The 144,179-nt window shown below is 44.6% G+C and overlaps 1 protein-coding gene across 1 annotated transcript; it reads left to right on the plus strand.

Annotated features, from left to right (window-relative positions):
• The first annotated feature begins 31,510 nt into the window (after positions 1-31,510).
• MAL (mal, T cell differentiation protein (MAL blood group)) lies at positions 31,511-103,808 on the plus strand. The gene is made up of 4 exons (XM_075338125.1): positions 31,511-31,686; positions 74,947-75,117; positions 93,141-93,266; positions 101,629-103,808. Exons 1-4 carry the CDS (start codon positions 31,579-31,581, stop codon positions 101,704-101,706), a joined length of 483 nt encoding a protein of 160 aa, XP_075194240.1. The 5' UTR covers positions 31,511-31,578; the 3' UTR covers positions 101,707-103,808.
• The last annotated feature ends 40,371 nt before the right edge of the window (positions 103,809-144,179 follow it).

Below are 144,179 nucleotides of genomic sequence, written 5' to 3' on the forward strand. Positions count from 1 at the left end.
ATGTATAAGGGAGTCGGAGTCAGGGAAATTGCGGAGTCAGAGTTTTTGCTTACTGACTTCACAGCCCTGGCTACAACACAACCTCAAAGCATGATTGATGCACCCCCCATGCTTAATGGTTGGTGACATTATGTTCCTGAAAATCTGTGCCATTTTTTCTTCATACATACCTTTGGTCATTGTGGCTAAAAATTCTATATTAAACTCAATGGTCCACAAGACTTCTTTCCAAAATGCATCAGGCTTGTTTAGATGTTCTTTTACATGTTTCCGATGCTGAATTTTATGGTGAGGACGTAAGAGAAGTCTCCTTCTGATGAATATTCCATGAAGGCCATGTTTGTGCAGGTGTCTCTGAACATTTGAACAATGTACCACAACTTCAGAGTCTGCTAAATCTTCTGTCTTTTGTAGTCATGCAGGGATTCTGATTTGCCTTTTTAGCAATCTTAGGCTGGTTTCACACTACGTTTATTTAACATGCGTCAGGAACTTTTTTTGCTGCAAAAGCGGATCCTGCTTTTACAGCAAAAAACGCATGCAAACGCATCTGTTATTTTGCAGGATCCTGTCACTGGATGTTTAGGGGCGGGCATTGGAATCATGTGATCGGGAGTGAGGGGAACTAGACTGGGAGCCGGCTTCTGACAGCTGCAGACGCTGGTAACCAAGGTAAACATCGGGCTTGGATACCCGATATTTATCTTGGTTACGAGTGTCTGCAGCTGCTTGGAGCAGGGCTGTCTGCACACGTAACCAACGTAAACATCGGGTAACTAAGAGAAGTGGTTACCCGATATTTACCTTGGTTACGAGTGTCCGCAGCTCTCAGGTGGGAGAGAGAGGGAGGAGAGGAAGGGGGAAAGACAGAGATAGAGAGAGAGAGAGAGGGGGAGGGAGGGAGGAGGAGAGACAGATCACGCGAGACTGGTTCTGTGCATGCTCAGTAGAGCAAGCAGGATCCTGTCTATCAGCACGCCAGCGTTCACATGCGTTTGCGTGCTGTTTAGTCAGCATCCGGTGACATGCAGTATTTGGACGCAGCTCAAAAACGCTACAAGTAGCGTTTTTGAAAGATGTTAAAAAACTGCAAGTCGCTGGATCCTCACTATAACGCACGCAAACGCAGGTGAACGCATGTTAACGCGAGTCGATTGCAAATGCATTGAAGTGAAAACGCATTTGCACTGGATCCGTTTTTCCGCTAAAAAAACGTTATGGACGGATGTTAAATAAACGTAGTGTGAAACCAGCCTTACCAGCAGCTCACACAGACATTTGCTTGGCCTTCCTGATCTTATCTTGAACTCCACTACTCCTGTTAATTGCCATTTCTTAATTACAGTTCAAACTAAGGAAAGGGCAACTTGAAAATGCTCTCCTATCTTCTTAGGGTAAGTTCATACAGAGCTTTTTTCGCGACGTTTTTGCACAGTTTTCGGGTGCGTTTTTGCTCAGAAAACTGCATGACTTTGCTTCCCCAGCAAAGTCTATGAGTTTTCATTTTTGCTGTCTGCACACAGCGTTTTTTTTCAGCTGCGTTTTTGTGGTGCCACAAAAACGCAGCATGTCAATTATTCCCGCGTTTTTCACTGCGCTTTTCATCCATTGAGTGCAATGGGATGTTGAAAAACGCAATGAGAAATGCAAATAGCTGCGTTTTGGTGCGTTTTTGGTGCATTTCTAAGACCAAAAACGCAGCTATAAACGCAGGAGGTGGGTAGTAAAGTGACATGTACAGGAAGAGGATTCCTTCTGTCAGTAAACACAGAAGCATGAATACTCCCGGTACCGTCACCGCTGCTTCCACCTCCCGTCCTGTGCATGTATGCTGCCGTGCGGCGCCATGTTCGGGCGGGAGGTGGAAGCGGCTGCGAAATCAAAAGTGAACAGTAGAAAAAAAAAAAAGTCATACTCACCTGTCTGCAGACTCCTGCAGCGATCGGACGGGATCAAACTCGCTCTAGGAGCTGCCGGTAATCAGCACATAAGTGAGTATTTTTTTTTTCTTTTGCACTGATGCATCTGCTGATTGTATAAATGGCTTTTATACAATCAGCTAATGTGTGATGTGATTCAGGCACTTGATCCTGACACATCATCTGATCGCTTTGCCTTTCAGCAAACCGATCAGATGATATTGGATACGGATTGGACGGCGCGGGACCCTTGACCCAGGATTACTGCGGAGGGGGGGGTTCTTTATTTCAATAAAGATGGAGTCACTAATTGTGTTGTTGTGTTTTATTTCTAATAAAAATATTTTTCTGTGTGTTGTGGTTTTTTTATCTTACTAGAAATTCATGGTGGCCATGTCTAATATTGGCGTGACACCATGAATTTCGGGCTTAGAGCCAGCTGATAATATACAGCTAGCCCTAACCCCATTATTACCCAGTGAGCCACCCAGCATCAGGGCAGCTGGAAGAGTTGGATACAGCGCTAGAAGATGGTGCTTCTATGAAAGCGCCATTTTCTGGGGTGGCTGCGGACTGCAATTCGCAGCAGGGGTGCCCAGAAAGCATGGGTACCCTGCACTGTGGATTCCAATCCCCAGCTGCCTAGTTGTACCCGACTGGACACAAAAATTAGGCGAAGCTGACGTCATTTTTTTTTTAAATTATTTCATGAAATTCATGAAATAATTAAAAAAAAAGGGCTTCTCTATATTTTTGGTTCCCAGCCGGGTACAAATAGGTAGCTGGGGGTTGGGGGCAGCCCATACCTGCCTGCTGTACCCGGCTAGCATACAAAAATATGGCGAAGCCCACGTCATTTTTTTTGTTTGGGGGGCAAAGAAATCCTGCATACAGTCCTGGAAGGAGGATGCTGAGCCTTGTAGTTCGACAGCTGCTGTCTGCTCTCCTGCATACACTATTGGATGGAGGATGCTGAGCCTTGTAGGTCTGCTCCCCCTGACTCTCCCTCCAGCATACATTCCTAGATGGAGCATGCTGAGCCTTGTAGTTCTGCAGCTGCTGTCTGCTCTCCTGCATACACTATTGGATGGAGTATGCTGAGCCTTGTAGTTCTGCAGCTGTCTGCTCTCCTGCATACACTAGTGGAGAATGAAGAACATATTGAAGAAGGAAATGACATCAGACCTTTTTTTTTTGTTCACTGATAAAAAACGCATAAAGACGCAGTGAGCAAAAACGCAGCAAAATGCAGCAAAAAACGCACCAAATCGCAGCAAAACGCGCACTTTTTTGCCGCGGGTGCGTTTTTGTGCGGTTTTTACCGCAAAAAACGCACAAAAACGCAGCGTCAAAAAAACGCAGTGTGTGAACCTAAAAAACGCATACGTTTTTACCGCGATTTGGTGCGTTTTTGGCTGCGTTTTGCTGCGTTTTTGATCTCTGCGTTTTTCTGCGGTTTTCCAATGCATTGCATGGGGGGAAAACGCAGAAAAACGCAGGAAAGAATTGACATGTCCATTTTTTTTAGGGTAAGTTCACACAGTGCGTTTTTCGCGGCGTTTTTGCGCAGTTTTTGGGTGCGTTTTTGCTCAGAAAACTGCATGACTTTGCTTCCCCAGCAAAGTCTATGAGTTTTCATTTTTGCTGTCTGCACACAGCGTTTTTTTTTCAGCTGCGTTTTTGTGGTGCCACAAAAACGCAGCATGTCAATTATTCCCGCATTTTTCACTGCGCTTTTCATCCATTGAGTGCAATGGGATGTTGAAAGACGCAATGAGAAACGCAAATAGGTGCATTTTGGTGCGTTTTAGTGCGTTTCTAAGACCAAAAACGCAGCTATAAACGCAGGAGGTAGATAGTAAAGTGACATGTACAGGAAGAGGATTCCTTCTGTCATGAAACACAGAAGCGTGAATCCTCCCGGTACCGTCACTGCTGCTTCCACCTCCTGTCCTGTGCATGTATGCTGCCGTGCGGCACCATGTCTGGGCGGGAGGTGGAAGCGGCTGCGAAATCAAAAGTGAACAGTAGAAAAAAAAAAAAAGTCATACTCACCTGTCTGCAAACTCCCAGTGCCATGCCCACTCCCATCTCCTCCCGGTACCGCCGCTCCGGGTGTGTGCAGTCTCCCCGGGTACGTATGCCTGCAGGATGCAGGACCTGGCGATGGATCACCTGATGCAGTCACCTGACGCGTCAGCTGATCGTAAGTCTCGGGGTGACGCCAGCGGCCGGCCGGTTTAACCTATCAGCGGATGCGTCAGGAGACTTCATCCCTGATTACCGGCAGCTCCTGCAGCGATCGGACGGGATCAAACTCGCTCTAGGAGCTGCCGGTAATCAGCACATAAGTGAGTTTTTTTTTTTTTTTGCACCGATGCATCTGCTGATTGTATAAACGGCTTTTATACAATCAGCTGCTGTGTGATGTGATTCAGGCACTTGAACCTGTCACATCATCTGATCGCTTTGCCTTCCAGCAAACCGATCAGATGATATTGGATCCGGATTGGACGGCGCGGGACCCTTGACCCAGGATTACTGCGAAGGGGGGTTCTTTATTTCAATAAAGATGGAGTCACTAATTGTGTTGTGTTTTATTTCTAATAAAAATATTTTTCTGTGTGTTTTGTTTTTTTTATCTTTACTAGAAATTCATGATGGCCATGTCTAATATTGGTGTGACACCATGAATTTCGGGCTTAGGGCCAGCTGATAATATACAGCTAGCCCTAACCCCATTATTACCCAGTGAGCCACCCGGCATCAGGGCAGCTGGAAGAGTTGGATACAGCGCCAGAAGATGGCGCTTCTATGAAAGCGCCATTTTCTGGGGTGGCTGCGGACTGCAATTCGCAGCAGGGGTGCCCAGAAAGCATGGGCACCCTGCACTGTGGATTCCAATCCCCAGCTGCCTAGTCGTACCCGGCTGGGCACAAAAATTAGGCGAAGCTCACGTCATTTTTTTTTTTTTAATTATTTCATGAAATTCATGAAATAATTAAAAAAAAAGGGCTTCTCTATATTTTTGGTTCCCAGCCGGGTACAAATAGGTAGCTGGGGGTTGGGGGCAGCCCGTACCTGCCTGCTGTACCCGGCTAGCATACAAAAATATGGCGAAGCCCACGTCATTTTTTTTGTTTGGGGGGCAAAGAAATCCTGCATACAGTCCTGGAAGGAGGATGCTGAGCCTTGTAGTTCCACAGCTGCTGTCTGCTCTCCTGCATACACTATTGGATGGAGGATGCTGAGCCTTGTAGTTCGACAGCTGCTGTCTGCTCTCCTGCATACACTATTGGATGGAGGATGCTGAGCCTTGTAGGTCTGCTCCCCCTGACTCTCCCTCCAGCATACAGTCCTGGATGGAGCATGCTGAGCCTTGTAGTTCTGCAGCTGCTGTCTGCTCTCCTGCATACACTATTGGATGGAGTATGCTGAGCCTTGTAGTTCTGCAGCTGTCTGCTCTCCTGCATACACTAGTGGAGATTGAAGAACATATTGAAGAAGGAAATGACATCAGACCTTTTTATTTTGTTCACTGATAAAAAACGCATAAAGACGCAGTGAGCAAAAACGCAGCAAAACGCAGCAAAAAACGCACCAAATCGCGGCAAAGACTCGTGCGTTTTGTGCCGCGTTTTTTTGACGTGGGTGCGTTTTTTGTGCGTTTTTTGCCGCAAAAAACGCACAAAAACACAGCGTCAAAAAAACGCAGTGTGTGAACCTAGCCTTAAGCTCAAAAATGCAGCTTAAAAATCAGTTGTGTGCGGACAGCAAAATTGAAAACTCATAGACTTTGCTGGGGAAGCAAAGTCATGCAGTTTTGAGGCCAAAAACGCACCCGAAAAATGCGCAAAAACGCCGCGAAAAACGCACTGTGTGCACATAGCCTTATAGCCTTCTCCTGTTTTGTGGGTTTCCATCACTTTTATTTTCAGAGTGCTAGGCAGTTGCTTAAAAGAACCAAATGCTGCTGTTTTTAGGCCTCCTCTAACCGAGGAGACTGTGTTTTTATGATGCTGTGAAATATATATATATATTTTTTTGCTAAAATAGATAGGAAATGTGTCATCTTTAACTTTATGCTTCCTCCACCACACTCCCACTGCCATCCACATGTGTTCCCACATCCTCCTCCACCTGGAGCCTGTGCCCACTTAGGGCATGTGTGAGCACACCTGCCCTCCTCTTAAAGGACCAGAAGTGGGACTGGGTGCTTAAGGAATCCACTCACTAGGGGAGGTGCCTGAAGAACGTCCTTTGTTAGTCAGATATCCGTCTGCTGGCTAGTTGTCAGGTCCCGTGCTCCTGTCCCATTACCAATTCCTTAGTCTGCCTTCCCATACCTTTCTGTACCTACCGTGCCCATTTTATTTGACAGTTCAAGCTTTCCTGAGTCTTCCAAGTATCCTGGCTGTGGCCGCCTGTACCTGTGTATGTATCTGAGTCCATCTCCTGTCCTGGGGGTCAGCTGCCGCAGTCCCGGTCACTGCCCTAGGAGAGAACCTGCAATCTGCCTCATGACAGGTGCTTAGTTAAGCCCATCCCACTAAAGGGTAAGACTGGGTCTCTCTGTGGTCCAGTGGGTCAATTCTTGCTCACCACTGCAACAGCGGCGAGCGTTACATCTTGTTTATTGTTTTTGTTGGCTTCTTCAATGATAATAGTCTTTATTTGTGTCCATAGTTTCTCAGGCTTTATTTCATCTGTGCCCAGTGATGTTAATCGGTTGTGCAGACTGTTCCAAAAATACTTTAGGTATGATGGTCAAATTGAAGTTGGAAAGGGCCTGTTGTCTAGTTAATTTGCGCAGTTTCATTTTTCTTTTCTCTGATATTACCTAGAGTGATAGTTATCATGACCCATGCACAATTTGGATGACTTGAATGGTTACTGGTCACTTTACCTGTTGCAGTCTGTCACGCTCCCGGTGTCCCGGCACCGCTCCATAACCACTGATCCGGTCTCGGTGTCCCGGCACTGCTCCGTACCCACTGATCCGGTCTCGGTGTCACAGCGCCACTCCGTACCCACTGATCCGGTCCATGTGCTCACAGATCGCAGCCGCTGCTCCCGCTTCTGCTTCCCTGCGTCGCCCGTGCTGCCTGCTCAGCGGTCCCTCCAGCTTACTGCGACTCGGGACTTTGCCCCCGGTTCCTCTGCGCCCTGTCCTCGGCCTCCTGTGCTTGGCTCTGGCTCCCGGGCTTCACGCATGCGTGTAAGGGCACGGGCGTGCTTAGTCACCATGTCTTATAGGGCCAGCATCCCTGGAACAGGATGTGGCTGATTGCAGGTGCAGGGTATAAAAGTCTTCCTGTTACTTACAGGCGGTGCTTGTTCAACAAGTTCTCTCAGCTAGTATCTTGTGATAGTGTTCAAGCCCTTTGTGTTCGGTCATTAACCCTGTCTCTGTCCTCAGAACCTGACGCCCAGTTTGCCTCAGTTGGTCCGGCTCCCTGGAGATTCCCAGGTGTCCGTTTGCAGTGGATCTCTTCATCGACCCCCGGCTTCACTTCGCCAGTCCGCCCTCGTCACTGGTCCCAGACTCCGCCTGCGGCCCTCACCCGGCTCCGGTCATCCGTGTCGATTCCCTCCGGACTTTCCGAGGACGCTCCCGGTACCCCGCCTGTGTTCCGGCCACTGTGCATCTAGGCCCTCTGGGGTGGTCGCCAGACAGTCCCTGTATAGGGGTTCGCTCTTGGTGGCTTCCCTGGAGGAGTCCGGTGCATGGCCCAGTGGGTCCACTCCTGGACTGATACGTAACACAGTCACATACCATAATTTAAAGAGGTAGTCCAACTGACTCAAGTTATCACCTATTTGAGCCATTGAGACTTGCATTAAGGGAACTTTTATTCTCATTACAAAATGGCACAGCAGGTTGGATGTCCATTCGTTATTCTATTCATTCTCTATGGGTCTTGGCAATGCAGCTCTTGGCAGTCCCATAGGGTTTGAATGGAGCAGCTGTTCAGCCTGTGCAATGTTGCTCCATTCTAAAGAGGATAACATTTTCCCATTCTATTCATCAGTATGGGTTCCAGCGGTCGGATCGGTGGTTACTAGTGATGAGCAAACACTAAACTGCTGAAGTGCTAGGTACTCGAATTGAGCAGGTTGGATGCTCAGACCTGCTCAATTCAAGTACTGAGTATAATGGAAGTGAATGGGGAAATTCAAGCAAGAGGAGGTATAGGAGGGCCAAAAGAGAGATATATGTGACGGACTTGGACTCAAGCATGTCGAGCGACCACGCTATACTTGGTTGAGTAACGAGTGTCTCGAGGACTCTGAAGCTCGATCGAGTATCGAGCGGTAACGAGCATGCTCGCTCATCAATAGTGATTACCATACTTGTTTCACTGGACATGACCTTGAAATAGAAAAAAAGGGGCAGAGGCCTTCCACCCATGATCACGTTGCTGCAAAATGAAATAGGGAGCAGGGAACATGCAACAAGTCTGAGCCATTTAAAAGAGTTGTCTTCTTTAATCAGTGTCATACCTTTCCACAGGTGGTATGTGGTATTGCAGCAATTCCAAAAATCCCTATTTTTCAATGAGAAGTATATCTCTATGTGTTATATCTGTATATATACTTTATACTCACATTTTTGTTGCATTACACATCATGTCAGAGCCAAATATTTGTACCGTAATTGCTTACTAATTGTCAGTGTAGTCGTTGTGGCGCTATTGTGTGTGGACATTTCTATAAAATAAGTGGTTTCATTCTGTTCAGCCACACCTATAGCTAGGACATAAAAAGAAAAAAAACAGCCATCCTGTCTCCTAAGCTTAAAGTATTAAAAATAGAATGAGTCATTGTGGAGAACTCGTTGACTTTTTACATTATACTGTAATAGTATTTGCCAGTCCATTTAAAAAAATGGGAGAAATTCTGGTATCACTCTTCTTCATAATACAACCTCAGAATATCATAAGCCCGGTATTACAATCCACACAATGTGGGTCTTTAATACAGTTGTGCGCATGATTCCTAATACTTAATATTCATCAATATGATACATAACTTTTAATCAGTTTATGTGATATTTTAGTAACAGTTCAGTTTTTATATGTAACTAGCTGTAGTACCCGGGCGTTGCCCAGGATGGTAACTGTCTCTCTCCCAGTCTCTGTCTGTGTGTCGCTGTCTGTCGGTCTCTCGGTCTGTCTTTCCTTGTTTGTCTGTGTCTATGTTTCTGTTTCTATATCTCTGTCTGTATTTGTATCAGTCTATCTGTCTCCATCTCTGTGTCTGTCTCTATCTCTGTCTGTATATGAGTGTTTGTCTGTCTCTCTCTTTCCTCGTCTGTCTCTTTCCCAGTCTGTCTTTGTATGTCTCTTTCCCCATCTGTCTCTTTCCAGGTCTGTCTGTTTCCCCGTCTGTCTCTTTCCCTGTCTGTCTCTTTCCTCGTCTGTCTCTTTCCAGGTATGTTTCTTTCGCCATCTGTCTCTTTCCAGGTCTGTCTCTTTCCAGGTCTGTCTCTTTCCAGGTCTGTCTCTTTCCAGGTCTGTCTTTTTGCCAGTCTGTCTCTTTCCAGGGCTATCTCTTTCCAGGGCTGTCTCTTTTCAGGGCTGTCTCTTTACAGGGCTGTCTCTTTCTAGCTCTGCCTCTTTGCCCGTCTGTCTCTGTCTGTGTCTCTGTCTGTCTGTCTGTCTTTTTCTGTCTCTCGTTATTTGTCTCCCCACCGACATCATATTACCTCACACATAGGCTTCTTATACTAACAGTTTATTTTGTTCCTATAGCAACCACTGACAGTTGCTATTAATAGCCGGTAGCTCCCACCTCCATTCAGTTTAATGGAGGCAGGATTTTGGAGAGTAAGTGTAAAGCGTGGGGTTACATTTTCCCATCAAAACATAGTCTATGATGTTCCCTGAGTCACAGGAGGCGTCTGTGCAAAATTTTGTGATTGTAAATGTGACGTTGCGGATTCCTTTAGCGGACATACATACATACATACATACATACACACATACACTCAGCTTTATATATTAGATTAACACAAATCAATACATGACACAGCTTACAGTAAATGCTGCTAATTTGCTAAAAGTCAGAATTGTATATTATATACAGATATGACTTGATCCATTATGATTATACAAAATGTCTGTAAAAATGTTGTCTGTCTGTGACTTTTGAGTGCGTTGTCCAGAAATAAGAAAAAAATGTCCATTAATGTTCCATTAATGCAGAGATATAGACATATAGTAAAAGCCAAATTTACTTTTCTTTCATTGGGACTATTACCAGTTGGACCACCAGTGATGAGTCCTTTATGGCTCGCATAGTTGACATTGCATGATATAGAGTAACATTTTTTTACAGTTTCATCACAGATTTACCAATGCAAAATTATATAGTCTACAATCATGGCCAAAAGTGTTGAAACCCTTAAAATTGTTCCAAAAAATAAAGTATTTCTCCCAGAAAATAAATGCAATTACATGTTTTTTCATAGACATGTTTATTTCCTTTCTGTATATTGGAACGGCAAAAAAACGCCAAAAAAAAACAAAAATCTGGGAGAAACAAATAGGACATAATTTCAGACAAAACCCTCAATAAAGGCAGGACAAAATTTTTAGCACCTTTACAAAATTGTGGGTAAATAAGTTTGTTTCAAGCACAGTGGAACCTTGCTTAACGAGAACAATCCGTTCTGGGAGTGTGCTTGTTAACAAAGTTACTTGTTCAGCAAAGCAAGATTTCCCATAGGAAATCATTGCAATGCAGACAATTTGTTCCACAACTTTTAAATGTCCCATCCTGGTCCCTTATTCTATCATTCCACACATGCACAAACGGGTACAAACACATGTACAAACACACACAAACTCACACAAACACACAAGCACACGCACATATTATATGCTCACCTTACCTTCCGTTCCATCGCCGGTCTCCTGGGACTTGCTGTTCTCTGGTACGGGGCCGGGCTCTCTATCGGGTTACCATAACGACGAGGGAGGAACTTCCGCGGGCAGAGCGCTGACATCAAAGGCAGAGCCGCTTGCCTCTGATTGGCCAGCGCGCTGCCTTTGAGTAGCGGTGATAGGAAGTTCCTGCTTCATCGCTATGGATGCCGATGCACAGCCTGGAGTGGAGCGGAGCATCGAACTACAGGACCCAGGAGGCCGGCGATGAAACGGTAGGTACACATATTATATGCTCACCTCACCTTCCGTTCCCCCGCCGGCATCATGGTACTTGTAATTCGCCGCGAGAACGTCGCGATGTACCCGGGAACTACAAGAACCATGAGGCCGGCAGTGGAACGGAAGGTAAGGTGAGCATAATACTGTATGTGTGTGCATGCATGTGTGTTTGTGTGTGTTTTGTGTGTACATGTGTGTGTTTGTGTGGACTGCAAGTGGGGGTTAGAGCGCGGTGGATGTACGGAACCGGAAGTGTGTGCGGTGAGGATTTTGCTAGTCCAGCAAAGCTTTCTCGTAAACCGGGTTACAAATTTACAGAAAGCTTTGCTTGTTAAGCGAAATTCTCGTTAAGTGGGTTACTCGTTAAACGAGGTTCCACTGTATGTGATGCTTGTTCAAGCTCACCTGTGGCAAGTAACAGGTGTGGGCAATATGAAAATCACATCTGAAACTAGATAAAAAGGGGAGAGGTGGACTCAATCTTTGCATTGTGTGTCAGTGTGACCACACTAAGCATGGAGAACAAAAAAAGAACTTCCTTAACCAATATTGTTAAAAAATATAAAAAAATCTCAAGATTAGATGCCTACCTCCGATGTTTTGATGTTTCTTTGTCCATAGTTTGCTCCACATTTGCCAAAATGTATGTGAGTAAAGGTACCGTCACACTAAGCGATGCTCCAGCGATCCCACCAGAGACCTGACCTGGCAGGGATCGCTGGAGCATCGCTACATGGTTGCTGGTGAGCTGTCAAACAGGCAGATCTCACCAGCGACCAGTGACCAGCCCCCAGCCAGCAGCGATGCTTGGAAGCGATGCTGCGCTTGGTAACTAAGGTAAATATCGGGTAACCAAGGAAAGCCTTCGCTGGTTACCCGATATTTACCCTGGTTACCAGCGCACACCGCTTAACGCTGGCTCCCTGCACTTCTAGCCAGAGTACACATCGGGTTAATAAGCAAACCGCTGTGCTTATTTACCCGATGTGTAGTCTGGCTACTCGTGCAGGGAGCAGGGAGCCAGCACTGACAGCATGAGAGCGGCGGACGCTAGTAACTAAGGTAAATATCGGGTAACCAGCGAAGCACTTCTCGGTTACCCGATGTTTACCGTGGTTACCAGCGTCCGCAGAAGCCGGTTCCCTGCACATTCAGTTGTTGCTCTCTCGCTGTCACACACAGCGATGTCTGCTTCACAGCGGGAGAGCAACAACTAAAAAACGGTCCAGGACATTCAGCAACAACCGGCGACCTCACAGCAGGGGCCAGGTTGTTGCTGGATGTCACACACAGCAACATTGCTAGCAAGATCGCTGTTGCGTCACAAAAATCGTGCCTTGGCAGCATTATTGCTAGCGATGTTGCTTAGTGAGACTTGGCCTTAAGCCAAAATCTTTCTGGGGAAGCATCTTGTGGACAGATGAGATCAAGATAGAGCTTTTTGGTAAAGCACATCATTCTACTGTTTACCAAAAATAGAATGAGACCTACAAAGAAAATAACAAAGTACCTACAGTCAAATATGGTGGAGGTTCAAAGATTATTTCGGTTTGCCCTGCTGCCTCTGGCACTGGGTGCCTTGACTGTGTACAAGGCATCATAAAATCTGAAGATTTGAACGGTTTTTGGGTCGCAATGTGCTGCTCAGTGTCAGAAAGCTGTCAGGAAACAAACATGTGTACAATAAAATATGTATAGTTGCAATAATTTTCTGGGAGAAATAGATAATTTTCTGGAACAATATCGGCCATGACTGTATAAACATTGACTTTTAATTACCATGTATTCTTTTTATAGGTAGTGCAACTAACTTGAAGACCTTACTAGTACAAAGGTGATGCATGGAAATAATGACCAAAACCAGCTATACAGGTTTTGATTATTATGTCTATATATCAGCTCTCTTCTTTGTTTGTTCCCCTATATCAGACTTTGCTTAGCTGTAGTTCTGTTCCATATCTTACTTGGTCATGCATTTACCCCTTAGGCTATGTGCACATGTTGCACATTTGGTTGCAGACATTCTGCAACTAAACCTCCTGCATTTTCTGGCAGGAAAAATCTGTGGCAAAAACATTTTTTTCCACAATTTTGTCGCTTTTTTTGTCGCGATTTGCCAATTTGTTTTTAATGCTTTTTTCATTGTCTTCAATGGTGAAAATGCAGCTAAAAATGCAGAAAGAATTGACACAGTGCATTTTTTTTCTGCAACCAAATCTGCAGGGAAAAAAATCCTGAACATGTGCGCAACACTTGAGGATTCTTACAGACTTTGTTGGCATAATGATTTCCTTGCAGATTTCTGAATGTCTGCAAGCAAAAACGCAACTTGTACAGCCTTATTGTTTTCTGTAGTCTCCAGCCTTGCTTTTCATCAAGGGTTTGTATGTTATACACCTTGCATTGTCTATGTTTGTGAGGAGGTCTGGCGACGTGTTCTGAGGACATATTTAGCTGGTCAGTCTTTAACACTTTAACAATGTCACATTTGTAACTACGGTACTTATAGCTCAGACTATCAGGAGATTCAATCTATCTTTCACAAGAATCTTCCCCTTTTATATCCTGATGAGACTTTATCTGACATATTGGCATCCGGTGTCAGAAGTAGTGATGGATGGACTCGCAGATAACCAGAATCGGCGGGTCTAACCAGGTTAAAAAAAAAAATGGTCCCGGCCCAGAATTGATCCCGGATATTTGCCAAGAAGCTGGTCCCCATATAAGTCTATGGGGGCCAGAATCCAGCTGTTAAAAATGGTCGTAGAAGGGATAGGGCTATTGGAGCAAGCATGATAAACTTACAGGCCTACCGCATGGCTGTAACTGCTTCTACTTCCGGGGCCACTCATTAACTCTCATCCATATGCACTGCTTTCTCTGCCCACCAGCAGTCGCCACATCTGTGATTGGTTGCAGTCAGATGTGCCTCCAGTCTGTGTGATAGCGTGTCTGACTGCAACCAATCACAGACCCTGTCTGCGGTTCTATCGTGGTATAAAACGAAACAAATAAAAAAAAATGGCCAAGGATTCCTTCATATTATGATTCCCAGCACAGATAAAGCATACAGGCTGCAGCACCCAGCCATGTGCTTATTGTGGCTGTGCATCAAAATAAGAGGAAACGCATACTGCTTTTTAAAAATAATTAAAATAAATAATTTTTAAAAAATGGCGTGCGGTACCCACAACTTAGATACCCGGCCATAATAAAGCCAACATCTGGGGGCTGGTATTCTCAGACTGTGGAGGCTCATGGTTATTGCCCTCCGGCCTAAAAATAGCAGCCTGCAGTCACCCAGAACTGTTCTATCCGTTAGATGTGACAATTCCAGCACTTTACCTGGCTCATTCTGACTGCCAGGAGGTGCAGATTTGGTGCTGAAATCTGGTGCAGACATTTCAGCACCAATTTTGCACTTCCTGGCAGAAAAGTGCACTACACCAAAACGGCATCAAAACAGTTTTTTTGCATTTTTGGGCCAAGGGATGCAAATTTGGTGATGATATTTTTACACCATATTCCTGCACCAAATTTATACCTACTGGTAAAAATACGCATCAAAACCGCATGCAGTATGATGCGGTAGTGATGCATTTTTTTGCCAGGAGGTTTTGATTGGGTACAGGAATATGGTGTAAAAATTTCAGCACCAAATCTGCATCTTTTGCCAAAAATTGCGGTTTTCTGAGAGGAGATGCAGGTCTGTGAACTCAGTGACCTCACAATAATATTGTTGATTTCTTCCTGTGTCCTGACAAAGGGGACTTTGATCCCTGAAACATGTAGATCTGTAAAATAAAGTAGTTTATTAAATCAACAGTTTATTCATTTGGCAGCAGCGTGGCATTAACCCTGTTATCCTCTCCAGCACTGAAGCTTAACCCATGTGAGGCTGCGGCACCCGCCATTATCATAGGGTTGTGACTTACACAACCCCAATAGGTAAGTGTTACTTCATGTACAATTCCCTATAATACCTGGTAAGATCCTATTTGCATTTTTTATCCTCAGCCTATAATTTCATGTGAGGTCACTGAGTCCACAGACCTGCATGTCCTGGCAGAAAATAGCATTTTTTTTTTTTGCCAAATTCAGTGCTGAAATTCATTCCTGCACTAAATTTGCATCTCCTGGCAGAAAACCAAAAAAAGCAGATTTGGTGCTGAAATTTATACATCATATTATTTCAGCAAATCTGCATCTCCTGGCAAAAAACTGCATCAAAACCGCATGCGTTATGATGCGTTTTTTTTTTTGCCAGGAGATGCAGATTTGGTGCAGGAATATAGTGTATAAATTTCAGCACCAAATATGCATCTCTTGGCAAAAAAGCACACAAAAACAGTCTTGATGCCGTTTTGGTCCGGTTTTCTGCCAGAAAATTTGGAGCTGAAATACCATCTCCTGGTAGAAAACTGTACCAAAACGGCGTCAAAAACGTTTTTCTGCATCTTCTGGGAAAAGTAACATATTACTATAGCATCAAAATTGCATCATATTTTGATGCATTTTTTTGCCAGAATTATTATTTATGGAGACCCTCTTATTTTGATACACAGCCAAGATAAACACACGGCTGGGGGCAGCAGCCTGTAGCCATATGCTTTATCTTTGCTGGGTATCATAATATGGGCAACCCTATGCCAATTTTTTAATGTATTTATTTATTTTTTACAAAACTATAAGTGACAAAGCATTTGCAATTTCAAGCAGTCAGATACGCTGTCACACAGGGTGGGGGCGCAGTCTGACTCCAACCAATCACAGACGCCGGGACTGCCAATGGGTGAGGGAAGCAGTGCATAGGCATGAAGTCAATGAGTGGCCCTTGAAGTAGCGTTACAGCCACGCTATAGATATACACTGGAGAGCAAAATTAGAGAACAATGTATGATGATTTGCTTTTATCAGAAATAATGTACTCTACATTGATTAACACTTGAAGGTTTTTTTTCGTAAGGGGTGCACCATGCCACTAGAACAGTGTTTTTTTCAAAAGGTTCAAACTTTATCAGCATAAAACCTTCATTATTCCCAAGACGTAATGATCATAATTAGAGAACAACAATGAGCACAGAAAAATATTATAAGTAAATTTTCTGAAGGTAATAAAAGTCATCGATCAGTAGGATGTGTACAGGCCTTTGCTTTGAATGACTTCAGCACATTTGCGGCCATAGGACATCACTAGTCTCTCACACTGCTCTGGTGTGATTTTGGTCCACTCTTCTTCCAGTCTCTTCCACAGTTCTTTGACTGTTGTGGGTTTCTTGGCCATAACTTTATCATCAATGATTTTCCAAAGGTTTTCTATTGGGTTTAGATCAAGACTCTGGGCTGGCTATTTAATTGTTTCAATGTTTTTTGTTTCAAGGAACTGCTTTACCTGTTTTGCTGTGTGACAGGGGGCATTGTCCTGCATGAAAATTACTGGCTGATTGAGTGATGAATGCAAATAACGAACTACGTATTGTTGAAAAAGGTTCTGATACACACTTGCATTCACTCTGCCAAAAAGCTGTATGAGACGTCCAACTTCTGCTGCAGAAAAGATTTCCCAACTATGACACTTCCTCCACCACCTTTCACTGACTTCTTAAAACACTTTAGGTTTAGTCTTTCCCCAGATTGTCGATGAACATAATGTTTCCCATCAGACCCAAATAAATTAAACTTGCTTTCATCACTAAAATTAACTGTGGACCACTTCTCCTCTATCCACACAACATGCTCCTCACCAAAGGTGAGTCTAGCGTTTGATTCTTCCTGCTAATGAGAGGTTTGGTCACTGCAGAGTGGGCTTTCAGTCCAAATGCTCTTAAACATTGTGACACTGCATACTGAGACAGATCGTTACCTTGTTGAGTGCTGAACTGGCGAGCAATTCTAGCTATAGTGTTGCAACGATTATCCATGAAGATTCTTCGCATTATCCTGTCCTCTCTTCCATTTGTCTTTCGAGGGTGACCAGCCATCTTGGGGAATTTGAAAAAATTTGTAATCTTGGAAAGATGCAATATTCTCGAAAATCACAGACTTGGAACACCCAACTTCTCTTGCTATTGCTGATAGGGTCACCCTTTTGGCCTTCATCTGGATAACCTGCTGCCAGAGGGTTTCAGTCACTTTGGAACAGCACACCACTTTTGCAAAGTGAGTGCAAACTGGAAAGTTAGGCTGCCAGTTAATAGGGCTTGTCAGATAATTAAGTAATTTAGTACCAGGTGCCAGATTAACACCAATAACTTGCAGGCATCTGAAAGTGTTCTCTACCTTTGATCAGTGTTCTTTTTCTTTTATCTCATTTACATTTTTATTATGTGCTTTAAAATAAATTCAATTTATGAAACGAGCTTCAAATACTGCTAGTTTACTCATATTAGGCTATGTGCGCACGTTGCGTCGGTGTACCTGCAGTTTATTCTGCACGTTTTCCTTCCCTTGGTTTTTGACCAAATGGCTTTTGACAATTTGTTAGCGCTAAAAACGCATGCGTTTTTACCGCGTTTTTAGTGCGTTTTTAGCGCTTTTTACCTGCGTTTTCACCTGCGTTTCTGCAGATGCGTTTTTGAGATCAAGACACTGAGAAATAAAGTTGAATTAGTCAAAAAGAATGAAAAAAGAGAAAAAAAGTATAAAATTAACTTTAAATAAAATTATATGGGAAATTATCAAATTTAATGTAATAATAGTGGTTATGCACATTTTAACAGAAAAATAGCTAAAGTTTATTATTTTTTAACCTTTAAATTTTCGGTTATTGTGTGTGTGTAAAGGAACATTAGAACCCATTAATTTTTGGCCAGAAATGCATGCGTTTTTGGAGCCAAAAACGCAGTTGAAAAGCAGGTAAAAAGCATGAAAAACGCAGGAATTGTGATTTTGGTTGCTTTTTGCCATTTCTCATTGACTCGAATGTTAAGGAAACGCTGCAGAAATGGCAAAAACAACTGACATGCTGCTTCTTTTTCAGCATGGTTTTTGACCACAAATATGCAAATTAAACGCTGCTGAACAAAAAGCAAAGTGCAGACAGGATTTCTGCTTTTCCCATAGACTTTGCTGGGAATCAAAAACGCATGCGTTTTTGCGCAAAAACGCTGCTGCCAAAAACGCTGCAGAAACGCGGTAAAAAACGCAACGTGCGAACATAGCCTTAGGATATAATCACATAGGACTACACAATGACCTTAACATATAGGAAATTGTGTGTTGGTCTCTAATTTTGATCTCCCGTGTATATATGTACAATGAGGAAAATAAGTATTTGATACACTACGGATTGTGACAAGTTTTGCCACCTACAAAGAATGGAGCTTTCTGTAATTTTCATTGTAGGTACACTTCAACTGTGACAGAAAGAGTAAAAGAAAAATCCAGAAAATCACATTTTATGATTTTTAAATAATTAATTTGCATTTTATTAGATGAAATACATATTTGATACAATAGAAAAACTGAACTTAATACAGTTAGGTCCAGAAATATTTGGACAGTGACACAAGTTTTGTTATTTCAGCTGTTTACAAAAACATGTTCAGAAATACAATTATATATATAATATGGGCTGAAAGTGCACACTCCCAGCTGCAATATGAGAGTTTTCACATCCAAATCGGAGAAAGGGTTTAGGAATCATAGCTCTGTAATACATAGCCTCCTCTTTTTCAAGGGACCAAAAGTAATTGGACAAGGGACTCTAAGGGCTGCAATTAACTCTGAAGGCGTCTCCCTCGTTAACCTGTAATCAATGAAGTAGTTAAAAGGTCTGGGGTTGATTACAGGTGTGTGGTTTTGCATTTGGAAGCTGTTGCTGTGACTAGACAACATGCGGTCTAAGGAACTCTCAATTGAGGTGAAGCAGAACATCCTGAGGCTGAAAAAAAAGAAAAAATCCATCAGAGAGATAGCAGACATGCTTGGAGTAGCAAAATCAACAGTCGGGTACATTCTGAGAAAAAAGGAATTGACTGGTGAGCTTGGGAACTCAAAAAGGCCTGGGCGTCCACGGATGACAACAGTGGTGGATGATCGCCGCATACTTTCTTTGGTGAAGAAGAACCCGTTCACAACATCAACTGAAGTCCATAACACTCTCAGTGAAGTAGGTGTATCTGTCTCTAAGTCAACAGTAAAGAGAAGACTCCATGAAAGTAAATACAAAGGGTTCACATCTAGATGCAAACCATTCATCAATTCCAAAAATAAACAGGCCAGAGTTAAATTTGCTGAAAAACACCTCATGAAGCCAGCTCAGTTCTGGAAAAGTATTCTATGGACAGATGAGACCAAGATCAACTTGTACCAGAATGATGGGAAGAAAAAAGTTTGGAGAAGAAAGGGAACGGCACATGATCCAAGGCACACCACATCCTCTGTAAAACATGGTGGAGGCAACGTGATGGCATGGGCATGCATGGCTTTCAATGGCACTGGGTCACTTGTGTTTATTGATGACATAACAGCAGACAAGAGTAGCCGGATGAATTCTGAAGTGTACCGGGATATACTTTCAGCCCAGATTCAGCCAAATGCCGCAAAGTTGATCGGACGGCGCTTCATAGTACAGATGGACAATGACCCCAAGCATACAGCCAAAGCTACCCAGGAGTTCATGAGTGCAAAAAAGTGGAACATTCTGCAATGGCCAAGTCAATCACCAGATCTTAACCCAATTGAGCATGCATTTCACTTGCTCAAATCCAGACTTAAGACGGAAAGACCCACAAACAAGCAAAACCTGAAGGCTGCGGCTGTAAAGGCCTGGCAAAGCATTAAGAAGGAGGAAACCCAGCGTTTGGTGATGTCCATGGGTTCCAGACTTAAGGCAGTGATTGCCTCCAAAGGATTCGCAACAAAATATTGAAAATAACATTTTTTTTTTGGGGTTTGGTTTATTTGTCCAATTACTTTTGACCTCCTAAAATGTGGAGTGTTTGTAAAGAAATGTGTACAATTCCTACAATTTCTATCAGATATTTTTGTTCAAACCTTCAAATTAAACGTTACAATCTGCACTTGAATTCTGTTGTAGAGGTTTCATTTCAAATCCAATGTGGTGGCATGCAGAGCCCAACTCGCGAAAATTGTGTCACTGTCCAAATATTTCTGGACCTAACTGTATTTAGTACAGAAACCTTTGATTGCACTTACAGAGGTCAGTCATTTCCTGTAGCTCTTCACTAGGCATGCACACACTGCAGCAGGGATTTTGGTCCACTCCTCCATACAGATCTTCTCTAGATCTTTCAGGTTTCGCGGCTGTCACTGGGCAACATTGAGTTTCAGCTCCCTCATCCTTCTTCTTCCTTCAAACACTGCGAGTGGAGTTGATACCAAAATGTTGTATTTTGGTCTCATCTGACCACATAACCTTTTCCTATGACTCTCCTGAATCATCCAGATGGTCACTGGCAAGTGTAAAATGAGCCAGGACATGTGTTGGCGTGAACAGGAGGATCTTGCGTGCCCTGCAGGATTTTAATCCATGACGGCATAGTGTTTTACTAATGGTAATCTTTGAGACTGTGGTCCCAGCTCTCTTCAGGTTATTGATCTGGTCCTCTTGTGTAGTTGTGGGCTGAGTCCTGACCTTTCTCGGAATTATCCTTACCCCACGAGGCGAGATTGTGCATTGATCTCCAGACTGAGTAAAATTCTTCTTGTGTTTCTTCCATTTTCTAATAATTACGCCAACACTTGTTATCTTCTCACCAAGCATCAACAAGCTTCTTACACCTTTCACCTGGAATTTTGGACCTCACTTTTGCAATCTACTTCAACGTCTCTCATATTTGAAGGGTGCCTTCTCCCAATAACTATTTTAAGGTATCTCCACAGGTGTTCAATGGAGTTCAGATCTGGACTCATTGCTGGTCACTTCAGAACTCTCCAGCATTTTGTTTCCATTCATTTCTGGGGGCTTCTTGAAGTCAGTTTGGGGTCATTGTCCTGCTGGAAGATACATGACCTAGGATGCAAACCCAAATTTCTGACACTGGGCACTACATTACGACTCAAAATCCTTTAGTAATCTTCACATTTCATGATGCATTGTACACAGTCAGGGCACCCAGTGCCATAGGCAGCAAATCAAACCTAAAACATCTTTAAAACTCCCCCATATTTGACTTGAGGTACTGTGCTCTTTTCTTTGTAGGCCTCATATCATTTTCAGTAAACAATAGAATGATTTGCTTTACAAAAAGACTGTCTTGGTCTCATTTGTCCACAAGACACTTTCCCAGAAGTGTTTTCACTTACTCATGTACATTTTCGCAAACTGCATTCTAGCTTTTTTGTCTCGGTGTCTGCACTGGGGTCCTCCTGGGTCTCCTGCCATACAGTTTAAGTTAATTCAGATGTGGATGGATAGTTTGTGCTGACAGTGATGCTAGCGTGCATTTCTGTTGAACTTGATTGGGGCTACTTATTCACCATCTGGGCTATCCAGCGATGCAACCTTTCATTCATTTTTCTCTGCTGTCCACATCCAGGGAGATTAGATATAGTGCCATGGGTTGTAAACTTTGTGATTATGTTGTGAACCGTGGACTAAGGAACATCAAGATATCTTGAGATGGAGTTGTAACCTACTGTAGAGATTGTTGATATTTTTCAACATTTTTGTTTCTTAATTTCTCAGACATTTCTCTTCCCCCTTTCTGTTCTCCGTGTGACTCACACAGACACACAATGCAAAGATTGAGTCAACTTCTCTTTTTATCTGGTTTCAAGTGTGATTTTCATATTGCCCACACCTGTTACCTGTCACAGGTGAGCTTGAATAAGCACCACATACTTTAAAGAATGCTGTTTAAATACAACTTTGGAAAAATGTCAACAATATATTTTACCCCATTTTGGATTTTTTTCTGCAAATATATGAAATTTTATCCAATTTGTCTTTTTTCTGTGTAATATATGTATATGTGAATATACAGGTGCATCTCAATAAATTAGAATATTATCAAAATGTTATTTTATTTCAGTAACTCAGTACAAAAAGGGAAACACATATACCGTATTTTTCGGACTATAAGACGCACTTTTTCCCCCCAAATGTTGGAAGAAAGTGGGGGTGCGTCTTATAGTCTGAATGTAGGGCTGCGGAGAATGAGGGTGCTGCGGTGGAGTGGGTCATGGGGGGCACGCGCAGGCTGAAGCAGCGCCTGCCGTGACCACGTGGGCCCGCTCATTTCATATGCACGCCCATCCTCCCGCCCATCTCTCAGCGCTGAAAGGTGGGCGGGATGATGGGTGGGGGATGCGCACTTACTAAAGAGCCTGCCGCATGATCACCCCTGGCAACTACAGCCTGGAGTGATCATGTGCGGCTGTATTCACTGCCCCCCGCGCATCATCATCAGCTCGGGGGGCAGTGAATCAGTACACTCACTGTTCCCCTGCAGCACCGCGATCTCCTCCTGTCTGTGCCAGCCGCGCTGTGTGAAGACTAGCGGTGCTCACAGCGATGACGTCATCACTGTGCGCACGTGTCCACACAGCCGCGGCGGCACAGACAGGAGGACATCGCGATGCTGCAGGGATCGTGGCCGGCTCCACACAGCGCTGTCGGCACAGACAGGAAGAGGAGCGATGCTGCGTGGAGCGAGGAAAGGTGAGTTTAAATGTTTATTTTTTTTTTTTTGTGTGCCACAGGATGCAGGACATATAGCAAGATGGGGGTATATGAGCAGGATGGGGCTATATAACAGGATGAGGGTATATGAGCAGGATGGGGCCATATAGCAGGATGGGGGTATATGAGCAGGATGGGGCCATATAGCAGGATGGGGGTATATGAGCAGGATGGGGGTATATGAGCAGGATGGGGGTATATGAGCAGGATGATGGCATATGAGCAGGATGATGACATATGAGCAGGATGATGGCATATAGCAGAATGATGGCGTATATAGCAGGATGATGGCGTATATAGCAGGATGGGGGTATATAGCAGGATGGGGGTATATAGCAGGATGGGAGAACATACCAGGATTGGGGTATATAGCAGGAAGCGGCCATATGCCAGGATGGGGTATATAGCAGGACAGGATGCGGCCATATGCCAGGATGGGGTATATAACATGATGCGGCCATATACCAGGATGAGGTATATAGCAGGATGGGAGTACATACCAGGATGGCAGTATATAGCAGGATGTGGGCTATACCAGGAGGAGGGACAAATATATATACAAGGCAGGAGGATCATTACCAGGATGGGGTACCTTAGTAGAGAATTTGGGGACATTATCCCCATAACAGTGTCAGCAGCAGATCCTCGCCCTATAGCAGTGTGTCATGACCACATTTTTTGCTTAAAATTTTATTTTCCTATTTTCCTTCTCTAAAACCAGGGTGCGTCTTATGGTCCGGTGCGTCTTATAGTCCGAAAAATTCGGTATTATATAGAGTCATTACATACAGAGTGATCATTTCTGTTAATGTTGATGATTATGGCTTACAGCCAATGAAAACCCAAAAGTCATTATCTCAGAAAATTAGAATATTATATAAGACCAACTGAAAAATGATTTTAAACTCAGAAATGTTGGCGCCTACTGAAAAGTCTGTACAGTAAATGCACTCAATACTTGGTCGGGGCTCCTTTTGCATGAATTACGGCATCAATGTGGTGTGGCGTGGTGGTGATCAGCCTGTGGCACTGCTGAGGTGTTATATATAGAGATGAGCAAATCTGTTTAGTAAAGGTTCGCCAATTTCGAATTCGATACGAGCTGGAGCTTGTTCGTTCGGGCTCGGCAATCATGAGCCCCTATCCAAAATAGCAGTAATATTCGTTTTTGTTCTTTTTCTGCCCCCGAATGCTGGCCGTGTTTCCAAAAATGCTTTTTAATAGCATATTCTACTTTTACAGTAAGTGAACTCAATACTTGTTCGGGGCTCCTTTTGCATGAATTACTGCATCAATGTGGCGTGGCATGGAGGCGATCAGCCTGTGGTACTGCTGAGATGTTATAAAACCCCAGGTTGCTTTGATAGCAGCCTTCAGCTCGTCTGCATTGTTGGGTCTGGTGTCTCTCATCTTCCTCTTGACAATACCCCATAGATTCTCTATGGGGTTTACTTCAGGCGAGTTTGTTGGTCAATCAAGCACACTAATACTGTGGTTATTAAACCAGGTATTGATACTTTTGACAATGTGGACAAGTGCCAAGTCCTGATGGAAAATGAAATTTCCATCTCCAAAAAGCTTGTCGGCAGAGGGAAGCATGAAGTTCACTAAAATTTCCTGGAAGACGGCAGCGCTGACATTGGTTTTGATAAGACACAGTGGACCTACACCAGCAGATGACATGGCTCCCCTAACCATCACTGATTGTGGAGACTTCACATTAGACCTCAAGCAGTTTGGATTGTGGCCTCTCCACTCTTCCTCCAGACTCTGGGACCCTGATTTCCAAATGAAATGTAAAATATACTTTCATCTGAAAACAACACTTTGGACCACTGAGCAACAGTCCAGTTCTTTTTCTCCTTGGCCCCGGTAAGACACTTCTGGTGTTGTCTATTGGTCATAAGTAGCGTGACACAAGAAATGCAACAGTTGTAGCCCATGTCCCTGATACATCTGTGTGTGGTGGCTCTTGAAGCACTTCCTCCAGCAGCAGTCCACTTCTTGTGAATCTCCCCCAAATTATTGATTGGCCTTTTCTTAACAATTCAATCAAGGCTGCGGTTATCTTGGTTACTTGTGCACCCTTTTCTACCACACCTTTTCCTTCCACTCAACTTTCCATTAATATGCTTGGATACAGAACTCTGTGAACAGCCAGCTTTTTTAGCAATGACCTTTTGTGGCTTACCCTCCTTGTGGAGTTTGTGAATGACTGCCTTCTGGAAATCTGTCAATTCAGCAGTCTTCCCCATGATTGTGTAGCCTACAGAACCAGACTAAGGGACTATTTTAAAGGCTTAGGAAGCCGTTGCATGTGTTTTGTGGTAATTATTCTAATTTTCTGAGATAATGACTTCTGGGTTTTCATTGTCTGTAAGCCATATTCATCAAACAGTAACAGAAATAAACATTTGAAATAGATAACTCTGTGTGTAATGACTATATAATATATGCGTTTCCCTTTTTGTATTGAATTACTGAAATAAATTAACTTTTTGATGATATTCTAATTTAATGAGATGCACCTGTATATCATTATGATGCATAGATAGATGATAGATAGCTATGAGCTGGACAGATATGAGATAGACAGATTGATAGATAGAGGGATAAATAGAAAGATATATAGATTTGAAATAGATGGAAAGATAGATAGGATAGATATGAGAATGATAGATAGATGCAGAGGCGTATCTAGGGGGGCTGGCGGGGCATCTGCCCTGGACGCAGCTGTCAGGGGGCGCTGTTGAGCCGCCTGATGCGGCGTTCTGAGTCTCCTCGGCTGCTGTGTGTTGTCGCCCCAGTACTGGCCGAACGCTTTTCTGAGTCCCAGCTGTCACGCTGACAGCCGGGACTCAGAGGAAGTGCAGAGCGCGGCTCCTTAGACCGTCGGGCCGCCGCTGCAGGTGATGATACTGAATGTAGCAGTCAGATTATGACATAATCTGACTGCTACATACACGTCCCGATAGTCATTTTAATACACCCGGCGGGGGCCCTGCAGGCTGCCGGAGCTACAGGGGGGAGCAGAGGGGGCAGTCCTGACCTGGAGCTCATGAGCTGCAGCGCGGCAGGGGCAGAACAGAAGCTGCTTCCGAGAAGAAGAAAATGCATTTCGTGGTGGATCAGCAGGACCTGCGGTGACTCATGCCCATGTGACCGTGTGGGAGGAGCCGGGCAGGAGCGGCCGAAGGAGATGTGCCCGGGGCTGGTAATGAGACTAAGGAAATATTGTGATCTTGCTTTTGTGAAAAATCTTGCTTTTCACTGGTAATGAGAGATGAGGGGTGCTGGAGGAAGTGTGTGTGTGCAGGGTGAGTGGCATATGAGAGGCCAGACTGTGACAGAGGGTTGTTAAGGGATACAGGATGTGTGGGAAATGGGGTTTCAGTGTGTTTGAGAGAGGGGTAATTTGGTGTACAGGCAGTCTGTCTGAGAGATATGCAGTGCATGAGAGTGCTGGGTGAGTGTGATTTCGGGGCTACAGGGTGTGTGTGACTTGGGGATGCTGGGTGTGTGTGACTTGGGGGTGCAGGGTGTGTGTGATTTGGGGATGTTGGGTGTGTGTGATTTGGGGGTGCAGGGTGTGTGCACAAATCCCTGCTTTGTGACATGAGTGAAGTCCACACAGTAACCATATATCAGTAGGGATTAGGGAAAGAGGGATAGCAGCAGTCAGAGCATGGAATGGGATTGGGAAAGCTGGGTGCTGAGCTGAGAGAAAGAGGCTCTCTTTCTCATCACCTAGCTTTCCTATGTTCTGATATCATCTTGTCCTCAGCTCCCAGCTTTCCCATTCTCTGAAGCGCTGCAGAATATGTTAGCGCTATATAAAAATAAAGATTTGATTTGATCATGGGAAAGCTGGCTATCAGAACATAGAAAAGCTGGGTGCTGAGGTAAAGAGCCGAGTGCTAGAGTAATCCTGTACCCCCAGTGTCAGCGTCATTATCCTGTACCCCAGTGTCATTATCCTGTACCCCCAGTGTTAGTGTCATTATCCTGTACCCCCAGTGTCAGCGTCATTATCCTGTACCCCCAGTTTCAGTGTCATTAACCTGTACCCCCAGTGTCAGTGTCATTATCCTGTAACCCCAGTATCAGTATCATTATTCTGTACTATCAGTGTCAGTGTCATTATCCTGTACCCCCAGTGTCATTATCCTGTACCCCAGTGTCAGTGTCATTATCCTGTACCCCAGTGTTAGTGTCATTATGCTGTACCCCCAGTGTCATTATCCTGTACCCCCAGTGTCAGTGTCATTATCCTGTTCCCCCAGTGTCAGTGTCATTATCCTGTAACCCACTGTCATTATCCTGTACCCCCAGTGTCATTATCCTGTACCCACAGTGTTATTATCCTGTACCCCAGTGTCATTATCCTGTACCCCAGTGTCACTGCCTATAGAGCAGTATTATCAGAATACACAGGACTAGTAAAGGGTTTATCCAACATGCAAGACTAGTTTGGAAACCATAGTGCGGCTTTTCTAGGCCTCTGTCCCCACAGAATGACTGTCCACATCCAGTACAGACACTGGGGGCCGATCATTACCTGATAATTATGTAATGTGTGAAGGTGGAAAGAGAAGAGAATTCACCAGTCTCCACATGGAAGAGTGTATGGAGGGTAATGCCTCACACCACCACATATTGACTCTTAAGTGGGCTTTACACACTACGATATCGTTAATGAATTATCGTCGGGGTCACGTTGTTTGTGACGCACATCCGCGTCATTAACAAGATCGCAGCGTGTAACACTTAAGAGCGATCATAAATGATTGCAAAAGAGGGCAAAATCGTTTGCCGCGGAGAGGTCGTCCTAAAACAAAAAATCATTTTCAGGATGTTAGCGATGTTGTTCCTCGTTCCTGCGGCAGCACACATCGCTATGTGTGACACCGCAGGAGCGACGAACATCTCCTTACCTGCCTCCACTGGCTATGCGGAAGAAAGAAGGTGGGTGGAATGTTACGTCCCGCTCATCTCCGCCCCTCCGCTTCTATTGGACGGCTGCCGTGTGACGTCGCTGTGATGCTGCACGATCCGCCCCCTTAGGAAGGAGGCGGGTCGCCGGCCAGAGCGACTTGCAGGGCAGGTAAGTGCATGTGACGGGTGTAAGCGAGGTTGTGCGACACAGGCAGCGATATGCCCGTGTCGCACAACCGACGGGGGCGGGTATGATCGCTTGCGATCTCGCTAATAAGATCGCAGCATGTAAAGCCCGCTTTAGGCCCTGTGCGCACTGGAAAATGGCATTTTCTTAAGAAAATACCTCGCCTTCTGGCAAAATTCCACACCAAAAACTGCATGCGGATTTGCCGCGGTTTGTTGCATTTTTGGTGCAGATTTGCCGCAGTTCGTTGCATTTTTGGTGCAGATTTGCCGCGGTTCCTTGCATTTTTGGTTCAGGTTTGCCGCGTTTTTTCCGTGGGTTGGTCCCTGCAGTTTTTAACCATTATTTAATGGCAAAAATGTAGATGCCTGCGGAAATTAAGTGACATGCTGCTTGTTGCTGCAGAAATTCTGCAGCAAAACCTGGAGAGAAAAAAAACCGCAGTGAGCGCACACCATTTTGATTTTCTCATAGATTTTGCTGGAGAAGGACTGCAGAAAGGCTATGAACAAATTCTGCAGCTTTTCCGCAGCAAAAAACGTAGCGTGCGCACAGGGCCTATTAGGGGATTTCCCAGATAGATCGGAGCAGAGCTGGATATAATTTTAGTAATCTTTTCCATGTGAAGATGCTGGATAACATTCTGCTTCTCTTTGAATATTGTTTGGCTGATGGACTCGGTGGTTTTCCTAGGACAAGGAATGTCCGTGTGTAAGAAAAACTGCGACTGACTGTAAATAACAGATTCCATTATTATCTACAATAAATAAGAGGCTACAAGAAATCCTGTGATATATGCACGGCACAGGACAGGTCTCTTCTGCGCACTGTAGAGTTTGCTAAAAGGCGCATGTTATACTGAGAGAAGCCGAAAATGAACAAGTAATAAAAACGTTTACGGTAGTTAAAGTGTCGGCCCCTAGAGTCAATTATCCTGGTGGGCCCCTCACACCCCAGTCCGACCCTGCTTGTATCTGTCAGATGCGAGGACAATTGAGCGGTACCCGCAGCCCTAACTTCCGGGTCAGAGAAATTTCTGTAATGTGATCAGGTCAGCTGATCACACTGCTGACCCGGAAGTCAGGACCGCAGCACAGAGCCGGCAGTGAGTGTCGGTGATAAGTGCTCCAGTGTGGAGCTGAAGACACGGAGGAGGAACAGAAACGAAGACAAAGTTTTCCAGCACAGGTCCAAAAAATGAATTTAAAACTTGAAACTTTATTTCATGTCCATTAAAAAATTTCCATCATGCAATCAGGAAAAAATACAAATAGAAATTTGTATTTATTTCTATTTGTATTTTTTCCTGATTGCATGATGGAAATTTTTTAATGGACATGAAATAAAGTTTCAAGTTTTAAATTCATTTTTTGGACCTGTGCTGGAAAACTTTGTCTTCGTTTCTGCTCGTGCTAGGAGGCTGCCTTCCTCCTTTCCTTGCACGGTCCGGATTTGATCTCAGATCAGGTGAGCGGGGTCTCCCCCTTTTTTCTACGGAGGAGGAACAGTATGTGGTGAGGGGGCGAGGTATCTATGGACACAAAATGGGGAGACAGTTCCCTCTCCCCACCCTCTATCTGTGGAAACACTATGGGGGGCAGAGGGTGGGGAGGGGGCAGTATTTGTATACGCAGTATGGGGGAGAGAGAATGGGGAGAGGGAACTATCTGTGGACACACTATGGGGAGACAGGGTGGGGAAGGGGCAGTATCTATACACACAGCATGGGGGAGAGAGGGTGGGAAAAGGGAACTATCTGTGAACATACTATGAGGGGGGACAGAGGGTGGGTAGGGGGCAGTATCTATAGACAGTATGGGGGAGAGAGGGTGGGGGGAGGGAACAATCTGTGCACACCGTATTTTGTGAACAGGGGAAGGAGAAGTATCTTTAGACACAGTATGGGAAGAGAGAGGATGAGGGGTGATGTATACAGACATAGTATAGAGAGAGAGGATGAGGGGTGATGTATACAGACATAGTATAGGGAGAGAGGGTGAGGGGTAATGTATACAGACATAGCATAGGGAGAGAGGGTGAGGGGTAATGTATACAGACATAGCATAGGGAGAGAGGGTGAGGGGTAATGTATACAGACATAGTATAGGGGGTGACGGGTGATGTATACACACATAGTATAGGGGGTGAGGGGTGATGTATGGGGGAGAGAAAGTGAGAGGTGATGTATACAGACATAGTAAAGGGAGCGAGGGTGAGGGAGGAATGTATACAGACATAGTTTGTGGAGCGATTGGGGGTATGTAGAGCAAACGGGAAAGAAATTTTGAGGACACAGAATAAAGAGTGACATGGTATGGAGAGTAAGGGAGGTAAAGTATATGGACACAGAAGAGGTAGTGAGGAGACAGTAAGGGATGAGAAAAATGTAAGGTCACGGAATAGAGACTGGGTAGTGGCGGGTGGGTTAGTATGGAGAGGGAATAGCTTGTGGGAAAAGTATGAGGCCATAGTGAGGATGGGTGTGTGATGAGAGAGCGCAGTATAAAGACTGGGCAGTATAGGAGGACACAGTGTAAACGACGGTGTGAAGAGTGGGCTCAGTATGGAAAGCAGAGCGTAGTGTGCTGGGCATGTATCATAAGATGGATACTGTGGATCATATTTTGTGCAGAGAACACAGTGAGGGGCCATTATTTATTCTGGGGCACAGTGTAGGGCAGATATTTTTTTTAAATAGAAGTATTATAATCATTGTGCTATTTTTAGGGGCATCGTGACGGGATGTGCTGCTGAAGACCGGAGAAGATGGAAGCAGAGACGAAATGTGAATATGAAAAGTCATCATGGCGTCAGGACAAGATGAAGAATAGAAAGAAACGACTGTCATCTATAAGGTACCTGAATGTAAATGTTTATTTGTGATACTAACTAGGTCTCATCATTAGGCCTCGGTCCCACTTGTGCATCACGATTGATATGAGAGCAATGGGACCCCCACTGATCAGCTGTTCTTGGTGCAGGTGGCTGGAATTGCTTATTTCTGGATCTGCTCCGTCCTCTGATTAATTATAAAATTAAGCATAGTAGTATCCTCAGTTCTAACAGCATGTAATATACTCACTGTCAGGATTCAGCTCTGCTCGCTGGTCACCACATGGCCACTCCACTCATATGTGATTTTCATACTTGAATGTGACAACTAGCTTTTCTTCCTATCTTTCTCATTGAACATTGAGAGAATTATTAAGAGAAGCTCGTCATCACTTGACTGTAAGTGTGCAAATCCCGTATGAGTTATTGGTCACATGACTACCACCCAAACTGCCCCGGGGGGGGGGGGGGGCGCCAAACTGAATTCTTGCCCCGGGTGCCTGGAAAGCCTAGATACACCTCTGGATAGATGAACAGATCCATGGATACATTGAGATGGATGGATGGATAGATAGATAGATAGATAGATAGATAGATAGATAGCTATAGGACGGCAATTTCACTATTGTTGTCCTGTGTGTTCAGATTCTCAGACAGTTGTTACTACAGTATAAAGAAATACACATGCTTTATACCTTACTGGCTGGCAACACCTTTCACAGGTGAGCTGAGCACCCATTTGCTAAGGGAGTGGAACAAATTCTTTACCATCCCTCCAAGGTGGAGTAGGGAGTGAATAAGTAGCTTTTCCACTGTAGAACGCTCAGTATTGTCCAGGCTGTCGCTGCTCCAGTATTACACAGCCCCATTTTCTACAATCCTCACACAATGGCATCCAGCAATACAGCACCTCCTGTGTATGGTGATATCTCTCCACTACCATCAGGACTAAGGACTTTGACTTCTTTTCCAGATTTCCTTATGATACTTGAATTTGTAAGTATTAATAATAGAAGGATAGTGTATCTGTATAATGTGGGTTTAGGCTGGAAACATTCAGGTAAAAAAAGTAAACTTGTTATGATGTGATTCTAGTTTACTATTGCATATGTGAATGCTCTTCTTATTGGATTTTGCAGCACTTACATCTGATCAGCATAGTATGAATATTGCAGATCTTAGAATTCCTTAATTTTTTTTTAAAGGTGACCATACACATGAGTTTAGAGCTAATCAAAATATATGATTTCATCCATAAAATTTGTTTGTCAGGTGAAGTATCCCAGCAAACAATCGTCTCACCCAACCAGTGACAACAGTGATTCGGAAAGAAGTCTATGGTGCTTTTCATCAGATAGTCACTAGTTCCACAAAAAACTTATGTGAAGGAACCATCCCATAAAAAGGATTTGTCCTTCACCCAGTGTCATGGAAGGAAATTTAAGGTCTAAAGCCGATATTGATGAGTTCGGCAGACAATCTAATGTGTATGGGGACACCGATCAATTGATTGTTGGAAAGATGTCCGATTGCTTTGTATTTAGAGAGAGAAACCGTTGGAGTGCTCGGCTGAATGAGTGCCCCTGTGTCCATACGTCCGACAACTGAGATGGCTGCTACCCTATTGGCTGAAGCTTCGGCTAATAGCCACCTAGCGTGCATGGAGACCTTAAGACCATAGTCTTCTCTTAAACATCTTAAACAAAGGGTCTGGTATGGGGCCACCGAGATATATACTGTATATATATATAATATCATGCTGGTTTCTGGGATATATAAACATGTCTACTGCACAACTGACCTTTTGCACATTTTAGAACAATTCATACCACGGAGTAAACATCATTGGCTTATTTTTAGCTTTCATTGAATGTCTGTTATTTTTATATATTTAGAGATATAAATAAATTAGGGGGACCCGGTCATGTAAAAAATTCTCTAACTATTGCTATTGCTGCTATTATCTAAAGCAGACTCTCTTCCACTGATAAGGTATCATATTCCTGTATAACATAAAGCAATCACCTTCTTCCTCACACTTGCCTATAACCTTTAAAGGAAACCTGTCATGTAAAAAATGCCAATAATCAGGGGTAAATTGCAGGTTAATAGCGTCCTGACACCATTGCATTGGGAGCCCAGGTACCAGGAGGAAATTAACTTTATTCCTCCTGGCAGCCTCAGGCTTTCACTCATAGGGGTCTGGGCAGCGTGAGTTCAGTCACTGCTCATTACATAGTGAACTGCAATCGTGCCCCGATGCTGACTGACATCCCGTTCTGTATTGAGTCGGCTGTCAGTGCCAGGGGTGTGGTTACAGCTGCTGCTCACTATGCACTGAGCAGTGACTGAAACCACACCATCTGTGCCTATATGACTGAAAGCCAGAGCTGTCAGGGGGAATAAAGATTATTTCCTCCTAGCAGCGGGGCTCTCACTGTGGTAGCCACATCTCAACAGAACACTATTTTTGCTGCACTTTACCCCATATCTGCAGGTTAACATAATTTTTTTTTTACCTGACAGGTTCCCTTTAAATGTTATAGGTAAGTGTGAGGAAGAGGGGGATTGCTTTGTGTTACAGGAATCTGATATCAGTGTAAGGGTCGTCTGCTTTAGATAACCCCTTTCCATATCCATTTTTACTTAGTCTGCAGCAGATAATTCATACAATCTTCAGTTGTGACCCCCATTGATTAGCTGTAATCGAACCTGGCAGTACAGCTATGTGCGCACGTTGCGTACAGTTCACTGCAGAAATTTCTGCAGCGATCTGAAGAGCACATGTGCGCTTTAAATCGCTGCAGAAATGTCCGTAGTGAAAGCCGATTCCATGCGCTCTGCCTGCAGCTCCTGCCATAGACAGAGCAGGAGCTGCCGGCAAAGCGCACGGAAGAAGTGACATGTCACTTCTTTTTGCACAGCGCTTCGGCAGTAGCCAAAGCGCTGCGCTCTAAAACGCCACGTGCGCACGGCCCCTGCACAATCTCCATAGACTGTGCAGGGGACGCCGGACGCATGCAGTTACACTGCGCTACAAAGCGCAGCGTAACTGCATGAATTTACGCAACGTGCGAGCGTTCAGTTTTTGTCTACCTCTTGCAACATTTCTTTTTTTTTGCTTAAATGCATGTATTTGGGGCTAAAATCATTCTTGATTTCCAACACCTTCAGCTTTGATGTGGCCTGTGTTAATAAGTCAGCTCAGAAAATGACAGATAAATGAGTTAGAAACTCTCCCATTGGATCATTGTGATGAGCTCGCTGTTGGATTCTCAGTTAACCCATTCTGCAGCCAGCAATAGACCATGCAATACAGACTATTGAAGGCAAATTTAATGAAACACAAGTATAAAAATGATTTTTTTTAGATCAAAATACATGTATCTAAGAAAGAAAAAGAAAAATGTGTCCCGAAGGTGGACAACGCCAGTGTTGATTCAACTCATTTGGTTAAGGCAAGGAACGAGAGGTGTTGTTTGTAGCCACCATTACTGAATGGGAGACTCCTCTAGGAACTTACAATTACTTAATACTCTTCATAACAATATATTTTTTTAAATAAGACACCCCTTTTAATAGATGAGAGTCCAACACCAGGAACTAAGGCAGAGATCCACCCTGGAAGCAGCTTCTCTGCACTGAACAGAGAGGCCATTGATATTGTAATGTGCACGGTGCATTGCTTCAGCCTGTCTGCAGCCTGCATGTTAAATGGGGACACACCTAAATCTTCCCCATGGCATGGTTCATTAGGGAACCTGTTATGAGTGAAGGCGTCAATGAATCCCTTTCAGCAGTGAACTTTCTTTGCATAGTGAGATAAAAAAAAAGTAAATGAATGTTACATATAAAACTCTTTCAAAAGCAGAGATTTTTCAAGGAATGTTGTCTTCTTATTACTGTAGCTTTCCTCATTATTTCTTTCTTCCAAGACCAAATAATGAAATATGAAGCGAAGGCGACTATCATAACCAACCTGTAACTGCATTGTGAAGGGGTGGTCACTAAATTAGGGACAATGCCATAGTTCTCAGTTTTCTTCCTAGGAAAATAGAGCAAATTGACAATTTTACATAAAAAGGGTTGCCCACTAAGGCCGGGGCCACACGGGGCACTAGTGAGATGCTTGCATGACACTTGGCTCGCGCTGCCAGCACAGCAGAAGAGAAGTGTCATGCTAGTATACCTGCGACTGTGGTCCGACTGTGTGAGCGGACCTCAGATGTGGGGGTGGGCCGGCACGGAAAAAGGGAGGGCCAGCGCTTCGGAGGGGCGGACCGGCATGGAGGAGGAGAGTGAAGGATTTCTTTCCCTCTCTCCTCCGTAGCCGGCTAGTGCGATTCTCGCTCTGCACGCGCGGTATACTGGTGTACCGCGAGTGCAGTGCGATTTTTCTCTCGCCCCATTCACTTGAATGGGTGCGAGAGAAAGAGTCTCGCATTGCAATCGCAGCATGCTGCGATTGTTTTCTCAGTCGATTAGGGCTGAGAAAATAATCGCTCATGTGCGCTGACACACAGGCTAACATTGGTCCGAGTGGAATGCGTTGTTTTATCGCACTCCATTCGCATCGATTTTCTCGCCGTGTGGCTTAGGCCTAATGTAACGAGTTTGGTGGCGTAAGACATAAAAATCCCTATATTCGCCTGTTTGACCAGTACCGGTGTCTCACCTCCAGACTCGGTACTTTTGCCTTAGCCAGTCCCTTGGCATCAACATGCGGAGAAGTCATCACATGACTTCTGCAACTAATCAGCATCTGCCGCCTTCACATATTTTCTCAATGGGAGGATGGCTGATCTGTGGCTACTGATGGCTGACATGGTTTCCCCCCCAATGTTGATATCATAGTGAGACACCATACCGAATGTGAAGGAGCAGCCCATTATGGTTAACAGGTAATGTTTTTGTCATTACTGGCTACATTGAATTATGTTGAGAAACAAGGTTTCTCTAAAATACCTTGTGTTGCCAATAGTGCCTGTGAGTGGTGCTATTGTGGTCCTCTCATCCCCTTTGCGTGAGCCTCAGGCTCCGTGATCTCTGATGTCAGGTGATGTCATGTCAACTGAGGTGGGCCGCAGTCTTCCTGAGTGACTGGGCTGTGGGAGGTGTTTTACTGCTTGTCACAGCCCAGCACCTCCCTGCTGTCTCATTCACTGCAGAGCACCGCAAGCAGGAGCGATGCTGGGCGGTGATGAGTGGTGAAACGCCGCCCACAAGCCCAGTCACTCATTTAGACTGGTGATGTTAGGTCGACAGGAAGTTGACGTGACATCACCAGACATCAGAGGTAACGGAGCCCAGGGGTCACGAGAGTGAGCGGACCGCAATAGCACCACTTACAGGCACTATTGACAACATAAGGTATTTGAGAGAAACCTTGTTTCTCAAGATAATATCGATGTGGCCTGTAATAAATACGAGTGAACGCCCTCTTTAAATATAAATTGCAATTAGAAATTATAACTCAAGTGTATATTTCTCAGGATTTACAGAATAACACCACTATATGTGTCTCCTAAAAGTCCCATGTCTTAGTTCCTGTTTTCAGCTTATTCTCATTAAAACTCAAAAAAAGGAAGCTTAACATCTTCCTCTCTTAGTGATGTTCCCTGGACTACACTTCCTATCGTGCATCGATTTTTAGCTTGTAAAAGTGTGCTTCTAACCGGTCAGTCAGGATAAGCGGTAGCTGGACAGGTCTGTCAGGTAAACAATGACATTTTAGGCAACATTGTGTTTAAATGTATAGGAGGTGCTGTGCTTGGCGAGGCTTTATTCATGGGAGGGGTCCTATGCTTGGCATTTTGTGCTATAGGCACTTGAGAAGAAAATAATCTACTGATGGCACAAGAAAATTGCTTTATCCTGAGATGAAGTAAGTAATACAGTCTAGAAGCAAAACATAAGGCAGTCAAGATTTAGGAAGCCATTTTTTTTTTTTAAAATGATTAAAAACTTATTATTTTAAAGGGAACCTGTCACCAGATTTGGTGACTATAAGCTGCGGCTGTAGCACCCCAGGGGGTCAGGGGAAAATACTCGTCACCGGGCTGGTGAGGGTCAGGGGATGTCACGGGTAGCCCTGGCCAGTTTTGTGACCCTGAGGTGTACACGGAGGGAGAGGGGGTATAAGGATGATGGTGGAGGTTGATTTAGTGACGCCACCTGCGGTATGAGGCCAGGGAATTAGCCGCTGCTGCTATCGCTGTTCTCCGGGGCGGATGGTAGTAGCAACTGAGGTGTTTCTGTTCCCCACAGGTGGAGCGGGCCCCGGGGAGGATAATGAGAGGACTAGTGATGGCGGGCGCAGAGGCGCGGGGTGGCGGTGCCAGGAATGACAGGCGGAAGCAGTCTGTGCAGGTTACAGGTGTTTTACTCACAGTTATACCACTCGCCCAGGAAGTACCGGTCACCTGCTATGATGGGCCCCGTCGGACCAGGATCCTTTAGAGATTAGAGCTGGTGAAATGGACGGTGGGACCTTCCTCTCTGTGCTTGGTGTGGATCCCCGTGGCTTGAAGCTAGCTCTTGGAGACCCTGGTTCTTGAAAAGTGTGTACTCCCTGCCCATATGCAGGTGCTGCAGGTCCGCTGTGGGGCCTGCCTTGCAACACAACCCCAGATCCTATCTGGCACTGTGCTCCGGGAACTGTGGGGGTTGGAGGGATGTGCAATCCCCCAAACCTGCAGATTTTGGTGGACAACCTGGAGTATAATCCACCCTAGGATTCTGCACCCTGTCAGCGCCGGTCCCGAGGGAGCAATCAAGCTGTCCCCTCGGCGACCGTATATACTTCTGCGTCCCACTGAAGCCACTGGTAAAACCTATCTGCTCTCTTGCTCTCCTGGTGGAGAACTCTCTCTCAACTGTTGTGTTGGCTCATAACTTCCCCAGGTGGTTGCTCCTCCCGTTCCAGGTTCCTGCCACTAGTGGATTGGGGATCCCATGTGTGATGGTATCCTAAGTACCCAACCACGCTGGCGATCCCTTTTGACCCAAACCTAGCCCGGACCACAGTGTAGGAGGGTAACCAGGATATGTGTATGAGTTGCGTAACTGGAACCGGCACCAACGTCTTCTGGACCTGGGTTGAGCACTGCACATTGTCAGGTGCAGTACCCTGTGGCGACTGAAGCCTTAGGGGCGCCACAAGGCCACCACCAGTAGGCTCTTATACACAGCATTCTAACATGCTGTATATAAGAACCCAGGCCGCTGTGTAGAACGTAAAAATCACTTTATAATACTCACCTACATGGTCAATGCGGTGCAGACTGGTCGGATGGATGTCTCCATTCTCTGGGTCCGATGCCTCCTCTTTCGGCCATCTTTGTCCTCCTTTTTCTGAAGCCGGGGTGCATGACGTGTGCAGACATATCTGCACAGCACTATGGAATATCTAAGATATAAAAGCTGAGTGTGTGTATGTATGGCCGCTAAAGGAATCCACACTATCACATTTACAGTCACGAAATTTTGCACAGCCACCTCATTTGAATCAGGGAACGTCATAGACTATGATTTGAGGGGAAAATTTAACCCTGTGCTTTACAGTTATTCACCAAAAAACCTGCTTACATTAAAGTCAATAGAGCTGGAAGCTACAGGTTGTTAATAGGAGCTGTGATTGGTTGCTATATTAACAAAGGACATTCTTAGTATAAGAAGCTTATGTGTGAGGTAATATGATATCGGTGGAGAGACAGATCAAGAGAGACAGAGAGAGAAACAGAGACAGGTAGAGAGCCTGACAGAGAGACAGAAACAGAGAGATAGACAGAGAGACACAGACAGAGAAAGAGACAGACAGACAGAGACAGGGAAAGAGACAGACAAAGAGATAGGCAGAGACAGACAGAGAAAAACAGAGACAGACAGAGACAGAGAAAGACAGAGACAGACAGAGAGAGACAGACAGACACAGAGACAGACAGAGTGACAGACAGAGACAGACAGACAGAGAAAGAGAGAGACAGACAGAGAAAGAGACAGAAAGAGATACAGACAGAGAAAGAAAGAGACAGATAGAGACAGAAAGAGACAGAGAGAGACAGAAAGACAGACAGAGGACAGACAGAGAGATAGAGAGAAAGAGACATACAGAGACAAAGACCGGCACAGACAAACAGACAGAGAGATAGACAGACAAAGAGAGACATAGACAGAGAGACAGACAGAGAGGGAGACAGACAGGGAGAGAGGGGGAGTGACAGAATGGGAGAGAGGGAGAATGGGAGAGAGGGAGAGTGGGAAATAGACAGACAGACACGTAGTTACTATCCCGGGTACAATAGTCAGATATATATATATATATATATATATATATATATAAAAATACAGATATAAGTATGGGAATACCTAGGGGAAATCCACGAAAACACTAGACGAATATACAAGGCTCCAGTGCTAACCACTGAGCCACCATGCTGGTTCTTTACCCAGTTGGTGAGGTTATATAGAAGATTAAGAGCAGCAATGTAAAGAAATCTCTATTAGCAAGACTCCTTGCGAATCCTGGCTACTAGGATTTGCTTTTAATTTGGCTTGACAGAAAGCCCACAGGTGGGTTGGGACTTCATTACACTGCACTCCGGTGACTGCTGTGTGAAGCCCTAAAAAAATACTCCGACTAGTTTAATACATACTTGTCTGCGCTCCCAAATTGTCAGGGAGTCTTCCGAAATGGATGAGAGCTATCAGATTCCGTTCCTCACATGTAAGACTGGACCAGGCTGCTGACAGCCGCCCCAATAAAGCATAACTATGCAGCTCCGAATGCTTTTATCTTGTATTAAAAAAAATACCTCCCATATCTCTAGATTACTTGATTATAAAAAACAACCCTTGCTTACTAGTTATATCCCAAATGTACCCAACCCAACACCCATGCTCCGGGGCTTTCTGCCGCTCTTAGCTTACTTGTCCTGCAACTACATTGTGACATTGTTTCATATTTTCACAAAACCAATTACTGCAGCCAAGTAGTAAGACATCTGAGGTCAGTGATTGGCTGCAGGTGTTGCTCCTTTAGATATACTGCATTTCGCCATGTCAGCACAGTACACAACGAATGCTGGGGAACCCAGGAGGGTCAACTCCAAAGTGCAGGGGAATTTAAAGGGAACCTGTCAGTTGACTCATGCTGCCCAAACCACGGGCAGCATAAATCAGAGTGTATCTACATGACTGCAGCCAGGTAAGTTTTTCTTTGAAACGCTCTGTTTAGTCCAGTGCCACCCCTGGCTGGCTTCTATTCACTCCACTCTAGCTGATTGACAGGTCTGTCCCATGTGTGTACCTTGCAAGAGACCTGTCACTCAACTAGATAGATGAAAGGAAAATGTCACGAGGGACTATGGGGATAGAGGGAAACTGGGGCCGTTAAGCTTATCCTCAGACTAGGGGGCCCTGTTCTAACCCTAGTCTCAGAGATACCCCTAATGGTGGGGATGTCTGAATCTCCTTCCTGGCCATGCTCATTAGCAGCCCTGATCTTAAACCTTTTCCCCCAGGGGGTCTGGGACAGAAGTGTGATTTAACCCACAAAAATAGACAAACAGGGGAAACCAAACCTCTGTCTTCAGCATGCACACACAGAGGTATAAGACAATAAGAGATTAGGAGAAAAACAAGAGCAGGATAGAACTGTCATTGCAGGGTGGAAACAAAAAGATGACAGGTAACTCCACAACAACACCAAGCATAAAGCAACTATTTTACCAGTAAATCTGGGACATTACAGCACACAGACAAAAACAGCAGAGACAATAGTCATCATGGGTGGAAGATCTCCTTCACCCTAAGTATGGGAGGAGCAGATGTGATAGGCTTCCTTACAACATGTGATCCCAGAAGCCTAACAAGCAGGCTAGCAGAGGTTAACTCTTGGTAGCCTGTCTATGATTGAGCACACATCTGGTCGATGCCCGAGTCTGCCTGTGTAGATCAGAAACACCAGAGAAACTATCGGGCGGAGTGTCAGAAACTGCAATGTGAACAGTGTCTGATGCCGCCATGACAGTCGGCAAGTTTTTTGTAAAACTGTGTGACAGAGAAGCTGGCTGGGGGTGGCGCTGGACTAGTCTGGCCTGTCTTTATGGTTCCTGACCATCATTCCTGGCTGTAATCGTGCACACAGGCTCTGACTTATGCTGCTTGTGGTTTGGGCAGTATGAATTCTCTGACAGATTTCATTGACCAATATTCAGCCTCTTTTTTGGGACCTGTATACATATATACAGTATGCAATGAGCTACCCCCATTTGGCAGCTAGAGGCCAGCAATATGTTATCATCTACTTTTCTGTACTCTACTTATGCACAATTTTTGTCTTCCTTTAAATGATTTTTAGAAATAGATAATTATGTTTTAACTTTTTATGAACATATTTTTCTTGCCTCCTATTAAAAGTGGACCTTTGCCACGATAGGTAATCTTAGGTCTTCCATTCATAGATCTCATTAATATTTTATTAGTTGTTCACAATACCTGTAGAACATCTTTACAGCTTCACCATATATATCAATCAAATATTAATTATGACATTCACTAACAACTATTAATTATCTTCTGTTAATATTTAAACTATGGTGCCTTAGGCAGGTATCTACCGTATGTTGTGAAATTAAAGCCTGCCATTGTATTCTTATTCCTTATTTTCTAAATCTATTTTACTATGACGTCCTCTAGAAAATGATCATGTACTTTCATTGGAAGGGTTTATTTTCTTATATTTCTACAGCACAGAACAGAGATTAGCAAAATTCACATCAGTCCCTGTTCAAAATGGCACTCGTAACATAATCTACTTTAAAAATATGCATTTAAGTTTTAAAAATTCAGTTGCTATATAAAATATAGAATTCTTAATGAATTACAGCCTATATTACATTCCAGAGCTGCACTCACAATTCTGCAGGCTTTAGGGCAGAAGTCTTCTTGTCCCTTAAGTTTAATGTTTTTTTTTTCCTGAATCAACTCTGATCACCAAGCCGGATGACTGCAGCCTATTTGAAGGGGACGATAATATGGGATGAGTGTTCTTATGAACGCTTATTCCTCAATTATCGTTCTATCTCATTAAGTGATTATTATTCCATCCAAATGAACCTTCACTTAAAGGGAATCTGTCACCAGGTTTTTGCCACTATAGGCCGCTTTACACGCTGCGATATCGGTACCGATATCGCTGGCATGCGTTCCCGCCCCCATCTGTTGTGCGACACGGGCAAATCGCTGCCCGTGTCGCACAACATCGCCCGGACCCGTCACACATACTTACCTGCCTAGCGACGTCGCTGTGACCAGCGAACCGACTCCTTTCCAAGGGGGCGGTCCGTGCGGCGTCACAGCGACGTCACTAAGCAGCCGCCCAATAGAAGCGGAGGGGTGGAGATGAGCAGGACGTAACATCCCGCCCACCTCCTTCCTTCCGCATTGTGGCCGGCCGCAGGTAAGGAGAGGTTCCTCGTTCCTGCGGCGTCACACATAGCGATGTGTGCTGCCGCAGGAGCGACGAACTACTTCGTACCTGCAGCTCCAACGATAATTGAGAATGGACCCCCATGTCACCGATGAGCGATTTTGCACGTTTTTGCGACAATGCAAAATCGCTCATAGGTGTCACACGCAACGGCATCGCTAATGCGACCGGATGTGCGTCACAAATTCCGTGACCCCAACGACTTCGCATTAGCGATGTCGCAGCGTGTAAAGCCCCCTTTAGTCTTAGAACAGCATAATGTAGGGGCAGAGATCCTGATTCCAGCAATGTGTCCCTTATTGGGCTGCTTAGTGTAGTTTTGATAACCTACTGCTGATTAAATAGTGATTTTATCAATAGAGGACTACTTGCGTGTTGCCAGGTAGTCCAGGATACTCATGAGCTCTGTATAACTGATAGATCTGCAGCAGAGAAAACATTGATTTTATCAGAATGCCAGCAAACAGCACAGTAAGTGACACATCGCTGGAGTCAGGATCTCTGTCTCTACATTATGCTGCTCTCGGATGGGGGAGCAAAAACCTGGAGACAGATTCCCTTTTAAAGAAGCTGTCCCAGAAACAAAGTTGATTTTAATCAATTGATCTTGGAATAATAATTTATTCAATTGGATGTTTAAAAAAAAAAAAAAAAATGTCTGTGCTGAGATAATCTTATATATGTGACCTTGTTATGTACTGCGTAAGGAAGATGTCTGACCATACAGGGACCTGATCTGGTCATACCACATCTCCTGGGTCGGGGAGGACGCAAAATGTTTACAGATTGCATAGCAAGGGATTTCATATTATTCTTTCTTTGAGGTAAAACATTTAAAAAAAGGCAAAGAAATGTTTTACCTCACAAAAAGAATTGGCTGTGATTCCTTACTGTCCTGCTGGTATACTTTCTTTTCTTTCCTCCCCAACTCGGGAACTTTGGTATGATCAGACCATGTCTCTGTAAAGTCAGACATGGCCATTACACAGTACATAACAGGGGCACATTTATAAGATTATCTCAGCACAGGAACATTAAAGTTGGTTGTGCTTAACATCCAATTGTGGAAATTATTATTTTTTTCAAGATCTATTGATTAAAATCAACTTAAAATCAATTTTATAAAATGAACAATCTGTGGCTGAATGTGGTTCTGAAAGAAAACAGTCATGTATTTCAAATTCTGGATCTGTATAGTACTCTGATATATGAGCAACTTCTGTAATTGTATTATAGTAACCAAGCTGAGGTCTTAGAAATTGTTGACTTTCTTCATTGACAAAAATTTCAATATAAAAAACATCTATATACAGTGCCTTGCGAAAGTATTCGGCCCTTTTGAATTTTTCAACCTTTTCCCACATTTCAGGCTTCAAACATAAAGATAAAATTTTTTAATGTTTTGGTGAAGAATCAACAACAAGTGGGACACAATTGTGAAGGTGAACAAAGTTTATAGCTTATTTTATAGTTTTATAAAAAATAATAAACTGAAAATTGGGGCGTACAATATTATTAGTCCCCTTTAGGTTAATACTTTGTAGCGCCACCTTTTGGTGCGATTACAGCTGCAAGTCACTTGGGGTATGTGTCTATCAGTTTTGCACATCGAGAGACTGAAATTCTTGGCAAACAGCTGGAGCTGAGTGAGGTTGGATGGAGAGCGTTTGTGAACAGCAGTTTTCAGCTCTTTCCACGGAGTCTCGATTGGATTGAGGTCTGGACTTTGACTTGGCCATTCTAACACCTGGATACATTTATTTGTGAACTATTCTATTGTAGATTTTGCTTTATGTTTGGGATCATTGTCTTGTTGGAAGACAAATCTCCCTCCCAGCCTCAGGTCTTTTGCAGACTCCAACAGGTTCTCTTCAAGAATAGTCCTGTATTTGGCTCCATCCATCTTCCCATCAATTTTAACCATCTTCCCTGTTCCCTACTGAAGAAAAGCAGGCCCAAACCATGATGCCACCACCATGTTTGACAGTGGGGATGGTGTGTTCAGGGTGATGAGCTGTGTTGATTTTACGCCAAACATATCGTTTGGCATTGTGCCCAAATCATTTGATTTTGGTTTCATCTGACCAGAGCACCTTCTTCCACATGTTTTGTGTCTCCCAGGTGGCTTGTGGCAAACTTTAAACAACTTTTTATGGATATCTTTGAGAAATGGCTTTCTTTCAGAGATCCTCAATCAACTTCTGGAATGAGTTTGCTGCACTGAAAGTAAAGGGGGCGAATAATATTGCGCGCCCCAATTTTCAGTTTATTCTTTTATACAAAAGTTTAAAACAAGCAATAAATTTCGTTCAACTTCACAATTGTGTCTCACTTGTTGTTGATTCTTCACCATAACATTAAAAGTTTTATCTTTATGTTTGAAGCCTGAAATGTGGGAAAAGGTTGAAAAATTCAAGGGGGCCGAATACTTTCGCAAGGCACTGTATATAACTGTCTAATTCTGTCTGTCTGTAATGGAAATCCCGTGTCGCTGATTCGTCGTGCCAGCCGCCCGTGACCAATCAGCGACAGGCGCAGTCCGGACGCGAATTGGCGTGAGATTTGAACCATGCTTGCTGATTCGTCAATCGCACACAAACGCCACACACAGACACTGCCGCACTCAGAAGCCTCTATATACACTCCAGCAGCCTCTATATACACCCCAGAAGCAGCCTCCAGCACACAGTAAAAAAAAAAACAAAAAACAATTATACTCACCTTGCACGTTCTTCTCTTTTCATACTCTGTAGTACTTTCTCCCTCCCCTCGCTGGCCCTGCAGGCTCGGAGATGCGGCTGCTTCCTATTTCCTCCTCGGCATGTCCCGCCCACCTCTCTGCTCAGCTGCCTCCGGATTGGATGTGGGTGTTGCTGAGGGAGTGGTGCGGGCTACATAAACTACATACATATTCTAGAATACCTGATGTGCTAGAATAGGGCCACCATCTAGTATAAGATAATTCTCTAAAATAATCAAACTACATTTTATACGGTAAATATGAGCAGATTATTTTAGTATGAATTTCATGTGTCAAATTTTAGGACAAATTAAAACAATTTGTGATTCAATAAACACAAACTGCTAAAAAACTGCCTGCTCCCATTTTACGCATTTCAGAAGATTGCATCAGCAATAGAAGGCTCACATAATGCATTGCAGCACTCTCATCACATGGTATGGTGCAGCCAATCAGGAGGGACTATCATGGGCTGTATAAAAACTTATGTGGGTTGTTGCGGGCGGGAGCCGCTGCCGCTTCTCTCTCTCGGGGACCTGCTCGGATCCGGGTTCACTGCTACGGCTCGAGTGGTGACCGGACCCGGACTCGCACGGCCGCCCGTCCTCACAACCGTCGGAAAGGGGATATTTACAGGGGAGTTGTTGTGTCTGTGACGACACCCGTGGGTTGCGGTGAGGGATGGTGGCACCACTGCTGCCTGGTGATGGGGCGCCCGGGGCTGATGGAGCGGGGCAGCAAGATGGGATCCCCTCCATAGGTAGGGGAGGTGTAGTCCCGGGGTGATGGCTGCTGGAGGTGACGCGCCGGGTTGGACCGGGGGTCAATGGTGTACTCCCAGTTCAGTAATTTCACGCAAGTCCAATAGTAAACCAAGTTGCCAGTGGCCAGCTGCCTTAGGAGGGGTGCATTCAGCTCCCGCACCCAGGTTGCTGAACAAGAATCCCTTCCTCCTGCACTTTGTGTTTGTCTTTCTCTTTGGACGACTTCGTGTGGAACGGAGAAATCCACTCCCGGTTCTTTATGTGTTGGGAGCTCTGGCCCGTGAAAGCTGACCCTTAGGATTTCAGTGGGTTTTTTGGACGGACACCCTATACCCCGCGTTGGGCTTCCGTTTTGCTCTATCTGGGCAGTTAATGGAACAAGGCCTGAAACCTTGTCCCCGGCTGGTCAATTGGAGAGGGGGCTTGCAACCTTCCTCGCCCTAGGGTACAGGCACCCCGACTGTGCACGGCCTCTGGACCGGATTCCCACTGTCGGCAACGGCGGGCTAAAACCCTGCCCTGGTCCACTTTAGGTTTCCCACGACTGGATCTCCGTCGCCTGTGGCCCTGTTCAACGTCTGCCACCTAGCCGGGTAGTCCAAGGGCTCCTACCCCTGACTACACTGCACAGTCTCCACTTGACCTCCTCACACTTCAACTGTCAAAACTGTTCCACGGCGTTCCCACCTCTGACACCTCAGGACCCCTAGGTGGGCGTTCACATCACACATCACATCACACACTGGTGTGTCCCTATTATCACGAGGGGGTGGCTAGGATTTAATGGCTGTGTATTGCCTAAGTGTGGGTTTCTGGTGGTAACAAGGAGGATGTAAAGTATTTGTGACTACCTGGTTTTGCCAGGGCGTCACATAGAGAATGCAGAAGCCATTTTAGGGTGATGCAGGATAGTTAGTGCTCACAGCATTTTACAAATACTCTATACAGGAAGAAAAAGAGAGCAATCTAGAGATTTCTCCCATGATCTGTTTGTACCAAGGACTATGACAAGAACAAGGGGGCATTCTCTTCGATTGGAGGAAAGAAAATTCCTACATCAGCATAGAAGAGGGTTCTTCACGGTAAGAGCAGTGAGGCTCTGGAACGCTCTTCCTGAGGAAGTGGTGATGGCCAACTCACTGAATGAATTTAAGAGAGGAATGGATGCTTTTCTTGATAGCAAAAGTATAGAAGGTTATAAATAGCATAATCTTACAGGTAGATAGAAGAGCGACCAAGATTATTAGAGGAATGGGTGGGCTGCAACACCAAGACAGGTTATTAAACTTGGGGTTATTTAGTTTGGAAAAACAAAGGCTTAGGGGGGATCTAATCACAATGTATAAACATATGAGGGGACAGTACAGAGACCTTTCCAAAGATCTCTTTACACCTAGGCCTGCGACTGGAACACGGGGACATCCGCTACGTCTCGAGGAAAGAAGGTTTAATCATAACCACAGACGAGGATTCTTTACTGTACGAGCAGTGAGACTATGGAACTCTCTGCCGCATGATATTGTAATGAGTGATTCACTACTAACATTTAAGCAGAGTCTGGATGCCTTTCTTGAAAAATTTAATATTACCAGTTATGTATATTAGATTTTATGACAGGGTGTTGATCCAGGGAACTAGTCGGATTGCCGTATGTGGAGTCAGGAAGGAATTTTTTTCCCCCATTGGAGCTTAATTGACACATTGGGTTTTTTTTGCCTTCCTCTGGATCAACATGTTAGGCTACGGGTTGAACTAGACTTAGGCGGGCTTTGCACGTTGCGACATCGGTAACAATGTGTTACCGATGCTGCAGCGATATTCCCGCCCCGTCGCACGTGCGATATCTAGTGAAAGCTGCCATAGCGATTATTATCGCTACGGCAGCTTCACATGCACATTCCTGCCGTGCGACGTCCCTCTGGCCGGCGACCCGCCTCCTTCCTTAGGGGGGCGGGTCGTGCGGCGTCACAGCGACGTCACACGGCAGACGGCCAATTGAAGCGGAGGGGCGGAGATGAGCAGGATGTAAACATCCCGCCCATCTCCGTCCTTCTCATTGCAGCCGGCGGCAGGTAAGGTGAAGTTCCTCGCTCCTGCGGCTTCACACACAGCGATGTGTGCTGCCGCAGGAGCGAGGAACAACATCGTACCTGACGCTGCACCGGCATTATGGAAATGTCGGAGGCTGCAGCGATGATACGATAACGACGCTTTTGCGCTCGTTCATCGTATCAAAAAGGTTTTACACGTTGCGATATCGACTGCGACGCCGGATGTGCGTCACTTTCGATTTGACCCCATCGACATCGCACGTGCAATATCGCAACGTGCAAAGCCGCCCTTAGAGTCTCCCTTCAACCTTAAAAACTATGAAACTATGAATGCTTTGTGAATATACACAGATTCAGTTGGTCTTCAAGAATACTGAAGATTTCTGCTTTGAAGTCTGTAGAATGGTAATTGCAGCTCTGCAGTTAAAGGGGTTATCCGGCTTCTTTGACTTTTTTTTTTTATTTCCCTATTGGGCTACATTGAGGCAGGTAAGTAGATAGAGACCACTTACCTGCCCTGCTGTCAGCCCCTCTCCCCCGGCTCAGAGCGGTCATGTGACCGCTCCTGCCGCGATTTTGCTGCTTCCGGTCATTTCATGTCAACATGGGCAGGGCCATGTTGACATGCAAATGTGGAACAGCTTGTCGCCTCCCTGCTGGGCGGCTACAGTGCGTGGAGTCACCGATCCCTTCCCTGCGCCCTCCCACACATTCCCCCGCACCTCCAGTAACCTCCCCCTGCACTGCTGTGGGGTCCGTGACCTGGGGGCAGGGCCTGGCGGCAGCTGCCGTGGTGTCAGCTCCAGCACCGGGCCCCCTGCCCAGGATCGCACATTCAAATGTACCGGCATCACAGATCACCGATGTCGGTACATTTGAAAGTGCTGATGAGAAGCAGCGCAGCTTCTCATCACTGTCCCTCCCGCTGTCTGTGCTCTCTTCAGCACAGCGGTGACGTCACTACTATGCTGAAGAGAGCACAGACAGCGAACGTGCAGGAGCGGCGGGGACCGAGGACAGGTGAGTATGTACTCCACATGTGTTCCCGATGGGGATGGGGGTGGGGGGGTTGCAGAGCCATATGTGTGCGTGTGCGGTGCAGAGCCATATGATGTGTGCGTGTGCGGTACAGAGCCATATGTGTGCGGTGCAGAGCCATATGTGTGCGTGTGCGGTGCAGAGCCATATGTGTGCGTGTGCGGTACAGAGCCATATGTGTGCGGTGCAGAGCCATATGTGTGCGTGTGCGTGTGCAGAGCCATATGTGTGTGTGTGCGGTACAGAGCCATATGTGTGCGTGTGCGGTGCAGAGCCATATGTGTGCGTGTGCGGTACAGAGCCATATGTGTGCGGTGCAGAGCCATATGTGTGCGGGTGCGGTGCAGAGCCATATGTGTGCGTGTGCAGAGCCATATGTGTATGTGTGCGGTACAGAGCCATATGTGTGCGTGTGCGGTGATGTGGGGCTGTTATTTGCAATGCTGTAGTGATACCAGGTCAGGTGCTGGGGCAGAATATACTGACAGGGAATGTGTGTGCAGGGGGCGGGCAGGGGGCGAGGCTGGACACTGGGGTGGGGCTGGACACTGGAGTGGGGCTGGACACTGAGGTCGGGTGGTGACAGCTCTGACTGAGGTTTTGCACAGGAAGTGGTCATGTTTGCTGGATCTGAATGTAAACAAGAGCTGCAGAGAATAAAGGGATAATTCAAGAGGAACAAAAGTTAGAAAACAAAAAATAACAATGTAGGTGTGATTTATATGACAATACAGCACAGATAAACTCAAAATTTTTTGTTAAGCTAATGTCGGACAACTCCTTTAAGTACAGGATTTGTACAATATAACAAACTTTCTTGACGTTTAATATAGATCAATTCTATATCTGAAATGTAAGATTGTGCTCATGACTCGCCCCAGGGCTATTGGGTACTTGGTCCTGGGCCGTATATTTACGGGGACAGTTCCCTTGGTGACCGTTGCCCGGTGCCGTGACCCTGGGGGTCGTTTTAAAAGGGAGTTATTTACAGAAGAGATGTAATAAAGTTTATGTTGTGACGCCACTTGCGGGTTGCGGCTATTTAAGTGGAGCCGCCACTGCACAGTTCTCACTACTAGGGCTGGTGGTGGCAGCCTGGATATTGGGCCCTCCACAAGTAGGGCCAGGCCTCAGGGGATAGATGATGTTGATGGGCGTGGAAAGAAGGTAGGCCACACATGGGATTGCAGTGTAACTGGTTTCTTTCCTCACAGCATTGTTATGGCTGGCAACCCGATGAAGGCTGGTCCTCACCACTGGTCCCCTTAGTTCCAGTGCCGGTTTGATGACCTGGTGGATGTCTTTCCTGCATCTGTCTCTGGTTGGTGTGTACCCGTGGCTTGGAGCATCTGGGGGTCCCCTCCTGGTTCTCTTTCAGTCTTAGTCCATATAATAGGTAGCTTGAACCCTGTGGGGTTTGTTTCTCTGGTCCTGTTCCCTGGTTCTCCCGTTGCTACTGTTTCTCGAACTTTAAGGTCAGTGAGGTCCTGGATGATCCCCTCACTGTGCAGATTTTAACAGGTCTGCCTGGAGCCTTTGCCTGACCTGGGGCTCTGTACCCCGTTGGTGCTATGGTTCCGGGAGTACTCCACCATACTCCACCGGCAACCAACAGCCCGGGCCCTCAGGTCACCGTTACATTCTCCTGTCAGTGCGGTTACATCCGTCTACTCTCACCTCCACTTACTGACTGTCTGACCCCTCCTCCCTGGTTGTCGTCTAGTGGACTGAATCGGCTCCACCCCTAGGTGGCCATCCATTTTGTCCAACACTAATCTGTCACCAGTCTTTGGGAAAAGGAAAAACAGGGATTGGAATTAATGTTTTGGTGTTACCGGCACTGGTCTTCTGGGTCCCTGAGAGTAGGCCCTGCATCCTGGTTAGGATGCAGTTCCCTGTAGCTCCTGATGGCTTCAGGGGCGCTACACTCAGATGTGGAAATACTCAAGAATATCTACATTCCGACAACTGTGATCCACCTCTATATGGACGAACAGCAGAAGAGGTAAATCCCACTACATTCCAATATTAAACTTTGGCTTGCACTTTACTTTCATTTTTTGTTTTCTTGCCTTGTCTCATAGTGATAACATTTCCTATGGGCTGGCTGTCTCCACCCTCACCTCACCTACTCATTCTCCCATGTAAGAGCTTTGTGTATTGTATGATCTCATATTAGCTTTCTAAACATTCTTTCTCAGGAGTCTACTTTGCTGGACTGAGATAATATTTCCCAGCCTGTTAAACTGTCAGATGTTTTAGGCCCCCTGAAGGGCTCTAAGAACAATATAGGAACTAGGAGCATTTGTTTAATGGGGTTTCTGCATTAACCTTCTATGACTGCTAATTACCGAATCATGATTTTGTGCCATGTGCACAGGGTTCTTCTCTACTTCTAGCTCGAGCGGGCGTTCACGAGATTGCAAAGATGAGAGTTGCATACTTGCAGTCATTTTCCAACTAGAATCTATTCTGCTTCATGGTACTTCTATGTGGGGTGAAGCGGGATTCTCACATCACAAACTTGGTCTGGAAGTGCAGGGGAATCCTTACAGTGTCTACATTACACACGATCATGATTTGGCAATTTGCAGTCTCATTGAGTGACTGCAGATATTTTTCTTGAGCCTGAAAAGTGGTTTAAATACACCCTTATAGCTCCATTGACTTAAAAAAAATATCGTATCTAATGTGGTTTGGTAACAAATGAATAGTATCCATAGATATATCTGCCTGGCCATACCAAATATGTAAGTTATAAATGGAGTGGAGGTCAGGAGTGTGCACGTACACTCTTTTAACTCTCCACTCACAGTACAACACTGTCTCTGGCAGCACCAAAGAGAATGAACTGAGTGGAGGTCCTGTCTTACAGAGGTTTGCACAAAACTCGCTGACTGTCATGGCACATTGCAGAACCGGACACTCCGTCCAATGGTTTCTCTGGTGTTTCTGATCAATTCAGGCAGACCTTGGCGTCGACCTGCTGTCTTCTCCTTCATAGACAGGCAGCAAGAGTTAACCTCTGCTAGCCTCATTGCTCACATGCTGTAAGGAAGCCAATCACTTCTCCTCTCATTTTTAGGTTGGAGGAATCTTCCACCTACACCAACTATAGTTTATGTTGTGTTCGTCTGTGAGTTTTGGTCCCAGACTTCTTGGAGAAAAGTTGATTTGTTCTTGGTGTTGTTGTGGTGTTTGTTACCCGCTGTCTTGTCGTTTCCACTATGTTTTTGTTTTCCTCCTAATCTTTTATTGTTTTATATCTGTGTGAGCTATTTGACAGAGTTTTGGTTTCCCTTGTTAGGCTATTTCTGTGTGTTAAATCATACTTCTATTCCAGGAGCAGGGCCAGGAAGGAGACTCAGACATCCTCACCATTAGGGGTATCTCTGAGAATAGAGATCGCGCAGGGCCCCCTAGTCTGAGGGTCAGCTTAGGGGCCCCAGTTTCCCGCTATTCCCATAGCCCCTTATGAAAGGTGCACATGCTTGATCCCCACTCAAGTCACAATGGGATCAGAGGTAGTCCCAGCAGTCATACACACATTAGCTTGTCCTCTTTCCTATCAGTATGGGGTGAGTTATATACTTGGTTCAACACCTTTAGGTCCTTTTACACTGACTGACAATCGGCCAAACAAGCATTTGTTTAAATGGTTAATCGCATTTATGTGGTCATAAAATCAATTGTCGACAACACATGTAGGAGACTATGGGGGACAAAAGTTCATATTAAAGGGCACCTGTGACCAGTTTTTTGACTGTTAAACCAAAAGTGTCACCTTCTGCAGCTCCTGTGCTTCATTCTATGAAGGTGCACCTTGTTGCTTGCAGACCCCAAAAAGAACTTTATAAAATCCCACCATGTTGTATGCTAATAAGCTGTGTTGGCCAGATGGGCGGGCTCTATTCGACTTCTGTCCCTCCTTGTCGTTTTGTTCGCCGACCTCCTGTCATGATTGACAAGGATGGCACCGCCGTCATCATCCCACGCTGCTCCGGCGCTAGCAATGATGGGCTGACACAGTGGTTGTTGTTCAAGGTCTTTTACTCACAGTTCAGTTGTCACTCTTGGAGTGCTAGTTTCCACCGTGATTGGCCCCAGCCGATCCCGGGTACCTCAGAAGCCACCAACGGTGTTGTGGAGTGTGGGCCCTTCCTTTCTTTCGCTTGTTGTATGGATCCCCGTGACCTAAAATACATGGGTGTTAAAGTTCCCGTCCCATCTGCACGCAGCGCAAGTCCGTTTGGGGCCTGACCATGATCACGACTCCGGGCTCTATGTTGCTACTGTGCTCCAGGATCTGGTGGTGGCCGGAGGGACTTGAAATCTCCCTATCTAGCAGATTCTGGTGGCGCAACTTGAAGTATGCACCACCCTAGGGCTCTGCATCCTGAACTGCGCCGGTTCCAAGGGAGCAATTAAGCTGTCCCCTCAGCAACTGTATTTACTCCTCTGTCCCACAGCTTCCACCAGTAAGCTCTCCTGCTCTTTCCAGTCGGGCCAGCTCTAACAGAGAAAGCTCTGAAGCACTCTCCCCTGCCATCGTGTTGTTCTGTGTCTCAGACTATTCTGAAGTAAAAACTGTGTGTTCTCTTACTTTTCCTGTGCTGTCCCCACTGTCCTAGTGGCTGGGAAAAACCTGTTCTGGTGAACACCTTTAGCCCAGTTCCAGCAGGAAGCACCTAACCTGTGTGTGTTGTGTAAGTGAAAACCAGTGGTTAACCTCTTCCTTACCCAGGATGAGTATTGCACCTTAAGTCAGATGCAATACCCTGTGGCGACTGAGCCTCAAGGGCACCACACATTTATGTGTAAGGGGCTTGTTAACGGGTGTGTCTGGGGAATACACTATATGGGAATCTAGTATTTGGCAAATAAGTATTGAAGTTGCATGATCACAACAACAACTTAACAAGCCACATTGATTATGGCCCCTTCAGTAACAATTTTAACAACATTTATATACAAGTTACAAATGAGTGTGATGAACCATGAAGCACTGTATCATCTTCTATCTTATATTTAAATATGAACACAATTTGCTGAGATGTGCTGGTATCGACATCAGTTTCTGTATTTGTATACTAATTTCACAAAATATTGAAATTTTATGATTTCAGTTTTAATAAAAATTCATTACAGTTGGACTTAGGGCAGATACTAGGAAATTTTGTTGACCACTAATTGACCACTAATTGAATGCTAATACATTGCCTTCACTTTTTGAAACATGTTCATTGGCTTTGTTCCACTGGCCTTATTTTCTACAGGAGCAATAATGGATATGATGGCTATGACAGATCCAACTGACTCTTTCATTGCTTGTTCCATGTTTTTTCGACACGACAGTTGAGCAGGCAGTATGCTTTTCTCACTTTCACTGAACGCAGATGAGTGAGCAAAATAAATCTAAAAATAATCTGTCTGGACAAAAAATCCTCTTAAGGGTTGCCTAAGGACATACAGTATTTAGACAAACATTTCTGTGCCCCTGCTATGTACTGTGTAATGGACGTGTCTCACAAACAGGAAAATGGTCTGCACATACAAAGCTCCTAGGCAGGGGAGGATGCAAAAGAGAGTATACTGACAGGACAGCACAGGATCACAGCTGATTCTTTCTGTGAGGTCAAACCTGTTTAAAAACCAGGCAGGCACATGTTTTACCACACAGAAACAATCATCTGTGATCCCATGCTGTCCAGACTGCATACTCTTGTTTCCTCCACTGCCCAGGAGCTGTGGTATGATCAGACCATCTTCCTGCATGGTCAGACATGGCCATTAGAAAGTACATATCAGGGGCAAACGTAAAAGATTATCTCAGCACAGGAACAATTTTTTAAACACATCCAATTGGGAAAATTAATTTTATTACAAGAGCTATTGATTAAAATGTACTTTGTTCATAGGACAAACCCTTTAAGTCTGATGCTGTTTCAGTCTGAGTGACATAGGTGAAAAGAAGTCATAACCCAAAAGAACTCATGGCTTGTGTGCATACTCCTACCCGGTCTTATCTGTTAATCTCCGCCTCAAACCTTTCTTGTTTTTAAGGTACATTCATGGCACTCCTTTTTAATTCAGATGGTTAGACCTTTCATTTCTTTATATGTGGCATTAACCAATGCTGTTATAGAATGTCAATCTGCTGCATTCTTCACTGAGGTGTGTAATACATTTCAAAATACTGAAAGCGACTTTCCAACCTGGGATGGAAAAGTGTCTATACATTTCTCATGTATATTTATTCGGCCTCAGCCTCCATCTCCTGATCCTCATGGTCCTAAGATGGCCACCACAATGACATGGGGCCTGCAGTGATAAGTCTAAACTATACCTCAATTATCTCTACTGTGTGGAAAGATAGTATAGGCAGAGAAGATATGGTTCAGAGTTAGCACTGCCCTTCCCATGACACTGCAGCATCCATCTTGGAAACAGGAGGAACGGAGCGCCGATATGAATGGAGAAGGCAGCAGGAGGCAAATGGAGGACACCAGGTAAAGGGACTACACAGGAAAAATGTAAAGTCACACTATAGGATCACTTTAAGGCCCTCTGCACACAGTGCAGTTTTTGATGTGTTTTTGGTGCAGTTTGTTGCCATAAACTGCATGCATTTCGTTACCCAGCAAAGTCTATGAGAATTCAGAAAGACTGTACGCACATTGCTTCTTTTTGCCTGCAGTTTTGGGTGCAGAGAAAAGGAGCAGCATGTCAACTCTTTTTGCGTTTTTCCTTGCATTTTTCCATTGAATATAGTGAAAAAACGTATGGACAAAAACACACCGAAAATGCGTAAAAAACACATGCATTTTTGATGCATTATTTCTGCCTGATAGTGTGTTTTTTGCTGAAGAAACAAAACTTCAGTGAGCACACATAGCCTAATGTAGTTTTAATAAAAATCAAAAAATAAAATTAGACTAGACACTGTCAGACTGTGCATTTGTGGTAATAACTGTATTTTTTTTCTCATATCAATACATTGTTTCCCCCCATTTCACCAAAAAGCCTCATTAATAGACTAACAGATAACACCACTCTCTGATCTTAAGGCTTTGTGCGCACACACAGTTTTTTGTTGCAGATTTGGTGCAGCTTATCGTGCAGTTTGTTGCCCAAATCTGCATGTCCATCCATATGCCAGCAAAGTCAATGAGAATTCTGAAGTGTTGTGCGCATGTGGCTTCTTGTTTCCTCACAGTTTTTGATGCAGTAAAAAAAATCAGCAACATGTCAATTGTTGGTGTGTTTTTTTTATCCCTTTTAGGAATTGATTTAGCAAAAAAAAAAAAAAAAGTATAGCAAAAAAAGGCACCAAAAATGCAGAAAACGTATAAAAACCGCACCAAAAACGCATGCTTTGTTATGTGCTTTTCTGCCACAAGGTGTGTTTTTGCACCTAACCTCATCTCAATCTAAGTGTTTGTCATTGACAATAGAGAGATTGTCACCCTTCATTATGGTTACTGAGAGCTACAACTAGGACAGAAGGATGTAAAAAAAATATACATATTTAAGATGCTGGTCTCAAAATTATGTGAGTGTGTGAAATCGGTGGCAGCATTATAGATTTATAGAAATATGTAACAATGATGAAAAAGCTGTACCCACCTAGAATTTAGTAAGTGTAAGGAACTCAGCACTACCTCTAAGTCTGGGACCACATGAGCGTATGGCATCCGATGCGATATGCTAACGACCCTCGGCTCCCGCTCTGCTGCGAGTGTAAGCCGAGTGTTATGCCACCTTGCAATCGGATCACAGCTGTGGAGGAGGAGGAGAAGGCGGGAGCTGCAGAGGAGAGAGAGGGATTAATCTCCCTATCTCCTCCATTAGCAGCTGATGCGATTATCGAACTGCACTCTGGTGTCATCCAAGTGCAGTGTGATGTTTCACTTGCACCTATAGCCTTGTATGGGTGCAAGTGAATACGGATTGGATTCCACCCGCAGCATGCTGAGAATGTTTTCTCTGTCCGATTAGGGCTGAGAAAATAATCACAGATGGCAACAGCCCCATAGAGTAACATGGGTCCGAATGGAATGCACTCCACTCGAGCCGTTTTACTCGCCGTGTGTTCTTACCCTAAGGCCTCTGCCACACTCACGTGAAAATCACGCATGTGCTGAGAGACACATATTTCCCCTGCGTGTTGCGTGCAGGTAAGTACGTGTCTCTGGTACGTGCGGGACACGTGTGTTCTACGTGTGCTATCCGCGATAGCACACGTAGAACCGGTAATTTACATACTCACCTGGTCCTTCCTGCTGTCCGCGCTGCTGTCCGTGATGCTGATCTTCGGTCTCCAGCCCTCCTGTCTCCCCGCTGCTGCTGCTGACAGGCAGTGAAGTGAATATTAAATGAGACTAATGAGCGGCGGTCGGCAGCAAGAGGCAGCAGCGGCAGAGACAGGAGGGCTGGAGAAGGTGAGTACATGTTTTGTTTTTTTTCCACTGACACGTGTGTTTTCTCCGGCGCGTGTCACACGGGACCGCATCCACACTACACCCGTGTGGTACGGGTGCGGGCCGTGTGACACCCGTGCTGCCGGAGAAAACGTGGACATGTCAGCGTGTAGAAAAACGCACACACGTACAAACGCACACGGACACACGTTCCGTGTGGTTTTACGTGTGTTTGTGTGCCTGCTACAATAGGGTAGCATTGCTGAACGTGTCTCCGTGCCGCCGGTACAAGCAAAAAAATGTCAAACACGTACCGGCGGCACAGATGTGTGTCGCAGGCCTAAAGTAGTAACTAGTCGTCTTCATTTGCATCTCTTAACTCAGCCAAAATAAAACTATTAACCATTAAAAGTGCTGCTCCTTTCATATATGAACTGCAATACATTCAACACTCAATGAAAGGAAAAGCAAAGTGGCACCCACCAATGGTACGAGTTATTCTTTATTGATATTCATTTTGTATTTTGTCTTATGTTAGAGAATAACTAATACCATTGATGAATGTCACTTGGATGTCACTTACCTAAAATTTCTAGTTATGGTATCTATATTGACATACAGTTAGGTCCAGAAATATTTGGACAGTGACACAAGTTTTGTTACTTTAGCTGTTTACAAAAACATGTTCAGAAATACAATTATATATATAATATGGGCTGAAAGTGCACACTCCCAGCTGCAATATGAGAGTTTTCACATCCAAATCGGAGAAAGGGTTTAGGAATCATAGCTCTGTAATGCATAGCCTCCTCTTTTTAAAGGGACCAAAAGTAATTGGACAAGGGACTCTAAGGGCTGCAATTAACTCTGAAGGCGTCTCCCTCGTTAACCTGTAATCAATGAAGTAGTTAAAAGGTCTGGGGTTGATTACAGGTGTGTGGTTTTGCATTTGGAAGCTGTTGCTGTGACCAGACAACATGCGGTCTAAGGAACTCTCAATTGAGGTGAAGCAGAACATCCTGAGGCTGAAAAAAAAGAAAAAATCCATCAGAGAGATAGCAGACATGCTTGGAGTAGCAAAATCAACAGTCGGGTACATTCTGAGAAAAAAGGAATTGACTGGTGAGCTTGGGAACTCAAAAAGGCCTGGGCGTCCACGGATGACAACAGTGGTGGATGATCGCCGCATACTTTCTTTGGTGAAGAAGAACCCGTTCACAACATCAACTGAAGTCCAGAACACTCCCAGTGAAGTAGGTGTATCTGTCTCTAAGTCAACAGTAAAGAGAAGACTCCATGAAAGTAAATACATAGGGTTCACATCTAGATGCAAACCATTCATCAATTCCAAAAATAGACAGGCCAGAGTTAAATTTGCTGAAAAACACCTCATGAAGCCAGCTCAGTTCTGGAAAAGTATTCTATGGACAGATGAGACAAAGATCAACCTGTACCAGAATGATGGGAAGAAAAAAGTTTGGAGAAGAAAGGGAACGGCACATGATCCAAGGCACACCACATCCTCTGTAAAACATGGTGGAGGCAACATGATGGCATGGGCATGCATGGCTTTCAATGGCACTGGGTCACTTGTGTTTATTGATGACATAACAGCAGACAAGAATAGCCGGATGAATTCTGAAGTGTACCGGGATATACTTTCAGCCCAGATTCAGCCAAATGCCGCAAAGTTGATCGGACGGCGCTTCATAGTACAGATGGACAATGACCCCAAGCATACAGCCAAAGCTACCCAGGAGTTCATGAGTGCAAAAAAGTGGAACATTCTGCAATGGCCAAGTCAATCACCAGATCTTAACCCAATTGAGCATGCATTTCACTTGCTCAAATCCAGACTTAAGACGGAAAGACCCACAAACAAGCAAGACCTGAAGGTTGCAGCTGTAAAGGCCTGGCAAAGCATTAAGAAGGAGGAAACCCAGCGTTTGGTGATGTCCATGGGTTCCAGACTTAAGGCAGTGATTGCCTCCAAAGGATTCGCAACAAAATATTGAAAATAAAAATATTTTGTTTGGGTTTGGTTTATTTGTCCAATTACTTTTGACCTCCTAAAATGTGGAGTGTTTGTAAAGAAATGTGTACAATTCCTACAATTTCTATCAGATATTTTTGTTCAAACCTTCAAATTAAACGTTACAATCTGCACTTGAATTCTGTTGTAGAGGTTTCGTTTCAAATCCAATGTGGTGGCATGCAGAGCCCAACTCGCGAAAATTGTGTCACTGTCCAAATATTTCTGGACCTAACTGTATATTATTAGAATTTTGATATTTCAAATTTTCATTGCAATGCCAGAAACAATGAGAAAACTATAAGCACAAATAGGCCCAGATGCCTATAGGGATGCAAAGTAGGAGGTTCTGTTTTGAAGCCTGCATTGGTGCTTGAAAACCTCACATGCTAAGAGAAAAATACTACTAGTAAGACTCCAAGGTGCAGTTTCACATTCCTGCAAACAGCAAACCACAGTTGGCCAAGGAACTCTGAGACTTTGAGTTTCAGAACAGCTGGAGAATTGCAGGTTTTAGACACTTGATAGTTGTAAAGGAGTTCTCTAAAAAGGAATAAAATGGCCACAATAAAATAATTCAAATAGCAGCCCGTCCTAGTCACGTATGAAGATCAACGCAGATAACAGCTCCCGAGACCTGTGCCTCAACTGACATAGGAGCTCCGTTGTAAGCACACATCCTGGTTGAGAAAAGAAGAAATACATCTTCTCTTGGGCTGATTTAGTATAAAGGATTTTTTCTTCAGCCTTGAGGCCCCATTACACGCAGTGACATCGCTAACGCAATATCGCTGGGGTCACGGAACTCGTGACGCACATCCGGCCTCGTTAGCGACGTCGTTGCGTGTGACAACTACGAGCAACTGCTAACGATCAAAAATACTCACCTAATCGTTGATCATTGACACGTAGTTCATTTGCAAAATATTGTTGCTGGTGCTGGACGCAGGTTGTTCATCGTTCCTGAGGCAGCACACATCGCTTCGTGTGACACCCCGGGAACGACGAACAACAGCGTTCCTGCGTCCTCCGGCAATGAGGTGGCCGTGTAGTTAATGCAGCTGGTCTCCGCCCCTCCGCTTCTATTGGCGGGATGCTGAGTGACGTCGCAGTGACGACGCACGAACCTCCCCCTTAAAAAAGAGGTTGTTCGCCGCCCACAGCGACGTCGCTAGGAAGGTAAGTCCGTTTTACGCGTCCTAGCGATATTGTTCGCCATGAGCAACGATTTGCCCGTGACGCACAAACGACGGGGGTGGGTGCTTTCGCTAGTGATGTCGCTGCGTGTAAAGCAGCCTTTAGTCCTCCGTGTGTAGAAATCTAAGGAAGTTTATGTCTTCTCCTGTCACAGCTCTTCTTCAGTAGCTCTCTGTTATATGTGTACTCTGCTTACGATACAGCTCCTCTGTCAGTTGAGACACAGGTCTGGATACTGGAACCCCAACAGAAGACAGTGAGACCCCCATTATAAACCAATGAATTATGTCAGGATTACTTGGGATTTAAATTCAATGTCAATGAAAATATAGGTTTTCACCTATTGTTGGGAATTCTATGGACTAGTTTTCATTTGAAATTTTTATCAGATGTTGAATAGATCCATCTATGTTTTACCACAGAAACAAGATATCAATGTCACAATGTCAGTTGTTCTAAATACTGTATCTGACAGGTTGTCACAACACTTTGTCTACTATTATTCTTTAAAATAAAATAAAACTTTGCTCAACGTTATCAACAATAATAATGTTTTGAATGTGCAATACCTGTCTTAATATCCAATGGTATTTTGCAGCGTCTTTTCTTTTATCTGTTTTATTTCTATGCTGAATTATCCCTCTGTTATCTCTAACTGCAAATGTAAGAAAAAATGTAAGATAAAGTTATCATAACCTGGGGAAAATATAGAAGCTGAAGAATCCATTAGGAGATTAGAACCAACATTATAAGCTACATTTATTGTCATTAATTCCATAGTAAACCTGTTTTCCTCCCTTAGAAAAAGTATGTAGATTAACAAAACATGATAAATCTTTATCAGGATTGTGCAATATTGAAAACTACCTGGCAAAATACCTTATCACAAGAGCTTTTTCTAGGGACGTTTCTTTTTGGTGGCACTTTACTCCATGAAACACTTAGAGGTACTTTGCACGCTGCGACATCGCTAGCCGATGCTAGCGATGCCGAGCGCGATAGTACCCGCCCCCGTCGCACATGCGATATCTTGTGATAGCTGCCGTAGCGAACATTATCGCTACGACAGCTTAACACGCACTTACCTGCCCTGCAACGTCGCTCTGGCCGGCGACCCGCCTCCTTCCTAAGGGGACGTGTCGTGCGGCATCACAGCGACGTCACACGGCAGCCGTCCAACAGAAGCGGGTGGAGATGAGCGGGACGTAAACATCCCGCCCACCTTCTTCCTTCCGCATAGCCGGTGGAGGCAGGTAAGGAGATGTTCCTTGCTCCTGCGGCTTCACACACAGCGATGTGTGCTGCCGCAGGAACGAGGAACAACATCGTATCTCCTATTGGTGCGACATTATGAAAATGTCCAACACTACACAGATAACTGATTTACGACGCTTTTGCGATCGTTTATCAGCGCATCTAGGCTTTACACGTTGCGACATCATTACCAATGCCGGATGTGCGTCACTTTCGATTTGACTCAGACGATATCGCAGTAGCGATGTCGCAACGTGCAAAGTACCCCTTAAGCTGTGTGCCCATGATCAGTGCTAGCAGCGTTTTAGAAGTAGCGTATTTTCACCGTGTACAGTACAAGCACAGTGGATGGGATTTATAGAAATCTCCTGCCCACTGTGCTTCTTTTAGACGCTCCATAAACTGACATGCGGAGTGACTTCCGGAGCCTCAGCATTTCAACTTATTCTTGTGGATATGAGTTTATGAGTAGTATTCTGAGTTTCAATAATTTTTATTGTACTTTAAATTTAAACATATATTACATAATGAATTGCATTTATAAATTTGTTTAAATACATTATGAATAAGGATATGTGAAGCCCTACAGGTGCGGTGCAGCAGTGTATTACCCATAGGGACTCCACGGGATGGGACGGTCTGGTCACAGGTAGGGAACCTTCGTTTTGGGATTCGTCGTGACGCCACTCTCAGAATTGCGGTCAGTGAGGACCGCCACTGCAGGTTAAGGGATGCCTGGGGCTGATGGTGGGTGCAGTCGGTTGTAATAGCCTCCTGAGAGTAAGGCAAGCCCCAGGTCCCTGTGTATGTGGGTGGGACCACAGGTCGCAGAATGACTCAAACACAGTCCAAGAAGTCTTTTAACGTGTTTACTCACTGTTTGGAGGTCACGGTGAGATGCCCGGGCGGCACTGTGATAACCAGGTGGAACCAGGAATTCCAGGAGGCCGTTCTGAGGGTAGCTGTCCACTCGCCCTCCTTGCACTCTTTCTTTGTTTGGGAGGATCCCTTGCTTGAAGCGTGGTAGGACTCCTCCAGGGAAGCTGTTACTACCCTGCTCCCCTCTCTCTGGCCCGTCTGCCGGCAGCGTGGCCTTGGTGGGATGGCTTCTGGCCCTGTCCCCTTATGGGCCTGGTGATTGCTGCTTGGCTCGAGCTCTGTGTAGTAGTGGTGAGGGCATGAAGTACCCCCACCTGTAGGTTAAGCAGCTCTGGATGATTTGCTGCCTGTACTGGGGATCTGTTTCCCCTTGCATGCTCGGATACCAGGATCTCCGTACTCAGCCACCCCTCTCTCTGGATGTCTTTCAGGCCGACCCACGGTACCCTTTCTCCCCCGCTTCCAGCTACTGCACTCCTCAGGACCCGGCCGACACCAGAGCCCCCTCTCTGCTTCCTTCCACACCCTTCAACCTCCAGACTCCTCCTCTCCTTCCTCTCTCCTGCTTCCTAGCAACCAGCCTCTGAACACACCCCTAGCTGGGAATTGAAAGTTAACCCCCTACTGGCTACCCAAGGGTCCCTTCTTGTGGTGTGGGAGACCTGGTCACTATGTGTTTGTGTGTGCACCTCATCCTGGCCTTTGGAAATTACCTGGAAGCATTGTCCCCGCATGGGTGCAATACTCTGTGGTGCCTGACCAGGTCAGGGGCGCCACATTCCCCCTTAGTTATCATCAGCACGTCCTCGGGCTGCAAAGACAAGAGAAAAAGGTAAATACAAACTTTTCCCACACAGGGGCAATCATTTACATTTAAACATACCAGGTACCATTTCACCACCAACCACCCACATGTCCGAAACCCACCCAAAAACCTCCAGGAGGTAGGTCGCCGGTCCTTTTGGTGACCAGGTCTGGGCCATCACATTCCCCAGACCTTTCCTCCAATCTTCCTCTCCTGAGGAGAGTGGTGTAAGGTAGGCCCCATAAACAGGCGTACCCGCTTCCGAGTGTTGGAGGGCAGGCCCCATAAACAGGCGTGCCCCTGGTTGGTGCAGAGCCATGCCCCTCAACAGGCAGACCCTGTGGTTGGTACCAAGGAGGTAACTTTTTACAATGCAAGAGTTTGTGGTTAAAGCCAGTTCATAACCGATGGTCCATTTTTAAAGTGCACGTAAACTAGTGCAAAGAAATCATTTTAAAGAGGTCTCACAATAGTCCTTGTGGGCACATTTCACTTAAACGTTACTTAACTGTAAACAGGTGAAACATTACATTTCATACCGTCACTTTGAACTAAACTGTACTTTCCCTATAGCGTAATGGGAGCTGACCAAAGTTGCTGCGGGTTGATCTACGCAGTACTATACTGTCATCTGTCTGAGGTTGTGTCCTCCCACCCGATGTATGTGTCTCAATGTGAATAATGGGTGTACTGGGTATTGATACCAGTGCATGGTCTTCTGCTTCAGCTACATTTGGCTCTTCCAGGTTCTGAACAGGTTCTTCTGGTTCTCTTACTTCTCTAGATTGAGGGAATGTAATGACTGGAATAACTACTGCTCCATTGTATTGAGGCCAACTTGCTGGGAAATCTCCAAGTACATTATGGATCATCTTTTCTTTTGGTTCTTGAACTGGCAAAGGGTTGGGAATTTCTTCAGGGGTTCTTAGTTGTTCAGGACATTTCTTTAGGCGATCTCTAGAAACGACAGCTGTTGTTTTTCCTCCATCTTTGCTGATAAGGCATGTCTTTTCACTGCTAAGCGTCGATGATAACACAGTATAGGGTTCTTCTTCCCAGTGATTGTCAAGTTTATGATGTCTTCTCTTTCTCTTGAGAACTATATCTCCTGGCATCAAAGGAACAGCAGGTGCTTTTCGATTGTAGGCTTTTTCTTGTTTCTCACGCTGCTGAGTCAGGCTTCGCTCCACACACTCTTGTACTTTCTTGTATTGGGCTTGGCGGTTGGAATCCCAATCAGCACCTTGTAGATGGTCTTCAGGGGTCTCAACTCCCATTTCCAGATCTACTGGCAATCTCCTGGGTCTGGCCCTCATCAGGTATGCCGGTGTGCAGTTCGTGGAACTCACAGGGATGTTGTTATACATGTCCACTAGATCGGGCAGTTTTTCTGGCCACTGACTTCGTTCTTCTAGTGGGAGAGTCTTCAGAAGGTCGAGAATGATGTGGTTCATCTTCTCACACATGCCATTGGTCTGAGGATGGTAAGGCGTGGTACGGATCTTCCTGCAGCCGTAAAGGTTGCAAAACTCCTTAAACACTTCAGCTTCAAAGGCTGGTCCTTGGTCAGTGAGCACTTGATCTGGGTAGCCATGTGGTCGACAGAAATGTGTCTGGAAAGCTTTGGCTGCAGTCTGACCGGTCAAGTCCTTGACTGGTACTACCACCAGGAATCTGGAGTAGTGGTCAACCATAGTGAGAGCGTAGTTGTAGCCTTGTCTGCTGGGTGCCAACTTTACATGGTCCAGGGCCACGATCTCCAGGGGCCGTTTAGTTTGGATTGGCTGGAGTGGTGCTCTCTGGCTGTGCTGGTCTTTTCTTCTAAGATTGCAGGGCCCGCAGTTTCAACACCACTTCTCTAGGGCAGATCTCATGCCCACCCAGTAGAATCTTACTTTAAGTAGGGCCTCCAGTTTCTTCCAACCAAAGTGGCCTGCACCATTGTGATAGGCTTCTAGCACCATCCTCGTATCCTTCTGTGGTACAATCACTTGCCACACCTTCTCATGCGTCCTCGGGTCAATGATGCTCCTGTAAAGTTTGTCTTGATAGATGAATAATCGACCCCTCTCCTTCCATAGGTACTGTGCCTCAGATGGGGCTCCTTTGTCAAGGCTGGCGCCAGGCTGGTTGATCAGTTTCTTTACCAAGCCTACCGCTGGATCATTTTCCTGGGTCTCCTTCCAGTTGTAGTGAGGTAGTGGGTTCAGGGTCACCTCTTGGCGGTTGGCACGCAACTGCCGGCACTGTTTTGCTCCATGGCGATGGAACGCTGGCAGCTCAATCTCTTCAAGATCATCTACATCTTCACCCTCGTCTGCTAGGTGAGGCATCCTGGACAGAGCATCTGCGTTGCCGTTCTTGCGGCCAGCTCGATACTTGACAGTAAAGTCATAATTCGCCAGCCGGGCTACCCAACGCTGCTCCATGGCACCCAATTTAGCAGTATCCAAGTGGGTCAGGGGGTTGTTGTCCGTGAAGACAGTGAATTTGGTGGCTGCCAGGTAGTGCTTGAACCGCTCTGTGATAGCCCATACCATGGCCAGGAACTCTAGCTTAAATGAGCTATAATTTTCTGGGTTTCTTTCAGTAGGCCTGAGATTCCTGCTGGCGTAAGCAATCACACGCTCTTTGCCTTCCTGCACCTGTGAAAGCACTGCTCCCAGTCCCACATTACTGGCATCTGTATACAGTACAAATGGTAGACTGTAGTCAGGGTAGGCTAGGATCTCTTCACCCGTCAAGGCCCCTTTCATTTGTCTGAAGGAGTGTTCTTCTGCTTCTCCCCAGTGAAATGGCGGGCCGGAGGTCTTTCCTTTCTTCTTTGGGTGGCCTACCAGGAGCTCTTGCAAAGGCGCTGCCATTTTCGTGTAGCCCTTGATGAACCTTCTGTAGTAGCCTACCAAGCCAAGGAACTGGCGTACCTCCCGGACGGTAGTAGGTGTGGGCCACTCCTGGATGACTGTGACCTTCTCTGGGTCCGGTGCTACTCCTTCTGCACCGACCACGTGACCTAGGTACTGGACCTTTGGCTTCAGTAAATGGCACTTGGATGGTTTCAGCTTCATTCCATATCGGGATAGCGCTTCAAAGACTTCAGCCAGGTGTTTCAGGTGGTCCTCGTAGGTCTTGGAGTACACGATGACATCATCCAGGTAGAGCAGGACGGTTTCAAAGTTGAGGTGCCCTAGGCAGCATTCCATAAGCCTCTGGAAGGTCCCGGGGGCATTGCAGAGTCCAAATGGCATGCTGTTGAACTCACAGAGGCCCATTGGAGTGGTGAAGGCCGTCTTCTCCCGATCTTCTTCTGCTACAGGTACTTGCCAGTAGCCACTAGTAAGATCTAGGGTAGAAAAGTAGTTAGAGGTTTTCAAGGCAGCGAGGGATTCCTCTATCCTTGGCAAAGGGTAGGCATCCTTGTGTGTTATCTGATTTATCCGTCTGTAATCCACAGGAGGTTGGAGTGCTTTCACTGCCCTGTCTTTCAGAATGGCAAAGTCCACGTCAGGGTGTTCCAGGGACCACAGCTTCATCTGCTTCCCATCCTCAGGAGAGCGCAGGCCCCGCAAGAATTGTTCCTTCATCATCCGGTTTCCTTCCTGATCACTGACAGGGTCCACCAGCTTGAGAGCCCGTAGTGCAGCCTGCAGCCTGAGGGCATAGTCTCTTATGCTATCTTGGGGCTTCTGATGGCAGTTATAGAAGTCCGTCCTCAGCTCTCCCTCTGTGCGGTGTTCAAAAGCAGCTGCTAGTTTGGCAAAGATGGTCTCAACAGAGCCCCGGTCATCATTGGTCCAGGACTCAGCCTCCAACTCTTCTGCTTCAGTCAATTGTCCCAGCACCACAGCGGCCCTCTGCTTACCAGTCATCGCGTGCATGTCTAGCAGGGTGTTGATCTTCTTCTTAAACCCGGTCAGCGTGTCTATTTTACCGGCGTATTGGGGCAGCCATTGCGCTCCTGGGACATACAGTAAGGAAACTGGCATTATGGGGGAGACTTCGGCCGGCGCAGCTGCGACCGCGGCACCGGCACCAGGCGCTGCTGCGTCCAGCGCGACGGGGGCGGGCATCGCTTGGGCTGCGTCGCCCTGACCAGGGGCATTACCTCCTGCAGCGTCCATTTTTCTTCAAAAAAAAAAAAACAAAAATCTGCGCGCTCCCTTTCCACTTCCTGGGTCAGAACGCTCTCCGAATTGTGGGGATTCTGGGGCGGCCACACCTCTTCGTGGGCGGTGCTCTTTTCCCTCGCGCGGGCTGCAGCGCGCGCTTTTGAAGATGGCAATATGGCGGCGGTTCAATTTTTGCGGTCGGACCTCTGAGGCGCACGGTCACCTGTCTGAACAGGTCTAGTCCAAATCCTGTTCGTGACGCCAGGGATGTGAAGCCCTACAGGTGCGGTGCAGCAGTGTATTACCCTTAGGGACTCCACGGGATGGGACGGTCTGGTCACAGGTAGGGAACCTTCGTTTTGGGATTCGTCGTGACGCCACTCTCAGAATTGCGGTCAGTGAGGACCGCCACTGCAGGTTAAGGGATGCCTGGGGCTGATGGTGGGTGCAGTCGGTTGTAATAGCCTCCTGAGAGTAAGGCAAGCCACAGGTCCCTGTGTATGTGGGTGGGACCACAGGTCGCAGAATGACTCAAACACAGTCCAAGAAGTCTTTTAACGTGTTTACTCACTGATTGGAGGTCACGGTGAGATGCCCGGGCGGCACTGTGATAACCAGGTGGAACCAGGAATTCCAGGAGGCCGTTCTGAGGGTAGCTGTCCACTCGCCCTCCTTGCACTCTTTCTTTGTTTGGGAGGATCCCTTGCTTGAAGCGTGGTAGGACTCCTCCAGGGAAGCTGTTACTACCCTGCTCCCCTCTCTCTGGCCCGTCTGCCGGCAGTGTGGCCTTGGTGGGATGGCTTCTGGCCCTGTCCCCTTATGGGCCTGGTGATTGCTGCTTGGCTCGAGCTCTGCGTAGTAGTGGTGAGGGCATGAAGTACCCCCACCTGTAGGTTAAGCAGCTCTGGATGATTTGCTGCCTGTACTGGGGATCTGTTTCCCCTTGCATGCTCGGATACCAGGATCTCCGTACTCAGCCACCCCTCTCTCTGGATGTCTTTCAGGCCGACCCACGGTACCCTTTCTCCCCCGCTTCCAGCTACTGCACTCCTCAGGACCCGGCCGACACCAGAGCCCCCTCTCTGCTTCCTTCCACACCCTTCAACCTCCAGACTCCTCCTCTCCTTCCTCTCTCCTGCTTCCTAGCAACCAGCCTCTGAACACACCCCTAGCTGGGAATTGAAAGTTAACCCCCTACTGGCTACCCAAGGGTCCCTTCTTGTGGTGTGGGAGACCTGGTCACTATGTGTTTGTGTGTGCACCTCATCCTGGCCTTTGGAAATTACCTGGAAGCATTGTCCCCGCATGGGTGCAATACTCTGTGGTGCCTGACCAGGTCAGGGGCGCCACATATACATACATTTATCATTTAGTATTTTTATGGAGTAAGGAAGCGGAGGTTGGGGAGGGTAGATTAGGGAAGAAGAACTTTATTGGGGGAAAACTTGGAAGGATCAAGGAAAAGAATGGAAGGGTAAGTGGTAAAGGGAGACTTAACCTTAATAAAAAAAAGATTATAAGAGTAAAAGAAAGAAAGAAAGAATGAAATGAAGAAGAGATAGAAAAAGAGGGAAAGGGTTGGGTAAGTGAGACCAGAGTTTTTTTGGTTTTTTTTGTATCTTTGGAGTAGAGTGTCTTTGAGAAATCTATAAATTTAATAAGGTTGTCAATGAGTAGTAGATGTTGCCCTATATAGTGTGGGATTCAATAGTCATCCAGTATCTATTAAAGGGAACGTGTCACCACTCTTTTGGCGTATAAGCTGCGGCCACCAACACCACCGGGCTCTTATATACAGCATTCTAACATTCTAACAAGAGCCCAGGCCGCTGTGAGAACATAAAAAACACTTTGTAATACTTACCTAACGGTCGCTCGGTTGACCAGATGGGCGTTTCCGTTCTTCGGTGCCGGCTTTTTCGGCCATCTTCATCCTCCTTCTTCTCTAGCCGCGGTGCATGACGCGTCCGACGTCATCCCCACTCGCTGGCATTCAGGTCCTGAGCAGGGCAGATCAAAGTATTGTAGTGCGCCTGCGCAGGACCGGTGAGTGTGTATGACGTAGGACGCGTCATGCACACAGGAGTCAGAAGGAGGACAAAGATGGCCGAAAGAGGAGGCACCGGAGAATGGAGACGCCCATCTGGCCAACCGAGCGACTGTTAGGTAAGTATTATAAAGTGTTTTTATGTTCTCACAGTGGCCTGGGCTCTTATATACAGCATGTTAGAATGTTGTATATAAGAGCCCGGTGGTGGTGGCCGCAACTTATAGGCCAAAAAAGTGGTGAAAGGTTCCCTTTAAATTGTTTAACCAAACTCCCCATCTTTTATGATAAGTGCCAAATGAATTATTAAATATATCAGGTTTCATTTCAAATTTGTGGTGTAATATGGGCTTGTTAATTTCCATTATGTTTGGTATATTGTCACTATTCCAATTAGCTGCAATGGAATTTTTATTAGGAGGAGAATATGAATAATAATCAGAATATGACAAGGGTTAATGGATTCTAGGTCCATTGAGAGTAGAGCCATTTGAGGTGTTATTTGAATTTTAGAATGTGTAATTTTATTGATCAAATTAGCAGCTTCTGTATTTTTGGACATTCCCAGAATATGTGTATGAGTGTGCCATTGTCCTTACATCCTCTCCAACAAAGGGGGGAAATTTAGTTATTAATTTTTATTGAGTCTTGCCAGCGTGTAATACCAGCGAGTCAGTAGTTTGTAAAACGATTCGTGAAGTAAGGAGCAAATGTTAGAAGAATATGTCGCTTTTGAAGAGGAAAGCCATTTCTCTTCAGGAAATTCTATATTTCAGTTCATCTCTCATTTTACCATATAATATAGCTTTTCAAATTTTATATCTTTATTGAAAAAATTATAAAGTTGTATGGTTTTCCAAATGTTGTCATTTAAGGCCACTTTACACGCTGCGATATCGGTACCGATATTGCTAGCGTGGGTACCTGCCCCCATCGGTTGTGCGATACGGGCAAATCGCTGCCCGTGGCGCACAACATCGCCCGGACCCGTCACACTACTTACCTGCTCTGCAACGTCGCTGTGACCGGCGAACCGCCTCCTTTCTAAGGGGGCGGTCCGTGCGGCGTCAGAGCGACGTCACTAAGCAGCCGCCCAATCAAAGCGGAGGGGCGGAGATGAGCGGGATGTAACATCCCGACCACCTTCTTCCTTCCGCATTGCAGGAGGTGGCAGGTAAGGTGAGGTTCCTCGTTCCTGCGGCGTCACACGGAGCGATGTGTGCTGCCGCAGGAGCGACGAACTACATCGTACATGCTGCAGCAGCGATATTTGAGAATAGACCCCCATGTCTCCGATGAGCGATTTTGAACGTTTTTGCGACGATTCAAAATCGCTCATAGGTGTCACAGACAACGACATTGCTAATGCGGCCGGATGTGCGGTTGAGATAACATGAACCTTGAGAGTTGACTGAGACACAAAATGCAAACAATGCTGAAATAAGTGACTGATCCTTGAGCAAAATGGTTCCAGACAATAGAAGCTGAAGAATGGGACTCTGGCAGCTAGGCCCATCAGCCATCAAGGTAACTGTTTATCCCAACTAGTGTATGAGTGAAGGTGGCCTAACCAACTGGATTCCCTCCGAATGTCTGAGAGCACAAGGTTCTGCTCTGACCATGGTGATGGGATCCGTGATCCTCACCCCTCTTAGGAGACAAAATGTGTAGCCAATGCAAGAGAGGTTGATATCACAGGTTGTGTTGTATAGCTGAGCTGGCCTGTGCTGGAACTCACAGGACCAGTAAGATCTGAAGCATCCTAATGGGAACTAGGACTGTGTCTGATCATGCCTTTTAGGCTGTAACGTGCTGGAAGATTTATGCCCAGTATCTAAAATGTAAAGTTGTTGCAGAGAATGAACCATTGAGTAAAGAGTTGCTATTTGAAACTGCTGGTCTGCTTTTGAAAACAAGCCATCATCACAAACACTAACCTCTGATTGTCACACCCGGTCAGCGTAGGGGGGTAATTATACAAACACTATTTGCCTGAAGGGCAACAAGAGGTACCCTAACTAAAGACCTAATCAAATAAACTTTATTAAATTATATAATTGGACAAAAATTAAAATTGGCAGGTAGGAGGCCAATTCCGTATTAGATGAGTGCGGCCGCGGACCAACACTACTCTGGATAATTCCTAACGTAATATGGCTGGCTATCACCTACACTGCCTGTTAAAAACTACCTAACAGCTAATAGCCTCCCCGACATGTTTCGCCATGACTGGCTTCATCAGGGGGCTGAGGCTATACAAGCCATCAGCCATCATCGGGTCCTGGCCAGCCGACGTCAGTGGCAGTATGTAGCCTGCACGGGCTCACAGCCCACACAACACAAATTCACACACCCAGCCAAGACGAGCTTTTCCTTGTAGCGTGCCAGGGCTTCTGAAGTCAGTCCCTCATCCATGACAACAGGTCCGCGCCACTTTACACATGCATTACAATAATAGCTTTTATTATTTGAAAATGTAAAATGTACAGAGTAGACTAAAAGAGATGGTATTATCACAAGAAATATACAAGAAGCCAAGCATGTTAAATACAAATCACAATCAAGAAAAACTACAATAAATACATAACCAAAATAGGTACTGTTTATACTGCAAAGTCAAAAATAGAGAGCATGCATAGCTGAAAGAATGTCCCAATTCTATGATGCCTGTGAAATCAAGAAATGGTGAAGGTACAAATCAATAAACTAAATGTTAGTTAATAATACATATTAATTATATTGTCAAAGTCTGCAGTGTCTATGGTGCATGGTGCATATTACCTTATGATACCCGACGTACGTTTCTCCCTGGCTTCTTCCAGAGGCAATCATTGCACGTCGGATGTCATAAGGTAATGTACAGTATGCGCCATGGACACTGTAAACTTTTTACAATCTATGACAATCTATTATTTACTATGTGTTTAGTTGAACTTATGAAATGTCACAAAGGTTTATGCAAGTATAATAAATGTAACATATTAACAACAAAAAACATGGAGAATAACAATAATACAATATAACATAATAATGATATAATATTATGATGCAGGCTGCACATTAATCAGACCCAATGGCAACTGGAAAGAAAGAATAGGACTAGAAATCATTTAAAATCATCATTTCATGGTGGCAGATCTTGAATGGTTAAAAATTAACTTGTTCCCAATTAAAGTGAGAAACCATTTTCAGTTTAAAGGTTAATGTTTGACTAATAGTATTTGCATTTGTTGTTAGTAGTTCACGAGCCACTTCCATAAGAATTTATATGAGAATAATTATTTAGGATTATATTTTGTATTATATACAATACAAGTTAGTTTAGCGTGTCATGAAGGTGGACTTTACATTTTTTCCTACACAATTACACTATAGGTCAGAAATAGTCTTCGGCTGAAAATGTAGTAAAGTTATCAGGCTACGTTCCCACAATCAGTGTTTGTTGAGGTTTTGATGCTGCAGAATTGCTGCACCTTTGTTTACTAGCTTTTTTTCATTGCATTTTTGTGTGCCCTTTTTTTAACATGCATTTTTATGGTGTTTTTTTGTCTCTGGCATGTCATGCTTTAAATAAAGCTGCTTTGTTTTTGAAACTTCCTGATATTGACATTCTTAGGAGCAGATTATGTGCGGTTTTGATACTTTTAGGGCTCATGCGCACGTTGCGTACTTACATGCATTTACGCTGCGTATAGCACTGCAGCGTAAATGCATGCGTCCTGTGTCTCCTGCACAATCTATGTAGATTGTGCATGAGACGTGCGCACGTTGCTTTTTTGAACGCAGCGATTTGGATGCTAAAATTTTGACCCAAATCCGTGCGTTCATCAAAGCAGCATGTCAATTATTCCATGCGCTATGGATGCAGCTCCCGCTCTGTCTATGGCGGGGGCAGCAGCCAGAGCGCATGAAATCAGCTTTTTTTTAACAAAAATACTGCATTCATTATGCAGTGTTTCTGCAGCGATTTGAAGCGCACATGTGCTGTCAAATCGCTGCAGAATATTATGCAGTTATGTGCGCATGAGCCCATACACCGCAGAAAAAAAAAGCATGTGCATTTTTTCCCTTGCGAATTTTCCACATCTTATGCAAGTCTATGTGGAAATTCCACAAATTGACATACTGCAGATTGGAAAAATGCTCCGTAGGTCGGTATACGAATCATTAAAAAGACGCACAGTGGGCAGGAGATTTCTATTAATCCCATACACTGTGCTGGAACTGTAAAATCCTGCGTTTTTGATACACCTAAAATACGCACTGTGAAAATCGCATGGACATGTACCCAGATAGTGTGCTGTAGTGTAGTGTAGTGTAGTGTAGTGTAGTAATATGTAGTGAACTGTGCTATAGTGTGCTGTACAGTACAGAAGTATAGTATAGTGTAGAGTACTGTACTATAATGTAGTGTATGATAGAATGGTATGGTGAGCAGTACTATATAGCATACATCTCAACTTTTGAAGAATAGAAAAGGGGAAAAATTATGCAGCATAATTTTGACCACACCCTAAGCCACACCCATTTGTCAGTGAGGGACATTCAGCAGATGCCCTGGACTATTCATGCATAGTCATAGCTTTTTCTCTGCAGGTGTCTGCACCAAACTGCACAATAACAATCTTCTCTGGTTATTGCATTTTTGATGCCTTTTCCCCATTATTTGATGCGCTTTTGGTGCAGATATGAAGCCGCATTTTTAAGGGTTTTTATAGTACAGAAAAGCTTTCATTCTGCACTTAAAAAAGTAACTGCAGTTTTTTACATGTGGATTTTTACGCTCCAAATAGATAGAGAAAGAAAAGCATCAAAACCGCAGCGATCAGCGACGTCTTTTCATGAAATCACATCCACTTTGCTTGGACAGTTAAACACAGCAGAATTTCTGTGCAAAAAAAATCAACAGAAAAAACACCACATTTATGCTACATGTGAACACGGCCTCAGCGTTACATTTTTATTACATTTTTTAAGGGGTTTAATAGAGAAAATAATCAATCATGCCAAATTTTTACACCATTTACCGACCCCCATAAATAATCTGATCCTTGTGTTCTGTGGGTCTTTATGATTACAGGGACACCAAATATGACCATTTTATTTGCTAAATAGTCGACGTGTCAACGATCAAAGATTTTCAACCTATTTGCAATCATTCGGAGTCGCACGCAACGACGTCACTAACGATGACGGAAGTGCGTCACGGAAACCGTGACCCCGACAACATATCGTCAGATAAATCGTAGCGTGTAACGGGGCCTTTAGTCTATTCCAAAAAGGTACATAAATAGCGAAGACTGAGGAGTTCCACAAGTGCCCGGTGTTTCTCCTGGATTTGGCTAATATATTTTTATATCAATGCTATCTTTACAGTTATACTTTACATTTAAAGAAGGTAGTAAAATGTTAATTTGATTTCATTTCAGGTTTTTGGTGGCCTGGTATGGATTTTGGTAGCTTCAACTACATTGTACGGCAATACAATACTTCAAGGATGGGTCATGTTTGTTTCCGTCACTTTATTTGTCTGCACAACCATTCTTCTATTCATGTACATTGCGGGAGCTCACGGAGGAAGGGCAATTTGGACAACGCTGGTAAGATATGTACTACTGAAAGAATGATTAAGCTTATTTTTATAGTATAAAAACCTGTGGAGGTACTTTTTGTGCTATCTGAACCTTGGTGTATGATCACAGGAATAGATTATATTGTAATGTGCTGGGCAAGAACGACATTTTGTTAAGGCTGGACTCACACGAGCGTATGGCATCCTGATGCGAGAGCATCAGTTGCGATATGCTAATGACCCTCGGCTCAGGCTCTGCTGTGAGTGTACCGCCCCACGTTCGGCTGCAGCTGAGGCGCTCGGGTCCGGGCTTGCTGGTAGGTGGCTCGAGCGCTTCCGGACCCGGGGCCCCGTGGTCACTTCGATCTGAAAGGGGGGCTGGCGGTTTAGGGGACATAGGTGTACGGCCGGAGCCGTGGTTAAGTTCGTGACGCCATCCACGGGATGTGGTGAAGGTGTAGACACCACCGCTGCAGTTATGACGCACCCGGGAGAGATGTTTATGCAGCAAGATGTTAACCCCTCCGTGGGCAGGGATGGTGGCCCCGGGACCCGTTGGGTGTTGTGTGGTTGGGCGGTGCAGGGAGGTGCGCAGCCGGAGGGCACTGTTGTACTCACGATTAGTAACACACACAAGTCTCTGGTAAAACAAGTTGATGGTGGTCGGGTCCCCCACCCGGTTGATGGCCTCTGCCTTTTTCCTGCACCGTGTTGTGTATCTGTAGACTGCCTGCGCTTCAGCGATGGGAGTCCGCTCCCCAGCTTTGTGGATGTCGGGAGAGCCCGTTTGCCCACAGACGCTGGCCCGTGGGATCTCTCTGCCTGTGCGGTGGCTTTCTATCCCCCTCGGTGGGCTGTTGTCTTCAGTCGGGACTTTGGGTGGAAAAGGACCTATGGTCCAGACCGCAATCAGTTAATTAACTCGGTCCAGTGGCTTCTGGGCCTCGTTTCAGGGTCTGCGTATCCCCCTTTGTGCTCCGGTTTCCGAGTCGGTTCCCCGAGTCGGTACCGGTGGGCCACTACCCTGTCCCGGTCCACCACGGTTCCACTGAGCCGTCTTCCCGACTCCTGCAGGCTGAGGCCGCCACTTGCCTCCTAGCCAAAGGTGCCCGGGCTCCAACCCCGGCACCTGTCAGTTCTCTGCAGACCTGCCACACAGGCTTGCCTCCACTCTACTTCACCTCCTAAACTGATCTTTCAACTGACCCCGTGTTCTCCTGCCTCAGGCCCTCTGAACTCCTCGGTGGGCGTGGCCAACTGCCTGGCTCCACCCCCTGGTGTGTCCATCAAGCACTGAGAGAGGTGACTAGGTTTTAATGGTTGGCTGATGACACCTTTTTAGGGGACAGGTGTTGTGTGGGGCGCTATCTGTGACTACCTGGCTAGTCCAGGGCGTCACATGAGCGTGAGCCGAGTGTCATGCGACTGTAACCCGATCTTGCGACCGGGTCACAGCTGTGAAGCTGAGTGCGGGAGCTGCGGAGGAGAGGAAGGGGTTAATCCTCCCATCTCCTCCATTGTAAGCATGTGCGTATATCGCACTGCACTGGGATAACCTACAAGTGAAGTCCAATGTATCTCTCGCATCCATTCACTTGAATGGGTGCATGAGATACAGCTGTAACAGAAAATTGCAGCATGCTGCTGCTTTTCTCGCATCCAGAATCTGGATGCGATAAAAGCTGCCCAACTGCTCGTCCTCATTGCCTAACATTGCTCACGCAAGCGTAAAAATCGGACAAGTGCAATGCGAGAAAATCTCGCATTGCACTTTTCCGATTTTCACGCTTGCGTGAGCGTACCCTAATGGTGGAGACCTCTGAGACGTGAGGGCCTAGTGCTGAAAGACTCTGCCGCCCTGCCTGGTGTCCGACCACTTCTTCTAACATCAATTTGGATCTCTGTTATGAGGCTCCAGGCATTCAAAGTATGCCCCTGTAGGGCAATAAGCATTACTACTATCATTAAAGATCTATTTTAGTTTGATAATTAACAATGCACATTATTTGTTCAGTACCAAAGTCAGTCATATTTAGCCCCTTAACAACCACGTGCAGTAATATTATGTCCCTGCAGTCATAGTGTTAATCCCCACCTGCTGCTGCGGGCTGTAGGAGGAGATCCGAACACGTCAGCTGATTTGTACAGATGACATTTGTGCCTCGCAGGTATTAGTGGAATCGCTATTCACCCGTACCTGTTAAAGGTACCGTCACACATAACGAGATCGCTAGCGAGATCGCAGCTGAGTCATGGTTTCCGTGACGCAGTAGCGATCCCGTTACCGATCTTGTTATGTGTGACACCTACCAGCGATCAGGCCCCTGCTGTGAGATCTCTAGTCATTGCAGAATGGTCCAGGTCATTTTCTTCAAAGGTGATGTCCTGCTGGGCAGGACAAATCGCTGTGTTTGACACTGTGTGACAGGGTCACAGTGACTGCTGAGATCGTTATACAGGTCGCTACTGCGACCTGTATTGTTCCTGCATCGCTGGTAAGATCTGACTGTGTGACATCTCACCTGTGACCTCCCAGCGACTTACCTGCAATCCCTATCAGGTTGCATCGTTTTCGGGATCGCTGGTAAGTCGTTGTGTGTGACTGGGCCTTAACCCCTTAAATGGGGCTGTCAAGATGTGACAGAGCCATTTTCACGGTGATTGCGGTAGAAGTTTACTCACTGCCTCATACCAGAAGTCACGTGACGTGATCACGTAGATCTGGTGATTGTTATGGTAGCATAGGGTCATGTGATGACTCCTGTAGCTCACATGACTAAGGTTCTGTAAGAAGCAGCCAAGTACTGCAGCGGTGCTGCTTTGAAGAGAAATGAATGAGCAATCAGACTGCTGATCCTTATAGTCACCTAGGAGTACTAGTAAAATAAAAAATAGCTTAAAATAAGTTTTGAAAAATTAAAAGAAAATAAAAAAACCTAGTTCAAATCACCCCTGTGACAGGGTTCTTCTCCCATATCACACAGTCAACAGAGCGAGAGATGGCTGTACAATCCAAAGAGCATTTATTCCAAGCAAATCAAATGGTCCATAACATAATCCACAAAACAGAGGGTAAAATTAGTCCAGTAACACAAATATAGTCCGGTAAGCGATAAATGTCCAGTACTCTTTGATAAGCCACAGTTTCTCCCAGAGGATCAATCCTTTTCTTTTTAAGTTCTCCAAACAGACTGCTTCTTCCCCCCATGTAAGCAGAGAGTTTACAGTAGGTGGATTCCAGGTCCACCACCCCTCCACACCTAGGGATAGAAGCGTTTCAAGAAGCTATAACCTTGCACTACAGGGGGTGATTACCTACAGACAATACAATGTACACACAAGCAGTACAAATAATGGACAGTGAACCAAGCTTAAAATAGGAATCTGCACAACATGATAGACCTTCCCCCATATCCCACCATCACAACCCCCATTCGCCCCATTGAAAAAAAAAATAAATAAATATACACACATTTGGTATCGCCGAGCTCATAAATGCCTGATCTAGCAAAATATAAAATCATTTACTGATCGGTAAACGGCAAAGCGACAAAAAAATTCCAAACGCCAAAATTACATTTTTTGGTCACTGCAGATTTTGCGCAAAATGCAATAAAAGGTGATTAAAACGTAGCATCGGCTCAAAAATGATACCATTAAAAATGTCAGCCCGAGATGGAAAAAATAAGTCGTCACTTCGCCAAAGATCCTGAAAAATGAGAACGGAAAATAGCGCAAAACATGTGCTACTTTGTTTGGACAAACATCTCATTTCTTTTTAACCCCTTACATAAAAGTAAACCTCTTCATGTTTGGTGTCTACGAACTTGCACCAACCTGAGGCAACACATTAGTTTTACCATATAGTGAACACAGTGAATAAAATATCTCAAAAACAAAAAACAATAGTGCAATCACAGTTTTGTGCAATATTTCCGCATTTGAAATTTTTTTGCCGTTTTCCAGTACACTATGCGGTAAAGCTCTTGGTTTCATTTAAAAGTACAGCTCTGTCCACAAAAAAAAACCCCTCCCATGACCAGATTGACTGAAAAATAAAAGAGTTGCAGGCCTTGGAAGAAAGAAGGCAAAAACAAAACAAAACTGAAAGCGCAAAAATCGGCCAGTCGTGAAGAGGTTAAAGTTATTTTTTGTCAATACTGCCACTGTCATGCTTGGTACAGGAAAGTACCAAGCGCATGACAAAAGGGAAGGGAAAGGAAACCCTGTTTCTAGGGAGAGGGAAGATGGTGACCCCTGACCAAACCTACTGCTGGTCCCTGGGTTCCCTCACCACCTCATATAGGTTTCATATCTATGCGTCGAGCCGGATACCTGACACTCAGTATCCCTAGTGCTGGCTCTAAATAGTGAATGGATCGGATAAGCTCTTTGTCAACCCCACTAAACAACTATAGAAGACACAAAGAGGACACACGGGGGAAAATCATGAACTACTTATCAATAGATGACTCAGGCAAAAGATCAGCAAAGCTTTCAGCAATGATACAACACACGAGTACAAACCACCTGCTTGCAACATCTGTTTGAAGGAACTGAAAATATCACCAGCACCATACAAAGGAAGGAAGGGGTATTTAAACACCAAGAGAATACTGATAATCAATAGCTGGGCTGAAGTCAAGCTCCTGCTAGGTCCAAAAGGGATTGAGATGAATCCAGCAGGAAAGCTATCTATACCAATGAATACTGACAGCAGGAACAATGGAAAGTCAGGGAGCATTCTGTGCAGCCGAACGCTGTTACCTTCTGTGGCCAGAAACCACATGACTGTCTGTCAAACCCGTGACAGGTACATGCTGCATCCATTGTGTTTGTCTTACTATCGTGTGAAAAAAATGCAAATATACAATATTTTTCAAGATATATATAATTTTTTGTTGGCTACAGACTTGATGTGGGGATAGTCTGGGCTTCTATAGCATGTATAGAAAATTTGCAAGTCATTTGTTCCAAACAACAGATCTACATCCCTAGCTCTGCCAAAGCTGTACACAATGATGATTGAAAGCAAATTAAACATGACAGAGAAACGTCTCCAAAAAGAAAAGCATAAATAACTTCAGAAAGGGAAAAAGAGGATTTAAGCATAAACTAATTCTGCCACAGCACCTTATTCAACACACCAGCATCTGTACGGTGTTGCATCTGTATGCCTAGCTGAACCCCTTACCGCTGAAGCCCATTTTCCCCTTCCTGGCACAGCCAAATTTTACAATTTTGACCAGTGTCAGTTTATGTGGTAATAACTCTGGAACACTCTGGAACGGATCCCAGTGATTCCGAGATTATTCTATCATGATAAAATGTACTTCATGATAGTGGTAAATTTAGTTCAAAATGTTTTACATATATTTGTGAAAAAAAATCTGAATTTTGGCAAAATTTTCTCATATTTCAAACTTTTGATTTTTATGCCCTTAAACTAGATTATTATACTACACAAAATAGTTAATAAATAACATTTCTTACATGTCTACTTTACATCAATATTATTTTTGAATCATTTTTGGGGGGTTAGGAAGTTAAAAGGGTTAAAAGATTATCAGCAATTTCTCAATTTTTCCTCAAAAGTTTACAAAATTAATTTTTAGGGACCACATCACATTTTAAATGACTTTGAAGGGCCAATATAACAGAAAATACCCGAAAGTCACACCATTTTTAAAACTGCACCCCTCAAATTGTTCATAACCACATTCAAGAAGTTTATTAACTCTTTAGATGATTCACAGGAATTAAAGCAATGTGGAAGGAAAAATAAAAATTTTACTTTTTCCTACAAAAATGCCGCTTTAGCCACAAATTTTGCAATTTCGCAAGGGTAACAGGAGAAAATGGAGTATACAATTGTTGTGTAATTTCTCCTGAGTACTCTGATGCCCTATATGTGGTGGAAAACTACTGTTTGGGCACACAGCAGCACTCAGAAGGGAAGTAGCACTATTTGACTTTTGTCTGGAATAGAAAGCAGACGCAATGTCGTGTTTGGAGAGCCCTTGATGTAGTTAACCAGTGGAAACCCTGCACAAGTGACCCCATTTTGGAAAATAGAACCCTCAAAAAATGTATCTAGTTGCGTGGTGACCACCTTGAACTCCCAGGTGCTTCACAAAATTTTATGACGTTGCGGCATGAAAATAAAAACATAATTTCCCCTACAAAAATGTTGCTTTAGCCTTAAATTTTTAATTTTCATAAACTAATATGTGGTGGAAAACTACTGTTTTGGCACACAGCAAGGCTTAGAAGGGACAGAGCGCCATTTAACTTTGGGAAGGTAAAAATTGACTGGAATCAATAGCAAATATCATGGCGTGTTTCGAGAGCCATTGATATGCCTAAACACTGGAAACCCCCCACAAGAGACCCCATTTTGGAAACTAGACCCCTCAAGGAATTTATCTAGATACGTAGTGAGTACCTTGATCTCACAGGTACTTCACAGCTTTACAGAAGTTTATGACTCTGAGGCATTCAAATAAAAAAAATCTGATTTTCCCCACAATAATGTTGTTTTAACCACAGGAGAAATTGCACTGTATAATTTCTTGTGCAATTTCTCCTCAGTACGGCAATACACCATATGTAGTGGAAAAACTACTGTTTGGACCCACAGCAGGGCTCAGAAGGGTATAGATTGTGGACACCATGTCACATTTGAAGATCCCCTGACATACCAAAACAGCAGAAACCCTCAACAGGTGACTCAATTTTGAAGACTACACAAATTCATCTAGGGGTGTAGTGAGTAATTTTAACTCTCAGGTGATTCACGGAATTGTATAAGAATGGGCTGTGAAAATAAAACAAAATACATTTTTTTCAACGAAAATGTTGCTTTAGCTCCAAAGTTTTAATTTTAAAAAACGGTAATAAAAGAAAATGGAAACATTTTGTTCCACAATTTGTGCTGAGTTCGACAATACCTCATATGTGGTTGAAAATTACTTTTGAGGCACAGTATAAGGGTCAGAGGGGAAGGAGCTCCATATTGGAGTTCAGATTTAGTTGAAATGATTTGGGGGTCCCATGTCACATTGAAAGAACCCCTGACATGCCAGAAAAGCAAGCCCTACCATAAGAGACTCCATTTTACAAAGTATACTCGTCAATTAATCAATCTAGGGGTGCAGTGAGCACAAGTGTGTCACAAAATTTTAAGTATTCGGCAGTGAAGAAAAATGTAAAATGTTGTTTTAATGCCAGATTTCCAATTTTCACAAGAGGAATAGGTAAAAAAAAAAGTCTGAGTCATAATGTGTTACACAATTTCTCCTAAACATTGTAATACCACACATGCTACTTTACAGTACTGTTTGGCTAAAGAGCAGTGCTCAGAGCACCATTACACTTTTGGAGCACATAAAATTCTACAATAGTTTGGGTACTTAAGTTGCAAAAGCCCTAAGTGCCAGAATAGCAGAAACTCCCTCAAATGACCACATTTTGGAAATTACACCCCTCTGGAAATTCATCTATGGGTGTACTCATGACTTTGTAAAACAACCATGGCATCAAATGCAGTGAATGTTGCAGAATTAAAAATTGCAAATAAGTTCTTGTAGTTCCCAGTACATTGTAGTGCCTGTACATTGTGTCCAGCTTGTGCTTCTGGAGACACCCCCCCCGGAAATTAAGTTGGCTCTCCTCACTACAGCAATGCCAAACATGGCGATGCTAAATTGGGTCTTAGGCACATAGTGGGACTACGAAGAAATGCATTTGGATTTGAAAGTGCAGAGTTTGCTGGATTTTTTTTTTTTTGAAGGGGGGAGGCTTAGCGCTATTCTAGAACCTTTGATGTCAATGGGGATTATTTTTTATGGGATGAGTTGAATGCTATTGGTTGGAATTCGAGGTACAGAACATTTTGGATCAGTTCACATTTATCCTGTGCTCCATGCTGAGCACTTACAATAGGTCTGCCATCTACATCTCTGCAATACGTGATTCAGGTGAAACCCTCAATGGATCCATCCACTACTAAGGCAGCAGAGTTACTCCCGACTCTGGCCTCTATTCAATGGTGTCCTTTTTATTAAAGGTGTACAAAACTTTTGGTGACTGCACTTTTGTGCATGCTTAAAAAAACGCGTAAAAAGGTGGACACCTCCAGATCACTGGTCAGACAGGAGTTCAAAATGGCTCCCTCTGACTCAATACATTGAATTTTCATTTGGGAATTTTATCTCAATCACATTTTATAGAGATTTACACATAATCTCTGGTGTAAACACTTAATATAGAGTGCAGGATAAATGTGAGCTGAGCTTTACTGTGATCATTGGGAGGCAGAATGAACAAATCAACAGCAGTTTAAGAATTGACTTTTTATGCTGTTCACTTTTTGCTATAAGTAAGAGATTGGAAGGATTTATTTTCAGGTCACTATGATTATAGTGATACCAGATTTATATTGTTTTTTTAGGTTTGGCTATTATCACACTAGTATGAGTGCTTTATAGATCGGGTTGCTCCAGACCAAATATGCGTATTTTTGTTGCTTATATATAAATATATGTATTTGTTGGTATCATTTTTTTGCTTTTTTTTGTTCTTTATTTTCTACATGGGGGGAGTAAATATTTATTTTTTCTTTTCTTTACTTAGTCCCTATATGTGATATTAACTTTTATTCTTTTATTAGTTTGAATACAGGTACACACATTGTTTTGCATTTTTGGCATTTTACCTGTTTACTGAAACATTTTCAATATACAGTTTTGCAATCAATATGTGTCTCTAAGTGCATATTCTCAACTTTAATTTGAGGGTATTCACATTTTAATTCGAGTAAGGGTTTGGGAATTACAGCTCTTTAATATGTAGCTGCCTCTTTTTAAAGGGACCAAAAGTAATTGGATAATTATCTCAAAAACTCTTTAATGTGCAGTGTGGGCTATTTCCTCATTTATCCATCATCAATTAAGTAGTTAAACGGTCTGGAGCTGATTCCAGATGTAGCATTTGCATTTGGAAGCTGTTGTTGTGAACCCATAGTATGCAGTCAAAAGAGCTATATATAGTGGAGAGACAGAGCATCATTGGGCTGAAAAAAAAAAAAAAGAAGAAATCCATCATAGAGATAGCCGAAATCTTAGGGGTGGCCAAATCAACAGTTTGGTATATTCTGGGGAAAAATGAGCACACTGGAGAGCATGGGAGCTCAAAGAGGCCTGGATGTCCAGGGAAGACAATAGTAGTGGATGATCACAGAATCTTTTCCGTATGGAAGGAAAACCCAATCACAACATCCATCCACGTGAAAAACACTCTCAAGAAAGTAGGTGTTTCAGTATCTAAGTCTACCATAAAGATAAGACTTCATGTGTGGGATTACAGAGGGTTTCCAACAAGGTGCAAACCATTAATCAGCCTTAAAAATAGAAAGGCCAGTTTAGACTTTGTCAAAAAGCATCTAAAGAAGCCAACCCAGTTCTGGAAAAGCATTGTATGGACAGATAAAACAAAGACTAACCTGTACCAGAATGATAGAAAGCAGAAAGTATGCAGACGGCTTGAAATGGCTCATGATCCAAAGCACACCACATCCACTGTAAAATATCGAGGAGGCAGTGTGATGGCTGGGCATCCATGGCTTCCAATGGCCCTGGGTCACTAGTGTTTATTGATGATGTGACTGAACAAAAGAAGCAGTCAGATAAATTCTGAAGTGTAGAGGGTGATACTTTCTGCTCAGATTCAACCAAATGCAGCAAGACTGATTGGATGGCACTTGACAATACAAATGGACAATGACCCAAAATATACTACGAAAGTAACCCAGGAGTTTTTTTAAGCCAAAAAAAGTGGAATATTCTTCAATGGCCAAGTCAATCACCAGATTTTAACCCCATCACGCAGGTATTTCACATACGTAACACACAACTTAAGGCAGAAAGATCCACAAACAAGAAACAACCAAAGTCAGCTGCAGTAAAGACCCGGCAAAGCATCACAAAGGAGGATACTCAGCATTCGGTGACGTCCATGGCTTCCAGTATTCAGTCATTGCCTGTAAAGGATTCTCTGAGGAATTGAAAAAGAACATTTTTTTTAAGGCAAAGTTAATTTATCCAATTAGTTTTGAGTCTCTGAAATGAGGAGTCTTAGAAAAATGGTTAAAATTCCTAATGGTTTCACAGGATATTTTTGTTCAACCCCTTTAATTAAACCTGAAAGTCTGCACTTAAATTGCATCTCAGTTGTTTCATTTTAAACCAAAAATAGAGGTCTGCAGAGGCAAAATCACAAAGATGCAGTCAGTGTCCAAATATTTCTGGTCTTAACTGTATAATGTATTGCAATGCACAAGCAGTGCAATATATTATATCTGTCAGTATTACACTGACAGATCACTCCTTAGAGGCTTAGACCATGCTCCTGGCATGGTCTAAGAGGCCACCATAGCGAGATGATCCAGAGGTCATCATTGATCCTCGGGTTCCCATGACAATGATTGGTACCCCGTGATCACCTTGAGGGGTCCCAAACGGGCGGGAGAGGGAGTGCATTCCTTCTCCCGGCCCCCTAAAGGCTGCAATCGCTGTTGAATGTAGCATTTAGGGGGGTTAAACAATCAAGAGTGGTACAGGGACCGGCTCTGGCTGGGAAAGCCAGGTCTCGGCTATCACTGAAGCCAAGATCCCAGCGACGATCGCTCAGGCATAGCCCCTGGCTGTTTAACCAGTAAGTCTAATCTCGGGAAGGGGTTAAAAGGGAGTCAACTCTAACTGACAGGTATAAGTGATCAACATTTTTTTGTAGGGGATAAATCCCCTATAAAGTTACACTTTAGTATTCTAATCACTGACTCCATTCTACAGAAACTAAAGTTTAAAGTTTCAAATATGCTCATTAGACTGCTATATGCACCCTTGACATGGCCAAGAAGATCAATTCATCATTCTACCTACTTCTGGGAGCAATGGAGGTAGCACTGTCTGCGGAGAAGCCAATACTGTCAATCCCGAGTGACGTAGGCGGGTATGCAAAACCAGTGAGTTGAGCAGTACTTGAGCCCCTTGGCCACATCAAGGGTGCATTGTGAACCGTAATTAGCATACTTCATTAAACTTCAGTTTCTGTAGAATAAAACCAGTGATTAGACCACTAGAGTTGTAATTTTTATAGCGGCTTTATCAGCTACAATGCTATGGACCCAAAACATCAAGGCGTACACTTCCATAGGCAATGAGAGAAACCTCAGTCCAGTCAGGTACTGGAGTGAGATTTCTGGCACATGAAATGCAACAGCTTGTGAAGAATTACATGAGCTGTGATGTCCCGCTCCTGCCTCATTCTCATCCCTCCCCAGCTCCACCCATTTTGCCAGAGTTGGGAGAACCTGGTGTGACAACGCCAAAAGTCGCAGAATTTAGGAGCAACTCCGAGTTTTTGCAAATTGTCAAAGCTTTTACACCTGGATTCTGGCTTTAAATCTTAGATGAATCAAGCCCTATATGACTTATGCCATGGGTGGGGAACCTTTTTTTTCTATCAAGGACCATTTGGATAGTTATACCATAATTCGGAACCGAACAAAATGATCAATTTGAAAATTACCCTGTATATTTGGTCAAACAATTCATTAACTCATGATGGCTGGAACTGGTTCTTTTTGGTGCAACCTGGGATGTTAGATGGTATTGATCTTGCTGCTATTCGCAACTGCTTTTACAGATTTGCGTTGGTCTGGAGCGCAGTCGACTCTTTGTGATGATAAGTTTTGTAAAAAAAACTTGCAGCAGTAAGTTGTTCAGAAGACAGATGTATTAAACTGCATATCTCCTCACAGTAGGAAATTCATCACTGCTCAGGTTACATTTATAGAACTCAAGCAGAGGGAGGACTGCTGTATACTTCTCATAGGAGACATTGAGATTGCTGTATATAAATTATATAAGATGCACTGGGGCAGGACCATTTACATGAAAAAGGAGACAATGGGGATGAAACATTTACATCAAATAGTAATTGCTAGCGCTGAAGCATATATATCACGTAGGAGACACTGGGGCTGAACATATATATCACATTGGGTACACTGCAGCTGGAGCATATACATCACATAGGAGACACTGGGGCTGCAGCATATACATCACATAGGAGACACTTGGGCAGCAGTATATATATCACATAGGAAACAATGAGGCTGGAGCGTACACTGTACATCACATAGCAGTTGCTGGGGCAGGAGCATATACATCCCATAGGTATTACTCAGACAGTAGTGTACACATCACATATGAGATGCTGGTAGTGGAGAATATACATCACATAAGAGACATTGAGACTGATATAGACACATTACATAGGATTCGGGGACGGTTGTATACATCACATAGGAGACAGTGAGGCTGGAGCATATACATCTCATAGGAAACGCTGGAGCAAGAGCAAATACATCACATAGAAGATTCTGGGTCTGGAGCATGTACATCACATAGGAGAAGCTGGGGCTGAAGCATGGACATCTTATAAGAGATGCTGGAGCAGGGGCATACATGTCACGTAGGAGATGCTGGGCTGCAGGGCTGCAGCATATACATCATATATGAGATGCTGGGACTGGAGTATATACATCACATAAGAGTTACTGGGACTCATGTAGATACATCACCTAGAAGATACTGGAACTGCTGTAAATACATAACGTAGGAGATATTGGGACTTGAGCATATACAGTACAGATCAAAAGTTTGGACACACCTTCTCATTCAAAGAGTTTTCTTTATTTTCATGACTCTGAAAATTGTAGATTCACATTGAAGGCATCAAAACTATAAATTAACACATGTGGAATGAAATACTTAACAAAAAGTGAATCTACAATTTTCAGAGTCATGAAAATTAAGAAAACTCTTTGAATGAGAAGGTGTATCCAAACGTTTGGTCTGTACTGTACATCGCATAATCACCACATAAGAAATGCTGGGAAGGAGCATAGACGTCACATAGGAAATGCTGGGGCTGGAGCATATACATTACTTAAGAGACACTGGAGGAGGAGCATATACATTACATAATAGACATTGGGAATCCTGTATATACATCATATAGGATACAATGGGGCTGCAGCATATACATTACATACCGTAGAAGAGACACTGGTTCAGGAGCATATACATCACAAAAGATACACCAGAACTGCTGTATATACAACACATTGTAGTGACTGGGGCTGCAGCATATACATCACATAGGAGGTACCTGGGTTGGAGCATATTCATAATATAGGAGACACTGGAGCAGGTGTATATACATAACATATGAAACACTGGGGCTGAAGTATATACTTCACAGGAGACATTGGAGCTGAAGTATATACACTTCACAGGAGATATTGGGGCTGCAGCCTATACATCGCAGGAAACAATGTGACTGGAGCATGTACATCACAGAAAACATTGGGTCTGGAGCATGTACATTACAGGAAATGCCTGGGCTGCTGCTTCTGTCTTAATCTGTGAGACGGTAGGGCATCGTGCACAAAAGGGCCATTTACATGCTGCGACATCGCTAATGATATATCGTTGGGGTCACGGTGTTTGTGACATCGCAGCATGTGAGACCTATGAGCGACCTTAAACGATCGCAAAAGAGACAACAATCGTTGGTATGTGAGAGGTTGTTCACTTACCAAAAATCGTTGTCAGGTCAGTAGCAATGTTGTTTGTCGTTCCTGCGGCAGCACACATCGCTATGTGTGACACCGCAGGAACGAGGAACAATATCACACCTGTGGCCGCAGGTAATGAGGAAGGAAGTGGGCAGAATGTTAGTTCCGCTCATCTCCGCCCCTCCGCTTCTATTGGCCGGTTGCATAGTGACGTCGCTGTGATGCCGAACGAACCGCCCCCCTTAGAAAGGAGGCGAATCACCGGCAACAGCGACATCGCTAGGCAGGTAAGTCCGTGTGACGGTATTAGCGACGTTGTGCGACACGGGCAGCGATTTGCCCATGACGCACAACCGACGGGGGTGGGTACGCTCGCTAGCGATAGTGATATTGCAGAGTGTAAAGTACCCTTAAATCTATCCACCGACTATGTCCAGAGGCTGGCACTCGCTAGACAGTAATCCTTCAATGCATGTACCGCAATGTTCACTAGTAAACGCTACTTGTGTGTACTCGCAATACAAGAAGGGTTTAAAAGGCTACCTGACGGAAAAATGCGGCTGCCAGCCCAAGTATTGCAATTCCCTGGAATCTGCCAATCGGCCGGAGGTTCCCCACCCCTAGTTTCTATTGTCAGTTTCGGAGGCAGACTGCCTTTAAATATGCATGTATTTTTACAGAAAACCATGAGAAGGGGATTTAAACACAAAAGGAGTTGAGAGGAGGCTATATGGAAAATCTTGTAGAGACTTTGCCAATATATTTGCCTTATGAGAACTAATAGGACAGAAAATAGCTTCTTTTTGTTTCAAAAACTGGATTCAGACATTTGGAGAGCAAACAGCTGAGCGAATCAGTGAAGAATAATGACCCGATAAAGGAGCATTTATTTCAGGTTTAGCTGTAGATTTAATTTTCCTTTAGACTTTTTTTTAGTATTTTACCCCACCTAGGTCTCATATCTAGGTGTGTTTGACTGTGCATTTATATTGTGAGACACTAGTAAAGGACACAGGAAAACGTGAATGGATTTTTTTTGTTAGGCGAATGGATAAAAATGTCTGGAATATGACATAAGAATGTTCTTATGTAAAACACACCTAAAAAAATGATTTGTTGCTAAATGATTCACTACTTTAGCTCTGAACAATATGCACCTTATAAAGAAGATACATAATAAGGGGATAAAAATGTCACTTGACAGGTCTGTTCAGCCGTTCCTTTCTGTACACAATAGACTGTCTGCAACATTATTTGTATGACATCAGTACACAGCGTGTATACAAGTAGTAAGTGCCCTACAACGGTTGAAGCCTAACCCCACTCAAATACTCCACAATCGCCTATGTTATGTTTAAAAGGCTAAAAATGGCTAAAAAATAGGGAATGATTACCAGCTCTCCCTTAAGGGGCACTTTGCACACTGCGACATCGCAGGTGCGATGTCGGTGGGGTCAAATTGAAAATGACGTACTTCCGGCATCGCATGCGACATCGCAGTGTGTAAAGGCTGGATGATACGATTAACGAGCGCAAAAGCGTCGTAATCGTATCATCGGTACAGCGTCGGCGTAATTCATAATTACGCTGACGCAATGGTCCGATGTTGTTCCTCACTCCTGCGGCCGCACACATCGCTGTGTGTGAAGTCGCAGGAGCGAGGAACGTCTCCTACCGGCCTCACTGCGGCTTCCGTAGGATATGCGGAAGGAAGGAGGTGGGCAGGATGTTTACATCCTGCTCATCTCCGCCCCTCCGCTCTGATTGGCCGCCTGCCGTGTGACGTCGCAGTGACGCCGCACGACCCGCCCCCTTAACAAGGAGGCGGGTCGCCGGCCACAGGGACGTCGCACGTCAGGTGAGTGTGTGTGTGAAGCTGGCGTAGCGATAACTTTCGCTACGCCAGCTATCACCACATATCGCTGCTGCGACGGGGGCGGGCACTATCGCACTCGGCATCGCAGCATCGGCCTGCGATGTCGTAGTGTGCAAAGCCCGCCTAAGGCTCATTTAGATATCAGTGTTTTTCATGTACGCAAAAAAATGGCAGCGGTATATCAGTATTTTGTATACTTTATTAAATTTTAAGGGGTTTACAATAACAGGGGAGGGGGTAATTGAAGTATTTAAAATGCATTCTTAAAAATATTGTTGAAATAACAAAGAAGGGGAAGAGGAAGGGAAGAAAGGGTAGGCTAAAAGTGGATGGGAAGGGGTATTGGAGGGGAAGTGGGAATGGAAGGAGTTAGGGAATATAAAGGGGGAGGAGAAAGGGAAGGAGGAAGACGTTGAGGTAATTCGTTAAGTTTCAAAGTCAAGCAAGATTATAAACTCATATTCATTTAGCACAGTAAATAAACACATTCGGAAATAACATATTGCATTTATATTATTTAGATAATGTCAAGGAACTAATTCAAAACAAGGTTTGGCATGTATTTCTGGGACCAAAGAGACCATCTTATTTTATATCTTTGATAGTTATATCAGTATTTTGGATCCGTGTGTGATCAGTGTTTGGTCAGTGTTTTTCATGGATGGATAACTAAATAAATAAATGACAAAGTTTCTCCTATTCTTTGCAATTTTGAAAATGGACAGCACAAAGATACCCTCCGTGTGCTGTTCGTGTTTTCATGAACCCATAGACTTGTAATGGTTCTTTTTACCAAACTAGCATGTCTATGTGATTTTTGTATGAATACACAGTACATAAAAAACAGCAGCGTGGATTATAATGAGTATTTTTCGGCCTATAAGACGCACTTTGTGTCCTCCAAATGTTGGGGAATGCGTCTTATAGTCTGAATGTGGCTGCGGGGAATGAGGGTGCTGCAGTGGAGCAGGTCATCGGGGGCATGAGCAGGCTGTAGCAGCCTGCCATGACCACGTGGGCCCGCTCATTTCATATGCACATCCATCCTCCCGCTCATCATCCCTCAGCGCTGAAACTGGCGCTGACAAGTGGGCGGGATGATGGGCGGAGGGTGCGCGCATAGTAAAGAGCCGGCCCGCATGATCACCCCTGGCAACTACAGCCTGGAGTGATTATGTGTGGCTGTATTCACTGCTCATCATCATCAGCGCGGGGGGCAGTGAATAAGTATACTCAGCCGTCACCATTGTCTGCAGCATCACGATCCCCTCCTGTCTGCCGGCAAGCTGATCTGTGTAGAGAGCGGTGCTCACAGTGATGACGTCATCCCTGCGTGCACCGCTAGTTTCCACACAGGTCAGCTGACAGGCAGACAGGAGGACAAGCGATGCTGCAGGGGAACGGGGACGGCTCCACACAGCTCAGCGGCGCTGCTGCTGGTACAGACAGGAGGAGGAGCGATGCTGCATGGAGCGAGGAAAGGTGAGTATAAACGTTTATTTTTTTGTGTGCTACATGTAGTGGGTCATATAGCAGGATGGATGGGGGTATATAAAAGGATAGATGGGGGTATATAGCAGGATGGGGATATAAAGCAGGATGGGGGTATATAGCAGGATGGCGGTATATAGCAGGATAAGGACATATACCAGGATGGCGCTATATAGCAAGATGGGAATATATACCAGGATTGGGTACATATATACAAGGATGAGGATCATATACAAGGCAGGAGGATCATTACCAGGATGGGGTACCTTAGTAGAGAATTTGGGGACATTACCCCCATAACAGTGCCAGCAGCAGATCCTCGCCCTATAAGTGTGTCATGACCACATTTTTTGCTTAAAATTTTATTTTCCTATTTTCCTCCTCTAAAACCAGGGTGCGTCTTATAGTCCGGTGCATCTTATAGTCCGAAAAATACAGTATGTGTTCATATGTACGTGCAACATATTTGTCTGAACAAGGCCTCTCCTAGACACGTGTGTTTCTCCAGCGCGTGTCACACGGGACCGCATCCACACTACATCTGTGTGGTACAGGTGCGGGCCGTGTGACACCCGTGCTGCCGGAGAAAAACGGACATGCATCCGTGTGGAGCACACGGACACATGTCTGCTCCACACGGAGGCACTGGCCAATGGCTGCACACGTGCATACACATAAATCCATTGATTTTAATGGGTTTACGTGTGCCCGTGTCTCCGGTACATGCGGGCACGGACCTAACACGTATCGGAGACAAGTGCGTGTGAAGGGGGCCTAAAGCTGTGTGGCTGCTGCACTGGAAGCCCGGGTAAAGGGAGGAAATAATTTTATTCCTCCAGGCAGCTTCTGGGTTTTAGCCATAGTGTTTTAGTGTGGCTGGCGTGGCTTCAGTCACCGCTCAGTAAATAGTAACACGCCCCATCAATAACTATTTATCATGGCATTTCCCTTTGTAAAACAAAGCTATATGACACTTCTTTAGGGAGAATTGTAAATTTGGAAACTAATAATATCCACTATGATTTTTTTTTTCTTCCAGGATGCCTTTTATCACTACGTTGCATCTCTCTGGTACCTCAGTGCATCGGTGCTTCAGGCTGCTGCAACAATTAACACATCTGTCGGTTTCCCTCGAAAGCAGTACCAAGAGAACATTGCCGCAGTGGTAAGTATGCCTATTTTCTATAGTTAACTGTAGTTTTTATGAGATGCAGTTACCAACAGGGCTGGCTAAAAACCGATACCTTATGCATTCCACCATTTTCATCTACCTTCTGTGCCATCTGTTCCTTGCCTTCTCGCTCCTTATTTTAGCAACATACGTTTATACAGTCATACTCAAAAGTGTTGTCAACCTTGAAATGTCTCCAGAATATTATTACAATTACATGTTTTTTTAAATACATATTTATTTCATTTGTGTGTATTGAAACAACATAAAGAAACAGATAAAGGAAAATTGGACACAATTGTTGGGACCTTTCCAAAATTTTGGATAAAAAACTTTGTTTCAAGCATGTGATGCTCATTCAAACTCACCTGTGGCAAGTAACAGATTTGGGTAATATAATAATCACACCTGAAACCAAATAAAAAGGGGAGAAGTGGACTCAATCTGTGCATTGTGTGTCTGTTTGTGTCACACTAAGCATTTTGAACAGAAAGAGGAGAAGAGAACAGTGTGAGGACTGGAGAACCAACATTGTCCGGTTGTCTGCAGGGCAGATCAAAGTGCGCATGCGCAGGACCTCAGTGCCGGCGAGTGTGGATGACATAGGGCGCATCATGCACCCCGGCTTCAGAAGACGGAGGAGTAAGATGGCCGAGAGAGGAGGCGCCGATCCCGGAGAACAGCGCCGCCCACCGGGCCAACCAGCACCGCAGCGACCGGTTTAGGTGAGTATTATAAAGTGTTTTTTATGTTCTCACAGCGGCCTGCGCTCTTATATACAGTATGTTAGAATGCTGTATATAAGAGCCCAGTGGTGGTAGCTGCAGCTTATAGGCCATAAAACTGGTGACAGGTTCCCTTTAAGTTGAGGGTGCCAACAATTTATGTCTGGCTCATTTTTGAAGTTTTGTGTGAAATTATGTCTAATTTTAATTTTTTTTCTGTTTTTTTTAATACACACAAAGGAAATAAATATATGTAGAACAAACCATGTAATTGCAATAATTTTCTGGGAGAAATAATTTTCAGAAACAATGTCAAGGGTGCCAACACTTTCAAGCATGACTATATGTTTGGTCATGGCATCTATCTTCAGTGGCTCATTTCAAAGGGTTACAAGTTTTAGGGCTTTAACACTGCAAGAATGTTATTATGAGACAAGGAGGAGCTGACAATATAAGTTACAAGCAGGTGTTAAATAGATGCTGATACCAGGTTTTTGCTAAAATGAGAGCAACATAATTGATTATTTAGGGGCACAGACCCTGCTGCCAGTGCTGGGTCACTTACTGAGCTGCTTGCTGTAGTTTTGTTACAACAGCATTTTATCAGCAGGAGAATATCACTGAGAGGAACTACCAAACTGTAGCAATGTGTATTTCTCCATGTTTATGAGTTCTGGCTATCCCCATCCCCACCATGGATTGCTAGCTTTCTGCCTATACACACAGAAAGTTACACACAGAAAGTTACCCATTAATAGTGTGGGCAGGGTTAGACAAAGCTCATCACTGAGAAGACTAGCAGACATGGAGCAAATAAAACAGTGATTCTGTTTAAACTACAAAAGCTGCCCAGTAAGTAACACATCCCTTGAATCAGGGTCTCTGCCCCTAAATTCTACTTCTCTTAATTAGGGCAGCAAAAACCTGGTGACAGATTATTTTGAAACCTTTTTTTTGTAATATATCTTATTAGAGAAAAGTCCTTATTTCTTGTTCTGGATTGGTCATTCACTCTTGAATCACTGGTAAGATTTGTCTCCTGTGAATACAGGTTTTCAGCTCACTGAGGGATGAAATGACATTTACTACATAAAGAGGGAGGATGAATGAACTAGAGAAAGAGAGAGAGAATCAGAAAAAAACAAGTTCTCGAGACACGATACTTTGAAAGAAACCTGTTATTAGGTTTCCATATACTAAACTTTACACTCTAAAGAGCCTTGTGACTGTGTCTATATGTCACCCCTGAAGCCTGGTATGTCTGATAAAAGTGCCTTATTACTTGTCCTATTGCATATGCAGAACAGCAAAGCGTTGTGCACAGTGGCGTAACTAGAGTGCGATGGGCCCCGGTGCCAAATTTAGACCTGTGCCCCCCTCCGGATGTTGGTCAGCAGAGTTCTAAGTCATATATATATATATATATATATATATTAGGATAGGCCCACACCCTGGGGGACAAATATATATATATATATATATATATATATATATATTTGTCTCCCAGACTGGGCCCTATTGTGACATATATTTGTCCCCCAGGGTGTGGGCCTATCCTAATACATTTATCCTAACCTGGTGTGTGTATGCACTGTATGTATCTAATATACATATATTACATAAATACACACACACACACACACACACACTAGGCTGGGATTTTATATATATATATATATATATATATATATATATGTGTGTGTGTGTGTGTGTCCTAGGCTGGCCCCTACGCTGCTATATATATATATATATATATATATATGCCCCCCATACTGCATTGAACAAATAAAGCCTTCAAACTCACCTACTTCATGGTGCTCCTGGTGGCCCCAGCGCCGACGGATCAGAGCAGTCTCATCGCGCGCGCAAGTTATCAAAGTTCCGGCGCTTTGCGGTGACGTCACCACGCTGGGACTCTGATGTCCTGCGCGTGCGCTCATGCAGCAGTGCAGGGCAATCATATTTCTCAGCACTACCGCAGGGGTTAACTACATCGGCGCGCTGTATGCACCAATATAGTTAACAGTAGCGCAGCTCCGATTGGGCGTCCTCTGAGCACGGGCCCCCCTCCCCCGTTAGCTGCGCTACTGTTTGAAAGTAAAGTAACAGCTGAGAGGAGACGGCTGTCTCTCTGAACGGCGGACGCCAGTCGCGGGCCCCAAACCTGCCCGGGCCCGGTCGCAGTGGCGACCGCGGTCGTTACGCCCTTGGTTGTGCACAAGTATGCCAGTCTGGCTCTGTTGCCTTTGATTGATGTGGACAATATTCCCTATTCACCTACACCAACCTGTCTCATGCTGTCACCATTGATCTGCAGCCCACCACATGCACATAGGACAATTGCTCTCACGGCCCTAAATAGACCAGAGTGAAATATGCATGAACTGGGCCTTACCTCTATGGTGATAGTGCACGGCACCTTGTCCTGGATGTTGTATGGGATGTCATCCAGATCAACCAGTGTTAGGCTATGTGTCCACGTTGCTTTTTACCTGCTTTTTTGCTGCTTTTTCAACTGCAGCGTTTAATGCCAAAATGGATGTGTTCTGCTTTTCAAGCATAGTCTATGGGAATTGGTTTCTTGTCCGCACTATGCTGTTCAAAAAGGTGCCTTTTTGTGGCAGAAATTTGGTCAAAAACTCTGCTTTTCAGTTCAAAACGCAAATGGCAAAAACAATTGACATGTTGCTTCTTTGAAAAACAGAGTTTTTGCCCAATTTTCTGCTTTTCAAGTGTGGCGCCCTGGCCTAGCCAGGTCGTCACAAATAACACCCAAACACCCCCCACCCCCATTAGACAGGGACATCAGCCAAACACAAAATCCTTGTTGCCTCCCTCCAGTGTCTGATGTCCACACCAGGTGGGGCGGAGCTAAGCAGTTGGCCCCACCCACCGAGGAGTTCACAGGCCTGGAGGTGGGAGAAGTGACAGAACAGTGTAGGAGTTTGAAGAGTGAGGAGTAAGCACTTGGGTGTCTGGGTTTGTGGCCCAGGCACTGACAGCAAGGTTGGCAGACGGTGGTGGCCGTCTGCAGGAGTGATGGAGCAACGCGGAACCGTAGGACCGGGGATGGGCGACGGCCCGCCAGTACCGACCGGGGAGCGAAGTGAAGCCAGCACACACAGGCAGGGCCATCGGACCCCGACCAGGCTTGGAGCCGCCGACAATAGTCAGATCCGAATGTGACTGGAACCCCAGGGGTTTCACAACAGCAAAAGTCCCGATTTAAGGCAACAGCCCACACCGTGAGGGTATACAGCTACCACCTAAGGCTAGAGACCCAAGGGCCAGCGTCTGCGGGCAAACGGGCTCCTCCGGTACCCATACACCGGGGATCGGACTACCGCTGGGAATCCATAGTAGTCAGAAAGAGAACATCAAGGTGCAGGGAAAGACAGCCGCCATCACCTATCCGGGGAGAAGCACTGCAGCCGGCTGTGGGACCAGTCCATCCAGCCGTTTGGTTTACCGAGGACTTTGTACCTTTCTTGCTGAGTGAGTACACCCGTGCCATCCGGCACCGCGCCGCGCTGTCCCTGCAACCCTGCACCTCACCGACCCTGCCTCCCCGTCACAACATCACCGGGCCCCGGGACCACCGACCCCTACCCACGTAGGGGGAAAACAACATCCCAGCTGCTCCTTACCATCGCTCCCGGGATCCCCGTCATCAGCAGCGGTTGTGCCTATCTTTACCACGACCAGTGGGTGGCGTCACGGACAAAATCCCCCAAACCAACCACCTCTTTCACTCACGGGCAAGGAGCATCGCCCGAGTCACCGGATCCGGCACACCGCTCGAGCCACCGAGCAGCCGCAGCAGCGCCGGACCAGAGCGTTAGCGAGAGCGCAGCAGCGACGGCGTCCTCCCCGCCCGCGACACAAGCATAGTCTATGGGAATTTGGGTTTCTTGTACATACTATGCTGTTCAAAAAGGTGCCTTTTTGTGGCAGAAAATTGGGCAAAAACTCTGTTTTTCAAAGAAGCAACATGTCAATTGTTTTTGCCATTTGCGTTTTGAACTGAAAAGCAGAGTTTTTGACCAAATTTCTGCCACAAAAAGGCACCTTTTTGAACAGCATAGTGCGGACAAGAAACCCAAATTCCCATAGACTATGCTTGAAAAGCAGAACACATCCATTTTGGCATTAAATGCTGCAGTTGAAAAAGCAGCAAAAAAGCAGGTAAAAAGCAACGTGGACACATAGCCTAAAGGTGGTTGGTTTGTCAGGTTTCCAGGAGGATTGTCTAAGCAAGCCCATTACGTCATTGATTAAAGGTGCCCTTTATAGGTTTTCTACTAATTTCTGACTCATGCTGATGAAGGATGGTACAGATGCCAGGCCGTGTGGGCTCCGCACGCCTTCACTAGAGAAAGTCAGTGTGTATGACTTCAGGTGGGGTGGGTAACACTTATTTTCTTCAGGATGGTGTCCACCACCCGGCAGCCGATCCCCATCATAGACACAGCAGACAAGCACATGACACCAGAGTTCTCTTTGCAATCCAAACTTGACTAGGTTATTCTAATCAAACTATGACAAACATGGCCTTACTCCTGACAGTTCTGTGGTTACTGTGTTTTGGGGGTACACTCACTCAACCTATCCCCGCTATCATGATTCTAGTCTGCAAGATGCTGAGCACCTTTGTGTTCATTCCCCCTTGCTTCTTCTTCTCCCCACTGTCTGCTTCTGAGCCTCAATAGCTGTCTAGTCCCTGAACCCGCAGGGGTGAGCTGTAGGCTCCAGACGTTTAAGAGGTTACCTTAGGGTTCCTTGACTTGGTCCTGACACTATGCCATGTCTTTACTCTTCAAACTCTTCTGCAGAACTACCCTCACAAGGCCCATCTCTCTAACCAACCCACTGGCCACCTGTCACCCCTCCCCTATCTTATCTAACATTTAATCAACCCGACCACTAAGTGGCGCCAGCCGCTACACGGTTCCGGCTCAGCTATATCGGAGACCCACACTTCACTAGAGGAAAGAGTAGTCATTTTATTAAAAACATTAACATTAATAACATTCTTGGTACCTAAAACACATTATCTTCACAACACTGACAAATAGCATAAAACAGCAGGGAAGGTGACCACCTCCTACACTGAAACTAGGAACAATCAGACAATCAGGGTACATAGGGAAGGATTAGCCATAGCATTGGTAGCTCGTGCTACTATCTTGAATTTACTGGGTGCAAACATCAATGGGTTTTCAAAGCTATGGGCTCGTCAAAGCTGTTTATTGGGATGTGTTTTGCATTGCACTATATTATTATCTTACTGAAACTTGTAACTTAATTTACTATTTGTTTTCTTATATCATGTTTTTGTGTTCTCACATTTAACCACAATTTCATACTTCCTTATGTGGCACAATTTGTGACTACATTGCAAAACTAGTCACGAACTTAACCCGTTACCCAATAAACTAGCATTTGATTTCTTAGGCTATGTGCGCACTTTGCATCGAGGTAGTTGCAGTTCAAAAAGCATCCTCTGGCAGAAAGGACAATGCTTTTGGCTTTAAAAATGCATGTAAAACGCAAAGAAAGTAGCCTATGCGCACCTTGCGGTTTTCATGGGTTTTTAGTGCTTTTCTGGTGCTTTTAGAAACACTGCAGTTTTGTATTAAATTGAATGGATGGGAAACGCAGCCAAAATGGCAAAAACAATTGACATGCTGCTTCTTTAAATGCTGAGTTTTTGCCCAAATTTATGAAACTTAAATGCAGCATTTTGAACAGCAAAGTGCAAACGAGAAAGCTCAATGTCCCATTGACTTTGCTTGAAAAGCATAATGCAAGCATTTTGGCATGAAAACGCTGCAGTTGAAAAAGCAGTGGAAAAGCAGGTAAAAAAGTAAAGTGCGCACATAGCCTAATGGGGGCTTTACACGCTACGATATCGTTAATGTTTTGTCGTCGGGGTCAAGTTGTTAGTGACGCACATCCGGCGTCATTAACGATATCGCAGCGTGTGACACTGACCAGCGACCTTAAGCGACCTCAAAAATGGTGAAAATCGTTCACCATGGAGAGGTCGGCCCAAACTCAAAAATCGGTAAGGGTTGTTTATCCATGTTGTTCGTCGCTCATGCGGCAGCACACATCGCTATATGTGACACCGCAGGAGCGAGGAACGTCTCCTTACCTGCCGCCGGCCACAGTGCGGAAGGAAGGAGGTGGGCGGGATGTTACGTCCTGCTCATCTCCGCCCCTCCGCTTTGATTAGCCGGCCGCTTAGTGACGTTGCGGTGACGTCGCTGTGATGCCAAACGTCCCTCCCCCTTGAAGGAGGGATTGATCTGCAGTCACAGCGACGCCGCCGACCAGGTAAGTATGTGTGACGCTGCCGTAGCGATAATGTTCGCTATGGCAGCGATCACAAACAATCGCATGCGCGATGGGGGCGGGTACTTACACGCTCGTTATCGCTACAAATTGCTAGCGATATCGCTACCGTGTAAAGCCACCTTAAGGCTGTGTCTGCACTTTGCTTTTTCACCTGCGTTTCAGCTGCTTTTTAGGTCCATTTTGAACTGCAGCATTTTCATGCCAAAATGCATGCTTTTTGATTTTCCAGCAAAGTCTATGGAAAATGGGGATTTCTAGTCCGCACTTTGCGTTTCCAAACGCAGCGTTTAATTTGCATATTTTGTGGCATGCTTTCAAAGAAGCAGCATGTCAATTGTTTTTGCCATTTGGGCTGCGTTTTGCTAACATTGAAGTCAATGAGAAGTAGCAAAAAGCAAGAAATATCAAAATTCTAGCGTTTAACCTGCTTTTTAGCTGCAGAAACAAGGCGTTTTGGACTTCCAAAACGCATGCTTTTCTGACTTCAAAATAATGGAATATGTCCCTTTACACACACACATAGTCCGACAATTAAATTAATGAGAAAAATAAATTAAACCGCTATAATTCTATGAAATATAACTATTTTCTTTATCATGTCAATAATTATCTGTGTTCCTTTTTTCCCCCTTTTTTCATTGTGTTTGACTATTTAAACTTTATTTAGCAGTGTCTTTATGTTCAAAACGCATCTTTCAAAACGCAATGGAAAAGCATGGAAAAGCGCTAAAAACGCAGCAAAAACGCGGTAAATACGCATGCGTTTTTAGCGTTATTTTGTGGGCAAAAGCAACTTTGGCAAAATCAATTACTGCCAGAGGGTGCGTTTTGAACTGCAAGTAGGATGACGCAAAGTGCGGACACAGCCTTAGGCCCCTTTCACACGTCAGTGATTCTGGTACGTTTGTGCTTTTTTTTAAACGTACCAGAATCACTGACATACGCAGACCCATTATAATGAATGGGTCTGCTCACACGTCAGTGATTTTTCACTGCACGTGTCTCCGTGCGGCGTACCCGCGTGTGCGTGATTGCTGCACGGAGACATGTCCATTTTTTTCTGGCATCACTGATGTCCCACGGACCATGCAGTGGTGTGGTCCGTGAAACACGTGCCAGAAAAAGCTGCACAATTTCCCTCTTCTGCCACATATTAAAGCTTTTCTATTGTTGGAGAATGTTTCTCTTCACCTCCAGTATAAATGCTACACTTTGAACAATATATCTGCCTTTTATAGTCTTCCTAATTTGCTTTTTCATCTATTTTGCAGGTGTTTTCCTTTGCCGTCACTTTGATTTATGTCATTCATGCTGTGGCCTCACTAATAAGATGGAAGAAATCGCCTTAATTCAAAAATTTATTTTAAAAGACCAAAAATACTAACAAATAACTATGGTATAAGTAATGTTTGTATATGTTATTGTAAACCATAGATGAACAACAGCCTCCGACATTTGCTGATAGCATGTACAATGTATTTATGTACCATAAATGCGATTATTTTGGACTTCTATCCTGAAACTTACTGTGTCATGTGTCATATTACAGATTGATGTAGTAAAACAGATAAGTTAAAAAAGATTTTATGTTCATCCAATACATTTAGTGTGATCCTTGATATTGTACATGTATATTTACATACTTTTTCCCCCTGGATAAGATACTAAGGGGAAAGGTAAAGTCTTCCAAAGTAAAGAGTTCTCTGGTGGATTAAAAGTTATTTTTTAAAAATACTTAGACTAGAATAAAAGAAGCAACACAACGATCCCCTGCAGCTCACATTATATCTCTTCCCTAGTAGCCGAGACGTATGGATTTACCAGAAAGGGCTGGGAATGTCTTCCCAACCAATTATTAGGTGAGGCAGGTCACAAATATAGCCAGAGACTATATCAATGGGCAATTCCAACCAATTCTAGTGTGTCAAGATGGAACGAAGAAGTAGAAGAGTAGACAGTGTAAGCATTGGAACAGGAAATACAGGGGTACAATAATCATCCTTTTATTTTTTTAACTAGTCTTAGCCTTTTTAAAAAATAATTTTCATCTACTAGACGACCACCTCAATGCATTCTTCTCAGCTATTAGGACTTGAATCCTCTTTTGTATTATTGTTATCTATTCATTGAAGCTATTGTGTTTAACCCTTCTTACTATTAAAAACTAAACTGCTAAAATATATATATATATATATGTATATATATATATATATATACATATATATATATATATATAATATATATATATATATATATATATATATATATATATACACATACACACAAACAATAGTCTCCCCTTTAGGTCAGATTGATAAGCAGTGACAGCTTAGTTTTTGTAGGATTTAATATTTTTCATGGCCATGAAAATTCCTCATGTTTTACAATAATAACACTATAAAGGTTCTGGTGTTAAACATTGCACTGAATTTCACCATTGTTCGGCTGCTAATATTACAACGAATACTTTTACTGTATTATTATACATGACTTTAGACAGAACATCTAATTTGAAAATCGCTAGAATATTTTTCCATGACAGTGAAACCTTGATAATCTGAAAACTATATATATATATACACTGTATATCTTCAGTATGCAACTTCCTTACTATGCCCTGACAACATTTATGAACAGATATAAATACAATGTATACAATAAAAAACAACTTACTAATGTATAGGATTGGATGATTCAGAAGTATTTGGCCTGAATGACATGTTATCATTTTATGTCATAAAATTGGGTTATTATGGGGCGGAAGTGGTGTTCTAGCAACCACATGCACAATTCATGGTACTTTGGTGTAGTTAATTTATATTCCACCTAACATAACTAGAACAAAACCCCTTAATTATACAATAGCTAAAGGTGTTGGACACTTTTTCTTTCTATTAATAAATTAACTGCATCTTGGAAAGCGGTTTTCTAATTGTAGGAGCCTGATGGACAGGTCTATTAACATGCTCCACCATCAGTAGACAGGTTGAACAGTTGGTGAGGAAGGTTGTAGTGACAAGAGCAGGAAAAGAACCTGTAATAGGCGGGTGTCACACTTGCGATTGCCTCGCGTGTATCTCGCTCGAGTCTCGCGGTGCATCACCTGTCACGTACTCACACTCTCCTGAAAGGAGCGGGTCAGTTGTATGTATCTCTATGCAGCCAACCCACTACTGTGAGCAGAGTGTGAGTCTGTAAAGGGTGATGCACCGCGAAACTCGCGCGAGGTACACGCGAGGTAAGTGCCACAAACTCATGTTCCTGATACATTTGTTAAAATTATGATAAGGTGGACAACACCGGTAAGCAATGTGTTGGTTATTAGATAAGCTGAATGTACGGCTAAGCTCTTGTTTCCCCTTTGGAGTCCTTACAATCTCCTGTTTTTTTACAACTTGCAATATGTTTTTCTCTCTAATGTTACATATGTTCAATAAATACTATTTAACTATACAGTTTAATGTGTGTCATTTTTAATTGTAAATGGCTAACTGACATTGTCATGCTCATATTGACATTATAAAGTGTTGTATACTGTTTTATGGTGGGGGTCAAATAGAATTAAGTGGCCAATACACAATGGGGTTAATCAGAAGAACAGTAGGTAGTACAGAGTATCAATCTAGAAAACCACAACAGGGTAGAATCACAAGAATCATGGGAGACAGCAAATTAAAATAGGCCATTGGGTGCTTTCATCAGAGGCTGAACCCATTTATGCTCCTCTAACTATGATTGACCGGTCAGCTGGACAAGAAGATTGGTTATGGTCATGGATCCTGACGTTTATGTTGGCCTTTATCCCAAAATAAGGAGCAATTTTTTTTAAGTATATTTATGTAAAAAAAAATAAATGAAAAAATACACATATTTGGTATTGCCACATCTGGAATGATCCGATCTATAAAACTGTAGCATTAGCCAAACCTTTCAGTGTACACTGGAGAAAAAAACCGAAAAAAAATGTAGCAAAAACTGTGTTTTCATTATATAGCTGAAAAAAGTGGAATAAAACACGAAGAAAAACTCATATATACCTAAAAATGGTACTGCTGAAAACATCATCTTGTCTTGTAAAAAACAAGCCATTATACAGCTCCGTCAGTGAAAAAACAAAAAGCTATAGCTCTCAGAATACAGCATTGCAAAAACATTTTTTTTTCTATAAAATTGTTTTATGGCGTCACAGTGTCAAAACAGAAAAAACACTATATAAATGGGGTATCACTATATTCATACTGACCTGACGAATAAAACTGTCTTATTACTTTTATGACATGGTCAACGGCAAAAATACAAACAAACAAAAAATTTCCTGAATTTTGTATGTTTCTTTTTTTTTTAATCATAAAGGTTTTATTAAATTTCCAGCATATAACAAAGACATTTGACAATGTCAAACCACATACAGGTAACAATACACAAACAGAGTACATATAGGGTATATCAACATATCATTGTGGGACATTAAATACCCCTACAGTACGAACTGGGAATAACTAAGGAAAAACATAGGGGGAAGGGGGGGGGAGGGGGTGAGCAGCCATATAGATAAATTACCTTAGTGAGTCTAGCATTTTCCCTGGGGTTATCTGTCTCAAGGGGCCAGCTCTAAGTTACTTCAAGGTTCAGAGGAGCCTGGTGACTGTGGTGGGTTAGAAGGTTGCGGGAGAGCCGCGGCATAAAGAGAAGTCGCCCAGGGGGCCCATTGTTCCAGCACTGCCTCTTTATTTTTCAGACTAGAGGTCCAGTCACACTAAGCAACTTACCAGCGATCCCAACAACGATAGGGATCGCTGGTAAGTTGCTAGGAGGTTGCTGGTGAGATGTCACACTGCAACGCTCCAGCGATCCCACCAGCAACCTGACCTGGCAGGGATCGCTGGAGCGTCGCTACACAAGTTGCTGGTGAGCTCACCAGCAACCAGTGACCAGCCCCCAGCGCCGCGTGGAAGATGCTGCGCTTGGTAACTAAGGTAAATATCGGGTAACCAACCCGATATTTACCTTGGTTACCACCGCACGGAGCTACACGTGCAGAGAGCAGGGAGCAGCGCACACTGAGCGCTGGCTCCCTGCTTTCCTAGTTACAGCACACATCGGGTTAATTACCCGATGTGTGCTGCAGCTAAATGTGCACAGAGCAGGGAGCAGCGCACAATGCTTAGCGCTGGCTCCTTGCTCTCCTAGTTACAGCACACATCGGGTTAATTAACCCGATGTGTGCTGCAGCTAAATGTGCACAGAGCAGGGAGCAGCGCACAATGCTTAGCGCTGGCTCCTTGCTTTCCTAGTTACAGCACACATCGGGTTAATTAACCCGATGTGTGCTGCAGCTACATGTGCACAGAGCAGGAGCCGGCACTGACAGTGAGAGCGGCGGAGGCTGGTAACAAAGGTAAATATCGGGTAACCAAGGACAGGGCTTCTTGGTTACCCGATGTTTACATTGGTTACCAGCCTCCGCAGAAGCCGGCTCCTGCTCCCTGCACATTTAGTTGTTGCTCTGTCGCTGTCACACACAGCGATCTGTGCTTCACAGCGGGACAGCAACAACTAAAAAATGGCCCAGGACATTCAGCAACAACCAACGACCTCACAGCAGGGGCCAGGTTGTTGCTGGATGTCACACACAGCAACATCGCTAGCAACGTCACAAAAGTTGTTCGTTAGCAGCGATGATGATAGCGATGTTGCTTAGTGTGACGGGGCCTTAAAAGCTAAACTCGTTTCATATACCCACTGTAGATTCAGCCTGTCTGTTAGCTCTGTCCTAGTTGGGGACAGCGGGGACTTCCACCTGTAAGCTATACAATGCCTACCTGCAATAAGGAAATGGGAGATAATGGTTTTAAAGGGGTCAGGAATTGTGTCTATATCCATATGTAGAACGGCGAGGGCTGGGGACAGGGGGATCCGGAGACCAGTGACCTCCCGGATCATTTCAAAAACTAAATTCCAAAATTCAAAGGTCCTTGGGCAGAACCACCACATATGACTTAAAGTACCTCTGTGGTTGCAGCCCCTCCAGCACAGTGGGGACATATTTGGAGAAAAATTTGGTGGGGAAATTATACCATCTCAGGTGGATTTTTTTTAGTTGTTTAATATGGTTAAGGCATGAGGAAAATCTTTGGATCCACTTTGAGGCAGAGTGCCAGGCCTGAGTTGGGAGTGGGGAGGAAAGATCCTTCTCCCATTTAAGCATGTAGGGGAGTTGTTTATCATCTAGCGGGCCATTTAGTAATTTATACACGTATGAGAGGCCCTTAATTTTACTATTTGAATATATGAAAGAAGTTTTTAATTGAGATGGGGTCAGCTACTAGAGGGTTGGAGAAGATTGGAGCGTTTATGAGAAAGTGGCGCAACTGAAAAAATTGGAACAAGCTGTGCCGAGGAAGATTGAATTTCTCACACATCTCTGAGTAGGGAAGTAAAACTCCATCTTTATATAGGTCCGCTAACACCACAGGCTCTTTTTTTACCCATGAGGTAAAGTTTAAATTTGGGATGAAGGATTCAAGCGCTCTCAGGGGGATATTTGGTCTTAAAGCTTGTGACACTGTTCCACTCTACTCGCTCCAATTTTTCTTCAGTTTTGCTGTTGTGGGAAGAAGGTCACCATGGGAAGAGGGGGCTAGAATTAATGATTCAATGAACTGTTTAGGGGTGTGACAATTGATTAAGGAATGTTTGATCTGCAACCATCTCTGGTCTAGTTCGTTTTTCCACCAGTCACGGGCCCCCTCCAAAATGGCAGCTCTATGATAGGTTAGAATGTTTGGGATACCCATGCCTCCGCCATTCAATGGGGCATGCATACAGCGCAGGGCTATTCTTGTTTTTTTTCCAGCCCAAATGAATTTTCCCATTAGTGAATGGATTTTAGATACATAGCGGTGTGGGATTGCCAAGGGGAGGCATCTCAGGAGGTAGATGATTTTTGGGAGACATATCATTTTGAAAGTCTGCATTCTTGCCATCCAGGACAGGGGAAGCAGAGTGAGGCGGGCAAGTTCATTTTCTAGTGAATTATGCAGAACTATCATATTTTTTTGAATTATGGTTTTAAGTGGGGCCAGTATAATATCCAGGTAAGGGTTGCCATCCTCTTCCCACTTAAAGGGGTATAACTGAGATAAGGTGGTTTTGGTAGCGGGAGGCAGGAAAAGCGGAAAAATTAGGGTTTATTAACGTTTAGTTTGTAGTACGAGATTTGTGAAAAAGAGGTCAAAATCTCCATTATATGCTTCAGGGACACCACCACATTGGTACACGATAGGATGACATCATCTGCATATAAGCTGATCACATGATCCATCTTGCCCGCTTTCATTCCCGAAATCTGCGGACACTCACGAATGGCCTGGGCCAAGGGTTCAATGGTGAGAGCATAAATGATAGGGGAGAGGGGGCATCCTTGACGTGTCCCATTAGTGATTTCAAAGCTCCGAGACATAAACCCGGACGCCAATACCTTAGCATTGGGACTAGAATAAAGCGCCATTATAGCAGATAAAATAGGGCCTTCAAATCCAAACTTATCTAGTACTGATTTCAGGTAACCCCAGTGCACCCTGTCGAATGCTTTTTCTGCATCTAAGGACAGGAGCACACTGGGGGTTTTCCTTTTCTCAACTAGCGCGATCAGGTCCAGCATCCTTCTTGTTCCATCCTTCGCCTGTCTGCCCGCCACAAACCCCACCTGATCTGGAGCAATTAGTTTCGGGAGAATTTTATGAATCCTGGGCGAAATAATTTTTGCATACAATTTTACATCGCAATTCAAAAGGGATATGGGCCTAACGTTTCCGGGGGTTATTGGGGGTTTTCCCGGTTTAGGTAAGGTAGTTATTATGGCCTCAAGATTACTTGGCGAGATAGCTGCTGATTCTTGCCAAGAGGAGAAGATTCTCAAGATAAATGGGGACAGAATGTTAGTGAATTGTTTATAATATGTGTTAGTGAGCCCGTCTGGGCCAGGAGCTGAGTTTCTTTTTGCCGAATTAATTGCCTGGCGAACTTCTTGTATAGAGAAGGGCACATTGAGCAATTTTAGCTGATCTGTGGATAACCGGGGGAGGTTAATGCTATTTAAAAAAGGAACTAATTGTGTCTTGGGAGGGCTTTGGGGCGGTGAGGTCATCTTTAAGGTTGTATAGTGATTGGTAAAAGTCAGCAAATGCATTGGCGATTTCTGTTGGGTTGCAAATTTTTGAATGAGGGCCTGATATAAGGAACTCTATTTTGTTTTGTACTTCTCTTTTTTTGACTCTCCTGGCTAATAAGGCTCCTGCCCTGTCACCCATGGCATAAAATTTTAACTTAAAAGCTCTCAAATTTTTCTCATAGTCCACCAAGAGCAATTGGCGGAGCTGTAGTCTTAGTTTTCTGAGATCGTTCGAAACAGAGGGACTTGGGGAGGATTTATTAAGAGAGTCAAGGAAATTGATTTGGTTTAGGATAGCTTTGGAAGCTGCCTGACGTCTTTTTTTCTCCCTAGTGGCGATTTTTATGAATGACCCCCTAATATAAGCTTTGTGAGAGGACCACAATGACTCCTCTTTTACTTCGTTATTATCATTAAATTTGAAAAATTCGTTGAGGTCAGATCTTAGTTCCTCAGCTACTTGTTTGGAAGCTAGAAGGGAATCATTCATTCGCCACCGGTCAAATATAGGCGAGCGATCTTGCTCTCGAATAGTCAAATAAATGGGGGCATGATCCGACCATGATATTATTCCAATTTTAGAATCTGAACAGTCTGTAGTAAGTGTACTATCTACCAGAAAATAGTCCAATCGGCTGTAGGAGAGGAACCGAGGTGAGAAGTATGTGTAGTCTCCTTCATTTGCATGATGGTATCTCCATATATCATGAAGGTGCCATTCTGAGACCACTACTCTCATCTCTTTCCTCTGTACAGCAGCATTCGAACTGTCCAAGGAGCTGGACATTAACATATTGTAGTCTCCGCAAATTATTTGCTTACCTCCCATGACTGCTGAGAGTTTAATCAGGAATTTGCGCAAGAAACAGATCTGACCTGTATTGGGGGCATATACAGATGCAATAGTATACCTGGACCCATTTATGGAGCAATTTAGAATAGCATATCTGCCGTCAGGATCTGAGTGCTGGGCTAGCATAGTGAAAGAGGCAGTATTTGTTACACAAATAAATACACCTGCCTTTTTTTTTACCACATGCATGCATAATAAATGGGAATTTAGGATTATTCAGCCGATACGTGTCATTTTGGAGAAGATGTGATTCCTGTCCGCAAATCACATCACATTTTGATCTTGACACTTCCCGCCAGAACATAGACCTCTTAGCTTGCGAATTTAGACCTTTTACATTTATAGACATACAGTTTAACACCATTATGGTAGAATTAGAGTCTCTTGGCTAAGACTGCAAGGAGGGAAAGGAAGGTTAGGTAGAACATAACACACATAACCAACATTTGTCCAAAAGGAAAAAAAAAGTCCAAAAAAGGACCAGCGGCATGATAGGAAATCGCCGCCCTGGGGGCCAGAAAGACCTGGATGAACCATATCCAGAGGGCCTTCAAGAAAAATAACTAAGTCACAACCACGACTCGGAATATTAGATAACTCATGCTACGGACCACTCTTCATTAATTTTCTCCCTGCGGGATGGCCCTGCGGCTCTCGGAGATCTGTCTGGGAGATTCACCAAGTTCCACGAAGAGAGGAGCCTAGCCAGCTGGTTTGGCGAGTGACACACATGGGTGTTCCCTGCCCGGGTGATCAGGATTTTGACAGGGAAGCCCCATCTGTAGGCGATAGCTTCATCTCTTAAGATCTTGGTGTAAGGAGAAAATTCTCTCCGTTTTGCTAGAGTTCCAGCCGACAGATCAGGAAAAATGGATATAAGGCGGAATTTCTCAGGCAGGGATGGCTTCTTCCTCAGAGCTTGTAGCAGGGCTTCCTTGGTTTTGTAGAAATGCAGGCGAGCTAAGGTATCCCGAGGGGCCTCAGCATTAAGAAATGTTGGTTTTGGGACTATGTGAATCCTGTCTATTATGAAATCATTTGGGCCCAGATCTGGCAAGGCCTCCTGCAGCAAGGATATCAAAAAGCTCTGCAATCCTCCGTCTGGTATAACCTCCGGAATCCCTCTTATTCTTATATTATTACGGCGAGATCGGTCCTCCAGATCCAGGATTTTAGCTTGCAGCCCATGTATTTGCTCTTCCAAGTCTGCATTGGCATCTATGAGGCTGTTAGGGGATCTTGTGAGCTCCTCCATCTTTGTTTCAATGTGAGAGGTGCGGGCTCCTATGGCTGTAATATCTCCACGCAGCTCAGCTACCATGCTTTTCCAGTTCTCTTGCAGTGAGGCATGGAGGGCACTGAGAAGCTTCTGCATCGTGCGCTTGGTAAGTGGAATGTCAGCATTATCAGTGTCAAGGTCTGTAGCAGCCATGGAGCCCCTCCTGGATGAGCATGTTGAAGCAGTGGAGGAGGATGCTGCCATCTTATCTCTTCCACTACTGATAAAGAAATCTGTCACTTTCCCTGGAGAAGGCCTCTTTTGGGACTTTCCCTTTGTCATATCTAGCTCCAGGGGGTTATCTCTGTGATTACCCACCATGCAGGGAGAATTTGGAGTCTCTGGTAAGCTGTTCTGAACTGTTTCTGAGTCACTGTGGCTGGAGCTCAGCTTCTAGATGACCAGTGCCATCAGCGTGCAGGCCACACCCCCCATATGTTTCTTTTTGATTCAGTCTAACAAAAACCGGAATAGAAAGCGATCAAAAAATATTATGGGGCCCAAAATGGTACCAATAACAACTCCAACTCAACTAGCAAAAAAGAAGCCCTCACATGACTACAGAAAAATAAAAAAAACTATTGGCATCAAAATTGGCAAAAAACCTTTATTTTGTAAAAGCAGTTTTTAGTGTGATAGCAGCCAAACCTAGAAAAACCTATATAAATCTGGTATCACAGTACAGCGTAGCTTACATTTATCCTGCACTCTATGCTGAGTACTTATACCAGGGACTACGTGTAAATCTCTAAAAAACGTGATTCAGACAAAATTTCCAACAGAAAATTCATTGCAATGAGGCAGAGGGAATCACTTTGAACTACTGTCTGGCTTGTCATCAACGGTATCCATCTGTTTATGTGCCATTTTAGACGTGCACAAAAGTGCGGTCAACAACAGTTTTTGTATCTTTGAAAAGACGGACACAACTGAACAGAGGCCAAACAGAGTGCAGAGTAACTCTGCTGCCTCATTATAGTGAACAATTCCATGGGGAGTTTCACCTAAATCACGTATTTTGGAGATGAGATTGTTAGGTTGACCTAACGGTCACAGCTATTGCCAGCGATGTCCGAATGCAGAGAGGGTACCGGTGACCCCCCTCTGCCCTCCCTTTAGCCTTCAATGAAAACAGGCAGACACCGTTATACACGTAAAGTCTAGGAGACGTGCGGCTCCGAATAGAAAGACTGTATTATTTTGTTTACATTTCAAAGTTATACAAAGTTGATTAGGGCGTAACTATGCAACATACATATTCATTAATCTACATTCATTAAGGCGTGGATTGCATATTCCCAGCAAGAGAAATTAATATAATGACTTATACTCCAATAACAAGATGTTTTTCAGTTGTCTCTAAGTCAAAACATTCTGTGTCCTTGAGGTTGGTCTCACAGTTTATTACGTAAGTAAGTCTGGTTTGATATTGCCAGGGAGAATGAATTTCCATTATTTTTCTAAGGCAGTGAAAAAGGTTAACTCTTTCCTCACAATCCCCCCTATTGGCGTGATTGATGGACAGGGGGCCATCGAGAAGCTGTGGACTATAGAGCGAGCAGGCTAGTCTCCAGATACTTTCTGAGTCGCGGGTTTGCTCAGGGAGTGTCGTCTCACATCCGTCACCCAGGACTGCCTGCATGCCTCTCGATAGGAGTCTCATCATGATACGCCAAGGTGATTCCTAGAGGAAAGAGTAGAGAAGAGAAAAAAGGCATATTAGTGATTTCATACGGGTGCTGAATAATCATTGTATCTACATTGCTTCAAGCAGCGGGAAAACAAAGCGATTAGCAACTTGAACACTACATAAGCAACTAGTAAACAGAGTAACAGTGGAACCACCACTTGGAACACTGATAGTCTGTTGTAACAGCCTCCCCATTGAAACACTTTGTTTATCGGGACTGGTATGGCTAAGTATGGCATGGAAGAGGCTGTCACAGGTGCGTGTGTACATATCCAGCAGTCTGTGATCTCAAGTTTTTCAGCTAACACTTCATGATGGGTCTCAAATGAATTCTGCCGTGGTGTAGAAGGCCCCAAAAAGAGAGTACACATAGAAATACTTATCAGCAGTATTAGGCCTTCTTGCAGTGGCTGGCATGGACCCATATCGATCTCCCCTCAAGTTTGACGGAGGTTGGAGTGGTCAGCTGGACAGTCAAAGGCCCTTCGAATCATGGCTCAAGGGTCTTTCTCACGTGCTTCTTTAGGTAGACCCGGTCACCAGGCTTTAGAGAGTGGGTTCCTGGAACGGCATCAGGATCAGGTAGAGAAGAGTAGACCCTTTGGTGGGTTTCAGTTAGTCTCTTCTGCAGGGAAACAACATAAGACGTTAGGCTAACACATTGCAGGTATAACTCCTGTGGGAAGTAGCATCCTAATCTGGGTGCACTACCAAAGAGTATTTCAAAGGGTGAGAGCCTGTGCTTTCCCTGCGGGGTGGTCCTTACAGAGTAAAGAGCTATGGGGAGACATTCTGTCCATGGTCTACCAGTCTCCTCCACTGCCTTGGCTAGTTTGAGCTTTAGCGTTCCATTTAACCTTTCCACTTTCCCTGATGACTGTGGGTGGTAAGGCGTGTGTAAGGCTGACTGAATGCCTAACAGGGCACAGGTGTTCTGGAAAACTTGTCCAGTGAAATGGGTACCTCGGTCTGACTCTATGACTTCAGGGAGTCCAAACCGGGGCACCAGCTCACAGGCCAATTTCTTTGCTGTAATTCGGGCCGTGGCTGAGCTGACAGGGTAGGCCTCTGGCCATCCTGAGAAGAGGTCTACACAGACAAGTACAAACTCGTAGATGCCATGTTTTGGCAACTGTATATAGTCTATTTGTACTCTTTGAAATGGGGCAAACGTCTTTGGCATGTGTCTTTGCGGGGTTTTAGTTAGCTGGCCTGGATTGTGTTGTTGACAAATGTGACAATCCTTTATTCTCTGGGAGGCGTATTGTCTGAAGCCGGGGGCTACCCAATAAGGTTGCATCTGGTTCATGATTGAGTTTGTGCTTCCATGTGTGGGGTAGTGGAGTACTTGGAAAATGGCAGGGAACCAACTGCGTGGCAGGACGGGAAGTCCGTTTAGGCGCCAAATCCCCTCCACCTTTTCTGCCCCCTTGGCCCGCCATCCGGCCTTTTCTTCCTCAGAGGCGTTTTCTTGTGTCTCAAAGAGGTTCTGCATTTCTTCCTCCGTCGTTGACACGGTTTCCGTCTCCTTCAAAGGGAATGCTTGTTTTGCTGTTTGATCGGCCAAGCGATTTCCCCTTGCCTCGGGTGTTTGAGCCTTAGTGTGGGCAGCAACCTTTATGATTGCTAGCTGTTTTGGTATCAAGGCTGCTTCCATTAGTTTCTTCACTGAGGCTCCATGCCTGATAGGATTTCCTGTTGCTGTGAGGAATCCTCTAGTCTGCCAGATGGTGCCAAAATCGTGCACAATGCCGTGTCCATAGGCTGAGTCCGTGTAGATGTTCGCTGTTCGTTCTTCCAAAAACTCAATTGCCCAGATGAGGGCAAGAAGTTCTGCTTCTTGAGCAGATATGCGTGGAGGTAGCGGTTGTTTGGCTAGGACTGCATATAGAGTCACTACTGCAAATCCGGTGTGGAACTTGCCTGCTTCATCAGCGTATCTGCTACCATCCACAAAAAGTTCAAAGTCTGGATTTGTAAGCGGTGTTGCCTGTATATTGTGCAGGGGCTTTGCCTCATGTTCAATGAGTTCCTGACAATCATGATCAAATGGTGCGCTGGTACGTTTGTCACTCTCTTCTGTCCCCCCTTCTAAACTTGTAAAGATCAGCAGATCAACAAGGTTTAGACTTGTAACTCGAGCAAATGAGATATTTGGGGGTAGCAACAGCGTGCACTGGAGTCTGACTTGTCTCTTCTTAACAGGAAACAGCGGAGTGTTGTAAGGAGACTTAGTAATTCTGAGGGCTCCCGACTTCAGCAATTTTTTTATCTGGTAATCTAGGGCAGCTTCCTGTTGAACATTAAGAGGGTATTGTCTCAGCTGCGGTGGTGTAATTCCAGGCTTGACTAAAACCTTTACGGGGGGCACGGGTAGTGTGCCGAGGTCAGTTTTTGATGTGGACCAGAGTTTTGCAGGAACTTGTAGAAGTATTGGGTCCGTGTTTACTTCATGTGTAACTTCAGATTCTGGTTGGTCTTCTATCATCTGGAGAGTGCACAGGACTTCTTCTGGGATATCTTCTGGAATTTGAAGGATAGCAAGATCCATCTTCACTGTAGACAATCTGAGCTTGCAGTCTTGATAGTAGATCTTCTCCCACTAGGGCATCTCCACCCAGGGGGGACACTAAGAATTTAGACACGAACATGTGTGGTCCCAGTTTCACCTTCAGTGGATGTGTTATTGGGATTATCTGGGCTTGTACATCAAATCCGGATACTACAGTAGCTTCAGATGAGATGGATCCTTCAGGCACTAGGTTCCTGGGGTTCAGGAGCGTGAGGCTCCTGAGTCCACCAAAGCTCTTATTTCCTTGTTGCCAATGTGAAGGGGGACATGTATAAATGGACCTCTGGCATCCCTATCCCGTGCTGCCGCAAGTCAGGCAGTCTTCTCCTCCTGACTCTCGGGTTAGTTTTGAGTATCCCTCTTCTTCTTTCTACAGTCTCTGATCACGTCCTCTGACTCTCACAATAGTAGCAGGTCGGTGCCTTCCTTCTTGTACCTTCTGGCTGACCGTCCACTGCTGCTATGACAACTTTCTTGTTGCTCCTTTTATCCTTTGCGTCGGTTTCTAAGCCACTTGCTTTGTTGACTAGAAGATCTATGTCTTCCATGTTCCTCCATTCTGGGCAGCACGCTTTCAATCTTTCTGCCAGAGGTGCATGTATTCCATCCATGAAGGATCTTACCATCAGGCGACGTATTGCGCCTGCTTGTAAGTCCAGCCCTTCATCTGCGAATGACTGCATCAATCTGTAGGAGACCTGTATTTGGTTCAGGTAACGTGAAAAACTGACTGGGTTTCTAGTCGGGTCTGGAGCATTTTGCAGGAAAGCCATCTGCTCGGCTGGAGTCCAGGGTACGTAGTCATCATACGTACGAGGGACTGCATCTCTGGGAGCATCTGGGTTTTGTGGATTAACAGGCGGTCTTATCAGGACTCTTCTTTCCACTACGGGATAGAGAGGCACTGGTGCTGTGGCTTGTAGCTTGTGCTGTGGGGCTCCACAGGCTAGGCATTTTTCACTCCAGTCCGGATTTTGTTGGCCACAGTTTGTGCAGGTCCATCCCGGGGATCCTGCTATTTTTGGAGTCGTTCCAGGAGTAGCTGACAGGTACGGAGGGGGCTGCGGATCCTTATTAGCTTGCTTCCCAGCTTCTTCCCATGTGTCTGATTCTTCATGATATATCCAACCTTGATCGTGGGCTGTTTTTGCCATGTCAGAAAGAGTTCTGACTAGTTCAGTCCATGATTTATCTGCTATCACTCCTGCTCTAGTAGCTCTTATTGTGTCCCATTTGTTGGGGTCCAATTGATCCTTCCCCTTCAATCCAAATGTCTTAAAAACTTCCTTGGACTGACTGGCTGTTCTTTTGCCATGATAACACGTAATGAGATGTTGCAGGATGCATCCAGCTCTTCTGTCTTTTGATATTCCTTGCACCATTCTTCTTCTATCTTCTTCAGCTTTTAGACCCTTGAACGTCCTTTGGACTAAACCTACCTATCCTGGAGATACTCAGAGACTAACTCCTTTTGTATTCCTACCTAAGGTAAGGTCTAGAACCACCTTTCCTGGAGAAACTCAGAGACTAACTCCTTATTTGTATTCCTACTGAAAGGTGGTGTCCTAACTTCAGAGGGGGCTGAGAATTTTGAATGGCGCTGGGTTGCCCTTCTTGTAACAGAGATACACTCTATATCCGATAGCAATGGCAAACAGGGCTATTCCCACTAACACTAGGGCAGTGAATATCACATCCATTGGACAGAGCAGATACACTATTCCCTTTCAACACTCACTGATGTATGGGATCTATGACAACCAACAAGGACAACAGCACAGAAGCAAAGCGCAGGAGAGCAGACACGCGACACACGGAGAGGCAGAGAAACACAGAGAAACAAACAAACAAACAACCAAACAAGGCACAGAAAACATCAGCTGGCAAGGCTCTCTCAGAGTTCAGTGGAAACCCGCCAATAACCCAGTTTCTACTCACAGTGTACCATTTTGCGCGTTGAGGAGAGGGGAGATCAGATGTGGGGAGCATAAAGAGAAGAATAAGGTTCAACTCTTACCTGGCCAGGTGTTTCTGGTCCCCACGTCTGGTCCACTCCTCCTCTGAATGGCAAGACAGTCCACTGCGTGCTGGGATTAGAAACACGGGTCCCTGTTCGGGCGCCAGATAATGTTAGGTTGACCTAACGGTCACAGCTATTGCCAGCGATGTCCGAATGCAGAGAGGGTACCGGTGACCCCCCTCTGCCCTCCCTTTAGCCTTCAATGAAAACAGGCAGACACCGTTATACACGTAAAGGCTAGGAGACGTGCGGCTCCGAATAGAAAGACTGTATTATTTTGTTTACATTTCAAAGTTATACAAAGTTGATTAGGGCGTAACTATGCAACATACATATTCATTAATCTACATTCATTAAGGCGTGGATTGCATATTCCCAGCAAGAGAAATTAATATAATGACTTATACTCCAATAACAAGATGTTTTTCAGTTGTCTCTAAGTCAAAACATTCTGTGTCCTTGAGGTTGGTCTCACAGTTTATTACGTAAGTAAATCTGGTTTGATATTGCCAGGGAGAATGAATTTCCATTATTTTTCTAAGGCAGTGAAAAAGGTTAACTCTTTCCTCACAAGATGGAAACCATAATGTAAGTGCACAGCAAGATAAATGCGAACTGATCCAAAATGTTCTGTAATTCCAAATGCTACCAACAGCATTCAACTCACCTCACAAAAAACAAGTCCCCACTCAGGTCCATCATCTGTTAACGGAAATATAAGGGGCTTCCACGTTACTGCCAGCACAAATGCCCTGGACAGGTGCTATGGTTCCCTCAAAAAGGAAACCAGCAAAATCTGTGCTGCTATATCCAAATACTCCCTCCCTTTTGAGCCCCACAGTGTGCCTAAACCACAGTTTACATCCTCACCTTTGGCATTGTTGTAGTGAAGAGAGCTAGATTAATGTATGGGATGTGCGTCTCCAGAAGCTCAGGTTGGCACAATGTACAAACACTACAATGTACTAGGCACTACAAGGGCTTAGTTGCAATTTTTAATTTTGCAGCATTCCCTGTGTTTGACTTCATGGGTGTTTTCCAAAGACAAAATTGTCACTACACCCATACATTAATTCTTAAAGGGGTGTTATTTCCAAAATGTGACGATTTAAGTTTTTTTTGCTATTCTGACATTAAGGGGCTCTGAAAATAGAGTCCGCAAACTATTTTAGGAAAATTTGTGCTCCAAAAATCAAATGACGCTCCTTCCTGAAAGGAGCGGGTCAGTGGCATGTATCTCTATGCAGCTGACCCGCTCCTGTGAGCAGAGTGTGTGTCCATGACGGGTGATGCATCGCGAAACTCGCACGAGGTACACGCGAGGCAATTGCAGTCTGTCATGTGTCTGGATTTGAACCCTTGAGTCTGTGTTTTGCTTCTATGCCCACTAGACCACAGTTGATTCACTTTTTCTTTGGGTATTTAGTTTCTGTTATTTGTGCTTTAGCCGTATTAGGGTAACAGATGTATTCCTTTACTCGTTTGCCTGCGGCTTTAAATAAATACATTTCTCCTGGTGGTATTTCTTGCTTGTGATATTCTCATTTTGAAGTCCAGACATATTGCTGTTAGTTTCTACCAATCATTGGAATACCAGCTAGGATATCTCTCTTTGCTGTTTATGTTCTCCACTCTGCAATTATCTTATGTTTGTTGTTAGTTAGTAGGCAGCATATTCTTTAGTAATATTCACCCTCTCTGGTATTTTGTGTTGTTTGTCTTACTCACTCTGGGATCACTTTCTACTTCAGCGCACCTTCCCTCCGGTATTTAATTTGCACTCTGCTCTGCTGTCAGGTTTCTTAGGAGCAAATTGAAGTACTCGATGGCCGATCGGGCAGCATAGGCCCGTGTTGCCATCGTTTAATGTGTGTCCAGGGCAATTTCAATTCCCACAGAAACCCCTGCGGCAGGATTACGATCTTTAGTCTGTACAGGAGCTGACAGGGTTAAGGGGGCTTTACGCGCTACGATATCGTTAATGTTTGGTCGCCGGGGTCAAGTTGTTAGTGACGCACATCCGGTGTCATTAATGATATCGCAGCGTGTAATACCAGCGACCTTAGGCGACCTCAAAAATGGTGAAAATCGTTCACCATGGAGAGGTCGTCCCAAAGTCAAAAATCGGTAAGGGTTGTTTAGCGTTGTGGTTCATCGCTCATGCGGCAGCACACATCGCTATGTGTGACACCGCATGAGCGAGGAACGTCTCCTTACCTGCCGCCGGCCACAATGAGGAAGGAAGGAGGTGGGCGGGATGTTACGTCTTGCTCATCTCCGCCCCTCCGCTTTGATTGGCCGGCCGCTTAGTGACGTTGCGGTGACGTCGCTGTGATGTCGAACGTCCCTCCCCCTTGAAGGAGGGATTGTTCGGCAGTCACAGCGACGCCGCCGACCAGGTAAGTATGTGTGACGCTGCATAGCGATAATGTTCGCTACGGCAGCGATCACAAACAATCGCATGCGCGACGGGGGCGGGTACTTACACGGTCGCTATCGCTAGAAATTGCTAGCGATATCGCTACCGTGTAAAGCCCCCTTTAGTTGCAGTTTTTAGTGTGTTACCTTTACCCCTTGAGTTGTTGTACAAACATAACAAATTCTGTAGGGCCCTTTATTTTTTTTACCTATTGCCCTTGTGAAGATTTGAAAAATAGGGTTAAAACAATATTTTAGTGGTAAAAATGGGATTATTTTTTTCTTCACCGCCCAATACTATAAAAGGTTGTGACACACCTGTGATGTCAATATACTCACTGCACAAATTAATTGAGAGGTGTAGTTTTTAAATGGGGTCACTTGTGGAGGATTTCTACTGTTCTGGCACTTTATGGACTATGTCAATGTGACATGACACTCATAGGCTATCTCCGCGCATTGCTTTTTACCTGCTTTTTTGCTGCTTTTTCAACTGCAGCGTTTAATCCCAAAATGGACGTATTCTGCTTTTCAAGCAAAGTCTATGGGAATTTGGGTTTCTTGTCCGCACTATGCTGTTCAAACTGCAGCCTTTTTGTGGCAGAAATTTGGGCAAAGACTCAGCTTTTCAAAGAAGCAACATGTCAATTGTTTTTGCCATTAGCATTTTGAACTGCATAGCAAAAAACTCTACTTTGCAGTTCAAAACGCTAATGGCAAAAACAATTGACATGCTGCTTCTTTGAAAATCAGAGTTTTTGCCCAAATTTCTGCCACAAAAAGGCAGCATTTTGAACAGCATAGTGCGGACAAGTAACCCAAATTCCCATAGAATATGCTTGAAAAGCAGAACACATCCATTTTGGCATTAAACGCTGCAGTTGAAAAAGCAGCAAAAAAGCAGGTAAAAAGCAAAGTGTGGACATAGCCATAATCCATTCCAGAAAATTCTGAAGTCCAATATGGCGCACCTTCCCTTCTCAGCTTTGTGCTGTACCTCAAAAGTTGCTCCCGATTACATGGAGGGTATTGGTGCACTCAGGAAAAGTTACACAACAAACTGTATGGTCCATTTTTCCATTTTTTTCTTATTAGCTCTTATAAAAAATAAAAATATGGAGCTAAAACAACATTTTAGTAAAAACAATTCTTTTTTCTTCCCTACCCAATGATATAAAATTCAGTGACACACCTGTGTTCTCAATATACTCACTGCATCCCTTGATAAGTTCATAGAGGAGTGTACTTTTTAAAATGGGGTCACTTGTAGGGGATGTCTGCTTTTCTGGTATCAATACAATATAGCGTGGCACTTCGGGCATAGGTAGGGGTGCTTCAGTAGGTTCCAAATCAATGAACTACCAATGGCGTGGAGAAAATAGGATTTAAATGAACTATAAAGCAAGTCCAATTAAAGGAGCAAGTAAAAAAGACGTTTCAGTCTTCACTCAGACCTTCATCCATTTTTTTTAAAACATCTTTTTTATTCAAATTTTTAAACATAACAAAAAATTTAAACAGTCAGTTCCATGGTCAAATAGTAAACATCAGCATACACGAGATTGATTTGTTCGTCAATGCAACTGTAAACCTTGCAAAGGAAGAAAAAATAAAAGGTGGTATCACAAACAAAGAATAAGAATGTGAGTGTGAACCACTCCACAATTATGTTCTTGCTATGGTGTCCACTACCATCTCCATATGGTACATGCTAAATGTCTAATGATGGTCCCAAAACCCCCAACTTCCAGACAATACCATTCTGTATGGCGGAAAGGGCTAATTATTTTCAGGATTTCCTGAGGACTATAATGAAAACCAATGAATTTTTTCCACAGCGGAAAAACTTTTCCTGCTGACTTTTCTTTACTCCTTTCTGTAGTAAAATAGCTGAATCCAGGCGGAAAACAAAGGTGCAAAAATATAGGAGACCTAAAACATAACTTTTAATAAAGTGCAGCTAAAAAGTGAACATGAGCTCACTAAGGCTATGTTCACACTAGAAAAATGATTTTTCTTAAGAAATTTCTTAAGAGTGAAGAATTAGTGCACCTACATTAAAAAACGCACCAAAAACGCACCTGCGTTTTTGCCGCGTTTTCGGTGCGTTTTTGGTGCGTTTTTACCGCTGGTTGCTCCCTGCGTCATTGTGCCAATTATCTATGGCAAAAAACGCAGTTTGCTGGAGAAAAGAAGTGACATGCTCATTCTTTTTCTTAAGAAAATCTACTAAAAGAATTTTCTTAAGAAAAAAACGCAGTGTGCGCACAGCTAATTTTTTTTGCCATAGGTTTTGCTGGGGAATGTCTGCAGAAAGGTTACAAGAATTTCTCAAGAAATTTCTGCATCAAAAACGGACCAAAAACGCAGGTAAAAAACGCAGTGTGTGAACATAGCCTAAAGGTGAGTAAAAACATGCAGGCAGTAGAAATGATAGCAACCATGCTACACATAGGGCCATACCATAGCCCAAGTCACCTCACCACTGGCAATCGAATGCGGCAGTAGTGTCCTAAAACTTCATTGAGAATGCCACCCAAACGGGCTGCCAGGGTGTAGAATGACTATGCAGTGGCACACTTCTCCTTACCACTCCTATAACAGGGGGAGTCACAAACTGGAGAAAAGTGTGTCCAAAATGCACAATAATGTCTTAAGTATCCGGGTGTCGTAATATAATTAAATCCCAGATAGGGAACGATCTTACCCGGTCTTGCAGAGATGATAAGGGCAACTTTAGAAAAACATCAAGGCTGCTGGGAGAGTTGTCCACCAACTCATCAAATCCCACAGATATGCCACAGAGGGGTCACCTCCATATAATCAAGAAACACTCACTCCCAACGCGTTTCATGGGGAACAATCATCTGGGGAGTCCAGGTGAAGATTATTGGGTACGGCCCATGTACATCTTATATGGCCGTATTCTCATGCCCAGAAATACTCGCACAAAAGCGTGTGTCAGGACAAAACTTTTTCAAAAGTGGCGCACTTTTGAAAAAAGTTTTGTCCTGACACGCGTTGGGAGTGAGTGTTTCTTGATTATATGGAGGTGACCCCTCCGTGGCATATCTGTGGCACTTTTCTCCAGTTTGTGACTCCCCCTGTTATAGGAGTGGTAAGGAGAAGTGTGCCACTCCATAGTCATTCTACACCCTGGCAGCCCGTTTGGGTGGCATTCTCAATGAAGTTTGAGGACACTATTGCCGCATTGGATTGCCAATGGTGAGGTGACTTGGGCTATGGTATGGCCCTATGTGTGGCATGATTGCTATCATTGCTACTGCCTGCATGTTTTTACTCACCTTTAGTGAGCTCATGTTCACTTTTTAGCTGCACTTTATTAAAAGTTATGTTTTAGGTCTCCTATATTTTTGCACCTTTGTTTTCCGCCTGGATTCAGCTATTTTACTACGGTTGATACTGTTGATCCCCTGGGTACATTGCTATTTGAATTTACTCCTTTCTGCTTCTATCAGTTCGAGTCCCAATAGATATTATTGCTCCCATTGATAGACTGTTTGGTTTAAGCCACTCACTAAACAAAGCCCAAAGAGCCACCACTAAAAATGTGTGGGTGTTTCTAGGAATCTTTACTTTGTGTACCATACTCTGAGATTCAGATCGGGGGGGCGTAATTGGTGGAAGAGCAGAGTCTGTGGTATTTGTGGAAGTTTCGTTCCCCAACATGCTTGAATCTGGTCCCTTACTCGCTTCCAATATGTTGTTACTTCTGTGCACTCCCACACCCCATGCCACAGATTCGTAAAGGGCACCCCACACTTAGGACACGCTGTAATCCGGCCAGGGCAGCTATGGGAAGGCGGGATGTTAAAGCGATACAGCGCTGTGTGCATGAGCTTGAAATAAGTCTCCCTCCATCTCTCACACAAGATGGATTTTCTCACCCGTTCCCACCCTTGTAATATTGTATTCACTATCTCCTCATCTCCTGTCCACCTCTCCCATGTTCTGAACATTTTGCTCTGTTTTAATGTAACAAATTTGTGCCTCATGGTGCTGTACAATGAGGTGATACTCCCATTTGGGTGTGCGGGCCTATACTGTCATCTAAGGCATGAGAGACAGATTCTCTCTCCAACTTTCTGAGTCTGGACTGACAAAAAGAATGAAGCTGCAGGACCTGCATGAAATGTTTCCCGTGTATCTTGAATTTGTCCATAATTTCTTGTGGAGGACCTTCATCCATTTTAACGTGTTGCCGTAATGGGAACTGTCCAGGATTGGTGGTGTGGTAGACGATCAGCATATTACAGCATATTCATGAGCTCTGTATAACTGCTAGATCTGCAGCAGAGAAAACATTGATTTTATCAAAATGATAGCAAACAGTTCAGTAAGTGACACATCGCTGCAATCAGGGTCTCTGTTTCTACAATATGATTCTCTTAGATGGGGAGCAAAAACCTGATGACAGATTCCCTTTAAAGGAAATCTGTCAGCAGGCTTTTGCTACCTCATCTTAGAGCAGCAAGATGTAGGCATAGAGATTCTGAATCCAATGATGTACTATTTCGATAACTGGGTGCATTCTGACACAATCTGAAATTTTAAATTTAGCCATCTAGCAGAGCTGGGAGAGCTGTCCTGCCCACAGCAGGCTCTCAATAGACAATGTCCATTGACAGTCAAGTATCAGAGGAGGGGGCATGCCGGATTGCCATTCTTGTGATATTGTAGTCCCAGCAATGAGAGGTCCTGCTGCGTAAACAAACATAGCAATTAAATAATAGTTCAGATTTTGACTAGCATGCCTGAATTCTTTGTGTTAACCCTTGCAGCATGCTGTCTTTGGCTCACATAGCAAAAACCTGCTGACAGATTTCCTTTAAGCAAGATGAAGATTAAAAGATGTCTAAAAGGCATAAAGTAAAGATGACACATTTCCTTTGTATTTTAGGCAAAAAAAAACAAAAAAACATTTTCATCTTTTACATTTTTAAATCAACAAAAAAAGGAAAATTGGCCAATGTAAAAAATTGGGCACCCGGCATGGTAAGTACCTAGTAGCACCCCCTTGGACAAATATCACAGCTTGTCAACAACTTTTGTAGCCAGCCAAGTCTTTCAATTCTTGTTTGAGGGATTTTCATTGATTCTTCCTTGGAAAAGTTTTCCAGTTCTGTGAGATTCCTGGCTCGTCTTGCATGCACTGGTTTTTTTAGGTCTAGCCACAGATTTTCAATGATGTTCAGATAAGAGGCTGTGAGGGCCATTGTAAAATCTTCAGCTTGCACTTTTTGAAGTCATCTATTCTGGATTTTGATGTGTTTAGAATCATTATACATTTGTAGAAGCCATCCTCTATTCAACTTCAGCTTTTTTGCAGATGGTGTTATGTTTGCATCAAGGATTTTTTGAAATTTTATTGAATCCATTCTTTCCTCTATCCATGAAATGTTTAGGGCCATTAGCTGCAACACAACTGCAAAGTATGATTGATCCACCCCCATGTTTAATAGTTGGCAATATGTTCTTTTCCTGAAATTCTGTGCCCATTTTTCTCCTCACTTACCTTTAATCATTGTGGCCAAAGAGTTCTATTATAACCTAACAAGTAAAACATGAAAGTCCAGCTCAAATAAACAGTTTTTTCTTTATTTCTTGAGAATTTGAAGTATACGGGACATCAAAATTTTCACAAGGAAACCGCTATAATGTACTTGGAATTCAAAAGAAATAGAGAAGAAACTGCTCATTTGAGCTGGACTATCCTGCTTTACTTGTTCAATTATCAGGCCGTGGCAGGGCCTTTGTCAGGACTCTGAACAGAGAGTGGATACAGAAATGGTGAGCTGGATTTGTTGCTTCTATTATAACCTCATTGGCCTCAAGGACATTTCCAAAATGCATCAGGCTCGTTTAGATGTTATTTTGCATACTTCTTATGCTGAATTTCATGGTGAGGACGCAGGAGGTTTTCTTTTGATGATTCTTCCATGAAGGCCATATTTGTGCAAGTGTCGCTGAACAGTTGAACAATGTACCACAACTCCAGAGTCTGATAAATCTTCCTGAAGGTCTTTTGCAGTCAAACGGGGGTTCTGATTTGTTTCTTTAGCAATGCTACGAGCAGCTCTCACAGAAATTTACCCTGGTCTTCCAGACCTTATCTTGTCCTCAACTGTTCCTGCCATTTCTTAATTGAATTTCAAACTCAGGAAAGGGCAACTTGAAAATGCTTTGCTATCTTCTTATAGCCTTTTCCTACTTTGTGAGCCTCAACTATTTTCAGAGTGCTAGGCAGCTGCTTATAAGAAGCCATAGCTACTGTTTTTGTGACACAAGCTGTGAAGTTTGCATCACCTGAGGTTTCCTAATGATGATATTGAACAAGTCATACCCCTAACAGGTTAATTAAGGTCTGACACCTTGGTCAAAGTTATCTAAGCACACAAATCTTCAAGGGTGCCCAAACTCTTGCATCTGCCCATTTTCATTTTAGTCATTTTTAAAATGTAAAAGATGAAAATATTTTTTTTGCCTAAAATACAAAGTAAATGTGTCAATTTTAACTCAATGCGTTTTAGAAACACTTTCATCTTCAATTTGCTTAACTGCTCACAATAACAGTAATTTTGAACAGTGATACCCAAACTTTTGCATGCCACTGTACCAGGATGTTTGCCAAAATACCTGCTGCAGTGTGTGCAGGAAACATCTGACCTCTGTAATTGCAAACTAAGGTTTCTGTACCAAATATTAAGTTCTATTATTTTTATTGTATCACTTATTTCATACAAAAAAAACCAAATTAATTATTTAAAAATCATACAATGTGATTTTCTGGATTTTGCTTCTCCATTCTTTGTAGGTTGGAAAACTTGAAAAATTGGCAGTGTGTCAAATACTTATTTTCCCCACTGTATACTGGGAGGGGCCACATATTTACCAGGATGGGCCACATATATACCAGAATGAGGGACATACAGTATATACCAGGATGGGGGATATAAGTGCAAATTTGGGGGACATTACCCCTAGAAGAGTATCAGAAGCTGATCCCCCCATTACAGTATATGATGACCGCATTTATTGCTTAAAAATTTATTTTAATATTTTCCTCCTCAAAAACCTAGGTGTGTCTTATGGTCTGGTGCCTCTTATAGTCTGAAAAACACAGTCTGTACAGGAGCTGAGAGTTCTAAAGTGATGAGGTGAACGTACCTGTAGCACCCCTGAAGCCATCAAGGAGCTTCAGGAAGCTACAAAGTACTGCATCCCCACCAGGATGCAGGGCCTACCCCCTAGGGACCCAGAAGACCAGTGCCAGTAACATCCAAACACTCCAAATAATCTCTGTTTTTCCCCAACATCCCCCATAGAATGGTACCAGGCTAGGGTTCGACCAATGGATGGCCACCTAGATCTGGAGCCAATGTAGTACACAAGACAACCAGGTGGGAGGGGCAGACAGCAGATAGTGAGCAATTAGAAAGATAGTCAGTGAGCAGTGATAGTGAAAGGAGGAAGTGAATGGACTGACCGGAGTGAACTGTGACCTGAGGGCCCAGGCGGTTAGTTGCTGGTGGAGTACAGTGGAGTACTCCCAGAACTACGCACCAACGGGGTACAGAATCCTAGGTCAGACAAACGCTCCAGGCAGACCTGATAAAATCTGCACAGTGAGGGGACCATCAAGGACCTCACTGACCTTGAAGTTCGGGACACAGTAGCAACGGGAGAATCGGAGACAGGACCAAAGACTCAAACCCCACAGGGTTCACGCTACTGTCATACGGACTGCTGTAGAAGACAACCAGGAGGGGACCCCCAGCTGCTCCACACCACGGGAACCCACTAACCAAAAGACAGATGCAGGGGAAGAAGCCACCAGGTCACTAAACCGGCACTGGGACTACGGGGACCTGAAGGTGAAACCAGCTGGCCTCGGGTGACCAGTACCAGCTTGCAGTGAGTAAAAGAACCAGTTACACTGAAACTCCTTGTGTGGCCTGCCTTCTACCAACACCCGTCACATCACCTATCCTCTGGTGCCTAGCCCTACTTGCGGATGGCCTAACATCCAGGCTGCCACTAACACCAGCCCCAGTAACAAAGACTGTGCAGCGGTGGCTTCTTCCACATAGCTGTAATACCGCAAGTGGCGTCACGTATAAACATGTAAATATATCCCCCCTTTTAAAAAATACCCAAGGCACGGAACCAGGTAATGACCACCACATTGACATTCCCCAGTTATACCGCCCGGGACCAAGTACCCCATAACCCTGGGCAACGCAGCTTTTTCCTGGCGTCAGAAACAGGATTGAACTGGACCTGGTTATACCGGGTGACGTGAGCCTTATAGACTGTGTTTTATTGCTTGAAAAAACGCCATTTTTGGTGTAAAAATGACTGCGCCACGGCAGTGAAAAAGGCGCAAAGTGCAAGCCCTGCCCCCTGGGAGTGTCCAGAATGTAAAAACGTAACTGGAGGCAGGGAGCCCGAAGGCCCTGCTCCAGAATGCCTCCAGGACTGTTACAAGCAACAATATGTCTGCACCGGGAGAGCGTGCAAGCACACAGAGTCACCCAGGGACCTGGACTGCGGAGAGGCTAGAGGCAGAGGTCCAATGGACGGCTGTGCTAGACCCTGCGTGTGGAACACCTGTAGCATATCGAGGAGTGGAAGGCGGAGATGATGGGAGTGGTGGCAACCATGCGGACCCAAGAGAGTGGAGCGCAGCTTCTCCAGGCTGCACCAACCCATATACCGGAATCCATCCTTGACCAGGCCGCATCACCGCCAGAGCCAGCGAGACCTGAAGCGGTCACATAACCTTCTCTGGAGGAGAAGGACTAAGTTGTACAGGCATCCCCGTCCAGAGCAGACCCGGCTGCATCACGTTCTCCCGAAGAGAAGGATCAAGCTGCACCATCTGACCCAATTTCGACAGCCCAGGCTACAGCATCATCAGTAGCCGCGGAGGAGGCCGCCGCCAGCGCTGACGACCATCCCCAGGTACTGTGCCCAGTCACTGTTGGGAACCCAGCAGCAAGCTACCCTGAACCAGGTAGCGGGAAGTTAGCGATTGTCACCTGGGAGTGGGCCCAGGTTGAGGAGGACACTCGCGGGGCATGCAGAGCCATCATCACCCAGTTGGCCCGGGAGCGGGAGCAGAGGGAAGCACAGCGGGCGCAGGTGGAGGCCAGGGACCTCCAGGAGAAGCAGCGCCTGCGGCTTGCCAGCTACGGAGCCTGGGGCCTGATGTACCAGGGGGTGGTGGAGCGCTTCAGCCTGAAAAGGAGATGGTGTTTCATTGCGGAGCCCAGCCTGAAAGAGGGAGTCTTCATCTCCCACCGGGATGTGAGACCCCATCTCCCCAGAGGACACCCCGACTGGAATCTGCATGTGGGCGGCAAAGTTGCCTACACCCGGCACTATGGAGAGTGGGGCTGGTACGCCCTTGATGTGGAGGTCATTGCAGAAAAGCGAGCCCCCACTCCTACTTTAGCACCAGGTCCCCAGCTGCCACCAGAAAGCAGTGCAGGTGCACGGGGCCAGTGTACCCAGACTGTGAGTGCTGATCCCAGGGCGCCAATTGAACCAGATGGCCCCTTTCCAACACCCTGGTAGCTAACACCTGCAAAGTTACCAGTTGTTCATTGTTTGACTGTTCCAGTTAAAAATGTAAATGTCAATATAACCTGATTTTTTTTAATGTTTTGATAAAAATGGACAAAAGAAGAAAAAGTTAACCATGTTGCATTGACCTGTTTGCACAAAGTTGGACATAAAAATGGACCCAGGCTGCAGGACTGACAGCAGCCAAAAACTTTAAATGTACATAGTAGCACCAGTTGTGCAGCACCAGAGTACACCCTACCAGTGGACCTTAATGGACAACGCCACCAGGAGAGGCCGGGTGCAGGAAAGGTCTGTGGCAGAGGCGGCCGAGACCTGGTCCAACCCCACAGGGTTCACGCTACCATCATACGGACTGCTGTAGAAGACAACCAGGAGGGGACCCCCAGCCGCTCCATGCCACGGGGACCCACTAACCAAAAGACCGATGCAGGGGAAGAAGCCACCAGGTCACTAAACCGGCACTGGGACTACGGGGACCTGAAGGTGAAACCAGCCGGCCTCGGGTGACCAGTACCAGCTTGCAGTGAGTAAAAGAACCAGTTACACTGAAACTCCTTGTGTGGCCTGCCTTCTTCTAACACCCTATCACCTATCCACTGGAGCCAGGCCCTGCTTGCGGAGGGCCTAACATCCAGGCTGCCAGTAATGCCAGCCCCAGTAGCAAAGACTGAGCAGCGGCGGCTCCATCCACATAGCTGCAAAACCGCAAGTGGCATCACGTATAAACATTTATTCAAACTCCCATGTAAATATCCCCCCTTTTAAAAAGCACCCAGGGCACGGAACCAAGCAACGGCCACCACCGTGACATTCCCCAGTTATATTGCCCTGGACCGAGTACCCCATAACCCTGGGCGACACATACCCATTTGCCCACTCACCCATCCCGTTCACCTTCCATTCCTCCATTCAACCTCCCAGCCGTCCACCTGCTGGCCCACCCACCCGTTACTCTTCTTATGCACCCTCTCTGGCCGTGCAGTGTGACGTTGGAGGCAGTCTCGGTCTGCTGCCTGCGTGCAAAGTACTACTACAACAAGTTCATCCCTACTGACTGCTGCCTGTTTGCCTGCAATAAGGTACAGTTGCCTGTCTTAATATTATAGGGATATTCTAGTAACCTAATTCCTATCCCCTATACACAGGGCCGGATTATAGGCGGGGCAGGCGGGGCTTCAGCCCCGGGGCCCCCACCATCAGAGCTTCCAAGGGGGCCCCCACCACCAGGGCCATACTTGCCACCCATCAGCAATTTTTTTTTTTTCTTCTTCACACCCTCTCCCCCTCCGTACAGACAGTCTAATAAATCAGCTGTGTTTTCGGGGGGGGGGAGGTGCGCGCACCTACATTTATTTGTATCTGCGGGCGCAGGACGCTGATTGACCCCGGAAGTAGTTTGTAATTCCGGGGTCATAGGTATGCCTGCTCCCTGCTCTGCTGCGGGGTCCAATGCCGCGGCCGTCACAGCAGGACGCCGCCGCGTATGTCACAGCAGGACGCGGCCGCGGATGTCACAGCAGGACGCCGCCGCGGCCGCGGATGTCACAGCAGGACGCCGCCGCGGCCGCGGATGTCACAGCAGGACGCCGCCGCGGCCGCGGATGTCACAGCACGACGCCGCCGCGGCCGCGGATGTCACAGCAGGACGCCGCCGCGGATGTCATAGCAGGACGCGGCCGCGGATGTCACAGCAGGACGCCGCGGCGGCCGCGGATGAGAAGATCGGCGTCTCGGCCGCGGATGAGAAGACCGGCGCCGCGGCCACATATGAGAAGACCGGCACCGTGGCCAGGAGAGGAGACTCACCGGAGCAGGAGGATGGCCGCGGCACCGGAACAGCAGCAGGAGGACGGCGGCCTATACCGGAGCAGCAGGAGGACGGCATCAGAGCAGGTAAGGGCAGAGCTGAAGAAAGATGTGTGGTGTGTGAAGCAGAGCTGTGTGTGTGTGTGTGTGTGTGAGAAACAGAGCTGTGTGTGTGTGTGTGAGAAACAGAAGCTGTGTGTGTGTGTGTGTGTGTGAGAAACAGAAGCTGTGTGTGTGTGTGTGTGTGTGTGTGTGTGAGAAACAGAGCTGTGTGTGTGTGTGTGTGTGAGAGAAACAGAGCTGTGTGTGTGTGTGTGAAGCAGAGCTGTGTGTGTGTGTGTGTGTGTGAGAAACAGAGCTGTGTGTGTGTGTGTGTGTGTGAGAGAAACAGAGCTGTGTGTGTGTGTGTGAAGCAGAGCTGTGTGTGTGTGTGTGTGTGTGTGTGAGAAACAGAGCTGTGTGTGTGTGAGAAACAGAGCTGTGTGTGTGTGTGAAGCAGAGCTGTGTGTGTGAAGCAGAGCTGTGTGTGTGTGAAACAGAGCTGTGTGTGTGTGAAACAGAGCTGTGTGTGTGTGAAACAGAGCTGTGTGTGTGTGTGTGAAGCAGAGCTGTGTGTGTGAAGCAGAGCTGTGTGTGTGTGAAGCAGAGCTGTGTGTGTGTGAAACAGAGCTGTGTGTGTGTGAAACAGAGCTGTGTGTGTGTGTGTGAAGCAGAGCTGTGTGTGTGTGTGTGAAGCAGAGCTGTGTGTGTGTGTGTGTGTGTGAAGCAGAGCTGTGTGTGTGTGTGAAGCAGAGCTGTGTGTGTGTGTGAAGCAGAGCTGTGTGTGTGTGTGAAGCAGAGCTGTGTGTGTGTGAAGCAGAGCTGTGTGTGTGTGTGTGAAGCAGAGCTGTGTGTGTGTGTGTGAAGCAGAGCTGTGTGTGTGTGTGTGTGTGTGTATATGAATCAGAGCAGTCTGTGCGGCACCCCAGAGCGCTAAGCCACCCATCCCAGTAATGTGTACGCCACCAGAGCTGTTTGCCACTCCAGCAACATCTATGCCCCCTCCTGTAATGTATATATTGTAGGCCCTAGCCCCTCCTGTGATGTATATACAGCAGTGCTGTGTCAGTGTGCATGGTGTGCAGTCATGTCTGTTATTGATGGCCATCATGCAACACAGCCACATGTCCTGGAGGAGCTGGAAACAAACGGGGGAGGTGAGTGATGCTGCTTGTGACTTCTCCATATTAACACCTGTAATGCGTCTGTGTCTGTATGTATGTCAGTGTATATGACTGTGCATATATTTGTCTGTTTAAATGTATTTTTGTGAATTTGTCTTCAAATATGTATATGTACGTATGCCTATATGTGTATGTGCGTGTCTGTGTGTGGATGGGGTCCACTGAGACTCAACCGGGGACCACAAAAACCTGGAGCCGGCCCTGGCTGCCTTAACATTGGGATGAATAAAAAAATATGTGAGTAACTCTACTTTCTGTGTATAAGTGACTGCTGTGAGTGATCCTGGACTGTATCTGTATTGTACTGTGTGTATAAGTGACTGCTGTGAGTGATCCTGGACTGTATCTGTATTGTACTGTGTGTGTATAAGTGACTGCTGTGAGTGATTCTGGACTGTATCTGTATTGTACTGTGTGTATATAAGTGACTGCTGTGAGTGATCCTGGACTGTATCTGTATTGTACTGTGTGTATGGGTGACAGCTGTGAGTTATCCTGGACTGTATCTGTATTGTACTGTGTGTGTATAAGTGACTGCTGTGAGTGATCCTGGACTGTATCTGTATTGTACTGTGTGTATATAAGTGACTGCTGTGAGTGATCCTGGACTGTATCTGTATTGTACTGTGTGTATATAAGTGACTGCTGTGAGTGATCCTGGACTGTATCTGTATTGTACTGTGTGTATATAAGTGACTGCTGTGAGTGATTCTGGACTGTATCTGTATTGTACTGTGTGTATAAGTGACTGCTGTGAGTGATTCTGGACTGTATCTGTATTGTACTGTGTGTATGGGTGACAGCTGTGAGTGATCCTGGACTGTATCTGTATTGTACTGTGTGTGTATAAGTGACTGCTGTGAGTGATTCTGGACTGTATCTGTATTATACTGTGTGTATGGGTGACAGCTGTGAGTTATCCTGGACTGTATCTGTATTGTACTGTGTGTGTATAAGTGACTGCTGTGAGTGATCCTGGACTGTATCTGTATTGTACTGTGTGTGTATAAGTGACGGATGTGAGTGATTCTGGACTGTATCTGTATTGTACTGTGTGTATGGGTGACAGCTGTGAGTGATCCTGGACTGTATCTGTATTGTACTGTGTGTGTATAAGTGACTGCTGTGAGTGATTCTGGACTGTATCTGTATTATACTGTGTGTATGGGTGACAGCTGTGAGTTATCCTGGACTGTATCTGTATTGTACTGTGTGTGTATAAGTGACTGCTGTGAGTGATCCTGGACTGTATCTGTATTGTACTGTGTGTGTATAAGTGACGGATGTGAGTGATTCTGGACTGTATCTGTATTGTACTGTGTGTATATAAGTGACTGCTGTGAGTGATCCTGGACTGTATCTGTATTGTACTGTGTGTATGGGTGACAGCTGTGAGTTATCCTGGACTGTATCTGTATTGTACTGTGTGTGTATAAGTGACTGCTGTGAGTGATCCTGGACTGTATCTGTATTGTAGTCCTGTAAATCTGAATGTGGCAGAACAGGAGAAGATAAATGTTCATTAAATTTATATCTAAATGCTACAGTTCGCGCTCTACTGTTATGGCTAAAAATGTTAACGTTTATGGGGCCCCCACCAGATTTTCTGCCCAGGGGCCCCCACCAACCTTAATCCGGCCCTGCCTATACACAACATATGGGATATTAATTAGGGCTGGTTCACATGGCGTATCTTGAAGCAGAGGTTTGGCGAGGACAACCACGCTGACATTCTGCTGACTATACATGACGGCGACTTCCTGCATGCCTCCCAATCATCTCTATGGGAGAGAGCGATGAGAATTGCAGAGGAGTGAGTTTTAGGGGGTGTGCAGGTTTTCAGGGGTGAAGGCTTAGCTGGGGTGGAGTCTCTAGCAGAGTATCAAGGCGACCTGAAAATTTAGCCAGTATGGGACTCTGAAAATCCTGGTGGCAACCATGATTGTGTAGTTTTGGTGCTCTTTTTTTTCTAGAGGCTTCTATGTGAAGGCTAACAAAAAGCATGTAAAATACAGCTGCTACTTTTTTATGTGCAGAATGATAGCTTTTCTGTACTATCAACAACCCATTAAAAATTCAGCTTCACATCTGCACCAAAAACACATCAAATAAAGGTTAAAGGACATAAAAATACAGCAAAAATGCAATAATTATGAAAGAGTGTTAATACATAGTTTGGTGTGCGCACCTTCAGAAAACAAAAAAACACAGTTTTTATGCAACTTGTGAATACAGACTTACAGACATACAAAAAAAGATGTTATTTAGTGAAGCTTACATAAAAATGAGAAAGTTCTGGCTGCAACAATGAATGAATAAAAGAAATTAAATCTATAGTCCCAAGTAGAAATGAGCATGATACACAGATGATGTCACACAAGTCTTAGCTAATCTAAAGTAGCGCCAGAGATGCTGGAATGTAATAGATTTATGGCCTTCACGTCCCCGGCTAACACTGACCTGGGTGTTGGACCTGAGTCCCCTGAATCGATTCTCTAATTTTTAGTCTCAATCGGCCTGGATAGAGTGTACAGTGCTGGCCAAAAGTATTGGCACCCCTGCAATTCTGTCAGATAATGCTCAGTTTCTTCTTGAAAATGATTGCAATCACAAATTCTTTGGTATTATCTTCATTTATTTTTCTTGCAATGAAAAAATACAAAAGAGAATGAAAAAAAAAAATCAAATCATTGATCATTTCACACAAAACTCCAAAAATGGGCCAGACAAAAGTATTGGCACCCTTAGCCTAATACTTGGTTGCACAACCTTTAGCCAAAATGAACAACAGAGTGAACAACCGCTTCCGGTAACCATCAATGAGTTTCTTACAATGCTCTCCTGGAATTTTAGACCATTCTTCTTTGGCAAACTGCTCCAGGTCCCTGAGATTTGAAGGGTGCCTTCTCCAAACTGCCATTTTGAGATCTCTCCACAGGTGTTCTATGGGATTCAGGTCTGGACTCATTGCTGGCCACTTTAGTAGTCTCCAGTGCTTTCTCTCAAACCATTTTCTAGTGCTTTTTGAAGTGTGTTTTGGTTCATTGTCCTGCTGGAAGACCCATGACCTCTGAGGAAGATCCAGCTTTCTCATACTGGGCCCTACATTATGCTGCAAAATTTGTTGGTAGTCTTTAGACTTCATAATGCCATGCACACGGTCAAGCAGTCCAGTGCCAGAGGCAGCAAAGCAACCCCAAAACATCAGGAAACCTTCGAAATGTATGACTGTATGGACCGTGTTCTTTTCTTTGAATGCCTCTTTTTTTTTCCTGTAAACTCTATGTTGATGGCTTTTCCCAAAAAGCTCTACTTTTGTCTCATCTGACCAGAGAACATTCTTTCAAAACGTTTTAGGCTTTCTCAGGTAAGTTTTGGCAAACTCCAGCCTGGCTTTTTTATGTCTCGGGGTAAGAAGTGGTGTCTTCCTGGGTATCCTACCATACAGTCCCTTTTCATTCAGACGCTGACGGATAGTACAGGTTGACACTGTTGTACCCTCGGACTGCAGGGCAGCTTGAACTTGTTTGGATGTTAGTCGAGGTTCTTTATCCACCATCCGCACAATCTTGCGTTGAAATCTCTCGTCAATTTTTCTTTTCCTTCCACATCTAGAGAGGATAGCCACAGTGCCATGGGCTTTAAACTTCTTGATGACACTGCGCACTGTAGACACATTAACGTTCAGGTCTTTGGAGATGGACTTGTAGCCTTGAGCTTGCTCATGCTTCCTCACAATTTGGATTCTCAAGTCCTCAGACAGTTCTTTGGTCTTCTTTCTTTTCTCCATGCTCAATGTGGTACACACAAGGACACGGGACAGAGGTTGAGTCAACTTTAATTCATGTCAACTGGCTGCAAGTGTGATTTAGTTATTGCCAACACCTGTTAGGTGCCACAGGTAAGTTACAGGTGATGTTAATTACACAAATTAGAGAAGCATCACATGATTTTTCAAACAGTACCAATACTTTTGTTCACCCTCTTTTTTATGTCTGTTGTGGAATTATATCCAATTTGGCTTTATGAATTTTTTTTTTTTCATTGAAGACAAATTAAATGAAGAAAATAATACCAAAGAATTTGTGATTGCAATCATTTTCAAGAAGAAACTGAGTATTATCTGACAGAATTGCAGGGGTGCCAATACTTTTGGCCAGCACTGTACATGTAACAATCATGTAGATACTCTGGAATCTGATGGCATGGAATATAACAAAACTGAGACACGGGTTGAGTAAATACTCTGTATTAAAAAATAATAAACAGAGTGCAAATAACAGAGCATAACAGAAAGCAACTACAAATTAAATGTGAGTGCAAACTGCACTAATATGTGAATGTCCTGACAGCATATGCAGTATTGCGCACAGACAACAAATGGTGAATGTCCAGAATAATATGCACAGCAAATAAGTGGTGAATGTCCAGAAGTTATATGCACAGCAAACAAGTGCTGAATGTCCAGAAGTTATTTGCTGGTGTGCATACAGCACTAATGCATGAGAGTCCAGAAGTTATGGCCAGTATAGTATGCAGGAGTGCACCCAGCAAACAAATAAGTGAATGTCATAATCCTATGCAGGATTGCACACAGGAAACAAATGGTTACCAGTGTACCTCCAGTACTGACAAAGTCCTGCACAACTCCACCACACAGCCTGTACAAATAGAGTCCAGGATTAAGCACACTGATAACAAACAGAGACTCTAGTTTTTACAGATACAGGTAGTCAAGCAGTATACAGCTCTTCTCCTACAAGCCTTGAAGGGAGGGAAACACAGTAAGGACCAGGATACTGCACCGTAGACTGCAGGCAGCTGGGCAGAAATGAGGTGGAGCACAGAACTAACAAGCAGCAGCAAGAAGTCCAGCAGCAAACCAGAAGAGATTCAGGAGTCAGCAGCACAAAATACTCAGGCAAGGAATAAATCCCGGAACAAGACTTATAAGCAGGGCAGACAGGAAGTTCAAGGGAAAGACAAGGCAACAGACTCCATCTTGGACAAGGGCAAGAAAACACAATAAGATCCATGGAAACCCTGGAACGTAGAGTACAGTACTGAATTTGGGTTTAAGTCCTGCAGTGTGGGGCATCTGCTAAATGTCCCTCACTGCCACCGCCCCTCTGACATCTCCTCCTGCCAGGGTACAAACAAATGGCTAAGGGGTGTGAATATGGGCTTGGTCAAAATTTGCCGTCTCACGTGTAATTTGTCCCTTTTCTTTTCTTCGAAAGTTGGGAACCGTGTTTTAGGTTTTCTCAGTCTCAGATGCATTTTACCCAGCTCTGGTGTTTACCTTTGAATCTTGAGGAGCCCCAACCATATGTGCTTTGTTTTGAGCAAATATGCTGATACAATACAATGACAAAATAAAATATTGAAGAGCAACTCTTAATCGTGGAATTCAGGTTTTGTATTTAGCCCCTCATCATGTATTTCGCCTTTAGAAACATTGGTGAAACAATGGCTTGTTTTTTGAATTCAAGAGTGTAACATACTTATCTAGATAGCTAAGAGATTGGTAATATTAAGTTCAAGAATATTTTTATAAAAGTGGGCTATGTGCACATACAGGAATACATGCCAAAAATATATCAATACAATTATAATCAAAATGATTCACCTGTCACATCCAACTAGGTTTATTAGAAAAATGTGCAAACTTTCTTCTTTTCAATAAACCAATGAAAATAGAACAATTTAAATACACAACTAATATACCAAGTGATTTCTCAAAATTCAGTCCAAAATACCACTTCTAACTATACTGCAGTCTCAGAATTATTCATGCTTTTCATGACAAATGTTTTAATACAATTTGGTTATCCTTTGGCTGTTAGGACCTGTTGCAAATGTAGCCGGACACCAGCTTCTGACAGCGTTCCTGAGGAATCTTAACCCATTCCTCATGGGCATAAGTTGTTTTTTTAAAAAAAGCAATATAGAAACTGAGAAGTGATTGCCTGAGCAGTAAACACCCCATTTAATCAACTTATTTAGCCTTTCTATGGATATCTATGAAAGCTTTGAAACAGTTACTGTAGAGACATTGTGTCATGCCTCGGTTTCGGGACTCAATCCAGTGTCTTGTTGCGTGGTCGGTTTTCGTCCCTGCTAAGCCACAGCCTGGTAAGTCTCTGTCCTATCAGAGCTTGAATGGGGCTATTTACACTCACCCGGCACTAGCCTTCTTTGCTGGTTATATTACCAGGTGGATTCCAGCCCTGCAACTAAGAGAATTTTCCTGCTAGGCAGAGACCAGTTGTGTTACTGCTCGGTGTTTGCTCATTTACCTTCCCAACACCTTTCCTTCGGTCCTCAGTTAGGTTGGTGGGAGGTTTCCTTTGCTTTCATGTATTCTTATTTTTTTCGCCTTGTGCATGTGCCTTAAGTTTCCTCATCTTAGGTCTCCGTCTACCTTTGGGCACGTTCTCTCTATTCTTTAGTTGTGTATAGCGGCCTGCCCTTTGGTTTCTAAGGAGGAACGACAAACAGCTCCATGGCCTTTGAGGGAGCCATGTCCGAGTTGTGGTGTTTAGTTGTGTGACTCGGGATCTTCTAGTCTGCAAAGGAACCAGTAGGATGTGGGTACGGCTGTTCTATCGTAGACCTTTTTTCCCCCTCTACTCGTTTTTAAGTTAGGTACATGCATAACACATCGAAGTTAATATATTCTGTTCCTGGTGATATCTTTTTTGCCTGAAAGAAAGATTTTATTTAAAAGAAGCATTTGCGTGATGTATAAAATATTTGCAAACTTCTAATGTTGATCATAGACATAAGGCTGATCTGTTTGATAGTACTTCAGGGCCCCAGCTAATGAAAATTCCCCTGCGCTCCTGCTAGGGAGTGCCCCACACCAATATAGTGACCCATGAATACTTTTCCCATATAAAGTGTCTGGCCTCAGCAGAGATTGCCACATTATATGTGACGCCCCTGGACTATCAGGTCGTCACAGGGTACTGCACAAACTGCCCTTCCGTGCAGTATTCAAGTCCCTCATGGTTCCGGGTCCCTATCTTACAGTGTTGCCTCCAACAGCAAATCAAATCCTAGATACACCCTGCACCACACCCACCAGGCACACCAGTGGACGGCTTGAGCGGAATAGAGTCGCCCACCTGGGGGGTCAGGAGTGTAGAGCAGTGAAGTGAAGGAAGAGGAGAAGTGAAGTAGCCCTCGAGCTGTGAAGAGCTCAGAGGAGGTTGGAAGTGGTGGCTCCCAGGAGAAGCTGTCTAGGTTGCAGACGGTGGTCTGGACCTATAGGAGTCGTACCCCCGGTCGCAGGGGATTGTGGCTAGGTTCCTGGACCTGTCAAGGAGGACGGTCTGCAGCCTGGTCCTATCACCGGTCCGGTACCGAAGGCACAGCACGGTACACGGACCCTAGGTCGGGGGGAAGCTTCAGGCAACCCGGCAATTAACCTGAGGAGAACGGAGCCTTTATGATCTGTTCCAACCACTCCAGAATCGGGGCACTAGCACAACGAGGGGGATAGGGCCTTCCATACAAGCAGCCCAAGAAAATCCCAAGTGTGAGCCCTGAGAGCAGGCTTCCACACTTGTGGGGAGCGGGGCCCGTCAGGTTTCAGACTACTGGGCCACTATGTTGAAGTTAAACTTTGTGCCAGGAGGCAGGTCACGGATCACCAGGAAACACTGTGGGGGACAGGACCCAGACGAACTCTCCTCTGAGAGACAACGGCAGTCGGAGACTTGGTTTATCCAGCTGTCAGCGTCTGCTTAATGACTGAGTGAGTACCTGAGTGACCCCTGCATCCCACCGAGTCCCGGGGCCTTCCCCAACCCGTTGAGGGCAAGACACCTGGCTGCCCCACTCCATCACCCCGATTCTCCCATCGGCAGCGGCGGTATCCCTTCCTTACCGTACACCACGGGTGGCATCACAAACTATCACTCCCCTGTAAATAACTCCCCCCTTACATTTAGAGTGGCCCCCAAGCCGCCGGGTCCGGAGACCCTCGAGCCACAAGTAATCACACGGATCCGAGCAGTTCGATCCGCTGCAGGGGCGGCACATATACAGTGCCACTGTAATAATATCCCTATTAATATTAGGCGATTCTGTAGTTATGTGTTTCTGACATTTGTAGGATTGCCCCATACTAGTTTTTCCATCATATACCTGTTACTCCCCCTCCATTTCTCCAGCACTGCCTCTCCACCTTGCTTCATCTGACAGAGATACACAGTGACGTCATGAATACACTAAGGGCTCGCTCACATGATAGTATAACTCTGAGTGCTATCTGCTGTTTTATCGGATACCACTCAGACCAATGTTATACTGTGGGGCAGCGCTGATTACCACTTTTTGTCTCAAGCCGATTCAGCATGAGATAAAAAACATAGCATGCTGTGAGTGACAGCACATATTGGATGGCGCACACCCATTCAAGTCTATGGGTGCGTGGAAATCATCAGACTGCACTCGGATGACATCTGAGGGAAATCAGATTTCCGATGGCTTTCAGAATGGAGAAGGTGGAGAAAGTTTGTTTTATATCTTGTCCTCACCTGTGCTACGATTCTCTCATATAAGAGAATTGGATCATGCATTGTCTCATGATGAGCCCTGCAGTGAATCAGCGGCTGTTTCACTTTTAATTCCTTCAGGCAAAACTGATAACCAGAATATGTGAGAGCTGCTGCTTTCTGTCTTTGGCTGGAGTCACACGTGTGACTCGTGCGAGTATCGGATCGCACTGGCCGGACCGGCCACGGCTCTCCTAACAGGAGCAGCTCAGCCTCACAGAAATACATACAGCGGAGCCACTCCAGGCAGAAGAGAAGCCAGCCAGTCCGGGCAGTGCGATCCGATACTTGTACGAGTCACAAGCAACTGTGACTCCAGTCTTCTTCTGAGTGTCAGTTTTGCATGAAGGAGGTGAGAGTGAAGCAGCCGCTGATTGCCTGCAGGGCTCACATGACAACTATGTCACATGAGCCCTGGGAGACCAGGCACTAATGTCGCTAGAATGGCACTGGCACTGGATGTGAACGTGAGGTGTTTTTTATTTTACACAGGTGAATACTGTAATTGAGAAAGGGTTGTTTTTAGTAAAAATAAGAAGATATGAGGATCCCATTAATGTGAAGGAGATCGTGTTGTATATTTCTCAAAAAAGCACAGATATTTAAAAGGGATCATCATAAACATCACGGAAGTATAGAATGAGTCACCCATAAAATTCATGGCGTTCTTTACAAGCTAGCAAAAAATACTGCCAAAGAACTCCATGTGAAGGAAAGGTGTGATTACATGGGTAGCAACCCAGAAGCTATAAAATAAAGAAAAAAAATGCTTAGCCTATTAATGCTGACAATAACAGAGGATTGGGTAAGTTATTTATCTAAATAAAAAAGTGGTAGGTAAGACCATGCTCAAGAATCTTGATTATCCAGTTATACAAAGTGGCTTCATGCTCAAACAAGAATACAAGCCAGAAATACTGGAATCTATAGAAGCTTGGAAAACACTGTTTTATAGAACTTAGGGTTGCCATAGAAGAATGCTATGCTATGCTTGGTCACAGCCATTAAATTACAAGTTACAACAACTCTAGCTGGAAGGACAACCAATTTTCAAATGTCGCTGGTGCCTAAACAGTGAGCTACTGGTACCTAAAAATGTATCATGCTGAACGATTACACTACTGAGCAAAAGGAGGAGGAGACAGTATGGAGAGTGAGGAGGAAAATACACTGACAAGAAAAAGGGTAACAATGTTTTGAACTTTTGAGTTTCAGGCTCCATATTTCACCATCCACTACAGCTTAGAATGTGAGACTACCATTATTTTATAGACAATCATCTTGGCTATCTCATACATAAATTTGACTTACAACTATTAGGCAGATGATTAGTTATGCAGATTCCTATAATGTTATAATGCATTGTTACTGTTTTGGTTCTAAAATTCTATCTATCTGGTTCTGATTCTATTCTATCTGGTTCTAAAAATCTAATATTCGAAATTTTTACATGTATTATTATGTAAATTCACCTTTGGCTTTCAATACTGCCTGAGTCCTTCTGAGAATGCTCTTGATCAGATTCAAGCATGTCTCAACAGAAATGTAATCCCAGGTCTCTTCAACATGTTCCTAATGTTGATGCATATTGGTCAACTCACTTGGGTATGTATATAGCTTTTTCTTCAACTCTACCCACAAGTGTTTGATTGGGACTCTAACCTTATATGCCCCTACCCGGTCTGAAAGCCTACAATTTTAAGCACAAGAAGGATCCAGCTCTAATTAAACATGCCCTATGCTAATGAGAGGAGTGCTCAGTTAGAAGGGAGTGTGCTCAAATATAAAAAAAACTGACCAAAACCTACCAGAATACACTGACAAACAAAAGGGTAACAATGTTTTGAACTTTTGATTTTCAGACTCCATATCTTACCATCCACTACTGCTTTTAACATGAGACTACCTTCATTTTATAGACAATCATATTGGTTATTTCATACCTAAATTTGACTTACAACTACTTAGTACATAACTAGTTATGCATCATGTCACTGCATTGTTACTGTATTGCTAGTAAAAATCTATTTTTTTCATTTTGTTAGTGTTTTTGTAAATCCACCTTTGACTTTCAACAGTGCCTGAATCCTGTGCATGTCTTGACCGAAATCTGATCCTAGGTCTGTTCTGCACGTTCCCAGTGTTGGTGCATACTGGTTGACTCACTTGAGCATGTATGTATACAACTTTTCTTCAACTCTACACACAAGTATTTGATTGGTTTGCTTTCCAAGGACTGTGGGGGCAAATCTAGCACCTTTACTTCATTGTCACTGAACCATTTATTCACTAATCTCGATGTTTGCTTTAGGTCGTTGTCCTGCTGGATCACTATGTCACCCTTTTCATATAGAACTCGAGTCTACGAAGTATTTTGTCTTTTAAGATACCCACATATAGGTCAGCATTGAGACAACCATCGATCATAGTCAAGTATCCAATGCCTTTGGCTGTCAAACAACACCATATTATCAGGCTTCCTCCACCAAACTTGACAGTTCCTTCAATTTCATCCGTTATGCCCTTTTTCCCATGTTTCTTCCAGATCCATGTGTACCCTACCTAGACTAATTTCCAATCTTCTACTGTCCACGGTTTTTACTTTTTTGCAAACTTCAGCGGACGCTTCTTATGATGATTTTGAAGTCAAGGCTTTTTTGCCTTTTTTGGGGCCACCATTCCAGACTTGTGTAATGTGAGTCACATGGTGCTTGCAGGAATGTCTGTGATCTCACTATTATGAAACATATGAGCCGCCTCCATTACCATGTTTGTCTCGTCAGAACTGAAAGACTTTGTGATGAGCCAACTTGTTGACTCCGATATTTTGTCTGGACCTCCACCTCTTGGCTTTTGAATTTATGGATGCACTTTATTTCATATTCTTCCAACTGTCATGGTACATCATTCAGTTTGGTAATTATTTTGGCCGAGAGACTGCTGCCAATGAGCTGGATGCTGCTGCTTCTCTTTTCTTGGGAAATGTTCTTCATGGCTGGTCCTTGATTCAAACCAGTGACCTTTTGCTTGGCAATCAACTTAAAGGGAACATTTCACCACTTTTTTGGCGTATAAGCTGCGGCCACCACCACCGGGCTCTTATATACAGAATTCTAACATGCTGTATATAAGAGCCCAGGCCGCTGTGAGAACATAAAAACACTTTATAATACTTACCTAACGCTCGCGCGGTTGGCCATATGGGAGTCTCTGTTCTCCGGTGCCGCCTCTTTTGCCCATCTTTGTTATCCTTCTTCTCTAGCCGCGGTGCATGACGCGTCCGACGCCATCCATACTCGCCGGCATTCAGGTCCTGAGCAGGCGCACTTTGATCTGCTCTGAGCAGGGCAGATAAAAGTATTGTAGTGCGCCTGCGCAGGATCGGCGAGTGTGTATGACGTAGACGCGTCATGCACACAGGCATCAGAAAGAAGACGAAGATGGTCAAAAGAGGCGGCGCCGGCACCAGACAACGGAGTAATTCAGTAACAATGCAGTGACATGACAAGAATCTGCGTAACTAATCAAATACTAAAGTGGATGGTGAGATATGGAGCCTGAAAGTCAAAAGTTGAAAACATTGTTACCTTTTTGCTCGTCAGTGTATAGAAT

This window comes from Anomaloglossus baeobatrachus, chromosome 3 (assembly GCF_048569485.1).
Source record: "Anomaloglossus baeobatrachus isolate aAnoBae1 chromosome 3, aAnoBae1.hap1, whole genome shotgun sequence".
NCBI lineage: Eukaryota > Metazoa > Chordata > Amphibia > Anura > Aromobatidae > Anomaloglossus > Anomaloglossus baeobatrachus.

What these genes read in the sequence shown, in the direction of transcription:
- MAL (XM_075338125.1), top strand. Translation starts at nt 31,579, where the DNA reads ATGGCATCCAGCAATACAGCACCTCCTGTGTATGGTGATATCTCTCCA. An exon ending in TCCTTATGATACTTGAATTT is followed by an intron (nt 31,687 to 74,946) that starts GTAAGTATTAAT and finishes ATTTCATTTCAG; the next exon opens with GTTTTTGGTGGCCTGGTATG. An exon ending in AAGAGAACATTGCCGCAGTG is followed by an intron (nt 93,267 to 101,628) that starts GTAAGTATGCCT and finishes TCTATTTTGCAG; the next exon opens with GTGTTTTCCTTTGCCGTCAC.